This window comes from Gracilinanus agilis, chromosome 2, assembly GCF_016433145.1.
Source record: "Gracilinanus agilis isolate LMUSP501 chromosome 2, AgileGrace, whole genome shotgun sequence".
Lineage (NCBI taxonomy): Eukaryota > Metazoa > Chordata > Mammalia > Didelphimorphia > Didelphidae > Gracilinanus > Gracilinanus agilis.
In genome coordinates this window covers 312,550,102-312,694,280 of record NC_058131.1, presented here as the reverse complement: position 1 = coordinate 312,694,280, position 144,179 = coordinate 312,550,102, and the positions used below count along the sequence as shown (strand labels likewise).

General features: G+C 38.8%; 4 protein-coding genes and 1 pseudogene across 6 annotated transcripts; 1 reads left to right on the top strand and 4 right to left on the bottom strand.

Annotated features, from left to right (window-relative positions):
• Nucleotides 1-31,973: 31,973 nt before the first annotated feature.
• LOC123235346 (WT1 interacting protein) lies at nt 31,974-49,349 on the bottom strand. The gene is made up of 8 exons (XM_044661460.1): nt 48,569-49,349; nt 43,483-43,584; nt 37,732-37,799; nt 37,335-37,397; nt 36,921-37,051; nt 32,765-32,816; nt 32,435-32,503; nt 31,974-32,203 (listed from the first exon to the last, which is right to left on the bottom strand). The coding sequence occupies exons 1-8, from the start codon at nt 49,347-49,349 to the stop codon at nt 32,063-32,065; spliced, it is 1,407 nt and encodes a 468-aa protein (XP_044517395.1). The 3' UTR covers nt 31,974-32,062.
• A 6,033-nt stretch (nt 49,350-55,382) lies between these two features.
• Nucleotides 55,383-91,492, bottom strand: UBA2 (ubiquitin like modifier activating enzyme 2). The gene is made up of 18 exons (XM_044661458.1): nt 91,355-91,492; nt 88,401-88,484; nt 86,079-86,149; nt 84,108-84,172; nt 81,300-81,400; nt 78,335-78,456; nt 76,664-76,731; nt 76,245-76,366; nt 70,735-70,834; nt 68,477-68,482; nt 66,758-66,918; nt 66,105-66,198; nt 65,902-66,014; nt 65,662-65,817; nt 64,804-64,900; nt 64,057-64,162; nt 62,413-62,549; nt 55,383-56,261 (listed from the first exon to the last, which is right to left on the bottom strand). Exons 1-18 carry the CDS (start codon nt 91,490-91,492, stop codon nt 56,080-56,082), a joined length of 1,923 nt encoding a protein of 640 aa, XP_044517393.1. The 3' UTR covers nt 55,383-56,079.
• Nucleotides 91,493-97,349: 5,857 nt separating this feature from the next.
• Nucleotides 97,350-98,134, top strand: LOC123235344 (annotated as a pseudogene).
• A 659-nt stretch (nt 98,135-98,793) lies between these two features.
• On the bottom strand, nt 98,794-104,667 carry PDCD2L (programmed cell death 2 like). The gene is made up of 7 exons (XM_044661457.1): nt 104,554-104,667; nt 104,249-104,412; nt 103,993-104,062; nt 102,494-102,855; nt 101,692-101,802; nt 101,156-101,301; nt 98,794-99,059 (listed from the first exon to the last, which is right to left on the bottom strand). The coding sequence occupies exons 1-7, from the start codon at nt 104,665-104,667 to the stop codon at nt 98,929-98,931; spliced, it is 1,098 nt and encodes a 365-aa protein (XP_044517392.1). The 3' UTR covers nt 98,794-98,928.
• Nucleotides 104,668-107,319: 2,652 nt separating this feature from the next.
• On the bottom strand, nt 107,320-135,511 carry GPI (glucose-6-phosphate isomerase). 3 transcript variants are annotated; one of them, XM_044664205.1, is made up of 18 exons: nt 135,338-135,511; nt 128,000-128,090; nt 127,324-127,392; nt 124,119-124,238; nt 120,420-120,503; nt 120,185-120,331; nt 118,876-118,947; nt 117,274-117,318; nt 115,846-115,899; nt 112,369-112,429; nt 111,750-111,793; nt 111,112-111,264; nt 110,352-110,481; nt 109,358-109,434; nt 108,832-108,960; nt 108,348-108,423; nt 108,198-108,264; nt 107,320-107,783 (listed from the first exon to the last, which is right to left on the bottom strand). In XM_044664205.1, the coding sequence occupies exons 1-18, from the start codon at nt 135,457-135,459 to the stop codon at nt 107,660-107,662; spliced, it is 1,665 nt and encodes a 554-aa protein (XP_044520140.1). In that variant the 5' UTR covers nt 135,460-135,511; the 3' UTR covers nt 107,320-107,659. The 3 variants fall into 3 exon arrangements, with proteins under 3 accessions (XP_044520140.1, XP_044520141.1, XP_044520143.1); XM_044664206.1 differs by having other exon boundaries at nt 108,832-108,933; nt 135,338-135,500; XM_044664208.1 differs by lacking the exon at nt 120,420-120,503 and having other exon boundaries at nt 135,338-135,500.
• Between the last annotated feature and the right edge of the window lie 8,668 nt (nt 135,512-144,179).

Genomic DNA, 144,179 nt, shown 5'->3' with positions numbered 1-144,179 from the left:
CCTAGGATTGGTCTTTAAATCAACTACCACTCAGCTCTGAAAAAATTCCCTTATCATGGTGTCCAGACCCATAATATAACTCCTTATCTTCCCATTGACCCTTACATGAATTTACAAACCCCTTTTATTTCTTTTGGCCCTGATCTATTCAGCCACAAAAGACCTCATCTTTAGTCTGTCTTTATATGTCCACCTTCCAGGTTAATTTGTAGGTACAAGTCCCTGGATTGGTCAGATGTAATCAAAAGGGGCTTATTCCCAGGGGTAGCCTATAAAAAAACCAAGATGCAAGAGGCAAACCAAAAATTCTTCTTTGGGGGAATCATCTTGAAATCAAGTAGAAATATATCAAGAAAAGGAACACTAAACACATGACTGAGTCATGCCACTTTTTCCATAGGAAAGGAGTGGTTTATGATGACAAATTACCATGTCAGTCATCTGGGCATTGTCTAACCCTTTCTGACCCCACTTGACGTTTTCTTGGCAAAGATACTAGAATGGATTGTCATTTCCTTATCTAGCTCTTTTTTACAGACAAGGAAACTGAGGATAAAATCACTAACCCCCCATCATACAGCTAGTAGGTGTCTAAGGCTTGATTTGAACTCAGGTCTTCCTGACTCCAGGCCCCTATCCACTGTGTCAATATTGTGTTATAAATGCTAACTATAGCAACAAGAGAAGAAAAGGAAAATAAAGGAATTAGAATGAGGAATGAGGAAACTAAACTAAAGTGTGATAACTCTTTGCAGATGATATGATGGTGTTCTTAGAGAATCCTAGAGTATGGATTAAAAATATACTTGAAATAATTAACACCTTTAGCAAACTTGCAGAATACAAAATGTCTGCATAAATCATCAACATTTCTATATACAACCAATAAAGTCTAGCAAAAAATGATAGAAAAAGAAATTCCATTGAAAATAATTCTAGACAATATAAAATACATGGCAGTCTACTTGCCGAGACAAACCCAGGAACCATAAGAGCAGAACTACAAAATGGTTTTCGCCCAAATAAGTCAGATCTAAACAACTGAAGAAATGTTACTACTCACAAGTAGACAGAGGCAATATAATAAAAATGACAATTTTACCTAAATTAATTTATTTATTCAGTGTCATACCAATCAAACTACCATAAATTTATATTATACAACAAGAAAAAATAATAATATTCATCTAGGAAAAAAAAAGGTCAAAATATCAAAGGAATTAATTTTTTTAATGTAAGCATAGGTGGCCCAGCAGTACCAGATCTTAAAATGTGCTATAAATTAATAATCAACAAAACAATCTAGCACTGGCTAAGAAATAGAATGATGAATCAGTGGAATAAACTAGGTACATAATGCACTTAGTAAATGAGTATAGTAACCTAGTGTTTGATAAACCCAAAGTTCTCAACTTTTGGAACAAGTTCCAAATTTCACTATTTCAGAATAATTGCTAGGAAAACTGGAAGACAGTTTGGCAGAAACTAAAAATAGACCAATATCTCACACCCTTTACCAAGATGGCAAAATGGGTATGATTTAGTCATGAAGTGATACTATAAACATATTAAGGAAGCATAGAATAGTTCTTTTTGTCAGACTTATGGATAAGGGGAGAATTTATGATCCAAAAGAGATAGAAAACATTACAAAATATAAAATAGAACATTTGGATTTTATTAAATTTAGAAGGTTTTGGACAAACAAAATCAAAGCAACTAAGATTAGAAGGGAAGCAGTACCATGATCCATGACAATTCTGAAGGACTTATGATGAAAAAATTCTATGTACATCCAGAGAAAGAACTGATGGAATCTAAATGCGTATCAAAGCATATTATTTCTCACTTATTTTTTTGTATGCGTTGGGGGGGTAGGGTTTTTTTAATATGACTCTTCCTTTATAACATGACCAATATAGAAATGTTTTGCATGATTACATATGTAAAACCTAGATCAAATTGTTTACCATCACAAAGTGTGGGGAGACACAGAGAGAAAGGAATTTGGATATTATAATTTTGGAAAATATATATTAAAACTGTTATTACTTATAATTGGGGGAAAATAAAATATTATATATTTTAAACCATTACCAGTCAGGTGACCTCAATTCTATTGAATGAATTTCCAAATTACCTTCCATAGAAAACCACAAGGGACTTTAATCCAATTAACTTAATTTAAGACAGCCCAAGGCATATTGGTCTAAGTATTATTATTAGAATTATTATAGATAAAGGGCAGATTATGGCCCAGCAAAAAATACTTTAAGGAGTTAGCCAAATGCTGGCAGTTCATGATCCACTTCAAGTCCTTGCATGTTCATTAAGAGTCAATAAAATGGAACACTGAAAATCACAATACCCAAAATTTAAACAGGACTTAATATTTTTTCTCTACCTTCAAATCTAGCTCCAATTATTATTACAGCAATTTCCCTTGACTCATATAACTTTTCCACTTGAAGCCAAAATTTGCCTCCTACCTTCCTTTAAGCTTCCAAGTGTACAATAAGATTTTCTAATCAAATCCTATTTATTTTTTGGTTGGTCCAGACAGTTCTCCACACTCACACTGAACATAATATAGAAACCTTAATGGTGGAGTTCTTAAGTAAACATGAACTTACAATCTCTTTTACTCAGAACCAATTCCCAAGTAAATGTTTAGTTAGTACTCAAACTGTTTCTTCTTGCTACTTTTAGCTCCCATTATCTGTACTATACTCTCTCCTCCTCTATTGCTCATGGTAGAATGGAGAGAAGAAGAGGGGGAAAAACAGCTTGCTTTACCCACAGTCACACACACACACACACACACACACACACACACACACACACACACAAATATACACATAGCATGCTTACCACAAAAACACACAAAGTATATCAACTGGCAGCTACTCTTGTGAGGTTGAAGAGCCTGCCAGAGTGGCCACATATGCTCTACGTGGAACCCAAAAATTACAAAATTATTGAATTACTTGCAAGTCCACAGAAAAGACATTGTCAGTGGCTCTCCCAAGAAAAGGAGCTGACAGAATTGACCTGAAATTGCCCATGAGTCTTTTAAATTCCTATTAAAGAGCTACCAAGTTAAGTCAAAAACAGACAGGTTTAAATTTCCAGAGCTCCTTCCCAAGGTCAACCTACTAAGTCAAATTCATTCTGGAACACAAGAGGCTCCCACTGGGGTCAATCAGCAGCAGCCAGGCAGGAGACTTTGAATCTCAGGTGAAAATGAAAGATGACATTTAATTGTCTATCTGCAGAAAAGTGTGATTTGTGATCTCTTACAAATGGAATTCTATTATTGTCATGGTTGACAATTTGCATATTTGTATTTCTGTTATTCACCAAGGGTCAGTTGTCTGGAGTACAGTTATGGTATCATTATAGCATATAACTGCAATAACTAGTTCATTTTCATACTAATGAATATTGTCACTAAAGATCAAGTTCCCTGGACCAAGTTAAGAAGATTGGAATTTAAATCCTGCCCTTAGATACTTATTAGCTAATTCATCATTGGCAAATCATTTTATCACTCTTCCCTCAGTTTCCTTTTCTTAAAAATAATTGTTGGGGGCAGCTGGGTGGCTCAGGAGATTGAGAACTAGGCCTAGAGATGGGAGGTCCTGGGTTCAAATCTGGCTTCAGATACTTCCTAGCCGTGTGACCTTGGGCAAGTCATTTAACCCCCCATTGCCTAGCCCTTACCACTCTTCTGCCTTGGAACCAATGCATAGTATTGATTCTAAGATGGAGGGTAAAGAGTTTTTCTTAATAAATATATAAAATTATTGTTGGATTTGGTGGTGTCTAAGATCCCTCCCAAATCCAATTCTATGATCCTGTAGATATTATGAAAATATAAAAGTTGAGGGATTCTGGGTCACACACATGGAGGACTAGACATATTCTCTGATCTCCATGACCTTCCAAACCTCTCCAAAACAGAAATGTTATGCCAAAGATAAAACAGACTCAGCTGTCTCCATGGCCTAAAATAACCAGAATCCCAAGAGTTTTTTTTAAATCATGTATTGAAATTTCCTTACCCAACTCACTCAGCATACATAGACAGCAAGGGAAGATTCATATAATGCAAATACCCTGCATAGCTGATGAAGGATTGTGAGAAATTATAAAAGTCAAGAAGTGAGGGAAACATATTAGAAAACTCAATCTCAAGTCCCCTTGGGCTATCCTACTGTTGAGAAATTAGCAAAATGTTAGTGGAACTATGAAGTGCTGTGATATCAACAATCTCAAAAGAAAGTGGTGCTCCCCAGAGCATATCATGCTATGCCCATGAAAGCCTTGCATGACTCTTTTTGGACATACAGATTGAGAGCAACATAAAGCTAGAAAGGAACAGACTTTACTTTCCCTAGATAACTGCCAACATTACTGAGAAATATGAAATGAACTTGTGTAACAACAAAAGTATTGACAGTTAGCTGAATACTTGGGAAATGTAAGCACTATTAAACCTTTGCAATTTGTCCAAAATGACTTATTGTCTCTGAACAGAGAGAGATTCTAAGAATATAAGCCATATTTTGGTACTCAATGACTAGCTCACAAAGTATGCACAGTACCACTTCTACAAGAAAAAGCTATGAGAGATGCTTTACCAGAGATGGGAAAAGTATTTCTCAGTGCACAGACCCATGGACAGGATCCATTCAGACAAAGGCAGAAACTTTGAAATATGACAGGTAACACTGTGAGAGAATAGGAGTTTGAACTTCTAAGCATGTTAATTTATTGAACAATGCATGCCAATTGCATGAAAATTAGAACTGGGAATCCAAGGAGGTCAGAGAGAAATACAGAGAGAGGAGAAAGAAGAGAGGAAAGTTGAGGATGAAATGAGCTCAGAAAAGATCAGATGAGATTAGATGAGCAGTACTTTATTTTTGTTTTTTATTGTTGCTTTGGCACTGGACTCAGGATTTGAAAACTAGAATGGCAAAAGTGGTAAGTACTCATTACTTTGGAGACTGGTCTCCCCAATGAATCATTTAACATAACCAGCTTATACCTCTGAAGATCTTTTAGTTGTAGGTGCATACAGTATTGTACTTTTCTAAGAGGAAGTTACAATAGTTAAAGATGAGAGGAAAATAGAAGAGAGAGCGAGAGAACAAAACCAATGTTTGCTAGTCTCATTGACAAAAAGCCAATTGGCTGACCTAAGTTTGCTCTATATTAAGAGATAGCCTTCCCTGCCTGGAGACCCAGCTGATATCACCCTAGAGCCCTCAAGTACAAGCCTATTGATTAGCCCCATCATACTTCCTATTATTCCATAACATATCTGGCAAGCATAGTTAAGTTGAACAACCTACAATCTTCTGGACAAGACAAAATGGGGGTAGCTAGAGTTATATTTATTCTGTCTAGCCTGTCATTTCTGACCTGGTCTTTAATGCAAGGTGCTATAGATTTTTGGTTTGTCAAAGTTCCCAATTTTGTACAACAACTACTAGAAATTTATGACTATTATAAGTGGTGTGCTCTGACTCTAGCAGAATGCATTTGCTTTATTCCAATGGCTATAGCTCTTATCTTAGTAATTTGGCAATTCCTAATGGTTTAAAAGAGGGTACTAATTCACTTATGGCAATTCATTGGCCCAAGCTCAACACCTAAACATGATACTGACTCTGGAGAAGTTATGGAAAACATCAGACTGCTCTTTCAGTTTCTGAAGCAGATAAGGGAAGGGAAGAAACTGGACAAACATGCAATTCCCCAGTTGGAGATTGTGGAATCCAAGTATTTAGAGACCAATAATACCACCACCACTACCAAAACAACACTGGCTAATGACACCCACTGGCACTATTTCTTGTTGAGTCTGTCTGATTTGCTAGACTTGGTCTCAATGTGGGTCAGGGGCACACTTAAAAATGAGAGACACACAGAGTAAAAATAAAGGACTGGAGCAGAATATGCAATGGATACAATTAAAGCATGAGTAGCAATCATGATTTCTGACAAAGCTAAAGTTAAAATAGATATAATCAAAAGAGATAAACCAAGAAACTATATTGTGTTAAAAGATACCATTGATAATGATTTACCAATGATCAATTTTAAATCTTTATGCCCCAAATCTTATAGTACCCAAATTTTTTTAAAGAAAAACTAAATGAGCTATAGATGGAAATAGATAACAAAATGATAATAATGGGTACCTTTATTCTCCCCCTCTCAGAACTAGATAAATCTAAATTTTATATTATATTATAAAGATATTATATTATATTATAAAGATAAAACCCCCCAAAATGAGAAAAAGTCAAGGAGATGAATAGAATCTTAGATAAGTTAAATAGATGTCTGGAGAGAACTAACTGGGAACAGAAAAGAGTATGCCTTCTTCTCAGGGCTACAGGTCCCCTTCACAAAAATTGAACACATATTAGAGCACAAAAATATTATAGTTAAGTGTAGAAAAGCAGAAATATTAAATGTAATCTTCTCAGAACATAACACGATAAGAATTTTATACAATAAGGGACCATGGAATAAGGAAAGAAAAAGCACAAACTATTTAGAGACTAAATAACTTAATCTTAAAGAAGGAGTGGTTCAAAGAATAAATTATTGAAACAATGAATAATTTTATTAAAGGAACTATAATGATAAGACATCATATCAAAACCTATCAGATTAAAAAAACACTAATTAGAGGAAAATTTTTATATCTAAATGCTTATATTAATAAAATAGATTTTTTTAAAAGATCTGTGAATTGGGAAGGCAATTTTAAAAACTAGGAAAAAAGAACAAATTTTAATCCCCACCTAAATGTCACATTAGAAATCCTAAAAATTAAAGGTAAGATCGATAAAAATAGAATATAAGAAAACCATTGAATTAATAAATAAATCTAGGAGTTGGTTTTATGAAAAAAAATCAATTAAATTTATAAACCATTGGTTAATCTAATTTTATTTTTATGGTTCTTTTTATTTTTATTTAAGTATTTTTCCATGGTTACATAACTTATTTACTTTCCCACCCCTTTTCCCTTCCCCATCTCCATGAGCTGACAAGCAATTCCACTGGGTTATACATGTATTATCACTCAATACTGGTTAATCTAATTTTAAATGGAGAGAAGAAAACCAAATCACTAGCATTAAAAATTAAAAATATGACTATACCACCAATGAAGATGAAATTAAAGTAATGATTAGGATATTTTTGCTCTATTATATGAAAACAAATTTAACAATGAAAGAGAAATAGAATGCTTACCAAAAATAAATAAATTGCCTAGACTCTACAAGCAAAATATAAAATACTTAAATAAGCCTACTTTAGAAAAAGAAATTGAACAAGCCATAAATGGACTGCCTAAGAAAAAAGCATCAGTACCAGATAGATTTAGAAATATATTCTACCAAACATATAAGGATCGACTAATTTCAATATTTAAAAAATTATATGAAATAACATGGAAGGAAGATGTTTTACCAAACTCCTTTTATTATGCAAATATGGTACTGATACCTAAATCAGGAAGAACAAAAAAGAGAAAAGAAAATTCTAGACTAGTTTCACTAATGAATATGAATGTAAAAATCTTAAACAAAATACTAGCTAGGCAACTACAACATGTCACAAAAAAATAGTACAGTGTGACCAAGGAGGATTTATACCAGGAATGCAGGGATGGTTTAATATAAGAAGAGCTATTGACATAATTGATATCAATAATGAAAATAATCAAAACCATTTGATTATATCAATAGATGTAGAAAAACCCTTTGACAAACTACAAAATCCCTCTCTATTAAAATCACTGGAAAGCATGGGTATAAATGCATTTTTTTCTTAAAATGATATGAAGCATCTATATAAAACCATCAGCAAATAGTATCTGTAATAGGGAGAAGGAGTGAAACAAGGATGCCCATTATTACCAATATTATTTTATTGTAATACTATTAACGAAGTATTAGAAATACTAGCAATAGCAATAAGAGAAGAAAAAGAAATTGAAGGAATCACAGTGGGCAAAGAGGTAATAAAACTATGTCTTTTTGTAGACAATATGATGGTATATGTGGAAAACTCCAGAGAGTCAACTAAAAAGTTAGTGGAAACTACCAGTAATTTTAGTAAAGTAGCATGATATAAAGTAAAACCACCTTAATCATCAGCATTTTTGTATATTTAACAAAGTCCTGCAAGGAAATAGAAAGAGATACTCCATTTAAAATAATCACAAATAGAATGAAATACCTGAGAATATACCTGCCAACATAAACACAGAAACTATATCATGTTATGAGCAGCAGGGGGCTCAGGCAATGCTAGTGATGGTTTAAATGGATGAATTAAATATGAGTGAGAGACCCTACCCACTGCTAGATGTGAGTATAGATTTGTTCCCACACCAGCTGGGTTAAGCCTCCTTTAAGAGCCCAAGATTCTCTACTAAAACCACGAGGCCTTTAGAAACCAATCCAGCCAGGCAATTGGTAGATGTTTCCAGGAAGAGAATGTGACTTCCTGAAGCCTTAGATTGAATTGAAGGTTCACACTGGCTTGGAAATGATTATAGCCAGCTGGTGATGTTATCTGGATCTGACTGCTTGAGACTAATTGGTATTATTAAGGTAAGTAGTTGATTTCAAAGGTTATTTAGGCTTTAGGATCAAAGAGGGTTCATTTGTAATCAAACTGAGGGTAGGTAAGAGGGAGAAGGAAAGGTGGGTGAAGGGTACCCTAAATGATTTTGCCTAGATATTAGAAACTAAATAAATCTTGAAACACAAGTTGTTGCTAAGGTGTAGAGTATGGGAAGATCTTGAGGAACACTTCCCAACTCTGATGCTGTTGCAGCTGAGCCCAGAAGCTGTCAGGCCTCTGGGTCAGATGCTATTGTTTTCTTGAAAGTAGCTGATAACTCTTGCTTGATTTATCTTGACTTCAGGTCTTTGTAGTTGAAAGCCTGGCCTAGGTCCTGAGTCCAAGTGAAACTTTGAGAGTCGAGCCCAGCTCAGAAATTGCTACAGATGTTCAGTACAGTTGTTCTTCTTGGATAATATTGAGAATGGTCGAGGCCAAATTGCCTTATTGATAGAGGTGAACAATTCTGATTAGGAAAGTAGATTATAGTCCCTACCTGCCTAACCAAAATCTACCCACTCCCTGGGGCCCTGACCTCCTGCCAGAAAAGTAAGCCCTGAGGCTGTTCCAGTCTGGGTTTATATAGAGGCTCCTCAACTGTCTTGGCATGTGCCAGCCTCCTGCCAGTGGATGGGTTCTTTGTTCTATTATGTTAAATATCTGTCATCTCCAAATCCACTATGGTTATATCTGCCAGCCATTACAACTGGCAAAGCTAATATAATTAAAGTGACAATCTTACATAAATTAATCTACCTATTCAATGCAATCCCAACTAAATTACCAAAAAAAAATGTATTGAATTAAAAAAATGAAAAAAACTAATTGGGAACCATAAAAGATAAAAAAAATCAAAGGAATTAAGGAAAAATGTATAAAAGAAGGAGGTCTAGCAGTACTAGATTTTAAATTACGTTATGAAGCAGTGATTATCAAAACCATCTGGTACTGACCAAGAAATATAAAGGTAGATCAGTGGAAAAGAACAGACACAAAATAAATGACAGTGAACAATTATAGTAAATTACTTATGGTATGTCCTTTTATGTCTAGATCATGTATTCATTTTGATCTTATCTTAGGAATTGGTGTAAGACATTGATCTATAACTAGTTTCTGCCAAACTACTTTCTAGTTATCCCAGTAATTTTTACTAGTGATTTCTTATCCCTGTACCTGGATCTATGATTTAATCAGGACAGACTGAGTCTTCACGATTGGCTCAGTGATTCCATTGACCCCTTTGGCCCCTGATAAATCCTAGAACTCTTTCACGATGGCAACAGAGGAATTCAGGAATGGCAACGGGTCTTTGGATATTCAGATGTCCAAGTAAATCTTCCAATAGTCTCTGCTCATTCCCAGGGTGGGCAAGAGTCCTTCCTCTTTCCTCCAAGATCAGAGACCAAAGACCTTCACCAAGGTTCTTTCCTTCCCACAATACTTTGCTCCTCATTTCAATCGTTGCATCTGTCATCACTGCCTTCCCAAACATTCCAAACTGTTCTTTTGCAAACCTGTCCTTACAGTGACAAATGTTGGAGTTGGAAAGGGACACTAATGCACTGTTGGTGGAGTTGTGAAGTGATCCAATCATTGTGGAGAGCAATTTATAATTACACCCAGAAAGTTATAAAATTGTGTATACCCTTGGACTCTGTGTCTAAGGGTAGACCTTAGAGCACAGGGAAAGAGGGGGAAAAAACACATGTTCCAAAATATTTAGAGCAGCTCTCTTTGTGGTGGCAAAGAATTGGAAACTAAGGGGATGCCCATCAATTGGGGAATGACTGAACAATTTGTGGTATATGATTGTGATGGAATACTACTGCACTATGAGAAACAATGAACTGACTGATTTTTTTAAAACTTGGAAAGAACTCCATGGAAAGAACAATGAAAGGAGTAGAACAGAAGAACATTATACAAAATAACATGACTAATACTGAAAAAAAAAGCAAATTGTAATCCCCACCTAAATGTCACATTAGAAAGCCTAAAAATTAAAAGATCGATAAAAATAGAATATAAGAAAACCATTGAATTAATAAATAAATCTAGAAGTTGGTTTTATGAAAAAAAATCAATTAAATTTATAAACCATTGGTTAATCTAATTTTATTTTTATGGTTCTTTTTTATTTTTATTTAAGTATTTTTCCATGGTTACATAACTTATTTACTTTTCCACCCCCTTTTCTCTTCCCCCCCCCCTCCATGAGCTGACAAGAAATTCCACTGGGTTATACATGTATTAACACTCAATACTGGTTAATCTAATTTTAAATTTGTGAATGTTACCTCCAGAAAATGAACAGAAAGATGAAATATGAAAGACTTAATTTATATGTATATATTGGTCATCTTGAAAATATCTTTTGTAATATGGGGGAAAGAACTGGGATACTAGTGGATATCTTTTTGACTGTAGGCATGTTGTCTTATGTAATCTCTTCTGCTGCTGTTGCTTTTTACACATGCAAGCAATGCAGCCACAATTATTTCTCTAATACACGAATACCTGAAGGTGTTGTCAAAATAATATGGAAAGGCCCTACCCATAATGGTTGTGTTGTGCTAGTTCTATTAAAGTTTTTTATGTAAACAGAATCCCCAGGTTTTAGCATATGGAGTGCATAATCTAACAGACACCCTTGAGTTAAAATTCCTATTTCTTGTAATTCTCTAACCCTGTTTTGTAACTGTGATGTATTCAGCAAGTGCAAGATCTCCTCCAAGCATAGTTACATAAGGTGTCTTAAAAACTTTTGCCTGAAATGGTGAACGTCCAAATGAGATTTCATATGGTGAGATATGCACATCTACTCTTGGTCTAGTGTGTAAATAGAACAGCACTACAGGCAAAATCTCTGGCCACTTCAAATGAGCTTCCATGCATAATTTCCCAACCATACTTTTGATTTCTCTGTTTAATCTCTCCACCTGACCAGAGCTTTATGGGTGATATGGGACATGAAATTTTGGTATGATACCCAGATTCTCATAAGAACACAAAATTACATGATAGTCAAATAATCAAATAATAGTAAAATAATAATGAATTATTAACTACAATCCAATTTATTTTAGTGAAGAATTTTTAAGCATGTCCTTCCTTCCCTTTTTCAGATATGAGATTAAAAACTTCCAGATTACTAGTCTCCTTTGTTTATTAAATGCACACCTTTTAAAAATGGGAAAATTTGAACTGTCAATAAATTTTCTCAAGACATCAGTACACAATCATAAAAAAGGGGATGGTCTTGTAAAATATAGGCTATGTTCTACTCTACTATCCCTCTTGTGGTCATGAGAATAACTATCTTAATCCAGGCTTCTTTAAGTTAATGTTGTAAAGGAAGTGTATGAAAAATTGGGAAGAGTTTCATGGTACCTTTCCTAGAGATCCTCCCTTACAGAAAAATCATTGAACTACTAATGTGGCTTATTGGGGTCTCATCCAAAAAATTGATTGACAGTTCAAACTGACTCCATTGCAAGGAAACAAGCTTTGTTATAAGAGAGCATAATAATGCAGGGACTATAGACAGTTAGATAGCTAGCATAATAAGTAACCTAAGCTAAGTGTAATGATGTAAAATGATACTATATCTTTTTGGCCAGTTATTATTGATCTTGAGTAGATAATTGCCTATCAGCTGGTATTGGTTGACATTCAGTTACAGCAGTTAGGACCTAGTTGAAGATTTGGTACATGGAAACTGGCTGGAGACAGTTTATAACAAAAAATCCATTTTAATATGTTATTGAAAAGAGAAGTGAAAGGAAGGAAAGGCTAATATAGGATTGAGATAAATGCCCTAATCTAAGAATACTAAACTATATCCCAGTACTCACTGTCTCACAAGAGACTTCTTCATTGCTTAATTTTCCAAACCTGACTTAACTCCTTAACTGACTAAATATTTAATAAATATATAATCTTACTAAACTATACTAATTTATTATCTTCTTATAAATATTAGAAATCCACTGTCTCCTTGTGTTCTCCAGCAAGAGAATAATCCAGCCACTGTCAGGCTCCCAGCAGCTAGCTCTCTCCAGGTCCTGCTTTGGGCCTACTTCTCTCTGTAGTGGGAAAGAAAACTCAGCCAGTCTCTCCTCACAGTTGGTCTCCTCCACAAACTTTTCCCAAATATCCAAGTGTCTTTCAAAACCAACTGTCACCAAGTTCTTCCAGGGTTTTCCAGAGGAAAGATCCGACCATCCACCCTAAGAGTATCCAACCTCCAAGAGTGTTTCTGTCATTTTCCAACAGACCCCCCCAGGGCTCCTGGGAATTCCTTTAAGGAACCTCCATGAAGATTCTAACTGACTTCTTAAGGTAACCCTTCACTCCTCTTTCTCTATTCCTACTTACCAAGAATCTCTAATTAGACCAAGTAATTAATTAACTCTTAATTAACTATGACATAAGGTAAGGTAAAGAAGTTTGGTCAGTAAAGGTAAAAGTGGTAAACAAAGTGGGTAAGGTATCATTTGTTTGGACAGTTGCTGCCCAAACTGGAACTGATGTCACTTTACCCAAGGTCCACTTTGCTCTACATTATTTTACCTATGATTCACTCTGTTTGAGAAGGCAGGAGAAGGGATGGAGGAGGAAAGGCAGGTAGAGCAAACCACAATATAAATGGGATGTTGATTATATTTTTAAAAATTTTTTAATTACCTTGGGACAACTTTTAGTCAAGTGTTGTTCTTTCCCAAGTAAAGTCTAAGGAAGGAGGTAAATGTGGAAACTGAGCATTGTTTGAACATAGTCCTCTGTGGCTAAAAAACTGAACTACCTGTCCTTGCTGTCCAGAGACCCCCAACCAAGGACCTAAGTTACGTCTAAGGATGGGAGGAGTTTTCTCATAATGGAGAATCTAAGCAACTCAAATATCTTACCTGAAAGGTAGTTCCATACTATTCAACTAGTTTTTGACTCTATTCTTTTGATTGTTCACAGCTACTTAGTAGAGTTTGTGGGGCATTTCACCCCATATCATTAGTATCAATAGATGTCAGCTGCTAACCCATGAAGCCACTTAGGTTACAATCTGATAAGTATATGCATGCACCAGCATATATATTAGAACATGGGTCGCAACACAAAACTGATTTTTCACTCCTTGACTTAGACCTCATGTAGATAAATGAGTCTCTATAAAATGTATATGTATGTATATATGTATCATATGTATATATTGCATGTAAATATTTGTATATAATGGAAGAGTATCCTATGGTCTCTAGCATATCAAAAGATCCATTGTTTCTTTTGATTTGATAGACATCAGTGGAACTTTTGCTTGTACAAAGTTATATGTAGGCATTGTGTATAGCTGTATTATAAATACAAACACCTATAAAGTTTAGAGTTACTAACAACATTAGGGAAAGGTAGATTTAGGGACCTTTGGAATGAAGAGTTAGATTAGGGAAAGTTATTATAGTAATAAGAAAAGTGATTATATATAGTAATTATATATAGCCATGAACATAGTTATTACTAACAAGATAACCTTAAGCTGAGAGGGGTTCAAGCTGCAGCACAGAATTCCATAGTGCCCCACCAGAACTTTAAGAGAGGAGGCAGTTAAAGGCAATTGGGGTCCTGGTATAAAAAGGCAGTTCACCCTTCTTACACGGTCCTGGTCCTAATCCTGGTGCCTGGCTCTTTGCTCTTAGCTTTGAGCAGAGAGGATCCTGGGGCTTGGCTCTTGGCTCTGGGCACACATACTCTGTGTAGCTGCTGGAGCTATTCAGGCTCTGACAGCCAACGCTGTTTTACTTTTGTTAGACCTTCAAGCAATACCACAGTCTACCTTAGTTTAGCTATCTAGGTTTAGAAAGAAGAATATTTAGAGCAGTAATTCCCAAAGTGGGCACTACCACCCCCTGGTGGGTACTGCAGCAATCCAGGGAAGCAGTGATGGCCACAGGTACATTTATCTTTCCTATTAATTGCTATTAAAAATTTTTTTAAAATTAATTTTCAGGGGGCTAAGTAATATTTTTTCTGGAAAGAGGGCAGTAGGCCAAAAAAGTTTGGGAACCACTGATTTAGAGGCTTAGATAGGAGATCAGTCATTCAAGATACATTTCCCCTTTTGGGAGGAGGGGCTGCTTTTGACACAGCTATTTTAGTTTTTTCCTTACCTATCTATCCTAAGCCATTTCTCCCCTTCCCATTCCCAGATATCATTAAATCCTTATCATCTAGGAACAGTGTCTGGATACAGATAATTTGGGGAAATACTCACATCCTCCATAAGCCAAGTTCCTCTTACTAGTGGCTCTAAAGTTGATCCTAACCTCTGAGCCAGTAAGCTTCTAAGACATCAAGCTTCACCTATTCTATCCTGTGGGGAAATAATACAGAGAAAGATATCATCATAAGGAGTTTAGCCTTTCCCCAGTTTTCATCTTGGCCCAGAAGTTACCAAACTAGATTATCCTCCATTACCAAGCGGTTAACTGACTTCCAACTGCTTAGAGGGGGGGAGGTGAAGGAGTACTCCGCAAGCTCCTGCCCCTCCCTTCCAGTTAAGCCTGCCTGTGTTTCTCTAAAGACCTGGGATTAGGGAGACTTCAGTGTCACTGACCCCTGTCATCTTACAGTTTCCCTAATCCTACAGTATCCAATCACTAACAGTTAAAGAACAAATTCCCAGGGCAGTGAGGTGACTCAGTGGATTGAGAGCTAGGCCTAGAGACGGGAAGACCTATGTTCAAATCTGCCCTCAGACACTTCCTAGCTGTGTGACCCTGGGCAAGTCACTTAACCCCCTTTGCTTAGCCTTTACTGTTCTTCTGCCTTGGAACTAATACACAATATTGATTCTAAGACAGAAGGTAAGGGTTTTTTAAAAAAGAAGAAGAAATCCCCTCAATCAAGAGAGAGAGAGATTATATTTACAAATAATATTTATAAAGTGCTTAACACATCACCTGGCATATAGGAAGTGCTTAATATGTGCATGTTTCTTTCCCCTTGCCTCCCCTTCCCTTCAAACTCTAAATCCTATTATTCAAAGGTCACTACGGAGTATATTGACACAGTGTGGTACAGTGAAAAGAGCACTGGACTTGGAATCAGAAGACCTGGGTACCAACCTCTGATCTGTCACTTATTACCTGTGTGAGTCTGAGCAAGCCACTTCTCCTTATCCTGTCTGGACTTCAAGGACCTCACCTGTTACATGAGGCATGAGGGTAGTTGGACTTGACAGCTTCTGCCATATGAACTGATGATATACAATGAAATAAGCAGAACCAGGAAAATATTACATAGAATGACTCCAATAATAGAAACTTTTAAAAACACAAGAGAATAATTTTGAATGCTTCAAAATATACTGACCAAACTTGGCCCCAGAGAAGTAATGGGAGAAAGAACCTGTCCCCATTCCTTTGCACAACATGTCAAGCTGCCTCTCACCAGCCCCTTCCACTAAACTGAAATCTGTCTCAATCCACTACTGTGGGATCCATATTGCAAGCTCCTGCCCCTCCCTCCCAGTCAAGCCTGCCTGAGTTTCTCCAAAGACCTGTGATTAGGGAGACTTCAGTGTCACTGACCCGTCATCTTACAGTTTCCCTAATCACACACTACTTCTAGTCCAACTCACTATTTTCCTTTTTTCTTTTGTCTTGTTCTTAAAACCCTTACTTTCTGTTTGTGAAAAAACTCTAAGACAGAATGGCAAGGACTGGGCAACAGGGTTAAGTGATTTGTCTGGGGTCAGACAGCTAGAAAATGTCTAAGGTCAAACCAGATCCTACTGACTCCAAGTTTGGCATCCTATCCACTGACTCACTTAGCTGCCTCCTATTTACTCCCTTTTGAAGCAACAGAGAATATAAAAGCATGTGCCCAAATCCAAACTGACTATTTATGAGGTTTCCAAGATAGTGACTGGGATGCCTGGACTAGGTGACCCAGTGGACTTGGAGCAAAGAAGATCAGATTTCAACTCTTCCCTTGGTCACTTACTAATTGGCAGGGTGACAGCTGGCTTTTCCCATCCTCAATTTCCTCACCTTACCCCATCCCCTTTTTTTTAAACCCTTAGCTTCTGTATTGGCTCTTAGGCAGAAGAACTATAAGGGCTAGGACAGTGATGGCTAACCTATGGTGACAGGTGCCAAAGATAGCATGCAGAGTGCTCTCTGTGGGGACATGACCACCTTCCCCCCACCCAGAGTTTCTTACTAGGAAGGCAGAGAGACTGTGACAGAGCTGATCCCCTCCCCCTCTCCACCAAGCCTGATGACATTTTTGCACATCCCCTGCCCCTCTGCCCAGCAGCTAATGAGAGAGCACAAGCGGTAAGGTGGGCTTCTCACAGGTGGCAGAGCTAGAAGGGAGTGGAGAGCTCCAGCCACCCCCCTCTCCCTCTCTACACTCTCTGAGGACATTCCTCACTTCACCCACCCCTCTGCCCAACAGCCCAGTGGGAACACTTTATTCATCCCCTGTGTGGGGGGAGGAGGGAAAAGGGACATCTAGCACTAGGGTGTGTAAAAAGAAATTTTTTTGTTGTTGTTTTTAATTTAATAGGGGACCTGGAGGTCTTCTTACCAAAGAGATGTGCAGGGATTAACCTACATTGACAGGAAATAGAAACCATAGAGACAGGAATTAGAAACCATCAAGATAGGAAGGAGGAACCATAGAGACAGGAAGGAGGAACCATAGAGACAGGAAGTGAGGTAGGAGTAGAGTTTAAAAGGGGGCCAGTGTCAGTTGCTGACAATTAGGGCTGGCAGTTACAGGGAAGTTGGCTTCTGAGAGTGTGATGGGTTGGTGGTTGGTGTTTAGTTGCTGGAATATAAAGGCAGGACTGAGTTTACTGAGAGGTCTTTTCGGCTTTAGCCTGTAGAGGGCTTTTTGACCTTTTCTGGGTTGGAAGGTAGCTGGTCTTCATTGACAGACCTAATTGGGGTTGTATTAAACACTGATTGGGTTTGTTTTGTTTGGCTGGATTGGGTTGGAACTTTGTGGGATGATTATTATTAGTGGTAATTATAAACTGTTATAGGTAGATATAGACAGTTTTTGGTAGTAATTATAGGTAATTATAGGTAGTTATAGGATAACTAGTATAGATATTATGAAATTTTCTTTCTCTACCTCTTTCCTATTTTTCTCTCCCTTACTATATTCATTTTACTATATTCTTTTACGATTAATTAAAATAAATTGTTAATTGTTAAAAAGCTGCCAGGAGTTTTTTCTCTGGATTAAGGAGATAATATTAATTTACAACTCTACTATATTATCATTAAAACTTAAATTATTAAAAGCTGTTCTCTTATTTTGACAAAACTCCTTATTTAACACTTACAGGTGGGAAGAGCACAATATGTGATCACTGGAGGCAGCTGGACATGGAACTTGTTCTGGAGGGGTGTTCTAGGTGGGTGGGTCCCAGCACTCCATCTCTAAAAGGTTCCCCATCACTGGGCTAAGCAAGGAACATTAAGTGACCTGCCCTGGGTCACACAGCTAGGAAGTGTCTGAGACCACATTTCAACCCAAGACTTCCTATCTCTGGTTCTGGCTCTCAATCCACTGAGCCACCTAGCTGTCCTTTCCTCACCTTTTAAATGGAGATAATAAACTCGCAGAGGAAATACAATATGAAAAACACTTTGTAAAGCTTAGATTGCTATATAAATGCCAGCTGTTGCTGCTCATGCTGGTGATGATAATGCCTCTGCTCTAACTCTCCCCACAAAAGTTCAATGGTTTCTTCTCCTACCTCACACCTAGACCACCAACTCCAGCAGATGTCAAATTATACCTCTTTGGACAACCTCAACTGCCATTTTGGCTGCCCTTCCACAGATCAAACCCCTTTCACACAACATAATTCAGTACAATTGATTGGCTTAATTTGGGTATATTCAGATGTTCCCAAATACCTACTCAAGAAATTCTAGTGACTCCTAAATCAAGTACCAAATTCTTTGGCATTCAAAGCCCTTCAAAACTTACCCCCTCCTACCTTTCCAGTTTTCTTATTCCTTGCTCCCTGGCAAGTAAGTATTCTTCAATCCAGTGGCCCTGGTCTACTGGCTATTCCACAAACAAAACACTCCATCTCTTGTCTCCAGGCATTTTCTTTGGCTATCCCCCATTTCTGGAATGCTCTCCCTTCTCCACTATGACTACTATCCTCTCCAGCTTATTTAAGTCCCAACGAACATCGCTTCTTTAAACACACACACACACACACACACACACACACACACACCCCTTTTGGTTTTGGTAACAACTGTAAGACAAAAGGGCAAGGGCAAGGTAAATGGGGTTGTCACTTGTCCAGGGTGACACATCTAGGAAGGATCTGATGTCAGATTTGAACTCAGGTCCTCCCCTCTCCAGACCTAGATCTCTATCCATTGTGACACCTAGTTGCCCCCAAAATCTTTTATTTTACTGGAAATCATCCCCAGCCCCTCTTAATGCTAGCACCTTCCTTTTGTTTTATTTCTTATTTATCTTATATATGGCTTGTTTTGTATATATTTGTTTGCTTGTTGCTTCTTGAATTCCATTGTAGGCTCCTTCAGGGCAAGAACTATTTTTTGCCTCTTTTGTATTCACAGTATATAACACAGGAACTGGCACATAGCAGGCAGGCCCTTAATAAATGCTTAGGGCAGATAGAAGGCACAGTGGATAGAACACCAGCCTTAGAGCCAGGAATACTCACCTGGCTGAGTTCAAATTTGGTCTCATACACTTGTTAGCTGTGTGACCCTGGGAAAGTCACTTCCTTGTTTGGCTCAGTTTCCTTATCTGTAAAATGAGCTGGAGAAGGAAATGGCAAACCCCTCCAGTATCTTTCTTTGTCAAGAAAACCCCAAATAGGGGCACAAAGAGTCAGGCATGACTGAAATCACTGAACAACAGTAACACATAAATGCTTAGTGATTGGTGGATACAATGTACATATTTGTTCAATTGAATTCCCTTTATCTAATCTGTGACATTTATGTAACTTGATTATGAATGTGGGACTTGGTGGCAGTTGTTGAAACACCTCTTTGTACACAGTGAATCTCAGTGTGACAGTGTTCTTAGGCATGTCCCCTCTTTAGGCCCAGGGATGACCTAGAAGGCTTCCTGCTTTCAGTGAAACTCCCTTTAGAAACCTGTGGCTAAATGGCAAGTGTGTCAGGGGAAGTTTCTGCAGCCATTTCTCATGCGCTGCAGCGCCACCTAGTGGTAATGAGGCAGAAGGTCAGAGCTTGGTCTAGAAGAAAGTATCAGGCTATAGTTATTCAGACTGGGACTGGATCAGTAAGTTGCGTTCTGCCCACGTCATCAAGGCTCTATAAAGGAATTTAGAGGACTGAGCTTCTACCACCACACAGACACACACACACACACAGACACACAGACACACAGACACACACACACACACACACACACACACACACGTGAGTAAGTGATGCCCTTAAGAGGCAGAAGACTGCAGCAAGATGCAACAGACTCTAAATAATCAATTCCATGGAAAAATAATTACTTAGCATCTACTAAGGGCATCTAGATGGCACAGTCCATGAAGACTCATTTTCCTGAGTCCAAACCTGGTTTCATACATGAGCTATATGACTCTGGGCAAGTCACTTAATCCCATTTGCTTCAGTTCTTCATCTGTAAAAATGAGCTGAAGAAGGAAACAGTGAACAACTCCAGTATCTGCCAAGAAAACTCCAAAAGGAGTGGCAAAGACTCAGAAATGACTGAACAACAGCAAAGATTACTGTGCTAAGCATTAGATATACTCAAGGACTTCCCAGAGACTTACCTACTTCTCTTCCCAGGCACTCTGTCTGCTACCATTATCAGCCATCCTGGCTGACGTCCACATCAGGATAAAGGAGCTTCTGTGAGGCATGTGGGTAGAGTTTCAGAGTGTATATAAGCCCCAGAGATTCCTAGATGTGTATAATATCATACTGTAAATATAACTCATCTATCTTTTATCAAAATTTGATATGTCACATCCTGTTTTTTGTGGATAAAGAAGGAGACATATTTATCAGTATGGCATAGTGCCCTACTGTGCACTATAGCATAATATAGAAAAAGATTAGATAGAACAGAACAGGACAGACTAGGATAATGTGGTATAGGATAAATAAGAGAGAAGAAAAGAGAATCAAAAAGATGAGAAGTTTGTTAAATTGTAGAACTCAAACGATATTGGCTACTGTTGACAAGAAGTCTCCAACAGAGTTCCCTAGAGAACTATGTTTGGCCCTCAGATGTTCAATATTTTTATCAGTGATTTTAATAAATATATAAGTTGCATGCTTATTAAATTTGTGAATGACAAAGATGGGAGGAATGAGTAATATACTAGATGATAGATTGAGTATTCAAACACATCTTGACAGAATAGAACGTTTGAGTTAAATTCCATAATTTAAAATTTAATAGAAATAAATGTAAAGTCTTACATGGGTTCAAGAAAATTGACTTCATAGATCAGTGATGGGCAAACTATGGCCCTTGGGCCAGATGCAGCCCCCTGAAATGTTTTATCTGGCCATGCAAGACATTATTCCAAATCTCACAAATACAATGAGTAGGATACAATACAATGAAACTTTGAAAGAGTTGCCTTAGAAACAGACTAACAGATGAGCATTTCCTTTCTTTTGGCTCCCTCTTTAAAAAGTTTGCCCATCACTGTCATAGGTGAAAGGTTAGAGAGGAATAATAATAATAATTAGCATTTACATTTATATGGGTAAAAACATGCATAGATATAGATATGCTACTTTTAAGTTTACAAAGTGCTTTACAAATATTATCACATTTGAATTTTGCAACAATCCAGGGAGGTAGTTATTATTGACTCCATTATACAGATGATGAACCTTTGGCTGAGAGAGTTTAAGTGTTTTGCCCAGAGTTATACAGTGTTTAAGACATGGCTAGATAGTATTTTTCTTAAAAAATAAAAAACAAGAAGGATGAGGTTTTAGTAGATAATTGGCTCAATGTGAGTCAACATTGAGATGTGAAGACAAAGAAAACTAACAATCATAGATCACCTTAAGAGAAACATAAAACCCAGGCCTAGGAAGTTGATAATATCATTACATTCTGCCCTGGTCAGACCCCATCTCTTAATACCACACTTCAGGAAGCACATTGATGAGCCCAACAGCATCCCAAAAAGAGGCAAATAGGGTGGCAAAGGACCCTTAATGTTATGCCATATGAGGATGAATAGAAGGAACTGTGACTGCTTAGGTTGTAGAAAAAGATTTAGTGGGGACATGATCGGTGTTTTCAAGTATATATCTAGCACAAAGTCACACACACTCACAGACACACTACACACATACTTATGCACGCAGGATTCAATTCAACAGACATTCATTAAACAAACTCAGTGTAAGCAGTAACCTTTATGTCAAAGAGGAATTTGATTTGTTGCTCTTGTCTCCAGAGGACAGAACTAGAAACAATAGGTGGAAGTTCCAAAGAGACAAATTTAGGATTTCTGCAAGGGAAAACTTCCTGGCAGTGAGAGCTATCCATGAGGAGAAAGGGTTGCCTCTGGGAGGTAATGGCTCTTTCCTCTTGAGAGGTCTTTAAGCAAAGATTGAATTATTAATCTCTCAGTTATCTTGTATTGATGATTCTTTTTCAGGTATGGCCTGGATTAAATGGCTTCTGTGATTCTCTCCAGCTCTGAAATCCTGATTCCTTGATTCTGGGGTTCTTTATGCTTGGAAGCTCAGTCTTGAACTCAGCCAAGAAGGCAACCATAGCCCGACTGGCTAAGTTTCTGTCCCTTAGCATTAGCAGGAAGTATGGTGAGATCCAGAATGAGTAGAAGATGAGGTATGCTGCCCCTACTCACTATCCCTTCAGTGCTAACAGTCTTGTAGGTCCCCTAACTTCTACTCACCACATCCCTAAGAGAAGAATTTATATTACCTCAACACTTCAGGGGCACAGTGTATAGAGCATCATTCCAGGAGTAGGGAGGACATAGGTTTGAATCTGGCCTCAGACATTTCCCAGCTGTGTGACCCTGAACAAGTCACTTAACTTTATTTGTCCTACACTAGATTTATCACTAGGACAGAAACTAGGGGTTTTTGTTTTGTTTTGTTTTTGTACTTTAAAAACACCAGCAAAACAAGTCCATGTCGCTCCATGTTTCACAACAAGCTGACTCACTATAGAGATGTATCTTTGCTCTTAGTAATTTTTCTTTTTGCTGAAGCCAAGCCTGACAGGAGATGCATCTTTCAACACTTTGATGTTAAAGACTTCCCCATGTTAGAAACTTCGACAGATTCCAAAAATGCCACATTATCGCATGGCAAAAAAGGGAATGGACATAGGTTTTGTGGATGTAGGTACATTCAGTGTCTCATTGTTTTTATTTCTATGTTACTGCAACTCTGTCACACTATGTGTATCACAGGTATATACAATGAGACATTTCCTAAGCCTATGGGCCTCAAGGTTGGAACTGAATAAAGTTCCTAGTACTTCAACTCCCATGATTCGATATGCTAAGTGCAAGATGACTAGATCACAAGGGTTCCAGAAACTCTTGGGAAGATGAAGGAGAAAAGGTTCTTTGATGGGAATCCAGTCACATGGAGAGACAACATGGGCAGGTGATACTAGGTCTAACAACTGAGAAGTTCCAAAGTGTGACTGAGGACCAAGGAAATAAGGAGAGAAGATATGTGAACTGTAGAGGAGCTTAAGTAGAGATCCAAATGTGGTGCAGAGAGAAGATAGTCAAACTTCATTTTTGCCATACAAGAGACTACAACACACCACCATTTTAAAGGCATGAGTCTTGAGAAGCTATTTTTATAAGCTACTATTGTATGATTGTACTCATTTGGGGATAGGAACTGATATCGTTTTTTTCTATTGTTTTATTATGCTATTCCATCCATTTGATATTTCAATGAATGCTTTTTGCCTTTTCTATTAGTAAAAGGTGAACTGGTTTAATTAACATTAGAAATTCCCAAGACGTAGACTGAAGGCAAATAAATCAGATTAAGTAATCATCTAGAATGCTTCCACATTGAATTCTCATCCACATGAGTCCAAGGTTAAGGTGATCCAGGTAACATTTGGGGCCTGAGGGAGAGCTCTCATCTTGAGAATAGATCCTCAACAATAATTTCTGCTCTTTGGGGTACCTATTGAATGTGATAAGAAAACAATCAAAAGAACTTTATGTCCTGGGTTCTTTATGGGTGTGTAAGATATTAAGTAAAGCATATTTTTAAAAATATATAATAAAAGGTAATTTAGTCACTGCACTGTATGAATACTATCAACCGGAAAAAAAAAGTTAAATAAAAAGATGTCACATGCTCCTTGACAATGCAACAACCTGAGCCTACATTAAAATGTGTAGGATAATGGCTAGTCATTTTAATTGCACTGAAAACTCACTACATAGCTATGTAAAATTCCTTGATTCTCTAAGACAGGAGGGAGGAAAGATCTCAGCATTTGTATCATGGTTGGAGAGAGAGAGAGAGAGTCATAGAGCAGTAATCAAAGTGATGGTGCTTGCAGAACACAAGGATTAGTCTAGACTTGAGGTGATAGTGATGGTGGCACTGAAATAAATTATAATTGGAAAACATTTAACAAAAATACAACATAGATTATATTAATTTGTGGATTTTTAAATCAATATGCATCCTATAGGGATGTTTCAATTTGAGTTGACACCACTGCTCTAGACTCAGCCAAGGGATCAGAGGAGTGTGAGGAAATACCATGGTTGCATTTGCTGATAAACATTTTTTTGGTGTGAGGTTGTATGGAAGAACTTAGTTAAAAAAAGAAGGTAAGGAAGTAGGAACTTTAAGGGTCATTTGGAAGACTTAGGAGAGAAAAATTCAGAGAAAATAACTCAAGATGAATGACCAAAACTGAAAAGGAGCTAGAGGTGAAGAATTCAAGGAGGTGGGAAACTTGAACAAAAGAAGCCAAGAAGCAGAAAGAGGAAAAAAAGACTCAGTTTGAAGGAAGGGAAGAGCCAAGGATTGAGGAAGAAGAGGAGCAGGAGGATTGGAAATTGGTAAGACAAAGTAAAAAGTAGTAAGGCAAGAAAAGAAGTTGGATGTGGCTGTTGTTAATAAGGTGTTAATGAAGTGGATATAGTAATAACTCTAAACCCAGAAACCTTCAAAGTAGTTTGCCAGAGCTGCACTACTGGGGAACTCATTAGTACATTAGTACAGTGCAGGGCACATTGTAGCTTATAGAAGAAAAAATAGAATCAAGGAATCTCAGGATCTCAGAGTTGGAGGTCATCACAGAAGCCATAACATAATCTATATTATGTTGTATTTTTATTCATTTTGTTAAACATTTTCCAATTACATTTTCATTTGGTCCCACCATCACTCAACACTTCTAGTCTAGTCTAGTCCTCAACTTATGCAGCACCTAACTTGAAAGAATTCAATGTGAAAACAAGAGTCTGAAATAACAAAAGAGAATCCTGAACTATTGGGGGAAATTAAAGAGTAGAAGAACATGGGTAAAAGAAGAAAAGAAAACTGAATATTTGGAGCTAAGTATTAATAAATGCTTGTTGGCTGACTGATTTAGCAACAAATGAATACAAGGTTCTTCCCAAAGAGGAGGTAGCTTAATTCTGCTCCTCCCTAGAAGGAAGTAACTGTTTTTCTATCAGGGGATGAAAATATAGATCTAGAGATACCATAAAGTGAGAGATCCTACAGGAGGAATGAGAGGGAAAATAGGCATGATCACTGAGAATTATTGCTAAGGGGGACGGGGACAGCCAGTTGTTAACCTGGCAAAAGGAAAGATATATTATCTTCCTAGAGCAGGTTTTCAGGATCTAACCCAGAATATTCCAAAACTTGTCAAGCCAAATGAATACTATCTTTTCTGCTTATTCACATGGGCACAAAGGATATATACAACCAGAAGGAATCCAGGAAGAACTACAGAGATTACAAAGCCATGGGCTAAAAACTGAGTCCTAAGAGCCCAGTAGTTGTCTAAATTGGTGGTGTCAAACTCAAATAGAAAAGGTCATTAAACCATACAGAAAGATCCCTGTTGACTACTTTTTTTTTTTTTTAAACCCTTACCTTCTGTCTTGGAGTCAATACTGTGTATTGTCTCCAAGGCAGAAGAGTGGTAAGGGTAGGCAATGGAGGTCAAGTGACTTGCCCAGGGTCACACAGCTGGGAAGTGTCTGAGGCCAGATTTGAACCTAGGACTTCCAGTCTCTAGGCCTGGCTCTCAATCCACTGAGCTACCCAGCTGCCCCTGCTGTTGACTGCATATTGACTTAGAAAACAACATATTACCATTATCTGTAGTATTTTTCTGTATTTTGGTAAGTATTTCTCAGTTATTATAGACATTATTGCTGATAAGGGCCACTGTTTTTGAAAACTCTGGTCTAAGTCACTGCTACAAGAGCTTCAAAACTTAGAAAATGGATAACAGGTTAAGATGTTTAAGTGAAGATGAAAACTTTTTCTTCACAGAGCCAATACAAGAATTTGCTTTGCTTAACTATACATGTTTGAAAGGATTCGTTTTTCTTGCTTTCTCAAGTGAGAGAGTAGAAAGGAGGGAATACAGACCTGAAAAGAAAATTAAATTTTTTAAGATGTTATCTAGGAATGTTATTTTAATTTCTGGCTTAAAATATATGAGTTATAGGTTCCTAGGATGCTGTACACTTAACAAGGGTTAGAAAGAATGCATTTGCCTAGAGTCTTGAAAATCAAAAATGTAAGGTAAGAGAAAAAAGATCATGTTACTTATATAGCCAAGATAGACCCCTACCATATCAGAAAAATAGCAGTAGTGATATTCAGAAACGCACAGGAGACAACACACGGGGGGGGGGGGGGAGGGGGAGAGGAGAAGTGAACAAGAAAACCTACAGCCTAAGATATCCATGCATAAATTCAACAAATATATGGAAAGAAGCATATTTGCACTTATAATTATCACTGAAACTGGGTAAGATAGGATCTGTGACAAAGACATGGAATCTGAAAGAAGAGACTTTTTTTAAAAGAAATTAAAAGAAACAGGATCAGAAAAGGGGTGGAGGTAGAGTAGCATTAAATATTAAGAAGATATATTAGTAAATCTAGGCACTAGAGAAGGCATGCATGATGGGAAAACATTTATGTCAAGATCAAGGAAAGAAGAACAGAATTCTTATTATCAGGTTTTATTACAATCTGGACAGAAAGGAGTAATAGGTCAGACCTTAGGAAAGAGAACACAAGTCTAGAAAAGGAATAATGGTGATAGGAAACTTCAAATATCTGAGCATCAGCTAGAGCTCTCTCCCTGCCCAAAGAATCTTTGCTAATAATTTCTTGATTTGCCTTTGTGTGGAAGAGGTTTGTACTGAGAAGCATTCAGCTCAAAAGCCAGGTAGTCTTTGTTGCTGGCATATACTTAATAAAGACAAGAATGTGGTCCAGGAAGGTAGAGAAAAATAGCTTTTTTAAGTTTAGTTTTTGTTCTCCATTAATTCCATTAGAGGGCAAGCATAAAGATCGTGGAAATGATTAGGGCTTAGTAGCCCTAACCCCAACAGCACATCTGAAAGTTGTTTAGTATTGGGAGAAATTTTTTGGCAGGAGTCAAAATAGATTTGGGAGTTTAAAATTTTCTAAGCCTAAATCAGAGTTGGCTGGGACTATAAGCTTCCAATCAGTACCAGGCACTAGTAACAAAAATAATACATGTGAGTTCATGGGAAGGTAGTTCATCATTCTGACTGAGGTATCTTGTTGACTGTGGCTACACTTGGCACTTCCTTTGGTGGTGGGGTATCAGTTTATCAGGGTAAGTGTGACGATAAGTTTTGATGATACTCAAAACCCAGGGGTTCCTTTCTGGTAGAGATCATTCTGGAGATTCACTCTAAGGGCATGTTTGTAAATACACCAAAAGCTGTAGTTATAAACCTAAACCATAAGTTAGGTGTAGTGAATGTTTCAACAACCATGTTTCACTGCTTTGAAGAACAAAGGGCACCTTAGAAATTCTGATAGGAGAAACCAATGGGTAAAGAACTATAGAAGTGGTAAAATCAGTATACAGGCATACAGATTTCAAAGTTTCCTATTTCCTATTCTTTTACCCCAGAGAAACATTTCCTATTCACCATTTCAGGAAGCAGGAAACAGACACAGGGAGTCAGTCAGACTGAGGCTCCCTGCCTGTCTTTGAGGGTGAGCAGGACTTTAGATGTGAGGCTGTGGGTTGCATTTCCCCAAGATTCTTCATTACAATACCTTCTTGAAATAATACAATACATTCTTGATTACATCCCACACATCCCTCCCTCAATTCTCATTCCACAACCTCTGAGTTTTGAAAAATAATTGAACAGATGTTCCAAGGAGGGTATTTGATCTGTTTCTTTTCTTCTTTCTCCTTTGTCAAATAAACCGTATGGCCACATTAAATAGTGATTATGTTCTGACTGAGTGGGAGGGAGAAATGTTCATACTGAAACATGAAATCCTAGGTATAGGATGAGTTTAAGAGTCAAAAATTCTTCTAGTTTTAAAAAATAATTCTGAGCAACAGTTCATCTTCTTTAAATTATGAATAAAGCAAGTAAGGCTTTTAAATACCCAGTCACTCAGAGCTTTGTGACTATGTAGTAAGAGGACTTTTTTACAAATGTACAAAGGAGACTCTAATGAGATCATTTCATTGGTGGCATTAGTAGAACAGTTGGTAGGCAACTCAGATATTACATACTCTTTGGAAAATTAATAGAATAAGAAACCTAGAGAAGAATAATGTAAGCAAGGCAGCAAAAGAGCCCATGTTAGTTGCTTTTCCAGTACCCAAAATGTCACATGGGTTACCAATCAAATAAACAAAATCCACCTTACATGATATATTAGGGACATAGAAACATATGTGTTTTGACTACATCTCCCAGAGGTTAGGGAGTAATTATTCTCTGGGAAAAGCTCTGAGGACTTCATTTTTCCCAAGGAACTTTGTGCCCAGATGTGGGAGGACTTTCATCAGAAAACCTAAACTCTAATGGTAAAGAAATTTATGGAGGAGGAAAGTCAACCCTGAAGAAAGAAATTAAGGCAGCACTCAGTAACGGATAGAGGAAAGAACCACCCATAACCCTTTTCACTATGAAAAATTATCTGAAGAAGCTAAGCAACTGAGTTTGGTTTTAACAGGATCACCAAAGGTAAGCAGTCCAAGAAAGAGATGATTGATGCTGCATGGTGAAGAAGGGCAACTCAGAAATCTGAAATAAGAATGAGGAATATTTCCTCTATTGCACCAGCAATTATTTTAATCCCAATTAAATGTTTTACTTTCAAAATATATACTTTTAGGCTACTCTATTAGCTGGGTACAAATGGAATTCAGATGATTAATTTTAGAGGCTCCTAGTTGATCTGGAGATTCAAGCTGACTGAGGTATACTTAATTCCAAAAAAGCACATATTAAACCCAGCAATTCAGGGAAACTACAGGATGGGATGAAAAGTGAGCTCTGTAGAAAATGACCTGAGTGACTGGAAGCAGTTCACATACTGACAGTTTTCTTCAGGCCCCGACAGCTCTTGAGGGAATGCAGACCACCCCTGGCAAACCCAGGTTTCTGTGAGAGGCCTCTTAATTCCTGGGGCAAATTATCAGTTTCTAGACTGAAGCTCAAGACGACTCTTCTATTCCTCTCCTCTCACTCTCAAGGGAAGGAAATGGAGCCAAGTTCAACATCTATACTGAAGACTGGCCAAGGTATAAAACATTAAGATAAATCATCATGAGTCCCTGTACCAAACAGTATATTTTAGACAGAAGATTTGCAAAGAAGACAAAATCTTCAATAAACCCAGAGGCCACTGATCAAGTTGAGGCCTCAGTTTGGAGGGCCTACAAGGCTCATATCCCATCGCACGGTATCTTCCATTCCCAATACCACAAGAAGCAGCTATAAAACATTTTTATTGGATAGAAAAAAAATCCCAGTGATAACTTAAGAAAAGGATGAGCAAATCTTTTAGATAAATAAATAAATCTGTGTTTCCCCAAAAGTTCCATTTCCTTAAAGACCAAAGGAGCTGGACAAAGAAACATAAGCACCTCCCCCCACCCCCATTCCCTTATGCTCTGAACCCTCAGAGGAGGCAGAAGCACATTCTGAGGTGATAGAAGAATTCATATAAAAATAGTTCAACTGGTTTGTGTGCCCTGCACAAACCAGCTCCACAATATACAAACTGGGCATTTAGAGGATTTCCTACAAAGTTTCAGAAACAACCTTGGTCCAAGTTCTTGGAAGAAAATCATATTCTTTTAAAGAAAATGAAAATATTCTCAAAGGAAAAAAACTTAATTTAAGTCAAATTATGGCCTTTGTCCTGGCATCAACTATACAATGAAGTTGCGAATATTCTTCTCTGCAGCACAAGGAAACAGGGTCTTCTGTGTGTCCCCTTCCTATATTTCCCTCAAAATCCTTATTTCCCAGGGAATCTTGATAGCTTAAGGCCCCTCAGGAAGCTGTGCCCTTAGATTCATCCCCTAGTCATAGCCACATGTGCAGTCACAATCACTGCCATAACCACATATATACACCAGGACACACACAAACTCAGCCACTCACACACACAGCCTTAGCCACTCACACTGTTACACCCAGACACCTTGGAGTCCACGAACCTTGAGATAGGACCAAAAAAAGGCCAAGGAATATTGATAAAGCAGGGTGAGGAGGAAGGACTCCCAGCCTATAGCAAAGGAGGTACGGACCACTGGACCTCCAACCAAAGTCCACTTGGCCCCCACACTCACTCCACAGGGCCCACGGAGGATCCAGCCAATCACTAAGAGTCCTACCCCATGCCTGAGCATCGCTTCTCCTTTAACTACCTCCTAGGCTGCCTGATTTGAACAGGAGGTGGAAGTTACCAGAAACCCAGGAAAGGTCATGGGCAAGTAACAACAGCTTTTTATTATTCTGACAGCACACACAGGCATGTCCCAACTACACATGACAAGCATGTCATCTGTCCCAACCACACAACTTTCATCCTAGCCAGACATGCTCTGAACATGCTAGCCACATGCAAACATGCTATACTTCAACAACTACACAAAGCACTCGTTCCAAGAAGACGTGCTGCCCGCCTTCACAAGATACACAAACATGCCACAATCCCCCAAAACTTGGCAGCACTTATGCTTCCTAACCCCATCCAGACACACCGCTCCTGATCCTGCGTACGCCACTCCTCATCCCTATCCTGACTGGTGGGGGGGACAAAGCCAGCAGAGGCCAGGAAGGAGCCTGAAGACAATGCCTCCTGTCTTCCCAGGTGCAGACACGGCACTGCTGCCTTGGACAATGTCCTATAACGTAGGAGGACACAATCCCCAGAAGCACCTAACTCTGGCCTCTGGAGCCTAATCCTATCTGTGCAGGGCCTAGTGCTCTCTGCCCCTGGGGTCATCGGGCTCAGAGACAGCCTATGGGGAGACATGGGGACCATTATAATTTCAACCTGCTTCAGAGTGGAGGAGAAAAGCTCACAGACAATAAGTCTTAGAAGCACAACAGTCTAGAACCACTAATGGATAGCAACCAACATGGCCCACTAGACTTCCTGGAGGAGGTGGTCCCAGGAGAGTAGTGAAAATGTATACTAAGAAAAGGATAAATCCATTTCCCAACCTGCTCCCCTTGAGAATCCAGGCATCTTTTCCACCCATCTGTCTAATTTTCACTATTAATAATCTTCTACCAAACCAGGCTAGGTTCTGGGATCCCTGAGACTAGAATGTTTGTTTAGGAAGTAAGGTGAAGAGAGCACTCAAACTCGAAGGCAAGAGCCAGGCTAACAGCTCAAAACTCCTATAGGCCTATGGAACACATCCTGGATGACAAAAGCTGCCCTGACTTGGGCTCTACAGGACCCAGGTCATTCCCATTTTCAGAACCCCCCAAGTGCTTAGGGCCCAGGATTTGCTGATTCAAGGCACAATGGGGATGAGGCCACAAGGCTGCCATTCCAGAATCAAAAGGAAAAAGTGGCACAAATTAATTCATGGCAAGGGGGTATAAGGGCCCAGCCCAGCCCTAGCATGAAGAAACTTGTAGGAACTGGTTCCATTCCACAGTGATCTCTCAGGATATAAAAGCCCCAAGAGAAGAGGGTTAAATATGTCTGAGGCGACCAGTGAGAAGGTCCAGAAACCCTCCTAGGTGGCAGGTAGGGGAGAGACCTAAAGAAGCACCTGGTTAAGGAATTGAAAAACACCCCTGGGTCTGGGCATGGGCCCCGATCCAAAAGGGACTTCATCAGAGCTCCGTCATGTGCATAGTATAGTTGGGCAAGGCTGGGGAGGGGAGGCGACCCATGTGGCAGCTCCGACACAGCAGGTGACCTTCCAAGGGATAGCAGCGACGGCCTTCTTGATCATTCAGACGGAGCCCACAATCCTGAGGAATGAGACGCATGAGAGCCATGTCAGGACTCGTGACCGATCACCTCCGTGTTAGCCTCTACCCCAGGGCCAGCATTCTAAGGCCCCACAGGCCCATTGACATCTCCATCCCGGGACCACGTCCCACTCTGAGCCCGTTCCCCATCTGGTGCTTGAGCCTCCTCCCTACCATCAGGAGTGGTCAGAAGGGCCTTCCCCAAGCCCCACAGAAATCCCCTGGAAATACCTCACAATGATAACATTCCACGTGATAATCTCTATCCATTGACACCACCCGGATAGTCTCTTCACAGCCCTAATGAAAAAGATATAAGGTAATCAACAGGTGTGCACGCTCACATGCACAAATTCATGCCTGTGCTTCAGAGGCTTTGTACATAATTACAGGGCTAGACTGTGTAAATGTGCTTGAACTATCCAGGACACACTCCTAACCCCAACCTCACTACCCACCTCCAGTCTCTGGCTGGCAGAGACCCTGGCCTAAGTGGACCCCGGTAATGAGGCTGATAGAAGAATCAAGGTACTCAAATCACAAAGCTATAATCATCCCTACCTTTGCAGGAAGGATGGGCCGGGTGCATGAGGCACATTTGGGTGCAAAAACGCTGAAGGGAAAAAAAAAAAAGAGAAAGACAGAAATAGGAGTCAGAAGCTGAGAAACTGTATGCCAGCAACTCAAAGATATCTTCCTGGGTTCTAGTGCCTCAGATGGAGCCACAAGCCAGGCTCCTTCTTTACAGGGCACCCTACATCCATAATATGCACAGGCACAAAGCCACTTCCCTCATTTTCCCCAGAACTTTCTCAGTCTTCCTGCCATGCTTGCTACTGCCACCTCTGTCACCACCACCAGATGCTTGAGCGCTTTCTTCACTATTTGGTTTCTTGGTTCCCTCTTAGTCTCTTTCCAGGTTTTTCATTGCATCCTCTACTTAGACTTGTACAACAATTCCTATTATTTCTGAATCTTGTAACTTACACAGAACCCAAACAGGAATTCCATCTAACAGGTGAACACATACAGAGGATCAGGTAGGCTTGGGGGAGAAGATCCCCATCTTATAAACACATTGTGTAATCAGAATTTTGTACCCCTGGACTTCATCTCCCAGAGTCCCTTTCCTTTCATCCTCTTGTTACATCCTTATGTTTTCTAACTAAAAAAACTCCACCCTCTTCTCTCTCTTCTCCCACGAATACAGTCTGGGTAAACTCCTCTTTACTCAGGCTATCACATTCCTCTACTTCAAGTGATTATTAATAATTCTTATAAATCTTGGAGTACTGGATACAAAAAATTTTTAATCTTATAACATGCACAGAAGCACACAGGAGCTGCCTCTCATACTAATTATGTGACCATAGCAAGGGACTTAGCCTAAGTGTCAGTTTTCTCATCTATAAAATAGGGATAATATCTCTCCTACTCATCTCATGGGTAAAAGGAGGCAACCAATGAGAAAATATACATAAAACCCTTTGTAACCTTAAAGCACTATTTAAATGTCAGCTATCATAGCAGTATAGTACTACTATTGTGATTAAAGATTGGATGAAGTAAAGAGGTTTACCATTAAAAAAAAAAAAAGCACTTAAGGGAGAAAATAATAGCTATCTTCAAAATCCAGAGAACTGTCCTGGGAAAGAAGGAATTGCTCCAAAGAGAAAAACCAAGACCAATGGCTAGAAGTTATAGAGAAGCAGGTTTTAGATCAATTTAAGGAAGAACACTTTCTAATGATCAGGGCTTCCCAACAGTGAATGGAGCTACCTTATGAGACACTGAGCTCCCTGTCAATCAAGGTGTTTAAAGAAAAGTTGCATAGCCATTTGCCAAGGATGTTGCTCAGAGGATTTCTGAATGAGCAGGGAGATTGGGCTGCTATTCTCTAAGTTTGAAGCAAACAGGCCAAGATGAATTACATCCCAAAGTAATGAGAAAACATGTGGGTATGACTGCTGAGACAATGTAGCTTATGTCTGTAAAGTTTGGAGAACAATCTCAGAATGACACAGGAAATAATTAATAAATCCATTAGAGAGGTAAAGTATTCAAGCTGCATATGGTTCTAAAAGACAAGTATTTTGTAATATAATTATTTGCCTATATGCCATATCCTGTCCCTACTGGCCCACATGCCATCATCCACCAGAGTTTATTACTAGAAAGCCAGAGGGACTGGGGAAGAGCTGATCCCTTCCCCCCTCTCCATGCCCCTGAGGACATTCCTCACTGCACCCATCTCTCTGCCTAGCAGCCAATGGGAGTGCTTCCTCCCTCCCTGTCTGGGATGGGGATAGAGAGGTAAGGTGGGGAGAGGAGGAAGGTAGGGGGAGGTCAGAGCACAGTGCTCTGTCTCTAAAAGTTTCGCCATCACTGGACTAGAACAATTGGCCAACTAGAAAGAGAAATTTAATGGTGAAAATTGTAAAGTTCAAAGAATGGAGTTTTTAAAAATCAAATGCATAACTACAGGATAAAGAAACCAAGGCTAGACCACAAGGTCTCAGATGCAGTATCACCCTAGCACACCCATTCTTCCTCATGGCCTTCTTACCTTGGAACATCCTCCTTCCATGCCAGACCCCTTCCTCCATTGGTGAGTCCCTTTCAAGGCTTCATTTTACTGGGGGCCCAGACTAGTCAACCTTCATTCCCCTCCAAATTTCCTGGCCATGCCCCAGTATGAGTACCTCACTCCAACCCCTTCAACTGCCTTCTGGGTACTGTCATCCCCATTCAAATGTAAGCTCCTTGAAAGTAGGGACTGTCTTTCTTTTGCTTGCATTGAATCCTTGGCTCTTAGCACAGTCCCTGTGCAGCAGGTACTTAACAAATGCTTGTTGCCCTGTCCTGCCTCTGACCTGGTCAGACTAAATCAATAATAATCAACTTTGGACATTATATCTCTTAAGTAACACTAATTAATATTTACATAGCATTTTACAGATTTCAAAGCCCTTTACTTAGATTATCTCATTTGAATACAGATGTTACTGTCGCCATAAGATTCAAAGAGGTTAACAACTTGCCTAAAACCACACAGCTGGTTGTTATCAGGGACTGGATGAGCCCAAACTTTCCCTCCTCCAAGTCTAGGAGACTCTCCATACTAAGTCATGAAGGACACTGATATACTCTTGTGCATCCTGAGGAGGGCACCAGGAAAAGAAAAGACTGACAGCTATGCTATAAAAGCATCTGGGAAAGAACCTGGGGAAAATTAGCCTACAGAAGACTAGAAGGGCAGACTTGGGAGGGATACAACAGAAGCCTTCAAGCACCTGAAGGGCCACGCATGAAAGAGGAATAAAATTATTCTGCTAGGCCTCAGGATCCAGAAATAGGGACAATAGATAGACATTAAAGGGAATCAGATTTCTAAAAGTCAAATGAACTCTTCTGAGAGGGTGAGTAGTTTCCTATCACTGGAGATCTTCCAACAGAGAGGTTAAATGACTGCTAGTCTCAAAATATCTTGTATTTACTTTTATATGCTATTTATAGGCCATACTTCCCTGTAGAATGAAAGCTTTCTAAGGACAAAGACTGATTTTTCATTTTGTCTTTGCATCCTCCATGCCTATCACAGTGCCTTGTATACTATAAGTGCTTATTAAATGCTTGTTCACTTGAATAAAATGTTTCACAGGGGCCCCAGCCCAGTTATCAGTTTGACTACAAAACTGTGAGGACTCTTCCAAACTAGAGATTATGATTCCATAACCTGGGATCCCAAGAGGGTTAGGCCTCCACATATGGATATGACATCTGAGAGTGTTCCATGGCCTGAAATAGCCAGATAGGCAATGTTCTACAAAGCCTGGCTCAGCCCTAGGCACAAGAGTCATCCAGGGTTTAATCTCCAAGGAAACAAAACAGAGAAACAAGCTAAGATCCCACAACAGGAAGAAAAGTGGTATCTAAAAGCATCGGTCACACTTAAAGACTCACAGGATCCCTGGGCTGAACAATAACAAACTCAGAACTTAGGGAGGAGTGGCAGGCACTTCATAGCTGTGTGGCCTTGGGCAAGTCACTTAAAATTCCCTGAGTCTCAGTGTCAGCATCAGTAAAATGGGGTGAAAGACAAAAACTATTACAAAGGTTTGTTGCAATGAAAGTGCTTTGTAAACTGTAAAATGCTTTAAGGATGAGTTATTATTATAATTGATAAGGTTATTAGACCCTATCTGCATTGAAAAGAATAAGGGGGGCAAAATCTTTAATGCTTCAATCTAAGAAATAGGTTCACAGAATCAAAGACAGTGACAGGGAAGCCAGTAGTGACAAACAAGCCAGAGAAACATCACAATGAGCAAGGGGTTCGCAATGAGGCAGGACAATGAAACCAATACACAGGTCAGTGCAAGGCCAGGTCATAGTCTTACAATGGGGAAAGGCCTTAGGGCAGTGGTTAGATTACTAGATTTTGAGAGAAAGAATATGGGCACAAACCCCAGCTCAGTCTCTTAGTTCTGGTGTGACCCTAGACAAATCACTTGACCTCTTAGCCTCATTTTCTACATCTGTAAAATGAGGGGGTAAAATGACCTCTAATGTTTTTCCTATGATCCTATAATATACAATAGGGCATCATGCCTTTAGACCAGGGGCTACAAATATATCATACACACATGTGTTGTAGGGTCACACCTGTCACAGTATCACACTAGGCTCTTGGCCCCATAGTCTCTAAATCACTCACGTGTGATAATCTTTGACACAGTAAATATTGTTCTCGACATCCACGGTGAAAGGGACGCCATCCAAGCACTCATTACATACAACACATCGGAAACAGCCGGGGTGGTAGGACTTCCCAAGGGCCTGGAGAATCTGGAGGCAGAAGAGACAGAGAAGAGACAGAAAGAGAAAAAGACAACACAGAGAGAGAAGGAAGGCAAGAAACAGAGACACACATTCAGAAACACAGACATGAAAAATTCCCACAGAAAGACCTGGTTCTCTCAGGAGGCACCCACACCCCTACCCAGGGAACAGGCTTCAGTGGAGCCTCTGGGAGTCATAGAACAAACAAAGGAAACTTCTGAGAGAAGTTCCGGAGGCCCCTGAAGTAGGTGATCCAGGGGCTTGGGCAAGAAGGAGCTGGTTTTCTTACCATCTCCATGATGAGGTGTCCACACACGAAGCACTTGTCGGCTGTCTGCTGAAACCCTGAGTACTGAGAGTGAGGACAGAAAACCTATAACCAGTCATGTTACCAGTCAGTGCTAAAGAACCCCTCCCATCCTCTCAAAACGCCCTGCTCCAAGGAATTGTCCTGCCCCTATCTTCCTGTCCTTAGTCATGACATAGTAGGAGAGGAAGCTGACTATTCCATATGCCCCTTCTTATCTGAAGGGAGATCACCAAAGTGTCTCATCTCGAAAAAGTAGAGGGGAAAAAAAAAGCCATCCCAGCCAGGAGTCATCATCCCCCATTTCCATTTCCATTTCCATAAGCATTCCCACCAACATCAGTCTCACAGAGGCCAGACTACCAAAATCCTGACTCACCAGAAAGTCCTCCTCACAGTAGACTTTCCCAGCTACGTTGTAGAATGCCTTTCCCCGGAGTCTTCTCCCTATGAAAGAAGTAGAGGGAACAAGAAAACAATCATTAAGGTTATGGCAAAAATTGGTACTACTGTAAAATGTAGTACCCCAAAGGTAAGGGACAAGGAGAAAGGAAGAGCTAAACCCCTCCAAAACTGATCTGATCAACGTAACCAACAATCTCTGTACTCCTAAATACAATCTTCCTCAGTCTTCATAATCCTTGACTTCTCTATTCTATTTGACTCTACTGGTCACTCCCCTCCCTAGATATCCCTTACCTTCCAGGGCAAAGCTCCACTCTGATTCTCCTCCTATTCATATGCCCCTTCTTTTTCGGTGCCTTTTGCTATATCATTAAAAAAGGTAAATATGATTTCAAAGATATCAGTGACATTTAAAGGGATAGGACTTAAGATTGAAAGATACTTTTGGAAGACTAGATTAAAATGATAATGGATAAAGAAATCTAAGAACCAAAGGAGAAGATTAATGGATATTGAAGTCCACCCAGACAGAAATAGCAAGTAGATGAAAGGCTCAAGAATCACCACAAATCTGGCATGGAGGCATAATGTAGCAATAATGAGAAACTTCAATTCCCTGGACATCTGCCTAAACTCTGCTTTCACCACAAGCAAAGAAATTAACAGATTTCTGACTTGCTATATAAAAAATTAATCCTTTAACAATGAAAGGAGGGGAACTGATATTCTGTATCTGATTGTAACCAACAGGAAAGAATAGTTGCTGATGTAAAAAGGACGGGAACTTTGAGATATAATGACTTCATCACAGAATTCATCTTATAGAAGAGGAAAGTTGCACATAATTTGAAATTTATCCTAGATTTTGGGAGAGGGAAGAGCAAAGATTTCAGAGAAAAGAGAATCATAGTCCATAAAATTCTAAAGGGGAAGTCACACCAAGAGGGATGAAATGCTTTAATAAAAGAAATTCTGAAGACACAAATCCAAATAATTCTGATGAAAATTTGGTTTTTGTACAAGATGAATTTGAGGTTCTGGAAAGAATAATCAAGTAGAGCTGATGAGAAATGTGAGCTAAATGAGTGAAGTATTAGAAGGATTCACAACTGCATGAATTCACAAAGAATAATCATAAATGGACCAATGTCTACTTGAAAAGACCCAAATTTCTACTGGAACCCAGGCTATTAAGTATCCAGGATTGGTTTGTCTCTTCCCTTTCCCTCACTTCTTACATTTATTTTAGTTCTACCACCACAACATCTCTGACGTCTGTCCCCTCCTCATTGTTATATCTATATCCATCACCTTAGAATAGGCCTTCATTACTATCCACCTGTACAACTGCAATAGCTTCTTTCTACCCCTACATTCTCTACCTCCAATTCAGTCTTCCTATCACTTCCAGAATAATCATCCTACAGAAATATTCATTCCACTCAACTCAAAAACTTTCAGTAGTTACCTACTGCCAACTATATAAAGTTCTAATTCCCTTTGCCTAGCATCTAAGGACCTTCCCAATCTAGTACTGCACTGCCTTCCAGTCTTATCTCATATTATTAGCCTATATAAACTCCATGTTCTAGGTAAATAGTTTGCTCTTTCTCCCAAAAACCCATAGTATTCTCCGTCTTTCATGCATTTGTTCAGTGTTCCCTAAGCCTAGAATGTCTTCTCTCTCTCTGTTCACTTATTGAATTTCTACGCATCTTTTAAAGCTCAACTTAAATGCCACATCTTCTATGAGGTCGTCCCTGATCCTCAGACAATAACAATCTTCCCCCTTAAATTTTAAGAAACATTCTGCTTTAAATTGGGACATTAATGCATTGCTGGTGGAGTTGTGAATTGATCCAACCATTCTGGATGGCAATTTGGAACTATGCTCAAAGAGCGCTAAAAGACTGCCTGCCCTTTGATCCAATCAAACCACTGCTGGGTTTATATACCCCAAAGAGATAATAAGGAAAAAGACTTGTACAAAAATATTTATGGCCACACTCTTTGTGGTGGCAAAAAACCCGGAAAAGGAGAGTATGCCCTTCAATTGGGGAATGGCTGAACAAATTGTGGTATCTGGTAGTGATGGAATACTATTGTTCTCAAAGAAATAATAAACTGGAGTAATTCCATGTGAACTGGAATGACCTCCAGGAATTGATGCAGAGTGAAAGGAGCAAAACAAGGAGAACCTTATATACAGAGATGGATACAGTGTGGTAAAATAGAATGTAATAGACTTCTCTACTAGCAACAATGCAATGATCCAGGACAACTATGAGGGACCTATGAGAAAGAACGCTATCCACATTCAGAGGAAGAACTGTGGGAGTAGAAACACAGAAGAAAAACAACTGCCTGATCACATGGGTGGATGGGGATATGATTGGGGATATAGACACTAAACAATCGCCCTAGCGCAAATATCAATAATATAGAAATAGGTCTTGATCAATGACACATGTAAAACCCAGTGGAATTGTGTGTGGGCTATGGGGGGTGGGTGGGAGGAGGGGAGGGATAGAACATGAATCCTATAACCATGGGAAAATGCTCTAAATTAATTAATTAATTAGAAGTTTTTTAATTAAAAAAAAGAATCATTCTGCTTTGCAAGTCCCTAGTGCAATTATAATATACAACACTACATTGCGTGAATCTTGTCCTCCTATTAGAAGGATCATCAGAAGAAGGACTATCTTAACTTAATGTTGTGTGTCTCCCAACACCTTACACAATGTGCTGTACCCAGCAGGGGCTTTAAAAAATATTTATTTGAAAATAGTGGTTTATGACTGCAATGGAATGTTACTGTGACATAAGTAATGATATGAGAAATTCTGAGAAAAAGACATTTGTATGAATGGATGCAGAATGAAATAAAGAACCAAGACATCAATCTATACAATAACTAGATTTTAAAATGTAAAGAAAACACTGAAAGAACATCAGAATTCTAATCGATGCAGTGACTAAGCATGACTTCAAAGGGCTGTCAGTGAAGCATTCCTAGCTCCTCTCAGCAAAGAGATTATGATCAATAGATATAGAATAAGTCATATATAATCGAACAAGACCAATGAGTTGATGTTTTGCTTAACTATGTACCTTTGTTAGAAAGGAGTTTTCCATTGTGGAAAAAGGGGTTATTGGGATGTGATAATGGTGGTCAGGGTTTAAATTACAAATAAAGTATTTATTTGGAGAGAAAAAAAGAATTAATAGATGAATGAGTAAATGAACTCTCACCACTGCCATAGTAAAGAAGAAGCAGGGCAGCAGTATTTATCTCCATTTTACAGATGATGAGATTGTACACATCTATTCAACCAACAGAAGTAATTAGCACTCACTCTTAGTTATCCTCACAGTGGAGGTCCCAGTGACCAAGACATCAATCTTTGATTTTTCTTCACTTATTGTTAATGACACCTATAAGCCCCTGGCTAGGTTCTAACTCTAAAAAAGGAAAGGAAGATGATTTACCTAGCATAGGTTAAGCCCACCTACACTTCCTACATGGGTACCAGCCCCCCTAGGCTTAGTTTGCTAATATGGACAGTATCCCCAGGGCTGTAATAGGTCATAGACCAATAAATCCCGAGGGCAGTGACAGAATTCAGAGTGACAGAGTGGACAGCCTTCATTCTGTCTGGGCACTGGACCTGCCTGAAGTAAGACATACCCTTAAGGACAACATCCCTAAACCAACAAAATTGAAAAAAACATAGGACTGGCTTTTCTCCTACTATTTTATCCCATCAAAATAATTCTTTTTTTTTTTTTAATCCTTACCTTCTGTCTTAGAATCAATACTACGTATTGGTTCCAAGGCAGAAGAATGGTAAGGGCTAGGCAATGGGGGTTAAGTGGCTTGCCCAGGGTCACACAGCTAGGAAGTGTCTGAGGCCAGATTTGAACCTAGGATCTCCCATTTCTAGGCCTGGCTCTCAATCCATTGAGCCACCCAGCTGCCCCCTTCCCTCTCCTTCTCCCCCACCCCACCCCAACCAATATCAAATAGAATGTAACGGACTTCTGTACTAGCAGCAATGCAATGACCCACGACAATTCTGAGGGATTTATGGAAAAGAACACTGCTCACATTCAGAGGAAGAACTATAGGAATGGAAACAGAAGAAAAACAACTGCTTGAACACATGGATTGAGGCGGACATGATTGGGGATGTAGACTCGAAACTACCACACCAATGCAACTATCAACAATTTGGAAATAGGTCTTGATCAATGACACATGTTAAAACCAGTGGAAATGTGCATCAGCCATGGGGAGGGGGGGATGAAAGGTGGGGTGAAGGGGAAAGTAAGAGCATGAATTATGTAACCATGTTAACTTTTCTAAAAAATAAATATTAATAAATGTTTTTTAAAAATAAGCAAATGACTTGTGGATTGGAGAAATGACAAAAAATAGTTGAGGTGCATGAATATACTGAAATATTAATGTGTTGTAAGAAAGAATGTGAATATAGAAAAACATGGAAAGACACAAGAACTGATATAATGAGGTCAGAACCAGGAAAATAATATAAGAGCAACTACAACAATATTAATGGAAAGAACAACTAAACAACTAAAAACTGTGAAATATAATGACCAGTTTAGACCCAAAGAGAAATATGAGAAGGGACCTCCTTTACTTTCTTTTGAGGGGAGAGGGGCAGATAATGGAATATTGCTGAGAACCTCAGCCTCCTTCAACTTGGGAGTTAGTTTGACTTACTTTTTTACTCTTTGTTAAGGATGGTTCTTCTCAGGAGTAGCAGTATATAAAGGATATGTAGGCAATATAAAGGAAATGTAGGCGATATAAAATTAAAAGATATCATTACAATTCTTTTTAAGCAAATAATCTAACAACTGATCCTCACATTTGGCCTCAGGCCCCTTGGCTTCCCAGAAAAATCCCAACACTGACATGATTCTAAGAAGGGACATGGACAGCAAAGCCCACTCCTCTAGCCAATCACTGCATTCCTATATCTCCACTTCCATCATACTCATTGTCTTAGTGTAAATATTGACTCTTGTTGGTCCCCATGTGTAGGAGGGGTAACCAGGAGATCCTTGCTTCAAAAATAACTGGTCACTGCACATCAGGGAAGATGGACTCTTGTAAAGGACACATTCTTCCTCATCAGCCTTTCCATGTTTCACAGGAACTATAGGAATGACCCTATCCATCTTTTTTGGACTCCTCTTTCACTCTCTTGGACTTCCAAAAAGTCATCACTGCCTAAAGAGTAGGAACAAGACAGATAGCAGAAACTCCCCTTTCCTCCTTTCTAAATTGCTGGAAGTCCAAGAGAAGGAAAGCAAATGCAAAGAAGAAGGAGTCCAAAAGATATGAGTGGAGTCATTTCCACAGCTCTTGTATACCACAAGGAGAGAAGTCCCTCCACTAGAGTCCATCCCAGCAGATGCTGTCACTAATCATCTCTGATGGAACTCCAGTCACTAGAGACCAATCCAGAGTTCCCTGTGTCACTCCAACAAGGATCTCCGGATCACTCCTGCTTCAATCTTCTTCATGTATGTCCTCCTATCTGCCACTAATAAGTAAATACACATTTTTACATATGTGCCCCTATGTTTCCTGATTGTATGTCCACGTGTCCTTTACCTGGTACCTCCTATTTCAAGGAGCGAAACGTGTGCCCCTTTACAGGTGCCTATCTGCCCAGTCTGGTGCACCTACCGCAGGAGTAGCAGGTGAAGCAGTTGGTATGGTAAAGGCTCCCCATAGCTTGGCAGGCCTGACTTGCACCATAGATGCCCGTCCTGCACTTTATACAAATTCCTAAAGGAGGGAAAGAAAAAGAATATTTAGCAGATCACGGCAGAATACTTAACCTCCCAATCTGATGGATCTGCTGCTTGGCCTCCCCTCCGTGCATACGTTTCCTCCTTCCCAAGGTGTAGCAGATTCAGTGACATATCTGACCATCACCACATAAAGACCCCACTCAGAGCTCTCAGCCCTAAGCCTCAAGGCAGAGTCAACTCCTCCCTCACAAATTCTATATACCTCACTACCAGAGAAAACCAACCCTATATGAGAATTTCTTCCTTTGAACCAAGAAATTCTATCATCCCTACTCCTAGCCCAGGACAAGGTCATTCTTTGGTGAGACAGTGTAAGTGAAGAGAAGAAGCATTCAACTCATAGTTAGAAGACCTGAGTTTGAATCTTGGTTTGATATTGGCTAGGAGCTTGACCACTTCAATTGTGCTCTATGGCCCTCAATTTCCTTGTCTGTAAAATGAGGCTCAGAATACTTACACTATGCACCTTATAAGATTGCTATGATAAAATCACTTTGTAAACTATAGAGTACTATATAAACATATTATTATTTATCCATCTACCTCCAGTAACATTGGTTGAAGGATAAAAGAAAAGAGTGTGTTTCCAATTACAACAGGTAATATTTGGGCTAGAACTAAGACACCTGTGTTCTAGTCCTCACTCTTCCACTGGAGTTCTATAATGTTAATTTCCCTCCCTGGGCCTCTGCTTAAAATAAGAAAATTAAGGGAATCTAGGTGGCTCAGCAGACAGTGTCAGATCTGAAGTCAAGAGGACCTGGGTTCAAATCTGACCCCAGACACTTTCTATCAATGTGACCCTGGGAAAACCTAACTTTGATTGCCCAGCTCTCACTGCTTTTCTGTCTTAGAATGATACTAAAACAGAAGATAAGGGTTTTTTTTAATTAAAAAATAAAATAAAATGAGAGCATTGGCCTACTGATACTTAAGGTCCCATGCCATTCCTCTAAGAAGCTTTCCCTGGTCTCTCCCTCCCTCAGCCAGAAGTGCTTCCTTCCCCTTTTAGAGCTCAAACAGTACCTCCAATATACATACTTCTTTCACACACCACTTACACAATCTACCCCATACTACAGTTCCACATTTGTATCTCTTCCTCCTCTCTCCCCCAAAACTGACTAAGAACCCCATGAGGTCAACCAGCCTGTCTTTCTCTCATAGAATCAAAACATTTAAGAGCAGAGGTTTTTGGTCAGAGATCAGTGAACTTTTAAAAAATATATATTGATAACTATATTTTAACATAATTGGTTTTCTTTGTAATCCTATATATTTTATGCACTTAAAAACATAATTCTGAAAAGGGATCCATAGGCTTCATTAGCCTGCCAAAGGAAGGCATGACACACACAAAAAGACAAAGAACCCCTGATTTGTAACTAGAAGAGATCTTTTAAAAAACATCTAATCCAACAGGCTAATGGCAAACCTTGGAGTCAGAAAGACCTGAATTCAAGACCTACCTGTCATATACCAATTGTGTGATCATGTCCCAGAAAATTCCCTAAGATTAATGCTAAGGAGCTGTATCATGGGATCATAAAGTCATAGTTGAGAGCTGGAAGGACCTCATAGACCACTTGGTCCAACCCTCTAACTTTACAAATGAGGAGGACACCAAGGCTCACAGGGATTAAGGGCCAAGCCAGAAGTCACAAAGACAGTAAGCACCAGGGATGAATTTGAACTGAGGTCTTCTGACTCTAAAGCCAATCCTCTTTCCTCTGTAACACACTGACTTCATTAGTGGAGTGAGTTTCCACACTGGAAATTCCCTACACCACAGGTCCCTAGGGGGGGAAAAAAGAACAATGGCTTTAGGGTCAAGAGCCCAAGTTCAAATCCTGACTCCAAAGACTTCTTAACTATAATATCATGAACAAATCCTTTAACTTCTTAGACTCTTAGTTTCTTCATCTGCAAAACAGGGATAATAACAGTTGCATTTCACAGAGCTGTTAGGAAGAAAGCACTTTGCAAACCTTAAAGCACTATGAAAAATGTGAGTCTTTACTATTATTGTTTCTTAGATGCAGAAGAATATGAATCCCAGGGAAGTCAGATGAATTATTTAAGGTCTCCCAAGCAGCATCTTTTCATCTCTCAAGCTTTCACATAGAATAGGTGTTCAATCAACAGTTATTTAACTGAATTGTGATTCTATGATTCTAGGAGCCATATGGTAGTGCTTCATGTGGAGAAATAGAAACTGGAGGATGAACAGAACTCAATCCCTGCACTCCCAGGGTTCAGACTGGCAACATTACTGACAGTCCCTATGCTTAACCTTCTGTCTGTTGAGCTTCCTTTTTTCCATCCTCCCTCCAGCCCAGCCTCAATGACAGACATCAATAGGAGGTCATTATGGTACCATCCCAAATCCAAATTCTGTGTGGGACAGCAGGCAGCAAAAAAACACCAAGGGTCGACAGATTTATACCCATCTGGCCTCCAAGAACAAAGAACTCCCTTCCTTCCTGGGGTAAGGAATAACTCTATCAAGGAGGTATCACAGAGGACAGGAAAACACGAATACCATTAAGTCCCAGAAGCTCATTTCCCAGGACACCCCTCCTTTCAGCCCTGTACTGGCCCATAATCACAAGGAAACATTCCTTGAATTCTACCCACCTGGGAGACCCCATGACTACATTAATTGACTATCCCTCCAAAATGTCTCTTTCTCTTATACTAACAAAACCCAAGACTGACTGGCTCCCCCCCACCTCAACAGGTTTTTTACTACCACCAACCTAACTTGACCAGAGCTCCTTGTCCATAACATAAACAATACACCCTCACCCACAATGTCCACCAGTCTCTGTCTCAGACCATTAGAACAGATAAGAGCATCCAGACCACTAAAGGACCCAGAGTACTTCCAATTTGCCAGGACAGCCAGTCTCAGGAAAAATTCTGACCTCAGCCTTGCTCTGCCTCCATAAAATAGTTCCCAAATCAAACAGGTCAACCAATCAACAATTTATTTATTAAGTGACTCCTAAATGCCAGACCAGTACTAGGCACTGGAGATATTAAGACAAAAGCAAAACAAGTAGTTTACAGGTCCAGAACAATCAAAATAATAATCCAATAATCATAAAACCTGGGTTCAAATCCTGCTCCAGACACTTACTAGCTATGTCATCATGAACAAACTCTTAAGAATCTTAACCTCTTAAAAGTCTTTTCTTCATCTGTAAAATAGGGATAATCATTGCACTATCTACCTCAAAAGGAAGACAACACACACACATAGATGATATGTGAGTCACATCAAAAGCACATCTAGGAATGACCTATAACATGAGCTATACACACACACACACACACACACACACACACACACACACACACACACACACACCCATCTACTATATTAGACTGCAGGTTCTCTCGGGTCTGAGATTGCTGTTTATCGTTGCATCCTTGGACCAAACAAGAGCCCAGCTATGACAGACACTTGTATAAATGTTTGCAGAACTGAACTGAATCTTCAACTCCAAGAGCTAGAACTCTCCACTGGGTACCACCTGAGAAGAGTGTATGAGGGATAGAACAGTTGAATGTTTGGGGCAGAGACCAATTTAATGGGAAAAGACCCAGGAACTTATATAATATATAATATATAGTATCCCAAAAGTCTTAGTTCAATTTTGAGCTTTAGAAAATTGCACTAAGACTTTTTGGCCACTACATATAGAGTTATATTCTCTTCAAATAAACCCAAAATATGAAAATCCGAATTTGCTGACAACCTGGAAGCTGATTCTACAGGGGCCCCCTAAATCAAACTGCAACTAAAACGTTTGACAATTCTAGAAGCATTACTTGTCCAATGTCCTAATTAGTTGTTTGTATGTGGTTTAGGAAAGGAAAAAGGTCATAAAACTGAGTACAGCAGAAAGTCCCTGGGCAGGTACACCAGGTTCAAGTTCTCAGTGGTGTCTGACTCTGTTCTCTTCTTGGTCACACATCCAACTAACTGGTCAATTCTCCTACACATCTCTTTCATCTATGTTCTTTCTACTCACAGGGCCAATTACCCTATTTTGGCCAACTATCTCTTAAGAATCTGTTCTGAGAGTCCTTCCTGACTCCAGTCTCCTCGATCTTCAATTCATCCTCCACACGTGTGCTAAAATAATCTTCCTAAAGCCTAATCCTAATATGGCCAAGTCATTTCCCTGTTCAAAAGGTTCCAATGATCCTCTATTGCCTATAAGAAAAAATATATAAGTTCCTTAGCCTAGCACTTAAAATCTTCAACCTGTCCCTCTTTCACTCATAAGAAGTAGGGGCTGGGAGAAACGATTGCAAGAAGGAATGCTTTTAATGTGACTTGTTACAAACTTTATACTAAAGCATACTTTTAATATCAGAAAATCCTATTTTCCAGGTTACTCAGAAATTGTTTTTGTGGGGTCTTATGTGCTAAAGGCTGGAGGAGGGGTCAGAAACAGATGAGACACAATTTTCAAACTCTGACTAGTAAATGGCCAATAAACGCCTTTGCAAATAAATCTCTGCTCTGAACCTCCTTTCATCCATCATGAGGTCCAGCAGGATTAATCTCTTCCTTCATTGCCCCCAAAAACTTTCCTGCTAGAGCCTCCAGACCTTTGCCTAGGCAATTTCTCATCCCCAAAATCTTCCTCTTCCCCTTTATCTAACCAAATCCTACACACCCTTCAAGGTCCATCTCAGGCAGCAGGCACCTCGAAGAAGCCCTCCCTGGATCCCCCAACACTGATTTTCTCCTCTTCGGGACTCCTACATCACTTAAGGAACAGGTAGGGACCAACAGGGGAACTACGAGAGAAAAGCAGTCTTGTATTTCTAGACAGACCTTGTTCCGTGGACCAGTACTGTCTACGCCCCCTGCCCGGCCCCCAGACATAGATTCAGCAAACACTTCCAGCAAAAAACGATTCGGGTCAAAGGTCACTCACCAAAATATTCCTTCTTCGTTCTCAGATCCAGCTCTCTTTCCAACTCCTGGGTCAGTGCCTCGAGCCTCCGCTCCGCGGGGCTGGGACCTCCTTCCCGGCCCACGGTCACCTGGAAGGGCAGCTGAAGCCGGGCTCCTGCCGCGGGCTGGGCATGGCCCGCCAAGCCCGAGGGCGGAGGCGCGGGTGGGAGCAGTAGCAGGTCAGCGTGGGCACCCGAGCCCCGGGAGCTCAGGCTAGAGACGCTGGAGCGGGCGCTGCCGCCAGCCCCAGGGCCTCCGCACCAGGCGGGGCGAGTGGGGGCGGCGCCAAGCCGGGCCAGCCCAGAGTTCGCGGAGTCTGGGGGCGGCTCGGGAGGCCCCGGGCCCCGGGGGTCGGAGCAGCTGGAGCGCGGGCTGTCGTGTCGCTGATCATAGCCCAGGCTGATGCCGCTGGTGCGGGCGCTGCAGGGCCGGCTCCCGCAGCCCTCTGGATCCGCTAGGCTGGCCCCGCGGGAGCCGCCCGCGGCCTTGGTGAAGGGCTCCGGAGAGGGAGCCGCCAGGCGAGAGCTGGGGCCCTCGAAAGCGGTCCGCCGCTGGCTGCGCTCTACGAAGCCGCCGGGCTCCGGACAGCCGCCGCCGTCCAGCCTCCAGACGCGGGTCGGGGCCGCCTCTTCAGGGGGCGCGGGCCTCTGCCCTGACCGCCCCCGGCACCAGCTGTCTGCGCCCGGGTCGTCCAGAGACAGATCAGCCAGCAGCCTGCTGGTACGGAGCAGAGCGGCAGCGTCCACCGAAGAGCGCTGCATGACCCAGCTCCGGCCCGGTCCCCAGAGCCACCCCACTCCGGGCAAAGCAGGCGCGCGGGTCGCGCGGAGCTCCGGCTCCAGCTCCTCCCAGGCGGAGGCCCCGGCCGGACCGCGGCACCGAGTCGTCACCTCCGCAGCCTCCTCCTCCCGCTAAGGCTGAGACTAAGGCTGACGTTGAGGCCAGGCGGCGGAGGTGGCTGCATCGTCCAGGCCTCGGAGCCCATCCGGCTCGGCCCCCCTAGAAGCCGGACCGGGGTCACCGAGCGCCGGGGGTCCCCGGAGCCAGGCCCCTGCAGACGAGGCGCGGAATGCGCACAGGAACCAGCGCGCGACGCGGAGGAATTTGGACTCCCGGGTTTGGTCCTGGAAGTCTCCCCCCGCCCCTTCCTCCCCCGCCTCTCTCCTTCCGCGGGGTCTCTGGGCTCTGCCGCGTCCGGGAAAAAGGAGGGACTCCTTTGCGAGGGGCAGGAATGCGTGGAAGGAGAAGGAGCGCTGCGGCAGGGAATGTGATGAAAACTGCAGTAAGGGGGTGACCCTCCCCGAGTCCGGCGACGAAGCGAGTGCAGGATGGAAGGTGGCGCACTGGCATTTCTCGACTTTTCTCGTGGATAGTCCACGCCAGCAACTTTGGTTTCTCAAAGTGAACTTATGCTGGTGGACCCACTAGAAAAGGAAGAGAAGGCGGCAGGCGGCAGTCCGCCTGCCACAGATCCTTGGGTGCAGGAAGGCAAGCTACGGTTGGAATTGAACAGCAAGCTTGCATCTAAGTCGATCTGCCCAAGCTGGAAACCGACGCCTTCTCCAGCTGCCTGCCTGCATCTTAACTCCCAGGAACTCGGGTGCCCCAAGTCCCGCCAGACGTGGTCCAAGTCTCCCTCCAGCTATTTCGTAAAAGAAAACAACTGACCCACATTTAGATTCAACTTTAGCCAAAGAATGAGGAAAACTCTAGACTCGTACTTGAGTGTTTTCTTCCTCTCCCCACATTCAGCTGCATCAAGCAATTCCCAACCTGCTCCAGGTCAGTGTTTCTTATGGACCACCACCTACCCACCCATTTACATGGGCAGTAGCTTTGAATCTCACAAAACTTAAAGAGGAACCTCTTGGAATAAAACATTCTTGGTTTTCCCGTCACCGTTTGAAAATTCACAAGGCTGGTTCCGGGAGTCTCTGGCCTGGACCTCCCAAGTGTCCTCACTGCACAAACCTGTAATATTACACTAGGGTCCTGCATAAACATTTAATTACAACCATCAGGAAAAAGAACCCTTAAGGGGACCCTTAAGGCTTAGGAAATGTTTTCCCGCAAGGGTATGTCCCAGGACTGTGGACAGCGCCCCAGGTAGGAGTCTCTCAGCTCAAAGCCAGAAGGGAGTGACCAAAAGGAAGGGTAAATGCCAAGAACCAATGGGAGGTCCAACTATTTATGAACGGTAAGGAACCAATGCTCCTGTACCACCACTTTGTCCACCATTTAAAGACAGGGTCAGAGCTACATTATCTGCTTTGGGCACTGCGGTTGCTCCTGTACCTAGCTGTTCTTTCAGAGGAAAGGTCCTTGTTGAAGTTACTAGTCTTCCTAGCATGAAAGTTGTAACCAGAAATTTGTCATATATTGGAAATTAGAGCCCATTTTTGGCTGCATGACCTATCTGCTCAGCAAATAGAATGAAAAAGTCAGGAAGGAAAGAAAGGTAAATGTGAAGAGTAGATAGGGCAGAATTCAGCCTTTGTAATCAAAGAATCTGAATTGAGAAAAGGCCCCTAGAGTCTACTCTAGCTTTCACTGAAGCAGGATATCCCTCTACAATATCCAGTTTCTGCTTGAAGATGGATAGTGATGAGTTCAATTCTGTCTATTCCTTTTTTAGAAAACTAATTTTAAGTAACATTTATTTTTTGAGTCAAATCAGCCTCTTCAGTATTTATCATTATTACTGTAACTTCCCTGTACAGAAAAAGTATAACCATTATGGAGAAGACAGATCATATTATTGAACTTTTCAAAATAAATGCAATCTAATTCCTTTTTAGTCCAAACTAAACTAATGAATTTGCCACCTTCTGACAGATTTGCCTATCAGAAAACACAAATGAAAATTCATTTCAATAAATATTCAATATCCATTTTGTGCAAAGTGCTTCATCTCTAACTCAACAGCTTGTATATAAGTAATGATGTTTTTCAAGATGTTGAAAGTACATACATGAAATAATCCTTGCCCTCAGGAAACCTACATTCTACTGAAGGAATAAAACATGTACACAAATAAGTAAATACAAGGTAATTTGAGGAAAATCAAAAAATTGGAGGAACTTCTCACAAAAGGTGCCATCTAAAATGAACCTTGATAAGGATGCTGAGGATCAGAAACAAAAGTACATTTCATGCATGGAGAATGGCCTCTAAAGGTAAAAGTAAAACATCAAGTTTGGGGAACAAAGAGTAATCAGCTTTGCCTAGAAACACTGAAGGAAAATAAAAGGTGAATAAAATTGGGGAAGGAGCTTGGAACTAAATTGTGGACAATAGTAAACACCTAGTTGAGGCATTTGTATTTTATTCTAAAAACAACAGAAGTCCAACGAAAAATTCTAAACAAGAAATGGCATGGTCAAATTTTAGGAAGAATTTTTTTAGCATACACAATGAATTGGCTAGTGGAGTGAAATCTGGGATAATAATTAGGAGGCTATCACAACAGTAGAAGCAAGAGGCGTGAACTAGGTTGGTGGGTAAGAAAAAAAAAAGGTCTTCAAGAGATGTCTGAGGTAGAATTTGCTTGAAAAAAGAAGTTTGGGACATGCATAGTAAATTCAGGAACAAGGCCTAAAAAAATACATATACATATATACTCACATCTAGACAGATGATGGTCAGACAAATTAGATGGCCTTGTGACTCCAGCCCAAGAAATAGCACAATGGGCTGCTAGGTGGCACAGTGGTCCAGGCCAGAGGTCCAGGGTTCTGTTAAGGGAGAAACCAGGGAAAGGTGCCTTTGTGTAAATAGAATTAGCTCGATCCCATTAATAGTCAAAAAATCTACTCAACCCAGGCGTGCTAATGATGTCACTCCCACCTCCCTTAGTGGGGAGGGGAGACGAGTTACCCACACGTGACAATAAGTAACAAATCAAGAATAAGGGACTGCCCTTTGGGCAGTCCAAATCAATGTAGAAACTGCCATTTGTCTATTTGAATTAGAGGTGGACCACAGGAAGTGATGAAAGACAGGATCTCTTTAAGTAAGTGAGTGAACTTCCTGTGGGGGCAGTTGCCGTCTGGAACTGGAGGAAGAAGCATCTCCTGAGACCACAGACAGCTTATACTCTGTATTGTCACGTGGGTAAGTTAGGCTGGCTTCCTTGGCCTAGCTGGGCCAATTCTAAACTCTGCCTATCCGGCTGTTGGGCCTTGCGGCTTACAGCTTCATTTATTTAGACTTCTAACCTCCCTCTTCTCTTTATCCCTACTCACCTTCCTGATTGTAAATAAACTCCTCAACCCGATGCTGACTTGGGTCTGATTTAATTACGGAATCAACCTGAATTGTTGATTCCTGGCGGCCACATATTTTAAAGATATAACTATAATAACTAAATTTTAATTCTTACACCTTAAACAGTAAATATGGGTCCCAGTGGGTGTGTGGGAGACAGGAATGACAGGAAGGGGCCCAACAAGTAGGGAGACTGGGTTATAACGGCTGTTTGGATGTCTATAACAGAAATGGCTGTTAGCCTCCAACAGCCACCCAGCATCAACAAGACAGAGCCTATGGAAGCTAATAAGTAATGGCAAGAGTTTAATAATACATTTTAATCAGGGACAAACTAAGGCAAAGGATGGGAATAGGGTTTTTCTACACTAACAGACTATGGGCAAACCACAGGGTCAAGGGAAAGGGACTTAACTACACTCTTCTAAGATCTAAGAAAGACAGGTCCCAAAGAAAGTAGTACTGGAGTCACAAGGGGAAAGTTCCTCCCAACCTGGTTCCAGCCAGGTTTGGTCAGCTTAGCTAAGGACCTGAGGATGGCTTTACTTAGGATCTCACGGTAATCCAGGGATGGTTTCAGGATGCCAGGAGTCAACTCCACCAGAACAGATGATCCAAGGTATCCAGGTAGGGAGAGAAACTTTGCAATGCTGTCCACCAGATCACAAACCACTTCCCTACTCGGTGCTGCTCTACAGGTCTGATGTCCTCTGCTGTAAGCCTTCACCACTCTCCAGGATCCCAGGGAATCTGGATACAACTCCCCTAGCTCTGAGATCTCTTAGGATCAGCCAGTTTTTGTCCCAACCCCCATGGAGTCCCTCTCAGGCACAAGCCACTTCCTCCTTCCCCTGCATTCCATTCAGAATGTCCATGACCTCCAGCTAAGGCATTTCCTAGCCTGCTTACACACCTACTTTTAAACTTATGTCTATTACAGTTCAAATATGGTCTCAGACACTTCCTGGCTTGTGACATTGGGAAAGTCATTACTTAGTATCAATTCTAAGACAGAAAGATTAAAAAAAGGAACAAGCAAAATAATAAATATCTTTCAGATGGAGAAGGCTAGTAGTCATCTTGTTCAAGTGCTGGTTATAGTCTCATTTGGACCATTAGCCATTTTCACACTGCGAAAGAAAAGCCTTTGGAATGCCCGAATAGGTAACTGTATCTTCACACAGCTGCCAAAATAATTTTCCTAATTCTTAAGTCTGATCACATCACTTCCCTGTTCAAAAACTGGACAAAATACAGTCCTATTGACAAGAAAATGCTAGATTTGGAGGAAATTGAAATGCTTTCTCTATCACTTGCTGAGCAATGACCATGAAATTTCTCTACATCACAGTTCCTTAAAGAAAATTTCCTTAAAGAAAAGATGTAGGGGTTGGGTGAGGCAACTTCCAAGATTCCATCCAGTTTTAAATAATTAACATTTACTAAGCATTTTAAAGCCCATTAAATATTCCTCTTTTATGGCTAAATTCCTTGAGAAGGCTATCTAAAACGGGTGACTCCACTTCCTTTCCTCCCTCTAGCTTCTAACTCATGATAACTACAAATGATCTTTCCAAAAGTTACCAATGTTTTTTTTGTTTTGTTTTGCCAGTGGTCTCTTAATTGCCAAATCTAATGATGTTTTCTCAATTCAGAATTTCTTTGATCCCTTTGTAACCTTTGATACTGTCAATCACTCTTTTTAGGTTTTCATGACATTGCTCTTCTGAGTCTCCTTTCTGATCATCACTCCTCAGTTTCCTTTGCTGAATCTTCATCCAGGTCATACCCACTAGCTTGGGAGTCCTCCTCTCCCATGGCTCTTCTCTTATACCCTATTTCTCTAAGTGATCTCATTAGCTACTGTGAGTTCAATTATCTTAATGATAAGACCCAAATCCATTTATCCAGTTCTAATCTCTCCTGAACTGCATCCTTACATCTCCAACTATTACATATCAAAATGAATATCCCATGAAAAGCAATCTCAACATGTCCAAAAACAATTTATTATCATTTCTCCCAAGCTCTTTCCACACCCCTACCTAAGTTCTCTATTATGGTTGAGGGCACCACCATCCTTTCAAGTCAATCGGGCTCAAAATCTTAGATGCCATCATCAACTCTTAACAGTCTAATCCTCCTTACCTAATTAATTGCCATGTACTTTACATTTTTGCAAACTTCTGAAATCAAAACATCACCTTTAGTAGATGTATAGCCCTTAAAGCCTTAGGTATGAGTAAAATAAACTTCCTCATAAGGGATATATATATATATCTTCCGAAAAGGCACAAAATCTCATACTCTCAAATATGGCTTTCTAAAATGTAAATCAATCATTTTAGCTAACAGTTCAAAAAAAATATTAATAAGCAGCTTATTTTTTAAATTACCCTTCCACAAAGCTGGGGTTTTCAAATTCTAAATATAGTCTAAACTTTTCAAAAAAAATGTGTGCAAAAGATACTGATACTATGTAAAACCCACAACAATGTCAGCATTAACTTGGACTGTATAGGCATGTATAGCAAGTATTCAGATATCATTTATTTGGTCCTTTAAAGGTACAGCATAGGAGTATTTGAGTTTTACAAAACATCAAATATAAATAACCTGAAACTGTAACAATACACAAAAATTTTCTGATGCTGACATACCAGGCAGTACAAGCTGAAAATCTGAGTAAATTAACATTGTTTTACAGTAATATACATAGTGCCAGTTGATATTTTAAAACAAGTTTCAACACACAGCACTTGAAGCGTCTTTGAATCCATCTCAGTTTAGTTGAAGATGTGAAAACAATTAAATCTGAGCTAAAATATTTTTTTCCTAGCCAAAAATAAAGGTGTAGTATTTATAATAAGGATATTAATTTTACTAAACCACAGTATTTTTAACTACTGAATTATACCTAAAGGTATTTACATAAAAAGCTGTAACATGCACTGTGTATTGTCTTTCATCTAATGACTGTTTAAGCAAATACTTTTCTTCAAGTATTTAAAAACTAAATTCCTACCACGTTCAATATAGCATACTGGAACATTTCTAATGGTTCTATCCAAATGAATGTTTTATCAAGGAGAAAAAAGACTCATTTTCAAGTCAGTGATGTGATTTTCCTTTGGAACAAAGGACATAAATAGTCTAGTTCTGGCCATTTAACACAAATGCCCAGATAACATAAGACAGTAAGAAAATTATCAAGTTTATTTTCATTCAATCTAATGCTATAATGTCATCTAGCTCTTCAGACTGTTCTGTACGTGGCCTCTTTGCGTTGACATGTTCTTTATCATCTAACTTTCTCTTCCGGGCTGAGTCTTCCTCAATTACATCAGTATTACTTGAAGGGGCTTCTTCATCTGAATCAACAATCAGCACATCATCTTGATCTTGAGCTTGTTAAAAAAAAAAAAAAAACACTTTTAAATACTAGTCTATAATGAAATATGCTCCCATGTAATTTTCCCATTTCAAATTATTATTCTCAAAAGAACCATTGCACTCTTCTCAAAGAGCAATATGTCCTATTACATTTTCAGTGAGAAATGAGTCAAGGTCCTAAGAATGGAGCACATACTGGTTAACATGGAAATGTGCAATGCAAATTCAATATAATTATCTTAAGACATTATACACAATTCAAATGTGAGTTATACAATCCATCTTTAAAGTTCCTAAAGTACATAATGCCAAGAGTGACCATTCCATAGAAGAGTAAGAAATCCAGAATAAAAGATGTAAGACAAAGGAAAAGTAGCTCACTTTAATGCTTGATTAAAAGCAGCCTAGAAATGCCTAAGTATAAATGAAATACAAGTCTCACTAAATCTGAGAAGCATATTCATACTCAAAAGAACTCTAGAAAAGTCAAGACACCTCTTAAGAATTTTTTTCCATATACTTTATTATTCCTATCTGGACCCTAAATTAGAGCTTCCTATTGGTCTGCTGACTTTTACACCCCCCCAGCCCATAAAACCTAGTTAATAGATAAGAGAGACAATGATTCTCTTCCCGATAATTCTGTGACCATCACCTATGAGGTTGGGGAGAGATTAAGAGTGTGATGGAACACCTCCCAATTAGCTACTTACCAATTAGAAATGACTTAGGGAGCAGGGGATTGAAAGTCAGGTCAGAGACTGAAGGTCCTAGATTCAAATCTGCCCTCAGACTCTTCTGGGGCAAGTCATTTAACCCCCATTACCTAGCCCTTACTTCTCTTCTGTCTTGGAACCAATAGAAAAGAAGGTCGGAGGGAGACAGAGAGGGAGAGAGAAAGACAGAGAGAGACAGACAGAGAGACAGAGACAGAGAAAGAGGAGGAAGGAGGAAAGAGAAAAGAGGGAAAGGGAAAAAGGACTTAGGACAGTGATGGGCAAACTTTTTAAAGAGGGGGCCAAAGGAAAGGAAATGCTCATCCGTCCATCTGTTTCTAAGGCAACTCTTGAAGTTTCATTGTATTGTATTCTACTCATTGTATTCATCACATTAGAAATAATGTCTGTGGCTGGACAGAACATTTCAGTGGGGCACATCTGGCCCGCAGGCCATATGTAGTTTGCCCATCACTGACTTAGGATGTCCAAGTTGAATAATGAGTTCCCAAAATTGTTTTTAGGAACCTGTGCCAGGGGAGTTGGGTTCTTTTGATTCCTGAGAGAAATCATTTGACCAAATGAAGTTTGTCTTGACTGGTCAATTAATAAATTAACTTAATAACCATACATACCAGCTATTATCAAAAATTGCTATTATCACAGATGTGTGATCTTTATAACCTCAGAAAACCTCATGATATAAAGAAATCCTTGGTTTAGTAATAAATCTAAAGTGATAACTTTCCCCTAACCCTACACTTATAAATTCTTATTAATAGCACCACCATTGTTCCCAATCATACAACCAACTTTGATTATTTTTTCTTATCCAATCATTTCCTAAGACTTCCTCCATCTCCTCCTTTCACTGTTCCCATTGTCATCACCAGAGATCAGAAGCTATATGCCACAACAGTGACCTATATATACTGGGCATCTAATAAATGTTGCTGAAAAGAACTTTCTCTCCTCCCTCTTTCACAACTACCAAGAAAAAAATAATCTTCCTAAAGCATAGTTCTGAGTCAGAAGATTATTTTATACCATTCCACCTTGCTCCCTTCCTAAATTCCCCACTACATACCAAATTAAGTCTAAAGTCCTTCAACTCGACATTCAAGGCCTCAGTTAATCTTGAACTACTCCCCTTTATGCATTCTACAGCTTCAGCCAAGCTTTCTATTCTCTATTGCCTGACACAACCCACAATTCTGTGTATCTGCTCACACTGCTCTCTCAGTCCTGTGTAAATGGAATTAGCTTGAGCCCATTCATAGTCAAAAATCTGTCCATCCTAGACGTAGAAATGATGTAATCCTCACCTTCCCTAGTGGGGAGGGGAGACGAGTTACCCACACGTGACAATGAGTAACAAATCTAGAACAAGGGACTGCCCTTTGGGCAGTCCAAATCAATGTAGAGACTGCCATTTGTCCATTTGAATTAGAGGTGGACCCACAGGAAGTGACGAAGGACACTATCTCTTTAAGTATGTTACTCACTTCCTGTGGAGGCAGTTCCAGTTCGAACTCGATGCTGAAGGATCTCCTGAGACCACAGAAGGCTTACACTCTGTATTGTCACGTGGGTAAGTTAGGCTGACTTCCTTGGCCTAGCTGGGCCGCTTCCAAACTCTGCCTATCTGGCTGCTGGGCCTTGTGGCTTACAGCTTCATTTATTTAGCTTTTTAACCTTCTCTCTCTGTCTAGGCCTTTGGCCTGGACTAGCCTCTCCCTTTTCTCTTTATTCTTATACTTTTACCTTCCTGATTGTAAATAAACTTGCCTCAACCCGATGCTGACTTGGGTCTGATTTAATTACGGAATCAACCTGAATTGTTGATTCCTGGCAGCCACACATTTTAATATATATATCTATAATACCTGATTTTCCCTCTTACAGTCCAAAATAACATTTCCTTTCCCAAACCCAAGTCCTAACTATCCATCAAAGCCCAGCTCAAAATCACTTTTATCTAAGCCATATCCCACTTCTTCAGCCAGAAGTGACCTCTTTATCCTCAGGACTAACATTTTGTTTCTTTCTTTCAATATCCTTCATAACCTACCTTTTATGATAGTTATTTGTGTCTTATCTGACTTAACACATTATAAACCCCACTAATGCAGAGGCTCTCTTACTGACCTAATATATCCTCTACAGTTCATAAAACACAGCCTTTTACAAAAGGGTCAATAAACATTTGTTGAAGTAAATACAGAATCTAAGTAGGTGGGGAAGATCATCAAAGATTTCCACTTAAAATGTGCTAATTCTGCATCACTGAATTAGATAAATTTTTGCCATATGAATTTATTTACCTTTGTATCCAAAATATAGGTATTGAGAATGAACTCTTTTATGTATCAGCAAATTCACCAATATGTCCAGTTATAACTGGACTATAAATGACTATTCACTCAGATTCAAGTTCCTGATATAAAAAAGCCCCATCTTAAAAACCAAAAGATTCCACACCTTCTAGCAGTGATGGGCAAACTACAGCCTGCAGGCCAGATGCAGCCCCCTGAAATGTTCTATCCCACATTATTCCTAATCTGACGAATACAATGAATAGGATACAATGAAACTTTGAAAGAGTTGCCTTAGAAACAGATTGACAGATAAGCATTTCCTTTCCTTTGGCCCCTCTTTAAAAAGTTTGCCCATCACTGTTCTAGCAAATTAAACAGCATTTATTTTAGACACCAAGATAACCAAGTAGTCATAGATTTCAAAATTGATAACCATTTCTCTCTAGAGAATTAAGTTTCATTACCAAGGAAAGAGCACCTTTGAGGAGTTCATATCACCAGAATACAGATACAATATCCTATAATACATAATGAACCAGCAGATGTGACTAAAAAAATGGAAGGGACTCTTTTGCAAACTCAAAGATCAGGGGTTAGCAACCTTTTTTGCTATGAGAGCCATAAACGCCACATTTTTTAAAATGTAATTTCGTGAGAGCCATACCGTGCTCACATTGGGCTCCTGTAACAGCGCCTGAAAAAAAAATTGACTTTATGGCTCCTACAGAAAGAGCCACATCTGGCCCTCAAAAAAGCCAGATATGGCTCAAGAGCCATACATTGCCGACCCCTGTCAAAGACAGTGAAATTATAAAAAGCTAATGACAGGCTCTTGGAACACTAGGCCAAATCAGGTAAGATGAAATTTAACAAGGATAAGGAGATAAGTAAAGGGAAGGAAAGGAAGGATACTTAAGAGTTGCATATCAAGAGATAGGGAGATAAAGGAGGGACTCTTAGGACAAGATAGGAGAATGATGTTTAGAATTCAACTCATATCAAGAAGTAGGAGGGCACAGTTGTGGTTGGATAAGGTAGGGATTTTTAGAAAGTTAGAATAAAAATTAAAAGGGGAGAGGGAAGGAACAAGGGAGGGGTCTTGGGAAAAGTGGGCCAATTTAGAACTAGGAGGGCAAGGGGAGAGATTTTTGGGAATGGGTGTGAATTGGAGAGGTATTGTTCAAAGGAAACTGGACATTTCAGGAGGGATACAGTAGAAAGAAAGGAAGAAGGGGATATACAATAAGGCAGAACAGAAGGATGGAAATGCCCAGCTAGTAACTATGACACTGAGTATAAATGGGATAAATTCACCAATGGGAAGAAAACAAGAAAACAGATAGTAGAAAGGATCAAAAACCAGGCCTTGACAATGTGTTGTTTACAATAACACAATGAAAGTGAGACACAGATACAGTAAAGGTGAGAGGCTGGAATTAAATATGACAGCTATCTAGAAAAAAAAGCCCTATACAGCCAAATGAAGGATACATACACATAATACAAGCAGAGTTTCCAGTGGAACAATGGTTTAGAAAGCATAAATATTCTGCAAAAGTTTGACTAACACTAATCCTATTATGGAGGTAATCATGCATCCTTGAGGGGTTATGGCACTGGAACCAAAGTTCTCCTGGGTGCGACAAAGCTGGAAAGACTTGGTTGTAGAAAGAGTATGGTCCTGGCAAGTGTCTGCTGCCTAAGGACCAATCAAGTTAAATATGGCCCTGGTAATGTATGTTAACTGAGAACTAGATGGGTTAAGTTGATCAAATGAAATGCTGATAGGAACATGGAAAACAGGCCTAATGCAACTGTGAATGGTTTTTTAGAAAGCAAGATGGAGCTATAATGGCTGTTCATGCTTATTGACCTAGGGATCCCCTTACTAGGATTAGGCCCTAAGGGCATTACTGTGAAGGTAAAAAGTTGTGTATGTATGAAAATGTTCATGGAAGCTTTGTTTGTAATGACAAAATATCTGGAATTAACACAAATGCAACAATTAGAAGAAATGGCTAAATAGATTGTGCTATTTGAATGTGATGGATGGTATTGTTATTAGAAATGACAAATATTGGAAATACAAAGAAAATAAGGAAAATATATGAAGAGATGAAAAGAGAATAATACTTTTTTTTAAATAGCCACAAAATCAAGAGAAAAAAAGAAGCTAAGTAAAACAAATCCAGAGGGAACTCAAAAGCAGAGGATGTTTATGCATATATATAATTTACATATTTTCAAAAAATTATAAACATTGTGGAATTTGTGGTTTTACACAATTTTTTATGCATTTGTTATTTAGATTTTGAAGGTAGTGGAGGTTACTAAGTATACAATTTTAAAGACTGAAAAGACAAACCAATAGCTATCAGAAGTATAAAAGAGGGAAGGCATGGCTGAACAGCAATTTGTATGAAAAATACAAAGGTTTTAGTGAGGAGAAAAAAAAGTGACATGCTTCAAAAGTATGATATAATAGCCGAGAAAGATAATATCATCTTAGGTTGCATTATTAGAGAAAGTATCCAAAAGTAAAGAAGCAGTAGTCTCACCACTATATTATGCCCTGATCATATTATTATGCCCATACACATAATACAAGCAGTTTCCTATGGAACAATGATTTAGAAAGCATAAATATTCTGCAAAAGTTTGACTAACAGAATTTGTTCCATTCTGGGCACCACATTTTAAGGACATTGACAGTCTAGAGAAAGGTAACAGGATGGTGAAAAACCTGAGTCCATGGCATAAGAGGATTAGGTAGAAGGACTGGGGATGCTTAAATCAGAGAAGACAAGACTCAGGAAAACATAATACTGTATAAAAAAATGAAAGGTTATTACGTGGAAGAAGAATTAGACTTATACTCTATAATCTACTTAGGAAATTTTTAGCCTGGACTAAGAACTAGGAAATGTAAATAAACTGTAAAGAGATAAACTGATAAAAAGGGCTGCCTGAGAAAATAATAGATCCCCCACCGTCATTGGTATTTTTCAGGCAGAAGCTGAATAACCATTTGCTTGGTATGTTTTAGAGGGGTTCCTTTTTCAAGTATATACTACTGTTCTAGAAGACTGGAGGCCCACCTTCCAACTCTGAGATTCTGTAAAGCTATTTACCTGTTGATGTGGATGGCTGTGCCCCATCATCACTGCCATTACTGATGTTTTTAGCCGACTGTTCTGCCTGCTTTGGCCCTACTTTTTCAGGAGCATCTCCAACAACTTCAAATTCCACATCTTTTTCTAGGTCATCACTGTAAAAAAATTACAGTTTGAAATAAAGATAAAGAAATGCCTTTTACAATAAACTCTATAGTATGGCTGAGAAATGCTGTAGATCTCAGTAACTGGAGCTAATAAAATATTCTATTATTATGCCCAAAGTATTATTTTTGAGAATTAAAAACACGAATATATAATTAATCAAATTATACTAAGAATAAGTTAAAGATTCTTTGGTTATTTTGAAGGTACATGAGATTCTTTGACCTTTACAAACAGGAGATTGCATATGTTGGTTATAAATAATAGCTCACATTTCTATAGCACTGAGGTTTATTTATATTCAGCACTGCCCTGTTTAATAAGCAGCTCATATAATTTATAGGTACCATAAAAGTCATCTAATCAACTCCTTTATTTTTAACTTCTTGGTAACTATGGTGAAAACTTCCAGCCCTTTGCTCTATTCAACCTAATCAATTCCAGGCAGCTAACTTTTTACCTGTGCTATCAAAGGCAAATAAATAATCAATCTGAAACAACTTTATGAGATTTTCCCATCTTTCCTTACAAAAACTTCTGCCTCTCAGCTGTATCCTGAGTTGCTGGATTCACCCATCTCTATAGCAAACTGATTACAATAACCTTCAGGGTTCTTACAAAATCATCGAGTCAACTTCTCCCCTCCCACACTAGTGTTCTTTTCAATATACAAAGCTATTCTTTATTATATTAATGATATAATTATAATCAAGTGTAATTAAAGGTGAACCAACAGAGTAATTTTTTTTGCCTCTTGCCTATCACACAGACACACAAATGTTTCTTACTGTTAGTAAAAAAAATAATAATTATTATCAAAAAGCAGTGAAATCCTAAGTTGATCTCAACAGCCAAATCATATTTTTGCAATACTAAAAATAAATTTCTAGGGCAGCTGGGTAGCTCAGTGGAGTGAGAGTCAGGCCTAGAGACAGGAGGTCCTAGGTTCAAACCCGGCCTCAGCCACTTCCCAGCTGTGTGACCCTGGGCAAGTCACTTGACCCCCATTGCCCACCCTTACCAATCTTCCACCTATGAGACAATACACCGAAGTACAAGGGCTTAAAAAATAAATAAATAAATGAATGAATAAATTTCTAAGTAAAAATGTTATTTACTAAAGCACTATACAAACATGAGCTATTATTAGTTGTTTCCTAAGGCAAAGACATACATAAGTTGAATATTTCAACTATCACTCTCTAGCCAAACTATATTCCAAAAAAAGCTCCTTTTTTGAATACAATAATCTACTTTTGGTGTGACTACTTTCCTAATTAATTAAACTAATTAAAATGTAGAAAAGACATTGATTTATACTTCTAGATCCTGAAATTTCTATGGCAGTTGTTTTAGCTACCTTAGGCAAACACATATTAGAATTGTATGAGAACAATGAGACTTAAGGAAAGAAAACAACTTTTTCACTTCATTTCAACTTCATTTCAATTTTATACATTTAAATATTTTTCATTTTAGAGTAATAAAAACTCCTACCTATGGAGAACATTGATCAGTAATGTATAATCCTGAAGGAAATCATCTGCTTGAAGCCTGCTGCCATTTCTAATTCCAAACTCTGACAACTTCTTATAATTATTAGCTAGAAAATATATAGAATTCAAATGATAAAATGATCCTCATAGAACAGTGAACTATATCTTGTACTCTTATTAAAGATGATAAAATTCCATCTACACTTAATCCCTTAACACAAAGGGGCAATGCCATCTGAACAGTAACCACCCCTTTTTAAAGGTCTTCTGCAAGGAATCAAGAGAACCTTTTAGGGGGCAGCTGAGTAGCTCAGTGGTTTGAGAGCCAGGCCTAGAGACCGGAGGTCCTAGGTTCAAATCTGACCTCAGACACTTCTCAGCTGTGTGACCCTGGGCAAGTCACTTGACCCCCATTGCCTACCCTTACCACTCTTCTACCTTGGAGCCAATATACAGTATTGACTCCAAGACAGAAGGTAAGAGTTTAAAAAAAATAAAATAAAATAAATAAAAAAATAAAAAAAGAGAACCTTTTATTTCAAATAGCCAGTTCTCATTTTAATCATGACCCCTAGGACTAGTTAATAAAATAGAATTTCTGTTATTCCAAAGAAACAATGATTCTGGATCCCAATGGCTAAGGACCACATTATATTCAAAACAAGTTCTCAAACACTTGTTGAAGGAAAGAATACTGCCAAACAATGCCTCTGAATAAATAAGGAAAGCTAATGTGTACAGTGAATACCTTCTGTTTCTCCCTCTTCTGAAGATATAAGAATGGTTCCTTTGCCATCTTCAATCTGTACATCTGGTGCTACCATGGCAAACTTTTCTTTCACTATCTAAAAAGGAAAAAAAAATTAACACCACTAACATATTTTAAATCAACAAAACCCCTTAGAATTATTTTCTAGTAGGGTTATTTTCTTCTTTGCTTCTAACATAGTTTAATTCTGCAACACACCAAATGTTTTAAACTCCAGTTATATAAAACAATTTAATTCACTAAATGTACAACACCACATTTCCTATCATAAGAACAAATATTCCTCTAAATCATTCTCATTCTAAAATATCCAGCTTTGTTATTTAATTTTGAGACAACTACTGAATGCAATATTAAAATGTGTCACCCTATAAATGAGGAATCTGAGGCCCAACAAAGCTAAATGACTTGCCCACAATCAAACAATGGTAGTATATAGCAAAGTCAGGATTTGAACAAAGAACCTCAACCTCCAAATCCAGTACTCTTTCATCTACACCATTCTATATAGATAGGTAATATCACCTGACTCCTAACATCAATAAAACAAAGGTACTGAGTATTTTCCAGTAGTAAATAGATATTTTCTGCCATACTGCCTTAAGAAATATAGGTCAAATATTTGTTTTATCAGTGCAGTCCCTTTCTGGTTTTTATATCTGGGCATTTCAGGTTCTGACTATAGTAAGAATAAGGCAAAAGATGAGTTTGAAGTTTTTTGAGTAGAGAAGGAAAAGTGTTAACACTGGGATATCTTCCCAAAAGCTGGATATACCAGTTAAAACAGAGGTTGCATTTAACTTAGAAATCAGGAAGAGAAACTTTCATCGTACTCACCTTATCCTGTAACGTAAGGACTGTGACTTTGTGGACATTCAATTTCACTGTTACCTCAGGCTTGCTGGCACAAACATAACAATTAGGATTGGGAGGATCCAATGCACAAGGCACAAGTAGTTTCTTTCTTGGATTTGGCTGTTTGTTCAAAAAGATCTTTGGGGCAACATACCCACACAGAAATTAGAAACAGAAGATAAAACTCTGGAAAAAAAGCTGAAAACTTATCTACTAACTCACCGTTCTACACTGATCTATTTTTCCTGATAAAATTTTCAAACCTTCCAGGACTATCAGCCCAGCAATCACTGCATTAGTGGTAGCTATTGCAGGAATGATATTTCCAGCCATTGCTAAAAAAATAAAGCAAATGTTTTAAGTATAGAAAAATTTTAAAGATGGAAGTGACTTGACCCAGGAATAGAAGAGAAAGTAAAGCTTACATTTGATATCAAATCTACTCTTCATATTCATACTGAAAATATGCATCCGGAGGTTTGCTGCAGATGTAACAAAATCCATTGCTGATGGGTCATCCTGACAATGATTTATAAAAAAAAAAATGTTTTTAAGGTAACCGGTAAACACACTTAGACAATAATAGCAGCACTTTCTGGGTTTTTTAAAATGATTTTAGCCAGGGCAAATTTTCCTTTCAAGATGACACTTACACTTGTATACATCACAAATTTTACTCCTGAATGTTTATCTGGAAGAATGTTTTTCACACTAAAATCTATAACTGGTATTTACTTACAAACAATTCCCAAAGCACTTTCATTACAAAACTCCTGTGAGTCAGATAGTACACATTATAACTATTTTATATTTTATAACTATTTTGTAACTACTGTGACACTTGAGAGGAAAAGTCCTTTGTAAATGTGTTTTTAATGACTATTATTTTATATTTAAGAAGAAAGCTGATCATAACAATGAAATATCCAAACAAAATCTGATAAAATTTCCCAAGCATCCCAAATATAACTTATTGGCACTGAAAATGCTCACGAATTCCAACTTGGTTAATTTTACTTCTCAAAAGAACAAAATATATACTTAATATGTAACTGGGAACTGAATTTTCTCAACAAACCTTGTCCCATATGAGTTCAGCTCCATCTCCTTTTTCAGCTAGATGAACTCTCAAGGTTTCAATACTCTTTGAAAAAAGGCGTGCATAGCTCTTGACATCCAGAACCTGTTGGTCTTTTAAACCTAACGTGGAATCATTTTGTTGATCTCCTGAATTTATTTCTTCAAGTAAAGAAAAAAAGATATTAGCTTGGCTGTAATAGGTTTTTCAAGATCAAATATCACCATTAGCACCCTTACAATCTTTTGTGCTAAGTAAATTAAACAGAAACAGTCCCTGACCAATAGGAATATCAATACCAAAATAATATATATTACTAAATTTTAGAAAGTAATCATAATACAGTAGACAGGATTTAATTATATTAAAAACTATTTTGAGTAGAACAATTTTAACCAAGACAAAAATATTAATTTGGAGGGAATATTTACAAAACCCATAACACATAAAAACTAAACACTTAAAATTTATAAACTTAAAATATTCAAAAGAGATACTCCTGAACCAATCGCCACTGGAAAAAGGTTTAAATACATAAGAGAATTTTAAAAGGGAATATATATACTGCTAAAACAATCACTTGAAAGATGGTCAGTCTCATTAACCATCAGAGAAATACAAAATCAAGCAGTTGTAATACACACACACACACACACACACACACATATATATCACTTCATACCTATCAAATTGGCAAAAAATAAGAATTAATCAAAAGCAATTCTCTTAACTGCAAAGAGATAAAATAATTTTTTGAAATAAGGAAACACAAAAATAATCATACCCTTTGACCATTTATTTGATCCTTTTATATTGAAGAGGTCCTCACAGTACCATTTTAAAGTTATAAAAAAGACTATACAAAACCATACATAAGCAACATTATTTATAATTGCAAAAAATCTGGAAGTGACATCTATCAGTTAATGAATAGCTATATAAACTATGGTGCATCAAAGTAATAGAATCTGTAAGATTAAAAATGAATATCCAAATGCTCCACATATTATATTTAAATAAGATTTATTAATAATAACAAAGTAAAAGAAAATAAAAAAGCTAGAGTAAAAGGGGAACTAGCCCAGCCATGGTCACAAGATAAGACAGGATGGGGTTACACACAACTATATACAAAAAAAAAAAAAAAAAACCATCAAGTATGCAACTTGGGGACGAAAAGGAAAGGGATGATAGGAGATGTAGTTTAAAGGTACAAAATTTCTATTTATACAAATGACATTTAAAATGATAAATATAAAGAGTATCTTTAAAATTCTGAAAGACTTATAGTTATTCAGAATAAATAAAGCAGAAAGAAGAGAATAGTTCACACTGGCTATGACTACACCTCAACACAATGATTCTACAACTTTATCAGGATAGCACTCCTTCCACTGGTGCAGACCCCATCCTGATGTGAATTAAGCACACAGTCTTCAAGAGTTTCTTTGGCCAAAATGATTTGTCAGTCAGGCCAATCTGCTGATAGCACTCTCCAAACACAGGTAAGCTGGTCCTTGACAGAAACTCATTCTATTACTAGGTTGTACTCAAAAGTATTTTCAGACCAGTAGGATCTTCTAGTTGCACTTAGCTAGCAAAGCCTCAGAAAATCCATAACACCAAAGGTATATAAAAGGAAAAATGCATAAAAGTGCCATCATCATTCTAATCACTGTGGTTTGCAAACCTAGAATCATCCTCAACTCTTTATACTACCCTCACCTCACACATCCAATAAGCTGCCAAGTCTTGTCTTCAAAACCTCTCTTACAACCAGCTACTTTTCTCTCCACTCACAATGGAAAACACCATCTAAGGCCTTGAAACTTGGACCACTGCCAAAAACATCCTAAATGGTATTCCTGCGTCAAGTTCCTCCATACTCTACTCAATTCAACTGCCAAAGTGCTATTTTGGGTGATATGCTCTATTCTGAAAGCAAGTGAAAAAATAACAAAGAACTCAGAGTATAAAACAAGCTTTTAAATAAAAAGTGCTAGAAAGGTACTCTCTAAGAAAATAAAATAGTCATTTAAAAATCAGGTAAAAAGTAAGGATTACATTCAAGCAGCATATAAAAACCTCAAAAACCAAATTCTCCTCAGCTAAGCAGAATAATGAAAAGTTAGCTAAGAGACAGACACAAGTTTGAGAATTAACATATGTCAGAAAAGATATTACTGAGAACAAGGAAAAAATTACTTCCTTGCAAAAGCTGTGGTCACTATACAAAAAATGTCAGTGACATCAAAAATATGTGTAAGATATAAAAATGCTACAGGATAAATCACTATATACAATTTTTCTAAGCTATCCATTGTTAAGAGCATAAAACACCAGACAAACAATTTAAAGTAATTAAGAGTACAACAATAAACTCCATAACCAATTAATAAAAATGTTTAAGTGACAAATTGTAATGAGTCTGTGGCCATACTTCAAAAGGTCAATGCTCTGAGATTTGTAAAAACCAAAAAAGGAAAACTATAAAGTATACAAAAAGTACATTTTCACCCTTTTACAATATAGTAGTGTAATAGCTAGTAATATCTAACATTACAGTGCTTACTATTATGTGTCAAGCACAATGCTAAGCACTTTAGAATCTCATTCAATTCTCACAACAATCTGTAAGGTAGATGCTATTATTATCCTCATTTTACAGATGAAGAAACTGAGGCAAACAGAGGTTAAGTAATTTGCACAGTCACAAAGCCAGGAAGTATCTAAGGTTAAATTTGAACTGTCTTTCCTGACTTTAGGACTAATACTCTATTAACTGAGCCAGCTAGCTGCCTAATAAAGAACCAACAAGATAAAAGCAAACATTATTGCCATTACATCAGTCAGGGACATAACCTGAATAAGAAGTTACTCTTTTCTTTCTGGGGGGAGGGAGAGAAGGGAAGATAGGACAGGATGAGAGAGAACTGGACAGGACTCAAGAGAACTTATGTCCAGTCATTTAAGTGCAAAGCTAAATTCAACCTTAAAGTTAAAAATAAACATAACTTTTTAAAAAATCCACGTGCAGCTAGTATCCCTGAAATTCTGAATGTTTACAACAGTTCTTCCTCAACTTACTTATAAAATGTTTTCCACAGGTGAAATTAGCAACATTTCCTTTGGGTTTCCTTATGCCATCGTATTCATAATCAATATTTCCACTAAAGATTAGGAATAGTGGAATTGGTTGGAACTATCTTATCTCTGGTTAATAATAATAATAATAATGCTTTTTATGTTAACATTAAATCTAAAAAGGCAACCAGGTATATATCAAAAAATCATAAATGTCTTAAATAAAAATAAAATTAAAAACCCAGTGGATCTGTTCATTAACGTAACAAAATTATAATACAATACAATAGAATGATTGGCACCAGCCATTCTATATAAATGCCTTTCTGATGAGAAATGATGTCCAACACTTCAGTCTGTCAGTCTGTACAACAGGACCAATGGATTAAGATTAAATTCTGACCTCCCATCCAAAACTTTCAGAAATCCCTTTCACATTGAGTATAAGGTTTCCAAAAAACAGACTCTGATTCTTCTTGGGACCCTACACAGGATAGTATATCTGCCTATTTGAAAAAGCGAACTAAGAAAAAGTAGCTCTCCTTGCTTAAAAAAGTTTGAATCATCTACCCTCAATATTCTAAAAAGCTTTTCGTCGACAATAGAGGATATGACCTAGGAGATTAGTGTGTAAATGCCACTTATTTAGAAAAGTGAAAAGGTTTTGATAATATTCTATAATTTTTTTTAATTGAATAGACTATGCTACTCCAGAAATCTGACTTCTTTGGTGACTGGCAAACATGGACCATGGAAGAAAGCAAAAGAAGTTCCAATATATAAAAAATGTTCAACAAAAGAACTTAGAGGTTAGAAGATAGGGACTGTGTATTTTTTTTTTAAGTGGGCATGCAGGGTTTAAAGTAGGTACCCACAAGATCTGTACAAATTACCTTGACTCTGAACTTCAGTCCAGTCTAATGGTACAGGAGGCTTCCTTTTCCTCCACAGCTTATCCATTGTCAATAAATATCTGATATCATCCTTGAAAAGCTTTAAAAAAGAGAGACAAAAGTGAATGCACTGATTCCTTAAGTGTGCATTATGGCAAGTGTCATATGAAATTCATTTTTAAAAATCAACAAATATTAAGCACCCTTACACAAAGAACTGCATTAAATATCGTACTATGATAATGATTTTGAGAGAGACATGTTATATGCTAAAAAAACATGATGCTAGAGTGATATTTGCTATATTTCTTATTTTTTTAAAATGAGCCTATCATTGATTTGAAAATGGCTTAACAAATTGTGGTACATAAACATAATTGAATGTTACTGTCCCCATAAAACCATTAGAGAGAGAGAATTCAGAGAAGAATGGAAATAATTATAAAATGAATGAAGAAACAAAACCAAGACAACAATGTAGAAAATGACTACAACAAAGTAAATACAACAAAAAAAAATAAAATGAATGCTGTAATAATATTGACAAAGGATGGTCCTAGAAAGAAGGTTGAGAAAATGAAAAATCTCTTTTAGGAAGAGGAAAATCTCATATAAAGAGAGAATACTGCATGTATGGTAGGCGGGAAGCTTTGATGAATTTTGTTGAATTCTCTGTTTTTCTTCCCCAAGGGATGGTTTGCTGAGTAGAAAAGAGGAGAAATATGCAAGTAATAAAAAACAAAACCCAAAGTAAGATTTTTTTTAAATAAGTCTAAACTAACCAGTAATGCAGGCAATAAATGTTTTTTAAACATCTATGTGCCAAGTCCTGCCAAGTGCTGGGAATACAAAAAAAGACACAAACCCCATTTCTCAAGGGCCTTCACAGTCTAATGAGGGGAAACAACAAACAACTATATACTAGCAGCTACATATAGGGAAAATTGAAACTAACCAATGGACGGAAGGCACTAGGATCATGAAATGCTTCCTGAAGGTGGGATTTTAACTAGAACTCGAAAGAAGTTCAAGGAAGCCAGAAAGGAGAGCAATCCAGGCCTACCTAGAGGACAGCCAATCAAAGTTGTGTAACAAAAGGCAAAGAAACCAGGACCCTCTGTATTACAAAGTACACAGAAGGAAGGAGGGGGATAGGGAAGGTGTGAAAAGGCAGGTTATGAAGGGTCAAATGAAAGATCTTTATATTTGATGCAGGTGATAAGGAGGCACTGGAGTTCACTGAGAAAGGGGAATGACATGGTCAGACCTAATCACTAACAACTGAATGGAGGACAGACTAGAGTGAAAAGACTTAAGGCTAGAAGACCAACCAGCAAGCTATTTCAATAGTCCAAGCATGAGATGAGAGCCTGCACCAGGGTGGTAGCAACATCAGGACAAAAGTAAAAGGTAAACCTGGCAGGCCTTGGCAACAGATATAATATTTGAACATGAAACCTATATTACATTACTAGTTGACAAGGAGTATGCTCATACCCTCAGCAATAGTAGGGAAGTTAGGAAGAAGGGAAGATATAGGGAATAAATATTTCAGTTTTGTAAATAATAAGTTTAAAATGTTTATAAGACATTCAGTTCAAGACATCCAAAAAGCAGATGAAGAAATGAGATAGGCAGTCAACAAAGATTGAGGATGAATAAGTAGATTTGAGAATCATCAGCCCAGAGACAATAACTGAAACTATGAGAGCTCATAAGATAACCAAGTGAAATGTATAGATGGACATGAGAGAGCCAAGAGGGATACCCAGTTAGTAGACGTGACCTGGATGAAGATCCAGCAGAAGACATTGACAAGTGGCAGACTAAGGTAGGAGAACCAGGAAATTGAAAATCTAAAGAAAATGTTGAGGAAAAAAAGGGTGATCCACTATGTCAAAAGTCAAAGGCTGCAGAGAGATTAAATAAAATGGAAACTGAGAAAAGGTCATAAGATTTGGCAACAAGGAAAGATTGGTAACTTTGGAGAGACAAGTTTTGGTTGAATGACAAAGAAGAAAGTCAGAATGCAGAGTTAACAGAATAAGAGAAAAGGAAGTGGTTTTTGTTGTTCAGTTGTGTACGACTCTCAAAGATTTTCATCGTTTGCCATTTCCTTTTCCAGCTCATTTTACAGATAAGGAAACTAAGGCAAACAGGCTTAAGTGACTTGCCAAGGATCACACAGTGGCTGAAGCCAGATATAAACTCATAAAGATTCCAAGCACAGTTGCTCTATTATAGACAACCTTCTCAAAGAGTTTGGACACAAAGGAGAGAAGAGAACTAAGTCAAATTTATAAGAAACCACGTCATTTCCCAATTGATAAATGGTCAAAGGATACAAAAAGGCAATTTTTAGATGAAGAGATTAAAGTTATCAATAATCAAATGAAAAAATGTTCTAAATCCCTTTTGATTGACTGATTAGAGAAATGTAAATCAAAAGAACTTTGAGGTACCACCTTACACCTAAGCAGATTGGCCAATATGATAGTAAAGGAAAATAATAAATGTTGGAGGGGATGTGACAAAATTGGGACACTAATGGTGGAGTTGTGAATTAATCCAACCATTTCTGGAAGGCATTTTGGAATTTGCCAAAATGTTTTTAAAGAATGCATACTTTTTGATTCAGCAATACCACTTCTAGATCTGTAACTCAGAGATTTTTTTAAATGGGAAAGGACCTGCTTGCACAAAAATATTTATAGCTGCAATTTTTGTGGTGGCAAAGAATTGGAAACTAAAGGGATGTCCCTCAATAGGGGAATGACTGAACAAATTGTGATATATGATGGTGATGGAATACTGTAAGGAATGATGAACAGAATCATTTCAGAAAGAACTGGAAAGACCTAGGTGAACTGATGCAGAATGAAATTAAGAGAACCAGAATATTATGCCCAATAACTGAAACATTGTGGGACCATCAACTGTGATACTTTTCTACTAACAGCAATACAATAATACAGGACAATTCTGAGGAACTTATGAAAAAGAATGCTATCCACATCAAGGGAGAACTGTTGGGAGTAGAAATGCAGTTAAAAACATGATTTAAGATAAATTTTTAAAAAAACAAAGGAGAGAAGAAATGTGAGGCAACAATTAACAGAGATGGATGAATCAAATTAGGGTGGGAAGACATGGGAACATATGTAGTCAATAGGGAAGTAGACAGTAAACAAGGAGAGATTGGAAATAAGAGGGCAAACTGCTCTTGGAGAATGGTCTTAATCTTTTTAGTAAAATATGAGACAAGTTTCTCAGCTGAGGAGGGGGAGGAAGGAAAGCCACAGGAGATCTGAGGAAAGATAAAAAGATTTGGAAGAGCAGTTGTAGTAAGGAAGATAGCTAATTAGGAAGTACAAAAGGACTGCCTTGCAACATTAAGGGTCCATTTGAGGTTATACAACATAAATTTGTAATGGACCTAGTTTTCATGGTTTCATGAGTTTTCTGTATCTTTACTGAGCAGTGGTGGGAGTGATCTGAGGCTGAAGACTGGCAAGACAAGTTTGTGATATAAGGCAAGGGACTCAAGAAAAAGAGTGTAGAGTTAAAATTGCTTCACTAACAGTGAGGATGGATAAGGGAAGAATGAAGCCAGTGAATAGGTAATGACCTGAAAGAGAACTGAGGAATTGAAGGACTGGAAGTCACAATGGGGACAAAGAGAAGGGTTTAGGGTTGCAAGGAATTGGGAGCAATAAATTGTGACCAAGTAAGGATTTTCAGAGTTCATAAACATGAAAGTGTTGCATGCAATGGTGTTAACTGCAAGATTGAGGGTATGATTATCTTTGTGTGTGGCCAAGGTAAGATGGAGGAATAGGTCTTGGGAAATAAAGCTGAAAAACAGTGATGTTAGGTTATTTTGAGTATTAAAATGTATGCTAAAGTCCCCCAATATGAGGGTAGAAGTTGGAGAGGAAAGAAGAAATGAGACAGGATTGTGAGCCAAGCACTGAACTCAATGAAGCAAGAAAGGGAATGTCCTGGGGAAGCGTGGCAGATAGCAACTACCAGAATTTAACTGGGTAGTAGATATGGAGTGAGTGAAGCTCAAAAGAGGAGAGTTAATTGAGTGATGGTGGTAGAAGAAAACTAGAAGTAGCAGAGAGGAGTTCCCTAATCTTTGTAATTCCCAGAGTTTTAGTATAGTCATTAGGACATAAAAGGTGCTTAATAAATGCTTACCAACTAATTGACCAAGATACTAACTACCTGTGTGACCCTGGGTAAGTTATTCAATTCTTCCCAATCTGTTTCCTCACATATAAAGTGAAGATAATAATAGCACCTACTTTATAGAGTTGTTACGATAGTCAAATCAAATATGTCCAGTGCTTTGAAAAACTTCAGTTGGCTATTATTTTCTGAGTAACATTCAAATGGCAACATATGACTTTTTCCTAGTCAAAAAATCCAGAAAAAAAGCATTACCCCTTATCTATTACCAAAGAAGCTAGGCTTTTAAAAGGATTTAGCTTAAAATCCTACTATTGGAATTTAATTCTCAGATTTTCCCAAAAATAGCTCTGGGACCTTGAAGAAGTTTAACTTTATTGGGCCTGAATATCTACAAATGAAAGGAATACATTTAATGATAATCACTAAGTCCCCTTAACTCTAAAATTCTTGATATTACATATTCTGGAAACTGACTATACACACTTGGATAAAGGTTTTTATAATAGTACTATAGGTTATAAACATTTACCAGGTGAGAATGTGAAAATGTGTTGAGAAGCAAAAAATTCACTGGGTAGACATGCTTTTCTGCAGTTATGTTATTGAAAAATGTCATACTCCTTTGACAAGTTTATGAATTTTCCAGTTCCATGAAGTACAATGGAATTTTCTACCTTAACCCCGCCCCCATTTCCTCCAAAAAACAAGGTGCATTCTCATAGCAGCTAGTGTGAAATCACTGAATTTCACAACTATCTTACTATTTTCCATCAACCTGGGCTCTTAATGGAATTCAGTACTTCATAAGTTTTCTTTGCCAGGTGACAAGAAGATAATATCTACTATTTTTCCTACCTGAGCACTTCCTCTGAAGCCTTCATTATTTTTTTGTTAATTCATCAGCTGTTAGGGTGGGGACATAGGACAAGGCAAAAAACACTGACTCAAGTCAGAAATCTTGGGTTCAGAACCTGCCTGTTGCTTATTTACTGCCTGTATAACTTACTGTTTGCATAACCAGAGGCAATGAGCAAGTAACAATCCTTTAGAGGTCATTTCCTCATCTTTAAAATAAGGAAAGTAGAGTTGATGATCTTTGATATCCCTTCTATCTATATCTAAGATTCTTTATTTTTAAATTTTCTAAATTTCCATACAAATCTGGATGAATTAATTCTACCTAATTCAATAAACAATACAGATAATCACAACTAGTAAGTGAAACTATTTTTTCTCAACTATCACTCAATTAAAAAGAAACAGCATCTGATAGCCTATACCACAACTGCTTTTTGAAAGAGAGCAAATCTCACCTTGGTAAAGAGTTTAACTGGGTCATATCCAGTTGATTTAGCCCATTCCTTCGTGGAAATGCGCTTAATATCACCATCATCATTAGATGCTCTTGCTCTGGCTTCAGCTTCTGCTGGTTCCCCTGCAACAGACAACATTTGGTTATAGTTATAACATCAAAAGACATGAAACTGGAATCCAACTTATCTGAAGAAAGAAATTAAATTACCTAGGAAATTCACCTGTAATAAACACATTCTGGTTTTGCATTTGCCCTCCTGATTCAGGGCCTATTAGAGGGACCTAGAGGGGAGGTATTATATCTTAGCACCGCACTTATATGTTGCTATTTTGACAACTAGTATAAGAAAACTAGCTATCAAAAGTAATGTTAAAGCTTTCAATGAAATGACAAGTTCAAGTCAAATATTATACTCACAAGCAGCTTCAGGATCAGCTCTGTCAGGGGATACTTCCTGATCAGCATCTTCTTCCCCAAACAACTGGCTGGAATTTTTAAAAAGTTATAAACAAAGATAAACATTTTTCACAAAGATATTTCCTTGAATTACATATACAAAAATAATTGAATTGGAGATAATTATGTAAGAGCTTATAAGGAACTAATAAGAAAAATTACTAAACTGAACTGTTAATATTTCTATTTCCCAAACTCTCTCTTTTACATAAGGGTCTAATGACTTAAAACTAGCCAAAAACACAAGTATGTTTGAATTTCAGCAATCTTACATATAATTACCACAGAAATTATTTCAATAACTTATTGAAATATATCAAGAATTTATTTCAAAAAAATATTTCAACTCAATACAAGTTTTATAAAATTACTAGTCTGGATGATTTAGGTATAAGCAAAACATAACTTGCTGTTAACCACTCATATGGATCTTAAACATAAAACATCAATTTATCTTTTTTTTTTTTTTTACTCATCTATATGTACATAAGACTTTGATTTGATAAAAAACAACCCTGCTTTTACTTTTATTTACATCCTTACTTTTCTTTGGGTAGTTTATTTTTATTGCCAGAAAAAAATTTTGAAAATTAATGACCCACTTGTGGCTAAACTTTTCCTAAGTAACTGTTGATCTTTATTTTCTCCAGGTAACTTTATATTCTCAAGTTACTGCCAAGAACATCACATTAGCAAGATTGTACCGCCCCTTACAAAAAGAAGATAAGTTTAAAGTGCCATGGCAAAAGTAGCCAGAATCAAATACAAACTTTTTAGATGAGTTTACGTAGCATACCTATTCAGATCTTCTTTTCTTAACAAAGGGGACAAGAAATACATGCTCACTTTAGGAATCTGACCCCTACTCCCAAACGATAATGGTAGGAAGGATTTGAAACTAATAAAAAAAAAAAAAGGAAGGAGCTGGAAAAAATTATCATGGGCAGTGCCAACCAATTCTAATGCATGGAAAGCATAACAGAAATGGAAAAGACATAAAATTAGTTCTGCATGTTAAATAACTATTTTGTTTCCCTACATTCCCCAACTATAGAATTACTCAAACAATTGGTGCTCATCAAAAAGGCACTACAGATATACAAATGCAGGGTTTTCCAAAGGTTTTAGTGCAATTGTAGGCTATCAAATCTGCATTAAGACATTCAGGACACCTTACGTGCACGAAGAAGTCACCTTTGTTTTCATTAACAAAAAAAGTGTACATACCAGGGCAACCCTCTAACTTTCCTAATACTTTATGTCCAATATATCAGCACAATTTTTGATAACCAAGAAAAGCTAACAGTTCTCAAAAATGCTAACTGCTAACAAGGACTACCAGTAATACTTTGAACCTAATACAGTTAAAATGGAACACTGTGATCACTTTATGCAGGTAGATGAACTTTTGCCAATAATGACCCCAGCTGACAATTCTAAAAGGGAAGAAAAAATCCTTTTAATGAAGATTGCTGAGCCTTCCATGTATAATCACATGGAGGAAACTACCAAAATATTTCTACTTTCCAACTCATAATGAAAAGAAAAAGAATAATAATTTCTGAATTTTTAAAAAACACTTTCGTTTTTCCACCATCAGTATTAAAACATAATTTTTATATAATCTCTTACTTGAACAAATATTTTGCCCATACAATACAATGAATAGGTTCTGAAGGTGTGTTACGAATTGTGCATCCTGGGAAAGTTTTCTGTGTTGGCTTAGGATGGCATTCATAACATTCTGTCACACCCTGCAGATTCAAGAAATCAGAAAAAACATTCACTCAATTATGGCTAATTCATCATTTCAAAATAAATCAATTACATATAGAGCCTTCTTCCCAATTCTAACTATATTTCATCAAAGTGTAGGATTTTTATGAAAGGTCCTTACCAATTTAGTCCAACCTCCTCATTTTATAGATAATGAAAAAAAGGACATAAGGGAATCAAGTGATTTTGCCTAGCCAGGTATTTGTATTGCCAGTATTTCTTTCTATACAACATAGTACTCTACCCCTACTTAAATGTTAAAAGCTATTGATACATTGATCCTTTAAATATATCTCCCAGATCATAAAAGAATTCCATTTCAAGATAAAAGATAAATTTCTAAATTAAATATTTTCAAGAATTTTTTTCATTTGTTGATTTCATGACTCTCCATCCAATTTTAGCCTCCTAAACAAGTGGAAAATTACATTTTTTTTAATTTTTCATTTTTTTTTAAACCCTTACCTTCTGTCTTGGAGCCAATACTATGTAAGAGTGGTAAGGGTAGGCAATGGGGGTCAAGTGACTTGCCCACGGTCACACAGCTGGGAAGTGTTTGAAGCCAGATTTGAACCTAGAACCTCCCATCTCTAGGCCTGGCTCTCAAACCACTGAGCTACCCAGCTGCCCCCTTTTACAAAGTTTAGATTTTTTTTTTTTAATTACACTTTTAAATTGAAAAGTACTAAATCTAAACTTTGTTTTGAAAACTTCACATGAGACTAGAGCCACTAAAAGAAACTGCCAAAACAGGGTCAAGAATATCAATATATCAAGTCATTCTCCCAGAAAAATGGTCAAGCAAACAGTTCACAAACAAGAATTGTAAACAGCCATGTGAAAAAATGCTACAAATGACTACTAAAATAAATGAAATTCAAAACAACCTTGAGGTTTTACTCTGCACCCAGAAAACTGGTAAAGGTGACAGAAAATAGGAACAGTCACTAATGAAGTGTTAAAAAGAAAGGAACACTAATGCATTGTGGTGGAGCTATACACCAAAATTAAAAGTAATTTGGAAATATTCAAATAAAGAGACTAAAATGTCCATAACATTAATGTAACATTTAATTCAAAGACTCTACTGTTAGGAATATACCTCAATGAGGTCAATGAAATAAAAAAAAAAAATTAAATCCATATACACTGAAATATTTATAGATGTCCATCAACTAGGGGACAGCTAAACAAATCACGATCTATGAATATAATGGAACATCAGTATGCTGTAAGAAATGATGAACATGATGAATATAAATAAGCATAGAAAAACTTACATTTAATGATGGAAAGAAAGTAAGCAGAATGAGGAAAATAGCATATACAATGACTAAAACAATGTAGGGTTTTGGGCAAGTCACTTGACCCCTATTGCCCACCCTTACCACTCCTGGGCCAAGGAGGGTCCCTAGCCGGGATGAAAAAGGAGGAGGGTTGGGCGTGGGGCTAGCAACCCCACCCTGTAAAAACTACATCTGCTAAAGAAACTGCAACCTAAAGTAGGGGCAGCTGGGCTAGCTCAGTGGATTGAGAGCCAGGCCTAGAGACAAAAGGTCCTAGGTTCAAGTCCGGGCTCAGACACTTCCCAGCTGGGTGACCCTGAGCGACTGTGTGACCCATTGCCTACTGGTTGTGGCCCTATGCTCCTAGAATGGAGTCCCAGGAAAAAAAAAAAAAACAATGTAAATTTCAAGAACTGCCATAAAATAATCAAAACCAAGTGTTATAAAATTAGATACCAATAATGTCTCCAAAGAGAGATGAAAAAAATAGCTACCCATTTCCTTTCCATAGAGGAGGTCAAAAGATGTAGAAAACTGTATGTATTGTTTGGACTTTTAGTCAGACAATATATATGTGTATATAGATAGATAGATAGATAGTCAATATGTTGCTCATTTTTGTTCTTCCTGTTTTTCTTTTTTCAAAAAATTATTTGTTATAAGAAGTAGCTTTCTAGGAAGGAGGTAGTGATTAAGATGAAATCTAGATGATATAAGAAAGTCTATTTAAAAAAAAACTAGTGATTCATCACTACTCAAATATTCTTCATAGGCAAAGGACAAGAAAGGACAAGATATAAGTTTAAGTTGCAATGGCAAGTATTAAACTAGAGAAATACCTAAGAATTAACAAATTACCCAAAATTTCCTTCCAAGAAGATAAATAAGGCAAATTTACATATCTGATACCTAAGGGATTCCTAATGGCATTCTATCATACATTACTGTACGAATCCCCTCTTTTTCACTACAGTACATTCCTTAGCTTGCAAAAGCATTCACAAGTAGTGCTTATACATATCATAGATATACAGGTCAAAAAAGGCCACTAAACTCTGGTAGAGAAAGTGGTTTTTGCAGAATGATAGTAAGTACCTTCCTACCTGAAAGTAAGGGAATGAACTGAATAAAATGTCTAGATTCTTTCCAGAATTAGAATTCTAGAATCACCAAAACTACAAACTTCTGAAAGCCTTAGTACAAGTTTCTTACATAAGTTTCAAAGACATAAAAAATTAAAGCACATTATGTTTCCAACATATAGTCTTTAAAACATAAACAAATCAAACTAAGGAGTTAAGAAGTGTTCCTTGTACCTACAATTTTGTCTGTGTCCCTTTGCAGTTCTCTTTTACAATTTAAAAAGCAATGTACCACCTCAAGGAAATATTCTGAGTGTTCTTATAAGCATCATAATTGAGTCGGTTATCTTAGATATACAAATCCAAGAAAAATTCAAAATTATCTTATTCCTCCCCTAAGAGTCTATGGTTCCATAATAAATATTTCAAGTATAATAAATCTTTTCCTGTTACCTTTTTGATAACTGTTACTTGTCCAAGATAGCCAGCAGTTCCACTTTCTATAAGAGGAACATCAGCAGCTAGACACATCCTATTCACATGGTTCCGTGCGGCTGAAAGATGACATCAAGAAACAAAAAAAAATCAATTCTTTGACTTTTATATTTAGTATAGCAGCTTAACAATTTTTCTTAGTTTTAATTTTAGAATCAACCCCACCCATTAATCACACCATTAACTCTGCTAATACACAGAATTTTTTAAAAATTCATTTAGTATCCCAAAATAAGATAAATGGCTCTGAAATTTATAGAATTTCAGATTCCAAATACTCTCTTATACCTAATGCCCCCACAGAAATTATTATAACTAAAATGCTATTTTTATATGCTAAGAACCATGAAGCTTATGCGACCTAAATCTAGTTTACAAAGTTAAACTGTAAAACAATGGTCAACCTATATGATCCATATATCTGCTAATTTTTAAAATTCAGTATACCTATGGGTCTTAAATTTTATTAAGGAAAACATTCATTGCTAAGAGAAAATCTAACTTTTCAGTCTCATTTTAAGTACTACTATTTCCCATTATCAAACTGAAAATAGTAATAGCAAGAAAAGTCCAAAAAGAAATCAAAACGTTTTAGAAATGACATACATGCAAGAAGAAATAAAATTGCCTTGGATGTCAATTTAGAAATATTGAAACAGTTTGAGGCTAATGAAAGCCTAGACAAAAATTACCTAAGTTATTCCTATAGAGAGAGAATAATTTATGAGGCAGCTAATCGTAATCAACATACACAATGCCATAATTTCTGATATGGAATCCTTAGAAGTTATGAAGTTAGAAATACTAACATGGTGTTAGTATCTGAATATTTTGCTAAGTTTTTCCATTCAATGTAACTTCCCACAGTCTTAAATGAGTTTTAAAGTTTTTTCTATAGTAAAACACAAATCCAAAATTATCATTAATGTTAATAAGAAAATAAGAGTCACTAATTTGCTTTTTATTCAAAACATTATCTAATGCATTAAGCTAGATATAACTATAAGAGTGAATATATTTCTAGGTAGATACTAATAGCTTAAGTATTTGCACTCTAAATTCCATGGAAACCTAGATGATGAAGTCATAGGACCACAGATATATTCAAGGCCTCGAAATCTATTATTTCAATCCTCTCATTATAGATGGATAAAGAAGCAAAAAGAAAATCTGAAAGGGCAGGACCTGTTTCATTTTTGGCTTTTTACCTCCAATGTCAAGCAAATGCCTAGTAAAGAAGGCACTTATATTGTCATTGAATGAATCTAGCCAGAGAAGTTAAGCAATTTATGCAAGAACACACAGATATTAATAGAGGAGTTAGGATTCAAAACTAATTCCAGGGATTCCAAAATAAGTATTCACTGACTCTAACTACAGTTAGTTTTAAGTTTCTAAACTTTAAGAAGAGTTCCGAAGACTTCCCCAAAAGCAAATGTCCTTGGGTATCTTTCCAATTATATCAATTAAATTCTCTTTAAAAGGCTTTTGTATAAGTTTTATGCCCTGACAAAAATTTGGCAGACACTATCATTATCTGCAGAAACATTTTCCCAGTATCAGGACTGTTGGCAAATGACAATAAACTCCATTCATTTCTATTACTACACTTAGGTTATCTCCTAGATAACTGAGATTCAGGAGTTCAAGCTGGATAAGTACTTAAAGAGATCATTCCTTTTCCTTAAACACATTATCTTTAGTATCAGTTCTAAAGTTGGAAAAGGGAAAGGGTTAGGCAATTGGGGTTAAGTAAGTTATCCAAGGTCAGAGAGCTAAAAATATCTGAGGCCAAATTTGAACCCCAGACCTCCCAACTCCAAGACTGGTTCTCTAATCACTGAGCAATCTAGCAGCCCCAACATCATAATTTTTAAAATAAGGTAAATTAAATCAACAGAAATAAAGGGACTTGTTTAGGGTCAACTAGGTAGGATTTGAAACCAAGTTCTCCTCTAATTCTAGATTCAACATTTCCACTAAGGCAGTCCAGGACAGTGGAAAAAAATACTAGATCTTCTATCAGAGAACCCATATTTGAATACTATTTCTTCTATTTACAAGCTGTCTGACCTGGGGCAATCAAGTTACTTTACCCCTCTGGGCCTGAGTTTCCTCACCTGTGGAGAAACTTAGAATAAATGTCCTCTCAGTTTTCTCTCTCTAAATCTATGCTCCTCTCATGTCTGCCTCTCTTTAACTCCCCTCAGACACTGTCTTAGAGGCACACAACTGACTCTAATGGGGAGCCATTTTGGCCAACTACATATTTAAAGTATTATATAAAGAATAACCTATTCTTAAAGCTGGCAAGTTCAATGACACAAATCTAAATGTTTCAATGAGAACTTATCAGGAATGTCCTGAAACCAACTCCAATTGACTCAACAGAACTAAATGTAAAAATTTTAATGTGAGCTTTTGTACCTAAGAAATCGGCAAACACTACATATTAGAGCTTGACTTTTTATTTGATGACCATCTAGACCTAAGAAAATATCAATGATGCAGACTTAACTTAAAAATGTATCATGCATATATTTTTTCAGTCAGTTAAAGATTTTTTATCATATCACTGAAAGTATTCTGAAAACAGAAGTCTGTTTTGTCCACTGCTCTATAGTTCAATGACAACTCAATTAAGTATTGTAAGGAAGCTGACAAATTATTATTTTTACCCATTCTATATTTTTGTAATCTGAGTCTAAGAAATAAAAAAAAAAGCAGTAGTTACAAAACACAAAACCAGAATTTATTAACTCTCACCTCTGTTATCTAACGCATTCATGACCAAAGTAAACTGTCGAAAGAACTCCACATTATAATCAGGGCTACAAAAGAGAAGAAAGAAATGTCAGAAAAACAATTACCTTGTTTGTTCATTACAACAAATACAAAATTACTAATCACTGTAAAAGAATCTAAGATAGTACAGATCTCTCCAAGTGAGATATCTATTCTCACTATTTGTATAACAAATGAAAAGGAAATATTTTTAGTGTAGTTTTTCCAAATAGCCCTTAGCAATTAGGAAATGCTGATATCTCCTATCTCTTTCTCTTCAGACACTAGCAGTCAATACATAGCCCAGTGGCCTTAAGGCTAAAAAAGACACAGTAATTTTCTAACCAACCAGGACCTTAGCTACAATGCTAGAGTCAAATCAAGTTGGCCAAACCAGAATCCTCAGGCCATAATGGACCCCCACTGTAAAAGTTTTTAAAAATGCTACATGAGAAAGTAGAAACTGCACTAAAGAAAACCAAAATATTAAAAGAAGCTGGACTAAGTAAAGTATATACACAAAAGGAAGGAAATACAATGTGAAGGAAATCAAGAGATCATTTCTCAAGGTATAATAATAATAGTTGACATTTTAAAAGTTCTAAACTACTTTTTATAATATATATCTTGTTTGGTATGGAAGAGGACAAAAACAGATGAAAAATTGTTACCAAAAGTAACCCAGAAAAGTTCAATACTCACCACTACAAAATATTTGCAAGATATTAACTACACTCATATCAACAGTACCTTTGGATTAAGGTATGTAAAGAGAATTAGCAAGCTTACACAAAAAAATATTCCTACAGCTAACCTTATCTTTATAGTTCCACAACTGATTAAAAGGTATACCAATTACTCTTCCAAGAAGCCAACTCTATTTATTCTCTATATAAAAGCTTCTGATTCAATATAGCAAGATGCTAACTGAAAAGCTAACAAGAGTTTTCCAAAGAATATATCAAGATTCCTTGAAAGAAGCAATCATGGGGCAGTGGATAGAACACCAAGCCTGGCTGAGGACCTTGGTTCAAATCTGGCCTCAGACACTTAACTGTATAACACTAGGCAAGTGACTTAATCCCAATCCCAAATGCCTAGCCTTTACCACTCTTCTGCCTTGAAACTAATTCTTAGTATCAATTCTAAGGCAGAAGGGTGTTTTGTTTTGTTTTGTTTTAATTTCTTAACCTACAACATGCCAGACCCTATGTTAGGCACTTTACAAATATTATCTCATTTGACCCTCACAACAACCCTGAGAGGTAAGTACTATTACATTTTACAATTATGTAAACCTACAGAGGTTAAGAGGCTTGCTCAAGTCACAAAGCTACTACATGTCTGATGTCAAATTTCAACTCAGTTTTTCCTCCAGGCCTAAGGCTCCATCCGCCTTGCAACCCAGCTGCCTCTGAGTTGAACAAAACAGAAGTAGAGAGCCTAGGTGGACAGAAGAATGGTAGTGTCCCTACACAGTGAAAAGGATGAGAGAATAGTTTGAGGTGAAAGTTTGAGTTCTTTTTGGACATGGTGTATATCCTGGTGTACAAAAGATAGTCGGTTATGCATGTTTATACCTCAGGAAAGAGACCATGGATGGAAAGATTTTATAATCATCTCCACAAAGTATTAACTTAATGACTATTTTGTTAAACTGAATTTGGAGGGAAAAAAAATGTATGGTAAATTATCACAAAACAACTTCACCAGAACAAGACTTATCTGTACTCAAGAGAAATCTGAATTGTTCTGTTTAAAGATGCTATATAATTTATAACCTCTTCATGTAAAGATCCTTTAAGTAAATTTCCAAAGAAAACAACTATTTAATTTACTTAGGGAAAAATCAACTTAGCTAACCTTACCAAAAGGAAGAAACATAATGCACAAGAAAAATGGGAAATAAAATGCTCCAAATTACATTTCAACAATTAACAACAAAATACATACTTCATGATGCTGTCATGGTAGGCGATAATATTAGCTTCTGGGTAAAACTGCAAAACACTTTCCTTAGCAACCTAAAAATTACAAAAAAAAAATGTTGTAAAAATTATTTCTAAGATTATTCAAAACTGACAGCACACACTTTCTGATATATACAATGCTAGGATTTTTTTGATGGAAGAAATAAAATTTTGGAACTTATGTTTTCTTCTACCTAATTCATCACCTCTCATTAAGTTGAAGAAAACAAAATATGTAAGGGAAAAAAACCTACTCAGATTTATGCCATGTATATGAGAGCTCAATAAAATCTAACTAAAAAAAAGTAACTGAAAGAAGAAATCCCTGTTCAATATTAAAACACAAAAACATGTCTACATGGTTGATTTCATTTCAAACCCAAAAATAAATGAAGTCACCTAGTTTAACTGATTATCTATTAGTTAACCCTCAAGGATAGCTTTCTCCTGCTAGTACATTTGCTAGTAAAATTGCCATCTCCTTAATTCCCAGTCAAAATAAATTTATTCAAAGAAAAAAATCAATTTTAATATTTTTCTAAATCAGAACTAGGAATTAAAATTTACTTTTTGATGTATTCCAATGCCACTAACTTTATTCTAGTGAAATTAGTTTGTATTTGTTTTGTATACTATCATTTCGTATTAATTCTAAATATATACCATGTTCCACTACTAGACTATGAACTTGACAAGGACAGAAAGTTTGGGGGGGTTAGGGGGAGGTCAGTGAGTCACTCAATTTATGTAATATTTCATCAAGCAAAATGTCAAGGTATCTTTTGATTTGACCTATTTAAAACAATAACAAAAACAACACTACCCTAAGCAAAGAGTATATGGGACCCAAAGAAGGTTCTCCATGAAAGATTTCTGGTGCAAAAGGGTGGTTTTCCAGTGTCCAGGGCAGCATAAATTAAGCTTATAGTTAGGTGAGTCCTTAACTAGTTTCACTCACCTGCAACGTAACCAGGGCATACTTGCCTTCCTCACCACAATAAGACTATACCTGGCCAGGATGCTGGGAACTAATAGGGGCTACCCTTCCAAGACAAAGGCTCTTTTCCAGTCTCAGCTTAGGTCTGGCAGGAGGTAGCCACGGTGACCTGCTCGTGACCAGTTAGTATGGCAGGGTCTATCTTAAACAGCCCAAGAGACAGTCAGCCAGCATTAGCCTGAGTGCTAGATATATGAACTGCATTTAACTGTAAAAAAATGAAGGATGAGCACTGACACCTGACAAATTTTAAGCCTCAACAATCTAACAATGGTTCTATGATTTCTCCTAAGACAAAGTTAAGTTACTTTTAAAATAAAGAACAAATTGGGAGGGGGGGGGGGGGGGGGGGGACACGGCAAGAGGAAGGGGGAGAAAGAGGAAAAGAGAGAGAGGAAGAAGAAGAAGGGAAGAGAGGGGAGGGAGAGGGGGAGAGGGAGGAAGGGAGGAAGAGAGAAAGGAGGAGAGGAAGAAAGAGGGGAAGAGGAAGAGAGATGAAGGGGGAGAGGGAGAAAGGGAGATAGAGATCTTATATAGAGTTCACTGCCTTGGAGTAGGGAGAACCTGGGTTCAAATCTGGCTCCAAACACTTCCTAACAGTGTAATCATGGGCAACTCATTTAACCCCAGTTGCCTGGCCCTTACCACTCTTCTTCCTTAGAATCAATACTTAGACCAAAGGTAAAGATTTGTTTTTTTTTGTTTTGTTTTTTTAAGGTCAATATACTATCCTTAAAGCTTAGATGATCTGAGGAACCAAGGGTACCATTTTGTTTCTTAGCTACAGGGCAAGAGACTTAGGGGTGAAAGAATTCCTTTCTCTACCCAAGACAGTATCTTATTTAATCTTCTTGTCTTCTCCAATTATCTAACACCAATCTGTTTATGGTAGAAACATAAATGGTTATTATGGGGATAATTCTAATTACAGTACATGATACCATATAATGATTGGGAAAAAGTTCCCAAAAGTTCTATTTCTAACTCTTTGTGATTTAAACAACCTATAACCTTTCCTGGCCTCACTTTCCCCAGCTGAAAACAGATATATTTCTCAAATTCCTCCCTCTACTGGAGGTTATGAGAAACAATCTAATAACAAAGTGGGTACTCCATCCAAAATACAATGAAGCAAAGATGTCAAACACTTGTAAATGGGAAATATTTAACAAAATAAGTTAAAATACAATAGAACATATGTAATGTTAATATGTTGTTTTTAAGTCAATATATGACTCCCGAGAATCCTTTCTCTGAGTTTGACAACCCCAGCAACAAAAAAAATGTAAGGAATCTTTAATTAATTACCTGTGCTTTCGACCTTCCTACATGCTTCTTTTGAAACAAAAACTGCCTGTTGAGGTTGCTGACATCAATAGTATCCAGATCAATCTACAATTGAACAAACCTAGTTATTTTAAGTTATTTCCTTATAATATAAATAATATAAAATATAAAAAATAGTTTAAAGTATTCCACAAAGTTTCTTAAAATTAAAGAATCAAAAAGCACCCAACATTTCAGCAACATTGACACCAACCCTAAGAATCCATTATTTCTAAATTTGCTACAAGCATTTGAAAACTTATTTGAGGACCAATCACGCTATAATTATTGTTCTGGACAAAGCAAATGCTGAATACATAAACAACTCCTTAAGAGACTTCATTTCTATGGATAACTTTCTCAAGAATATTTGTAAAACTTACAATATGACATGCTTTTCTTATATTATTCTACTGGCAAGTGTGACAGTTATAAGTGAAAATCTGAAAATGCACACCCGTGCATGTGTATGTATACACACACACACACACACACACACACACACACACAAAATGTACATTAATGCACATCTACAAATGCAATTTATATCATATACCTTATTTCTGCACCAACTCAATCACAAAGGTTTCTAGGCTGTGGAAGTACATATCTGAACTCCTGTGCGGTAAAATACTCAGAAAACACTTTAAATTTTCTAAAGGGAGATCCTCTTTTGTCTCCTTCAATTCCACTCTTTTTATTCATACACATATAACTAAGAAATCTATAAATACATTTTTGGGATTATAAACAAACTAAAAAAAAGGTCTGTTTGGGCAGATGTGGTAAAGATAGTTATGTAATTTTAAAAGTTTAATTCTGAATTTAATTATGCCTGTAGTTGTTAAAAGTTTAATAAATGCTAATAAAAATAAAATTGGCTAAAATAGAAAAATGTAATAAAACAAGACAAAATCACCTATTTGATACTTTATGGTTTATATGTGTGTATAAGCCATTTTTATATAGGGAACCAAAGATCATAGCAAAAACTATTGGTTCTATTTCTATTAACTTACATAAAAGTATCCAAAAGATTAATTTGAAATATACTTTCATTTATGAAGCTCCATAAAAGCATGTAATTTCATTAACAAATAATTATCTAGAATTTTTGGATTTTCAACAGCAAATTTGATTAATAGACTGCTTTCCAAATTAAGTTTGAAATTCATACTTCTCTTTGATATGATATGCTTTATTTTCCCTAAATTTTTAGACAAAAATTAAGGCACCATCATGTTTGAATGTCATAGCATACTGTCAAAACTCTATACAAAGTTAAAGTGAAATATATTCAGCACATCAGTTAAGATTTGTTATGTAATTCAACACATCTCTCACTTTTCATATGAAGAACTATGGCTGAAAAGTTAAGTGACTTGCCTGCCATAGGTCACAAAAATTGTAAGTGGCAGCACTGACTTCAAATCCAGCCCTTTTTTCACTGTACCACCCAGGCTCACCCACCAGTTTTCTTTTTTCTAGAGTTAACAGACTTTCCACATACCTCCATGTACACAAAAGAACTAAAAATACCAACAAACCCTTTGATTTCAAATCCAGATCATTCAAGGAACACTTTCTTTTAAAATATGTTTAAGTAGAAAATTACATTCTGACATATGAAAATTACATATAAGAAAACGGATGTCAATGACACCCGATGTAGCTAAAATACATCCTTCCTATCCATTTCAGTAGCTGGGCAGAACCACATATACAATGATAGTTTTATTTCAGGAGATGCTTATCTTCAGTCATTTGTATCTGCTACATGTTATTTGTGAATTAAGCCAAATATGTAACATCAAATATGTGACATCAACGTAGCAGAAAAAACCTGTAACTGTACAGTATTTCCAAAGAACAACATGGTTTGTTTATATTTTACTTATTAAAAAAAATTTAAATAAAATTTACTGCAATTAAAAAGTAGAAACCTTTGGACCAAGAAAAAAGTGGAAAAAAACTAGGCAGGCAGCCGCTATTTTTAGTTGACTGAAAGTGAAGGTTGAAATACTAACCTACTTTTGGATGTAGTTTTATGATAGATGTTAAGTAATATTTTTAGTAGCAAGAATGGAACAGCCTGTCCTGAGTTTCATCCAAATAAGTGAAACTTGTAACCTGGAGACCTAAGAATGGTATTGAAAGAAGCATGCTGGGAAGCAGTTTTAAGCCATGCCTTTCTCATATTCAAAATTAATCTTTCTTGGCACCAAGTCAGAATTTGGGGGGAGGGAGGGGGAAGATTTCCTACTACTACAAACTGTGGAAAAAAATTTTGACTTTAAAACAAAGCTCAGAAAGCTCTTTAATTTTTTCCCTCAAAAAAATGTGGTCCCAAATAAGAAGGGCAATTATAACTACGGTTTAAAACGGTCCAAAATCCTCCCCTACGGAATGCAAGCTATTTAGGAGCAAACTAGGAAGCGCCACCCCACCTCCCATCCCTGACTCTATCTCACCCCAAACCTAAAGATTAAAAAAAAAAAAATTTTAAGACCCAAAACTAGGAAATCCCCTCGTGAAGCCACCCCAACCCTCTACTCAGAAAAGGTATTGGGGAGGATAAACTCAAAGGAGTGACTCCCTCCAGGAGAGAAGACTCCACCCCTCGAAGCCTCAGGCGGGCAGAGGGGAGGGAAAGGGGCCCAGCCCCTCCTCCTCGACTCCCACCGCCCCCCACCCCGCCCCGACCCCAGCCATTCCCGTCCCACCGCGATTTACCCGCGCAAACCCAGCGCCTTCTTACAGAAGCCGCCGCCATGTCCGCCCTGCTCCCGCGGAGCTTAGGCGAGAAGCGGCGGGGGCCCTTCCTGCCTTGGCCTCCCGGATCCTGGCACCCTCCCTGAATCCTCACGCCGCCCTCCCCGCGGGGTCAGATTCATGCCTGGCCTCCCCAGTGCCCGGTCCCCGGCCCCGCTCCTCACCAGGTCGATGTGCGCGAAGCCGCTGAGCACCAGGTTCTTGAGGAGCTCGCAGCCGATGCCGCCCGCGCCGACTACTAACACCCGGCCCCCAGCCACAGCCTCTGCCAGCTCCTTGGGCAGCCCCCGCGACAGCGCCATGGCGGCCACCCTCCCCCCCCACGGCCAGGACCCACCCACGGACACACCACCCGATCCACGGACACACCGGCTGGCAAAGGGAGGGAGGGAGCAGGAGAAGAAGCAGACGGAAGGGGGGCGGTGAGGCGACAGCCGTGGACCGGAACTGAAGAGGGAGGAAGAGGAGACTTCCGCTCCTGCGCATTCACCTCCTCTGGCTGCCTAGAGGATGTGTTTGCCCGTAGTAAAGATGGGAGGGGGAGTTGCCACGTGGTGCCCTCCTCTTAACTATTAAATCATCATTACTTTGAGTCCTGGAGAAGCAGCGTAAGGTAGTAATACAGTCTGATTTTTCAGGGTCTTTTCCTGCCTTTGAATCTTACTAGCTGTGTCACTTTGAACAAATGACAATCCCTCAGGTCCCCAGGCAACTCTTTTATGAACTTGATAAGTCAGCAAAAAAGGTTTTCCTTAGAATATAGAGATATAGAATATATGAAGAATATAGAAAGGATTATCATAGTTCTCTATATTTAGTAAAACATGCTTTAAAAAGTTAAATTTAAGTTGATAGTTCCAATATTGCTCAATATAGGAGGCTTTTAAAACAATTGTTAATATTATGTGCATTGCTCCAAAAGAGTTTGTCACTCAAGCTCTGTTCATCTCAGGCAAAGCTTTTATTGAGGTTAACAGGGAGAAGTGACTGTGGCTGGGGATAGTGGAGCCACTGCTGCTTTTCAGCAGTGTCAAGTGGTTGGGAAAAGGTTTTTCAGAGAAAAAGTCAAGCTTCCTCTCCCCCTTCCCTCTAGGCAAGGCCAATTGACCTTGGGTAGGTAGCTCTACACAAAATTAATGGAATTTTCTCTGATGGGTGCTCATTTGAGGGAGCCAAATGTCCTAAGAAGCATCTTTGGCTTTCCACTGGGGTTCAGGGTGTTGTCATTTGTTGCTAAGAGGTTTCAGCCCCTATAAGCACCCTTGACCTTGGACATGTGCAGGTACCTAGACTGAGGCCTTAGTCTAAAGTCATTTGGTGCCTTTGTCAAGGGTCTAGAGGTTCCAGCCCCTGATCATTAATATATTGCTATCGATCTACCCTCTGCTCCCCACAAAAAACAAATATTTGTAGTTAAGCAAAGCAAATTTACACACTGGTTGTGTCTGAAAATGTATACCTTTTTAGGTATCTATTTCTAAGAGGTAGGCCTTTCAGGGCCACAACTTCAGAGTCACCCTTGACCACCATCTCCCCTGCATTTAATCAGGTGCCACACCTTATTAATTTTGGCCAGATTTCTAATTGGTTATTTCAGTTTCTTTGCCTTGTCCAATAAATGAATTTTCTGGTTCTGTTCATTTCACTCTGCATAAATTCAGAAAATTTTCCAAGACTCATTATGAAAAATGCTATGAGAACTAATGAACTGAAGCATATTTTCACTTTTTTTTGCAACTTGACTAATATAGAAATGTTTTATATGACTTTATGTTTATTGCTTATAGTATTGCCTACCTTTTCATTGAGAAAAGTTGGAGAGAATTTAAAACTTGAAATTTAAAAAAAATGAATGTTAGAAAAAATTCCTCCTAAGATGGTCTGAATCTGCCTGCCCATTTCTTAAGGCTCATTAATGTTCCATCATATTAATATATAATTTGTTTGTTCAATTGATAGGCACCACTTTGTGTCCTGCTCTTTCCTGTAGTAAATAGGCTATTGCTTTCTTTGATCTCTTTGGAGTATATGTCTAGAAGTGGTATTGCTGGAACAATTGATATCCATAATTAGGTGACTTTTAGATTATAGCTACAAATTGCTTTCTAGAATGATTAGATCAATTCATAGCTACATTAATTGTCCAATATTGTGATCCAAAGAAACTCTTAACAGACTATCAATTACAGAGGAGTTGCCTTTCTGCCTTGGTGGAGATCATACCAACCAGGTTTCCCCTTACACCAGTGATCTCCAAGTCTCTTTCCCACCTAAGAAAAGGGGGGGTGGAGGGGGTAATAAGACTGGCTGTGAAGGATGCAATATAAAAATTCCAGGAAATTTTGCTGGAGGCTATACAGTAAGTTAGTGAAGCTAAAATTAAACTAGAGATTAAGATTAGAGTGGAGAGAAGACTGAGGGGATGTGACAGCTATGTTCCGGTATGTGAAATGTCAACCTTGAAAAACTCAGAATCCCTAAAATAGTTAGAAAGAATAAGTCTTTAATTAGGATAAGGAAGACAATGCTCTGATCTGCCACTATACAAAGACAAGGCTCTGGGATGCTGGGAACAATGTCTCCAGGAAAATGTACCTTTAAAGATTTTCCAAGGAGATGAAGGACTTGGTAGTCTTATATATTTTGGGGGGAATATAGGACAGGAAGGTTCAGTTGCTAGGCTTTACAATGGAGACAAGGAAAGGATTCCAGTCAGGAAGAAGCCTCTGATTCTATGGGAGAAACTTCTAACAAAAGGGTACTTAAGATTTGAATTTATCTACTTATTCTATCTAAGCTGAGATCTGTCAGCTTGGAAAAATACAGAACCACCAAATCTTTAATCAGGAAGAGACAGGTCCTTAATATTCAGCCACCACACAGAGCCAAGCACTAAATACCACACAGTCAAAACTCTGGGGCTCTGGGGACAATGTCTCTGAGAGAATCATAGCCAAAGATGATTCTCCAAAGAATAATAGAACATATAATAGAACATACCTTTTTTGGGGGAATATAGTATAGCAAACCTACATTGACTGGTTTATAAGCAGGCCTGGGAAAGAGGCTGTAGACAGAGGCTAGGGCATCAGGGAGTAACTTACAATGGATACAAAAAGGATGGTTCCTGCCAGGTGCTGGTCTTCTTGGGAATGGATCTCTGATACTAAGACAAAAACGGTGATTGAGGGCTTGAGCACTTCTGTCACTTCTATGCAGGACACTTAATGGATGCTTGGTGATCCATCGTTCAGTCTAAGACAAGGTCAGTTTGGAACTTTCCCTAAAGGAAAGTTCCCAAGGGACAAAAGCAAACTTGGGGTTTCCAGAAATTAGTTGACAGATCATTCGGTACTTTAAGGTTTTTTTGTTCAGTCTAAGACAAGGTCCCAAGAGCCAAAGGCACTTGGGGGTTCCATAAACAAAGTTGAGCTATCAGTTTTCAATGACATGGTAAGATCCTTCCTTAGGAATATTATTTTGACCTTGTTTAAGTTTGAAACAGGGAGAGCAATTACAAGGTTATTACAATTATTGAAGCAAGAGTTGATAAAGGTCTAACCTAGTAGGGGACTGACTGCATGGAGAGGTGACAGATTCAAGAGATACTTTAAAAATAAAATTAACAGCATTTACAAAGTGCTTTAAGGATTGCAAAGTGCTTTCTTTACAAATACATCATTTTGTAAATTCATCCATTGCACCATCTGCTGGCCAGAGAGAGAAATTAGTCAAGTTTGGCAACTGATTAAGTGGGGAGATGGTAGTCAAGGATGACTCTTGAGATTGTGCTCCTAAAAAGATAATGGTACCCCTCAATAGAAATAGGAAATTTTGAAGGAGGGGCAAATTAAGAAACATTCCACTTTGTATATACTTTAAGATGTTATACAACATCCCATGGAAAATATCCAGCAGTCAGGTGATGCTAGACTGTTTAGGAGAGAGATTAGAGGTGTATTTGGAGACCATCCAGTAGATAATACCTGAATCCATGGAAGCTGACAAAGACAAAATAAAGATCAAGATCTTGAAGACAAGATTAGGGCCTACAATAGAGCCCTAGAGTGCTCGTGCTAAGAAGATATTAATCTAATTTGGCTGGAATGTAAAGTACACAAAAAGGGGATGCCAGAAAACAAGACATTAAAGGTCTGGATTGGGGATGGACCATAAAAGCCCTTAAATGGCACACTATGGAATTTGTAGTTTGTTTTTTACCTTAGGTATTGGAGAACAAGACCTTGGTTTTTGAGCATAACCAAAAAAAAAATTCATTACCTGATAGCCAACCCTTAGGTTGGTTCCTTGATGACAAATGTGTAGTCCATTGCCAATCCCTAAACAAAACTTTGGCAGCCTCTCGAGTCTGGCATAATGGAGAGGACTTAGACTTGGGAGTTAGGAAACCAGAACTTTAGTTCTGACACTGCTAGTCAATGGATAAGATCCCTCTCTGGGCCTGTTTCCTCATCTATGAAAAATATGACTTCTAAGGTTCCTTCCAGCTTTAATGTATGATTTGGGGAAATGTCTATGTTGTTCTTCCAGTTGTTTTACTCAAACTATATCAATCACTTTAAAAGATTTCTTGTGCTTCTCAATTCCTCCTAATTGTTCCTTGTTTACAGATGTTTTTAAGATCATTTCAAAATCATCTATATTTCTGGCCTAAGGTTTCTGCTTTGCTGTGATGGATTTCAAGAACCTGGGTCACTTCTATGTCAGCATGAGTCAATATAAGGAGAAATGTACTACCAGGAAGCAGAACTTTACATAGCAGGAATAAACTTAAAGAACTCTTAGCCTCAAAACCTGATTTAGGTCAAACCATGGATGAAAAAGATAATACAGAATTTAAAATCGAAAGAGATTAAGTAAAACCTCTTCATTTTACTCATGAGGAAACTAGGCTCGAAAGTCAACAATTCAATATCAATAAGTCTCTAAAATGATGAGGAAGCAGAGCCCACATTTGAACCCAGGTCCACTCCTTCAAAATCCAATGTTCTTTCCATATTACAAAGTTTTAATTAGACCTTCATTCAAAGGTCTAAGTTTATTTTCCCCAGATTTTTGCACATTTCATTCACAAGTTAATTTTTCTTCTTTTTTCTTGAATTTTATTCTTTTTATTTTGCCAATTGACTTCATATAACCCCCAGGACTCAGCCACTCATCCTTAGCTGACCTGAGGTACCCTTTTTAAAAAAAAAGGTGTGTTTAAGATTTACCTCACGGGGATATCTGTTAAGTTTTTTAAAATTCGACAATGTAAAAATATATGTATATTTATTTAACTCTTTTAGGAGTAATTTCACGGGGAATTATATAAAATCTTAGAAGAAAATGTATGTTTTGTAATCTATAATGTAAAGTTTAAATTCTTTTGAGAATAATTTCAGGATAAGGATCTTGCCATCTCCCCAAAATCCAGACAACGAATTTGTTTGGTGAGGACACATGAAGATGTCTGAAAAGCCTTCACTGTACCATGAAGACCAAACTTTGAACTTTGGGGTGCAGTTGATTGAACTATGGGGAGTTGAAATTGAGTTGTATGTATTGTTTTAATTGTACACTGTTATGCCAGTGGGGGACAGCCCCCAAATTGGTTTTTTTGTCAATGCGTCTAATTTAACCATTTGTTCATCTATTTCTTTTATTCCCAATTTCCTGAAAAATTTAGAAGTTGTCTATTTTTACAGGTCCAGCGAAGAAAAAAGGACTAACCTTTTTTTTTGCCGGACCTCACGGGGAATTGTAAAAAGTGAAATTTGGGAAATGTATAAAACTACATTTCCTGTGATCCAACATGGTCCAACTGATTTCCGTCTCCGACGTCTTGACTCAGGGGAGAGCTTAAATCTCCTGGGTTAGGAGGGAGTGGTCTCTTTTGCGAGTAGGCGCTTCCAGGAAACAGGAGACAGTATGGAGGGGGCAGTTTTGAATGCTTACAAGCGCGTGGTCTAATGATTTTATCTATCAACATGGCTTTAATTAAAATACTAATTTATATATTTATACAAGCCTTTATCATTTTTAATATTAACAAAAGAAAGGTTTTGAAGTAACATGTCAATTAGTTAATATGTATTTATTGAATGCCTGCTATATATATATGCCAGGTAATGCAACCCATCCTCAAAAGAATCCACATTCTAAAGGGGAAAGAGGATAAGCATATTCTTTGGCAACTGTATACAATTTTTAAACTTTTTTTTTAAGTAAGCATAAAGTAAATGCAAGAAAGTAGTTTGAGAGGGAAGGCATTTAACAGCACCATTCTTCAGTCCTTTGACATTTAAGAGACAAGACCCTTACAGTTCAGAGCTGCCACCTTGGAGATCTGACTTACACCTGTGCGCCCCACCTATCACTGCTTAATATGCAAAAATGTCTGACAAACCAGATATGGCTGAGATCCAGAAATTCGATAAGTCTAAATGGAAGAAGACAGAAATACAAGCGAAAAACCCACTCACTACCTTCAAAAGAAACAATTGAACAAGAGAAGCAAGCAGGTGAATCATAATGAAATCTGCCCTGCCAATATGCACTGTACATTCCACAAGCATTGCCTTCTTAATTTTACTTCTTTTAGCTGTTTAACTTTATAAGATGCAAAGAGGTTGGATAAAGTTTAAATGACTTGTGCTGCCCCTTTCAAAATCAAAAGAATAAAGAACTACTGACAATGAATTGAACGAAGGCCCAGCCAGCTGCCTCTTTCCATCTGCCTGTCCTGGCTAATTTGGGTCCTGGTGGCATTAAAAAAAAATTAAAAATAAAAAAAAGAGCTTGCATGTTGGTGAAAAGAAGAACCCGGGTGGGACTACAGTAAATCTAGTTAACAGTAAAATGCAAAGCTGTACCAAGGTCCTGGCAAGCTGTAAAATGCAGTTAATCAGAGTGCCATTTTTTTTTTGTTAAAATGATTTTAATTATTGTAATGCACAATTTTTAATATGCAAATAAAGTTTTAAAACCTGAAAAAAAGAGACAAGACCCTTGATTAACCCAGAACAGTTTATATTTCTTATGTTCTTATGAATGTACTATATGTTTTATAGAAGTTACAAGTATATAATTGAGCTCCTCTAATTCATTAATTAGGTATTTTTATCAGGAGAGAAAATTACTTCTGTGAGATTAAAATAGGGAAGAAAAATCTTCTATTTAATGTCAAAAACCAATTTACTCCACCCCCACCAAAGAAAATTATAAAATAGTCCCCATTGCTTCTCCACCAAATTTCCCTTCCCAACTGGTTTTTCTATAATTTCTGTCTGTCTTTCTATAAATTTTCTAGAAAAGATCTACCCAATGTGCTAGAGACCTTTTTTTCATATTGTTAAAATCTGGAGCTGTAATCAGCCTACATCCCATTTCTAATCCTACAAGTACTTATTTCCTTTTATGGTACTTCTCAAATTCCAGCCAATGTAATTACACCAGTATTAACTTAAAAACATACCAAGTGTTTTTTCATTGTTTAAGGTCATATAGAATTCGGATTCTTTTGAAACCCTGGTATTCTGTGATACCCAGTAATTCCTAAAAGAAAATTAGTTCTGAGGAACAATAAATAAGTAGAAGAAAATTGAGTTTAACCACATTTGTGAAACTGAACAACTTTTAATGATCTTCAAATGCCTATTGCCACAAAAACCCATCTTTTTAATACTAGTGCTTTTACAAGTTTAAAAATTAAAATTTATTTATACAAGGAAAGATTCTACTTAAATAACATTTGATCTGGATCTTCTTGTATAACACAGAACTCTTCCATTGGACTTTGATGATTAGCTGGCCAGCAACTCTTCTCACAGGTATAAATTAGTATAGTTCCAAATTCAACAGAGATATCTGTAAGACACAAAAGATAAGTATGTAGAAACTCCTTTTAAATAAATTCACTTACTATTTTTTGAAAGCCATATTTTATTCACGTGGCTCTAGCCAAGGAACTTGCAAATGTGGCAGGGATATAATTAAAAATTGTTTTCACATGGTTGTTCCAGCTTTTAGATACATTTTCTGGAGTGGGGAGGCTTTCTAACCATAACTTAGGAGTCAAATTTAAATTGAGAAGAGAAAAAGCAATGTAAAGATAAAATGTGGCTTCCAAAAGTCCTTTTCAACTGTCTGAATTCCTATCAAAATCAGAATTAAAACTAAAGAAATACTTCACAAAAAAAAGTATAAGTATATGGTACTCTTGCCAAAGACAAGTATAAGCAGAAAGTATGAATATATTCAGAACATATTTAGGAAGAACCAGAATGGCTACTAAAAAAAGAGGTGGGATGATAACTTGTCTTTTTAGAGTAAGGATTCTTGGCTTGGAATATATGGATATGTTGTAGTAGGGTCGATGAACTTTAATTTTTAATAATTTGATAACTACATTTAAATATAATTGGCTTCATTTATAATCTTATATATTTTATGCATTAAATGACATTATTCTGAGTAGGGGTCTGTAAGCTTTAATCATACAGTCAAGTCACAACAGAAAAGTTAAAAATCCCTGCTTTAGACCATTTGCTTGCCTTTGACTTACTGGAAAAGTCAACATCATTTGTGTATCTTATTGAGTTTGTGAAAAGGAGTGGTTAAAGAAATTTCTAATCTGAGTACCTGGAAGAAGAATGATAATCATCAATAACTGAATAAATAGAAGTATGTTAGGTTGGTTTGGCAAAAAGATGAGTTCACTTTTAGATGTGCTGAATTTAAAGTGAATTAAAAACGTCCTATAGCCAATTTGGAGATAAGTAACTGGCATTCAAGGAAGGAGTATGGGTTGGAGATATAGCTATTAGAGTAATCAGCATGTAAGTCTAATCCAAGCTGTGAAAGGATGAGTTCTCCAAAGGAAAAAGCTTAAAAAGAAGAAAGCATAGGCCAGCATCTTAGGACCTTCACGGAGCTTGAGAATTACTTCAAGCCAAGAAATAGAAACGATTAATTCTAAGTAGAGGCAAATAAAGATAATATAATGGAACAGAAACCAAAGAATTTACAAAGAATTTACAAACTTCAGTTTTTTTCACTTCACAGTGAAGATAAATTCAGAACCTCATATATATTGGTTAATTTTTTAAATAACTATATATTATACTGAAGTCTGGATATTTAACAGATTACAAAATTTCTAAAAACAAACAAGCTTCTGAAACAAATTGTATATAAAACCACTGGTGTAAAACACTGAGAACTGCACCCCTCCTTTTTTAAATGACAAATCTGCCCAGTCTTCCTTTGTAAAACATCAAGCTATTTCAAAAGATACACGATTTCATAAGGCTGGGTAACTTACTCTACATAAAAGGCAGAAAAACTCCTTCATGTCTTTTAATACATGGTTTCTTGAGTTTGAGCATTTAAAAAAACATCTGTTGCTCAACCCTTTGGTGATAAGCCTCTCTGAACTTAGGTAGGCTGAATTTTAGAAAAACTGTTTCTTACTCACAGTGGTCCATCTCTCATCTCTAGGCCTTTACGATGGCTCTTTCACATCTCACTTCTGCCTCATAAAATCTCTAGCTTCAAGGCTCTGCTTAAACACCACCTTCTACACAAAGCCTTTCCTGCCAATATATGTGTTTGTGCGTATATTTACATCAACATAAATACACATACGCATGCTTCACCTAGCTAGACTTTAAGCTTCTCAAAGATGAAGACTGATTCCTTCACCTGTATCTTTGTACGTTTAGCATTAGCAGAATGCCTACTATGTAAAACACTTAATACATACTTGCTGATTGACTGATGAGACTGACTGTGTTTCATCATACTAGGTCCATACTTTAAAACTTTTCTAAACTGATAAGACCAGGTAAAGTTTATGTTCTGCTATCATGACCTTTGAAGCATTGAGGAAGATTTTAGTTACAATTCATTAGTATCATGTAAAACTAAAGCTAAATAGCTCAGTTAAAATAATAGTTTACTACCTAAATGAGTAATTTTGAGCAAGCTGACCAATGTAGGCATAAGCTGAAACTCAAATACTCTGGAACTCCCACAGTTACTGCAGGATGGAATCGGAGTAGCATCTGAAGGACAAGTTATAAAGAGAGGCTTTCCATTCCAAGAGTACCTAGAGGAAAGAGAGAAGTCCTTAGACACAAAACACAAAAAAATACAGCCCAACTGCTTTCATTTTATACACATAATATAGCATCATATAAACATTTATTGATTGAAAAGGACATAAGGCATTTTTGCTGTCACTCACCTACTTTCCGAAAAGGAAGATTTGAGTAGCTAATAAATAGTTAATCAGACTTACTCAATTTATCACTTTAAAAGGAGGGAGGGAGGGAGGGAGGGAAAGAGAGAAAGAGAAATAAAAGCTGTTTTTTCTATTAAAAAAATCTACATACTCAGTATCAAAACAATAAAAGGTTACTACACCTAAATGAACAGTAAATGCTATATTTTTTTCAAACTGTAAACAATATAGCCCCAAAGCACCCCCTTTTTTTACCTAAGAATCTGTTCACGGCAGGCAGATATTCTTTTCATAAATTTATAAAACATTTTATCATTATTTTTGATAACAGCCTTCTCATATTTTTCACGACTGTCAAGAATAAAACTATAAGAAGAAACAGGAGTCATGTTACTGTTTATAGATGGAAAGAAAAAAAGTTTTTTAAAAGAGAAAAAATACATTATTGGAAATATTTTCTTCCTCTCTGTTTCAGGCATTATTATTCTTCAAGATGAATATTAGTCCATGCATCACACTAGTCTGAAACAGTATATTTTTTCTAATATAAGCTAAGCTTTTCTCCAAATTGAAGCCAATAAAGTTACTATACAAGGAATTTTTCTAGTGGAATTTTCTGGGATTTTAATTAGCTATTGATGTATTTTTTTAATTACTTCAACAGATTCTAAAAAATTCTTTAATTCTGGAATTTGTGGATCACAGAATTACCAAGATGAAAGATACTCAGAATTCATCTAATACAAATCTTTCAATTTACCAAAAATTGGCCAATTTGATTAGGGTCACACAGTGGAAAGGTGAAGACTATAATTACATTTTCCTGGCTCCTAAGCCTATGTATATCATTAGTATCTCAATAACCTCCAGATCTCCCTCTTTTGTATTCTCTACAGCTCTTATCAATAAGTTTTATTTTGTTCTAAAAATCACTAAGGAGATGACAAACTCTGAAAGAATGGTACAAATGGACAATTTACTCCTTCCATCCTCTTAGTCTACTAAGCCAATTAAGTGCTTCCTGTCCCAATTTCCTCTATAATAAAAACATTCTCACCTTTGAGCCATCAGAAGTTCCACTTCAACTCCCTCTCTTTGTCCATACTCCCGAAGAAGTTTTTGGGCATGATCTGTATCAACAAAATTAGTATAATCTTCCTCATCCACAACATTGACATAGTAGGGCTGAAACATAGGAACTGATGAGCTGGGCAATATTCGTCCTTCTCTAGCTGATATTGTGTAACTAAAGGGACGAGAGTCACTTAAAACTTCATCTAGTGTGAGTTTCTGGAATTGGGACATACATTCTGTGTCTTCAGCTACATTAATCCATGGTTCAAGATCACTTTCATTATTGTCTCCCCAATCCTCTGCTCCTTCACACCAGTCTTTAACTGCAAAATTATTCTCCTCTTTCTGCAATAGAATAACCAATAACAATGACACTACTTGTATTATCGTATACATATTGAAATGTCAATGCAAGTACAGATTATAAATCTTTCCTCTTCCTGAACAAACACTGACAATGATATTATAACTGAATATAACCACTGGGCTGAAAAGTACTTCAGTTTCCATCTGACATTCTAACTGACCCACTAGCAATCTGGCAAAACTGCTGATCCATAAGGAACAAAGTGATCAAAGCTAAAAGAAAAAGAAAACAGGAAATTAACTAACAAGTTAACAACTAACAAATTATTAAATTTAAATTAAATTAACAACTAACAAGATCCAAAAAATACTTAAAAACTAAAACAGTGAGCTGGATTAGATGGCTTCCAAAGTCCCTGCCAACTCTCAAAATTCTGTGATTCTGTGAAATGTTGTTCAAATTGAATACATTCAATGAGCAGAATGACTTAAGAGAAAGAGAATTAGTCCTAATGGCAGAAATCTGGTTTTTAAATATAATTGCCACAAAAACCTGGGTAAATCACTCTTTAAGCCTATTCACTTGTAATCCATGAGTTTCTTCATTTGTAAAATGGGAATAATACTACCTGAATCATTGAACTGTCCCAAAGAAAGTATTTTGTAAAATCTATTTTATCCTTATTATTACCAATAGGTTTATTATTTTTTTTAATCCTTTACTTTGTCCTAGCAATAACTCTTAAGACAAAAAGCAAGGGCTAGACAAAATAGGGGTAAGTGGCTTGCCCAGGGTCACACAGATACACATATTGGAGGCTAAATTTGAACCCAGACCCTCTAGGATATAGCTGCTCCCACCAATGGGTTAATAAATCATCTTTTGAACTTTTGGCCCATCATTCCATTTAAGATTATTAGCAGGATTGGGTTTCATTTTACAAATATAGAAAATGTAGCACACATTATAAAGAGATTAAGGTACAGAGGTTGTAAATTAGCAGAGTCAGGATTAGAATCTAAATCATCTGACTCCATATCCGGAGTAAATCTACTTCTTTTAAAATTTAAAAAAAAGTCAAATGGAATTCGTTTTTACAACTCAGTAAACTGAAGGCCCTATGTATGCATTTTAAACAATGTATTCAATAAGCAGTTTAAATACATAAAACATACCTGTATTAGTTTGGTGTCCTGTGCGCAGTCCTCTTGCCTCTGCAAAAACTGGGAGCGAAACACCTTCCAGCTTTGGAAAAATATGAGGGCCACAGGAAAGTGAGTACCAGGTCATTACCTTCGAAGACAATGGGAGGAACAAGTGGGGCAGAGGACACCTCAGTGACAGAAAGAGGGAGGGGGTGCAGAAAGAGGAGAACTAGGTAAAGGTGGTGGTGAGATGCCCTAGGGACTGGAAAGACACTCACTCACCCACCTGCAAGGCTGGCCCACGCAGGCCGAGTGGATACAGGCGAACACGTGCATCAGACGGTGAAAAGGCGAGCCTTCCAGAGGACAGTAGATCTGAACGACGTGCGCCATCGCAGCCCCACAGCGCCCGCAGCCCGGCTGAGGGGCGGGGACTGTGGGCATGCTGTCCTGGAGAAAAGAGAGCCAGTGGCCCCGCGTTCAAGCTCTGCTCTAGGTGAGGGGTGCCTACCGCCCACGGTCCCAGCCCCACCGTGCATCCCTAATAGTTCTGGTCTCACTTTACCCTCAGCAACCCCGACCCCGCCTCACCGGGAGGCCGCCTATTTTGTTAACAGCCCAGGCCCCATCTCGGGGCTGCTCAAAGCTGCTCCTCATCTCACAGTCTCGAAGGCCCAGAAGTACTGGGCTCGCAGCAGCGGCCATGATAACGGAAATGCCTTATGCGCAAGCGCCAACTACCGACTCCGACGAGGGTCAAACTTCCACCATCTCGGTCACTCCAGAGGAATCAATGGGAAAAGGTGTTGGTGAGATCTATAACCCAACGAAACGGAGAAAAAGGATGGAGCTGGCCAACGGGAGACTAAGACGTGGACACGTGATCGGCACGGTTTGTCCCCTCCTCTTCTTCACTCAGAACTTGCTGGAGGTGGAAGTGGGCTGAGGGAAGCAATCCCTGGGACCACGCCCTTCGCGCAGCCTCAACTCAGTTTCCCCGATTCTTCGAGTGAGCTGGCGTTCTAACACCAAAGTTGCTGCACCTCCCAAAACGGACATCAGGCAGCGCTCTTGGGGGAACCCCCTGCCGTGCCCATCTTCTCAGTTATATGCCTATCAGCAGCTCCCCTAGTCCCAGAATCGAATCGGGCTCAACATATTCCACAACAGAGCTCATTATGATTTCCTTCAAAATGGCCCCGAGTATCTTCTTACCGAAAACAAAATTTTCCAGTCCTCAGCAATCTCGGAAACACACCTCTCCCAGCATCTCCTGTACACTCACCTCTACTGCTCCACCCATGGTACTACTATTGCAATTGTTAAATAATTGCGTCCCAGCTTTCAGGTCTCCCTCTTTGCAATTCAAGTTCTACATAATCATCGAATTTACATTCCTACAGCTAAAGTATAATCAAGACAAGCACTGGTTAAAGGAACTTTAGGGGATCCTTTTTGTCTGCTAGGATAAACTATATTACCGTTTAGTTCTGTTAACTTGGAAAAAACGCGAAACTATTAAATATTCATAAAACCACTCTTTAATCAAGGGAAAGGGGGATAAGGGCTACTTGACCTCTTACGCAGAGCTGCGCCTTGTGCAGTCTAAATGAACACTGCTTCGCTCTGCTCCCTGATCCCCCTGGGAGTGCCACTCCTCTGAACAAAGGAAATTGGGGAACTTATATACCATTTGGGAAGATCCAAGGGCTGGGGAAGATGATTGACATTATGCTGGTAAGGATGGGATTTACAATCAAACTTGGGAAAGGAATCATAGCTAGAGGCTAGGGTGTAAGGGAAGGGACTGCTTACACAATGGATACTAAAGGAATGGTCCCTGCCCAGGTAGACTTCCTGGGAAGGGTCTTTGATACAATGGGGAAGCCTACCTAGGGCAAAAGGGTATTTGGCATTTACCCTAGGGTCCATTATTCAGTCAGCAACTGCTAGCCTGAGATTCCCTTCAGGGTGGATTCTCAGGGGAACAGGGAACAAGCACAAGCTTTGTGGGTCTCTAAACTACAAACTATTTCTAAACTTGGGGTTCATCATACCTCACTAAGCTACAAGTTTGGGAACTCTAGATTCCATGTCAACAGTTCCAATCTGTATTTTGACTGATTTTATCTTTAGGTCATTCAAGTTGCATTCCAGCCACCTGTCTTCTGTGCCTTTGCAATTAACTTTCCTACCTCAAGGCCTAGACAAGTGTTTTCCTAGCTCATAAAACTTCAGTTCCTTGAAGGCAGGGAACCAACTAATATGGTAAGCACTTAAATGTTTCCTTAGTGAGTTAACTCTGTTAACTTAGAAAAAACGCGGGACTATTAAATAGTCATAAAACCACTCTTTAATCAAGGGAAAGGGGGATGAGGGCTACTTGGCCTCTTATGCAGAGCTGCGCCTTGTGCAGAGTCTAAAGGAACACAGCTTCGCTCTGCTCCCTGATCCCCCTGGGAGTGACACCGCGCTAGATGACCACTCCTAGGGACAAAGGAAATTGGGGAACTTATATACCCTTTGGGAAGATCTAGGGGCCAGGAGAGATGATTGACATTATACTGACAGGATACAATCAAGCTAGAGAAAGGGATCATAGCTAGAGGCTAGGGTGTAGGGGAAGGGGCTGCTTACACAATGGATACTAAAGGATGGTCCCTGCCCAGGTAGTCTTCCTGGGAAGGGTCTTTGATACAATGGGGAAGACTACCTAGGACAAACGGGTATTTAGCATTTACCCTAGGGTCCATTATTCAGTCTGCAACTGCCAGCCAGAGATTCCCTTCAGGGTGGATTCTCAGGGGAACAGGGAACAAGCACAAGTTTTGGGGGTCTTCAATCTACAAACTATTTCTAAACTTGGGGTTCCTCATACCTCACTAAGCTACAAGTTTGGGGACTCTAGATTCCATGTCGACAACTCCATTCAGGAACTCTTTTCTATGAGGTTTTGATGATCAGTTATGACTTTCTTCTTCAGCCCACTATTACTTAGAATTAATCTGTGTGCTTCTACCAGCCTCCCACCAGTTATAAATTCCGATTTATAAATAAAATTTAAAATTATAATTTATGTTAACTATATAATTAATGATTTTATTATTAGTTATATGGCTTCTGAATGAGAGAAAATTTCTTTTGTCTTTGTACTCCCAACAAATGGGGTAATGTTTGATCCAACATTCAAATACTTTTTGAATTTAAGAAATCGAAGCAGAAGCTAATACAATGACTATAAATATATTTTTCTCTGACAGAAGTCCAAAGGCACCAGCTGTTAAGTCTCTTTGAGAGCCTGGACAACCAAAGAAAAGAGAAATCTGATGACCACTAGAGCAAGAAGACAACCAAACAGTCTTTTTAGCCAACTTTATTTTTTAGGATCAGCCCTGAGAAGTGTGGAAAAGGCTGATCACTTCTATCAGTGTAAAGGAAGGATAGTGTGAGCTTGCATGTGACAATGAGGACTGAAAATTAAAAAAAAAAAAAAAACCCAGGCTGAACAGTCTCATGAGATGGGCCTTGTTTTCCTGACTAGAAGGAAGGAGCCCGCCTAAAGGGATGACAAATAGATCTCTGTAACAAGGCAGAAAGGAACCAAGTGGTCACTACATCACAGATCAGGTCACAACACAACACACTGGGTCACAGGGGTCACAGGGGTCACAGGGGTCACAGGTATCTGCTTCATGATTTAGGCCCAGTGCTGCTTGATAAAGCTGATCAGCCCATTGGTGGAGGCATCATGAGAAGTCACAGGTTTATCAGAATCCAATTCAGGCTCAATTTTCTTAGCCAACTGCTTTCCCAGTTCCACTCTGCAGGGTGAACATTGGGGACAAGAAGTAGGAAGACATATTTTTTAAAATACCAACTTAAACACAGAGGAAACTAAATCTCCATCATCAGAGAAATCTAGCTCCCAATGAAATCTCTGGCCTTGCCCATTGTTTGGAAGAGGGGGAGCAAGGTATAAGGGGATGTTAGACATCCTTCCTAGTCCCAACTATCATTGGAAGGCAGTTATTTTAAATGGAAGGAAATTCCTATTTCCTAAAAAGGCTAGGTTGGAAACCACAAAGAATTTCTCAAAATGATATTATGAAAAAGAATGACTACCCAAAAAGTAATGGGAATGACTCCCTAGTAAGTAAAATGAATAAATCCTGTCATGGACCTCCAGATACATATCCAGCCACCTTACAGAACAGAAACCACCCAGAGACACTCACCCCCATTGATCATAACTGTTAACATCCCAGACAACACCCTGAACAAAGATCTTGTGCTCATACATAGCTGTGGAGAGAGCAGAAAGTCAGTTAGATGATGTAGCAGTCCCATCCACCCCAAGACCACATGCCCCTCTTGCCTTTCCTCACCAATTAAGGCTCCAAGAATGAAAGGAGTGAGCTTTGTGAAGACAATGGAATTAGTAGGACGATTTCCCTCAAAGATCTTCAGAGAGAAAAAAAAAAAAAAGGTGAATTCTGAAACACTGACAAGGTACAGAACAAGGTAAAAAATGCATCTCTGATGCTTAGACTCAGGTCCTGATTCTGTCACAGATGTTAATAGTAACCCAAGGGCATAAGAATAGCATCACTAGTCCAACCCACATCACTGCCTACAAATCTCTGATTAACAACACAAGAGGTGAAAGGGACATGCAGCTACTTTGAAAAAAGTACTAAGTCATAGCCTGCTTAGGCAAGAAGTGATTAGCTGAGGACCCAGACGCTAACTATGGAGGCTACAATGATGGTGAGAGAGGTCTGAGCCTCCCAACTTAAGGGATGAGGTCAGTCAGGAGTATAGATTGGTCCCATTTTCAAAGCCCATACTACCAGCCCCTCACCCCCAAACCTTATGAGGCAGCAGTTTCTTCAAGGCATCACCACTCTTGCCCGCAACCTCCAACTCCTTGCGTGCCTCTTCTTCTGTCTTCCCCTTCATCAGGGCCTCAGTCTGAGCTAGGAAATTGGCTAGAAGAATCTAGGGGAAGGAGCAATGAGAATAGGATATGTATGAAAGATTCAGTGTTACAGAAGTATTGCTAAGAGGGAAAAACATAAGTTTCCCAAAGTTCTTATTTCTTAAGTATATAGGCAGAGATCTCTATATTTGTTATTGGTAAGTTGATTCCTAAAAGACAAAAGACAGCAGAGTTTGGGGTAGCTGGGCCAATAATTCAATTGAACACACTTTTTATTAAATACTATGTACAGAGCACTGTGTCAGTACAGAGGAGATAAGACACAAGGATGAAAATGAAACAATCCTTTCCCTAACCCCTAAATGAGCCTAACCCAATCTGGCTCTTTCCATCTCCCAAACCCAGTTTGGGCCTGTTGAGCTCCCCTACACATGGGTTTGCTTTTGTGCACCATACCTTGTGATGGAGACCATTCCGGATTGGATTTTGTGTCTGAACAGGGACGAGAAAATCACAAGGAATCATCCGGGTACCTATAGAGAAAGAGAGAGAAAGAGAAAGGATAGAGGGTGATACAGTTCCCCATACTTCCCAAAGGAGGAGCATTCCCTTCCTCCAAAAAAGAATAAGAATAGCCAAGAACCAGAGATCTCAGAGAACCTGAACAAAAGTCCCCTCCACTTGATCCCTGTCAAGTGATTATCTCACCTTTTCTTAAAAGGCTTGAGTGAGAGAGAGAGCCCGATATTCCCCCTAACCGTTTCTACTTTCAATTTAATTTGGCAGGCATTTATAAAATACCTATGGTATGTCAGAATCTAGGCAGTTTCTACTCTCAAGAAACTTATGTTATCATTACTCCAGAAAGAGAAAACAATAGTACAAAAATAAGTAAAATACAAAATAAATACAAAGTAATTTGAGGAGAGGAAAGGAGAGAACACTAAGGAGTGAGGTATGAAAGGAGAGCAAGAAAGGTCTCGTGTAGAACATAAAACTGTCTTGAAGGGACCTAGAGATACCAAGAAGCAAAAGTGGAAAGGGAGAACATTCCAGGCATGAGGAATAGGCAGCTTGTGTAAAGGAACAGTTAGGGAAAAGTATGTCCTATATAAAGGAACAAACAAAAAAGAAGGCAAGAATGTATAGAATGTGTAGGGAAGAGAAATATGAAACTAGACTAAAAGGCAAGATTGGAGTCAAAATTGGTATTGATTTGTATAAATGCCAGAGGAGTAAATACCTTTTTCTAGAGACAAAGGGAGCAACTGAAGATTCTTAAGTGGGAGAGTAACTCTTTCAGTGAACTTACTGCTATAAAGTTTATTCACACATCAAACCTAAATTGTGTCTCTGCAACTTTCTACCTAAAAGAATGCCGCCTTCAAGTCCAGTTCTGCAACCACCAAGCCTTGCAAAAGAACAGACATTCCCCACAAACATCTCATACCCTGGTGAATAAGCTGGTAGAAAGCATGCTGTCCATTGGTCCCTGGCTCGCCCCAAACAATGGGGCCTGTATTGTAGTTAACCCGGGCTCCTGACTTGGTGATGTACTTTCCATTAGACTCCATGTCACCCTATAAGAGAAAGTAGGGAAAAATAGATTTCATTTCCCAGCTATGCTCAGTCTCCTCTGAAGCTATGGCCTAAGCTTCCATGGTCATGCTATGGAGACCTCACATAACACACATCAAAATAATAACATCTCTCCCTTTAGCCTCATAAATGTATACATATACATTCAGATGCATGTATATATAGACACACACACACAAGCCCTGAACCCCAATTCCTGTGAGAACACAAGATTGGCTTTGAACTATGTTCCCAGTAATGGTAACAGGCTGAATTGAGCAAACCAGTTTCTCACTCAAAATTCCAACTGACCAATGGCAGCACATCTGCTGACAGAATTTAAGCATCACTGCCACAAGGAACAGGGCTCAGTTGGTAGAAAGAGTGAGAGGGTAGCCCCTAGAGAAAGGAAGACAAGGCCTACAAGGTCATCTCTGGATGAGAAATTTCCCCTTTTAGTGACAGCAAAAAGTCCCCAAAAGATTGGATGGAAGAAAGTTGGGTAGGAAAGAAACCCCAAGCTATTTGTCCTTACCCTTAGGCTACTTACCCACTTTACCTTATAAGAGATGACATGTGCCAGGGGTTCATGAGAGGGATATAGGGAAGTACAAGGCAATCAATCTCTGTACCTGCTGGAAGTAGGCAGCAAAGCGGTGCATATACTGGTCATAGGGCAGCAGGGCTTGAGTCTCACATCCAAAACAGTTAATGTACCAAATGCCTAGCATGGCAAGCACAACAGGGGCATTCCGCTCCAGTGGGGTGGTAAGAAAGTGATTGTCCTTTAACAAGATGTAGGATAGAAGAAAAAAAAAAAACAAACATTACCTCCTACTTTGTGCCCTCCAAAAACAAGCGTGGCCTTCCCCCTCCTTTGACAAGAGAATGAACTACAAGGCCCACAGTCCATTAAGCCAGTAGTTCCCAAACTTTTTTGGCCTACCGCCCCCTTTCCAGAAAAAATATTACTTACCGCCCCCTTACAGTTATTCACCACCCCCAAATGCACCCGTGGCCATCAATGCCTCCCTGGATCACTGCAGCATCCACCAGGGGGTGGTGGCACCCACTTTGTGAATCACTGCATTAAGCCAACAAGCCAGTCAACCGCAATTATACAGGGAGGCATGCCCTTGTAGGGTTGGTCATAAGAGGAAGGCTTGCGCTCTTAGTAAAAGAAGCCTATAGCCATCAGGCATTCAGCACCCCTTATATACCTACTTTGGAGAAAGACATGAAGAGTGCAAATATCAATGAGGTTGCTTACCATCCAGTGAGCTCCCGACAACAACTGCTCAAAGTTATCAAAACCTAAGACACAAAAACTTCCTAAGCAAGACGTGTTCCCTCCTTCCTGTCTCTCCCAAGAAGCAGGGAGGAGGGTCCAAGCTTTTATCTCTAGCAGGAAATCAAAGCCAAAAGTAACCTTTTAGGCTTCTGAGAAATAGTTGATTCTGAGTTATTCCAGACCCTAGGGGATCCACTTGCTCTCTTGGCATTAAAGAGGACTGGACTGAACCAAAGGGATGGAAATGCCTCTTTCTGAAGCCTTAAGATCAATGCATCTACATACAAGTAACACTGGTAAATTACTACCTCCCACCCAGGGATCACTCCACTTGCCAGCTACTAAGCAGCAAAAGGCTAAGTTAACACAGGTTAAATGAGACACTGCATGAGAAGACAAACACATTATCACTTAGGCTACAGCTCTCCAGTCTAGCACATACCAGAGGGGATGCTGGAGCTCCTGACATAAGATCAGGAAGGTTCACACATTAAGTTAAAAACAAAAACAAAAACAAAAACAAAGAGTCCAGGCCCCAAAACAGGAATACCATGACCATGGGGCTAGAACGAAAGCCTTCCCCCGACTTGATACATACCAATATGCAGGGCAATGGAGAGGCCAATAGCTGACCACAACGAGTAACGTCCACCAACCCACTAGGAAAAAAACAGGATTGATGTTAGCCAATAAAAAACGGGAAAAAGAAGCTTCATTTGCTCTACCTTTGAGAGGAGTTATCTATTTTTTCTAGAATACTAAACATACTCTGAGCAAGCTAAGAAGCACTGGAGTAGAACTCAAAACTTAAGAACAGTTTTAAGTCCCAGGCAAACCACTTGGTTGCTGCATTCACCTCTCTGAGCCTAGATTCCTCATCTGTAAAATGGAGTCTACAAATACTGGCATCCTATATCCTTCTAAGGGCTATTGTAAAGAAAGCTCTTTTGCAAACCTTAAAAGGATGTTGAAAATGTGAGGAATTGCTGACTATAAACAGTCACTAGCCCTCTGAAAGGAATGTACTTTGTGGGAATCTACAAGGAAGTTCTGTGTGTCCCAGATCTAGAAACAGGTTATCTGCCATCTTTCTCATCTTGAGAGGCCATCAAACAAATGTGAATATCTCCAAATGAGTCTCTCAGAGATGGAGCCAACAGGCCAAGACTCCTTAGGCTCTATTCTTTACCTGACCATTTCCAGATAATGTGTTCCCAAACCAGCCCCAAGAAAGCCACTACATTGTGTAAAAAAAAAAAAAAAAATACACACACACACACACACACACACACACACACACCTCTCTCTCTCTCTATATATATATATAAAAATAACTCTTTTAGGAGTAATTTCAGGGGGAAATGTATAATTCTTAGAAGGAATGTATGTTTGATAATCTATAATGTAAAGTTTAAATTCTTTTGAGAGTAATTTCAGGATAAGGATTTTGCCATATTCCCAGAATCCAGACAATCAATGAACCTGTTTGGTGAAGGCACCATGAAGATGCCTGAAGAGCCTTCACTGGACCATGAAGATCAAATTTGAACTTTGGGGTGCAGTTGATTTGAATTATGGGGAGTTGAATGAGTTGAATGCATTTGTTTTGAATGTACCCTCTTATGCCAATAGGGGACTACCCCAAATTGGCTTTTTCTCAATGCGGCTAGTTTTTATCCTTTTCTTTTATCCCCAAATTCCTGCAATTTAGAAGTTGACTATGTTTACAGATCCAGGGGGGGGGGGCCGGGGGACCGAGCCTTTTTTTTTTTTTGCCGGATCTCAGGGGGAAATGTATTATTTGGAACCCTGGGGGTCCCATTTAAAAGTATTTGACAAACTTCCTGTGGACATGTGGGGGACTTTGAAACTACATTTTCCATGATCCAACGGGTTTCCTGTTTGGGATGACATCTTTAAGTAAAGCCAGCTAGCTTTAAATATTGGGAAGTAGCTTTGAACTTCCTCTTTTGTGACCTGAGGGCGCTCCTGGGGGATGGAGAGGAGTAGGGAAGGTATGGAACAAAATGGCTGAGACAGCAATTTGAATTTTTTACAGGCGCGTGGTAGATCTTATTCTATCAACATGGGCCTAATTAAAATATTATTTTTCCTCATAATAGCAGCCTTTATCATTTTTAATCCTTACAATTGTCTTCACCAAAGAGTTGCCCTCACCAAAGTTACATGTACAGGGAACAATCAGAGAATTCAGTAGGAATGACTGAAATGAAGAATAATCTTCTTCTAGGCATGAACAAAATATGTTCTTTCAGAGGGGAAGCTAGCAGGGCAGGTGAGGCTATAGTGGCTAACTGGATCTACTCTGTTCTTCTCGGCCACATCAGGTCTCAGTGCCAACCCAATCTCAGATAAATCAAAGCACTGGCCAAACCTATGGCTCTACACCCAAATGTGGCTGGTTCTAAGTTCCCCAAAATCACTCTAGCCCTCAGTTCAGGCCTTCTGACCTTTCCATATGCTTAAGCTCACACAACCTACAAAGAAATGTCAGTGCTGAGAATAAAGCAGAGAGGAAGCTCTAATTACACAGCAGCTGCCACCAGTGGCTCCAGAGCAATGTTTGACTTCTGACCTTTTTACAAAAGGCCTTTGGGAGCTCTCAGCATTTCTGGGTCCTTCCTATACCACAACTGCTAGTCTTTGACTAAGGAACCTTGTAGAGTCTATGCTATCAAACTGACAAATCCCAGGAAGGACTTCCTCCCCACTGTTAATAATGATACCTTCCCCTGTGAATGTCACAGATTTTGTTGGCACCTCCCTAATATACTCATCATACTTTTCTGATCACAGATCCTATCCCCTCAGTTTTCTCCAGCTACCCTCTATATCATTCCCCCTCAATCTCTCCCAAACTACTGGTTCTTTCCTTGCTTGCTACCCTGCTCCCTCCTGATTCTCCTCCTGTACGTATGATAAGATTCTTCTAAGATGTCTTAGATGCATATTCATCTATATCATGTCTACTAACTATGGGTGTATCCCAAAGCTCTGTTCCCAGGTTTTCTTCTTTTTCCATTTATACTCCCTGACTTGGTGACCTCATTAGATCCCATTAGTTTCCTGGGTTCAGTTATCCTCTCTATGCAAGATGGCTTCTATACAGGGTCCTAGTCTAACTCTGAGCACCAATCCCACTTCACCAACATACAAAAAAACAAAATTCACATAAATATGTATGTTGTCTCCCCATTGCAATATAAGGTCCCTGAGTGTAGGAATTTAAACTTTGTCTTTGTATCCCCCAGTGTCTAGCACAGTGCCTGGCACATGGTAGGCACTTGATTAATGTTTGGTTTACTGATCTAAAACTGTGATTGGACCTCATGATGGATATGGGCAGTTCTGAAATCTTGTATTTTTATACCAGTTAGCATTAGCCAAGCATAAATTGTAAATCTGTATTATTAATCACTTATACTGTTCCATTCTGTATTTAATTCAATCTTAATTCATTTAAGTCAGTCTTGCACTGTTGCATATTATAAATCACTTCTTCTGTTCTGTTCTGTATTTATGTTGGTTATGCTGGTCTTATACTGTACTCTACCCTCCCTACATTCTCCACTTAGGTAAAGTAATTCCAAGAAGATATTCTTATGGCAAGAGCCTACTACAAATTTTAGTGTTTTTCCTACAACACTCAGAAGTCACCTTGTCTAACCCCTTTATCTTATACCTAAAGAAGCTAAGGCTCAAAGAATAAAATTAAGTGACTTGTCCAAGTTTTTACAGGATGTAATAAGGTGAAGATATGGGACTAAAGCAAGGTCCTATGGTCCTACAGTCAACACTCTTCCCACAGTACTCTGCTGCAGTAATTTCTTATTTTCCTAGTGAAATAAAAGTACCATTAGGGCAAAGCAAGTCTTAATTAGGACAGTGCAGTGCAACTGAAAAGCACTCAACTTGGAGTCAAAGAAGCCTGAATCCAGGCTTTGCTACTTAACTCGTGTGATTCATTTTCTGGGCCTCAGTTTGCTCTCTACAAATTCAATATAGTAGCTATGAATCAGCAAGAGATGGCATGGAATACAGTGATTTTACTTACATCCCAGAATTCAAACATATTTTCAGTGTCGATTCCAAACTCCTTAACTTTTGGCTAAATAGTGAGAAAAAAAAGATATTTTAACTATGTGAACATGATCAGATCAGCAATTCCTCCATACAGAAACATACATATTATACCCCATGAGCTACTTTGAGCTAGGTGGGTCATCTGCCAAAGGAAACCTGCAGTTAAATATCATTAAGCTTCTAGATAATTGTGATTCTGGATCCTGCCACCTCACCCCCCACACTCAGCCCAGAAAGTGAAAGCTTCCTCCAAAACAGAGAAGGGTAAAGTCCAAAAGTCACAAAATGGGGAAATAGATAGGAAGAGAGGAAAAAAACAGTTTGGAATTCCCCTATCACCAACCTGGCCAATGGTATAGAGCAAAACTGGCTGGGCAATATAACATGGAAAAGAGAAACCAAACTAAGGGGACAAGAGAGCACCTCAGATTTTCTCCTCTGAAAAATGGAGATACTATCACCTTTCTCTAAGTACCTCACAAGCATTTTGTGGGTTCAAATGAGATAACGTCTGTGGAACACTTTACCTAGTACAATGCCATGTCAACATGAAGATGAGGAGGAGGGGAGGGGGGCCTAGGAGTTACTATCAAGTTAAAAATTGTACAATGGTGCTTCCTTTATGGGTATGAGGCTCTTATCAGAACTTCTGGGGCAATGAGGAAAGACACAAGGAAGATAGAACTTTTTTGGAGTTAAATTACTCATTTTTGCCCAACAGGTCTTTAAATTCCTCAGAACCAAATTTTTTCTCCCCATCATTAGACATGTCATTTTGTTGGCAAAGAGAAGGCCTAGAGAGGAAAGTCTCCACCAGTACTAACTCCCTAAGTTCTACACGTTTTAAGTCTCAAGAGATATACCTGAGGCACTAAAAAGTGAACAGACATGCCCAGAATCTTCCAGATTCTGAGGCCAGCTGTCTATCCACAACAACATATCTCTCAGAGAACATTTTTATGTTCTCATAATTAAACAATAAAGACCCCATGACCACATGGGAAAGAAAGAAGCACAGTATAAGTAGAAGAGCCTTGGACTAACATTAAAAAAGCTTGTGTTCAAGTTCAAGCTCTGGCACTAACTTCAGTGTATGATCTTAAGCATGTCATTTGCCATATCTGGGTCTTACTTTCCCATCTGTGAAATGAAGAGTTTAAACTTCACAATCTTTAAGGTCCCTCAGCTCTGGCATCATGTAACTTAGTATTAGGTATTTAGTTCAAATGATCCCTAATTGGTAGGCATTTGGGATTCATCTTTGGGCATGATTAACAACTCTAGGAGGAGGATATAGCCTTTGAAGGTTCATCTTCTCAGAAAGCAGATGTGAACCTGAAGCCAGGGGAGTTTAAGATCAAGGGGAACAAACAAATGCTGCATAAATTAACATACTTACTGCATTTGTAGACAAGGCCACAAAGTGCTTTGCCACAGCTGAAGGCTAAAAGAGAGAAAAAGAGAGGTTAAGCCTAGAAGGCAGATAATAATAGTAACATTTTGCACATACACAGCTCTTTGGGATTAAAAGATGATGTGGCCCAATTACTTAGGTAGTCTGCCAAAGGACACCTGTAATTATCATTAAACTTTCATGAAACTGTTATTTTAGGGTTTGCCACCCTGCCTGATTTACAGGTGAAGAAAATGAGCCCTGTGAGATGAAGCCCACAAGATGCCATAATTTACTGCTGTGTGTAGAGTTGGGACCTGAACCCAGGTCTCAAGACACCAAATTCACCACATTATCTACTGCCTCACTCTTATTTCCCATAAAGACTTAAAACATCCCAAATCCCTGATCATACTCTCCTCTCCAAGGCCCTCCCTTCTTCAGAATTTCACACCCAGACAGCCTGTCCACAGGATGGGAGCAGAGTACAAAAATAACCCAACCCCAGCATCAGCTGTTGTGAAATCTTGCAAAAGCCCATACTCTACCCATAAGCCAGAGACTCGGTTCAACTGTTGCTGACAAACCACGGCACCTGGCTCAGTGAGAAAGACTGTCCCCAGTGACTGACTGAGGCTCAGCCCAGAGTTGGCAGAGATTAACAAATGTTCACAAAAGGATTTCCTAAGTTCTTCTCAAATACTTCTTTTAGGCAAAGGCAATGGAAAGAACCCTGGAGGAGAGAAAGATACTCTGGGTTCTTGTCCTTGTTCTCCCAATGACTTTGGGAAAGGAAACTCACCTCCCTCAGTACCCTCATCTGTAAAGTGATGATAACAAATTGCTGCCCAACATCTATCTCTCCAAGGGCAATTTTGAGGAAAAGATAAAGTCATGTACAGGAATGCAATTTTGAAGGAGGATCAAATACAATAGTTGTGTAAGGGTAGTTATCATGGCACCTCTTGATAATCAGTGGCTAGGCCACTCAGGCCAGGGTCGTCCAGCATAAAGACATGTTGTAGGAAACACACAAAATGGTTAACTTCAGGCAATCAAAGTGAAAATGTTTCTTAAGTATCAAAGGCATCCATTGTCCAACAGCCATTGAGGACATTCAGCAGGAGGCCAGGAACAAGAAAATGACAAAATTTAATTAACAAACACATTAAACCCAAGGAGGAAAAGCCACTTCTAATTTCTCCTTAGACCTGGAAACCTATCAAGGCTTCCCAATGAGACTGTGGTTCCCCACCCTCCAACCCAATAGTTATTTTCAGCCTTCCCTACATCTCCCCAGTTCCTCCATCTCTCTTCCTAATCTCACTTCCTCCAGTGTATCAATTCCATAAGTATTTACTCTTTCTCTAACATAGCCTTAACATTCCCACATCATCCCTCTAAGCCAAAGCACATGTGACTAGAAGACCCTCAGGATCTCATTTAATGATAAGAATTCTCCAGGTGTATATATAGTTCACCAGGGTAGTACTTTCAAGCCAGCAATCTTTGGGGACTCTAGAATTTAATCTAGATTTATTTATAAATAGTTATTCAAGTCAGATGCCCATAGAAACCAAGCCATGATCCAGAATATGCCTCACTTACATCCTTTGCTTCCTGAAGGAACCAATCCTTGGCTGTCTCTGCATTGGTGATAGTTTCCTGGGTGGTGAACGTCTGCAGGTAAGAAAACATAACTGTTAGACCCATATACAAAATTGTCATAATCCCTATCATGCCCAGAGCTGTCAGCTTCTCACAGATGCCATGGGTAAATGCTCTATCCCCAGTGTCCACATATGTGTCACAACATATGCTATATCTATAGCTATCATCCATATACTACACTACAATGCATGTCATGGTATATATGTCTGTGGCTGTATCCTGAGACAGGGTCAACTATCAGAGAGAGCATTTAAAGAGAAATAGAAAAGTTAAGTAAAAAAGAGAATGTAGGGCCCATTTGAAAATCTTATTCTGGGACACAAAATAGAAAAGGTTCTTTCTTTGTTCTCACAGCCCTCAAATACACAGCCACAAAGGCCACTGACTCTTCCAAGCAGGACAATTCTACCAACTGATCTTTCAAATATAGTCAAAACCTTCACTGGCAAAATCAGCCCGAGTTCTAGGAATAAGGAAAGGCCTCTCTGTCCCTTAGAGAACAAGTACCTGACAAGCTATGGGTAGGACCGATGCCATGAGGAATTCTTGGTTCAACTTCTGATTGTTGGATAAATTTGTATTCTATCATCAATACCACCAACAGCCCCCTTGCCCAGCGAATTACTTATTCCCCAGGTAGGCTAGAAAACAGGACCCCCTGCATATGGCCTCATACTTGTAGTTTCCCACAGAGATCAAACTGTGCTAAAAAGTTTAGCTTGAGCAGCAGCCCTTACTTCATTCTGAAAAAAAAGAGCATATCTGTGCTCCTCCCACAGGCAAAGGCCAGAATGAAAACCACATTTCTAAGAAGACATTTCCTTGCTCCCAAGAAGTTTCCTAAAACTCTCTAAGGCAGATAAATCTCAGAAATAACTGAGAACTATTCAGAGAGATACAAGGGATCTCACTTTAATAAGAACCAACATATAAAAAAGTCAACATTTTAGAGTCATATCAGCAAAATAAATATAAGGAAATTTATTTACAAAATATTATGTCACTTCACAAAATAATTCACTGCAAAGGTCCTTTGATCAGAGTTTTTCAAAACAATTAGATTGATTTACAGAGTATGTTTAATGCTCACAGTTTCAAGAGCACAGCATTTCATAAAACAAAGGTCACTTACACCTTGGTGTTCAAAAATGTTTAAATGCTCATTCTGTTTTTATCAAATTCAAACTTTTGCAAGCCCCTTTTCAGTCACTTCCCAAACCAACCTGAAAAGGTCTCTACTCCATACCTTTGAGGCAATAATGAAAAGAGAAGTTTCTGGGTTGAGTTCAGCAAGTGTCTTGACAATATGGGTACCATCAATATTGGAGACAAACCAGACACGAGGACCATCTTTGGAGTAGGGTTTCAGTGCTTCTGTCACCATCAGAGGACCCTACAAATAGAACCACCAAGTTACAGGGATCAGATTTGACTGGAGAGTCAATGAAAGAAAGGCTTGAACTCCTCTGGAACTAACTTACCAAGTCAGAACCTCCAATGCCAATGTTGATCACATCTGTAATTGTCTTCCCAGAGTAGCCTTTCCACTCTCCACCACGGACACGCTGTAACCAAACCAACAAGTCTATACCAAGCTCATTCAAACTAAAGTTTTCAACATATATACTGTGCTACTCCCAAAGGAGTATCCACTCCAAGGTTCTGGATCTTTAACCACTCCTCCCTCTAGCTTTGGAGAAAAAAAGCCACAATGACCACTAGGCCACAAATCATCAATGGATTGACCAAGGTTAATTATTTTGTCCTATAACTTACCCCACAAATACACCCACCCACACCCACCCACACACACACATTCTCTCTCTCTCTGTCACTTTCATAAGTCTCTTGGGAGTTTTCAACAATGATTTTATCAAAGCATTTTCCTGGAAATCTCAGTCAAAACAGAAAAGACCATAATAATTACTTAAGCCATAGATCAAAAGATCAGATTTAGAGCTAGAAAGGATCTTAGAGATTGAGTCCAAGACTCACATTTTATAGATAAGGAAACTGAGGCAGAGTTTATATGATCCAGGCTCAAAGGGAAATTAGGTATATCAGTGGATACTAAGGAAAGAGCCTGAAGTCAGGAAAACTCATTTTGCTGAGTTCGAATCTGGCCTCTTGCTAGCAATGTGACCTTGAGCAATTCACTTCACCCTATTTGCTTCAGTTTCTCATTTGTAAAATAAGCTAGAGAAGGAAATGGCAAAACCACTCCAGTTATCTTTGCCAAAAAAAGTCCAAATGGAGTCACAAAGAGTTAGACACAACTAAAAGCGACTGAACAACAACAAAACAATAACCCGGGCTCAAACAAACAGTAAGCATATAAGATAGGATTTGAATCCTAATCCTTCTGATTCCAAGCCTAGCACTCTATACACTACTTTCTAAAGCAAGGTGGTGTAGCAGATGGAGTGTTGGGCTTGGAGTCAGGAAGACCTGGATTCAAATCTGATCTCAGATACATACTAGCTGTGTAACCTTGTGTAAGTCACTTAACCTCTGCCTGCCTCAATTACCTTATCAGTAAAATGATAACAGTACTTAACTCCCAGAGTTGTGTGGATCAAATAAGAAAATATTTATAAAAGTGCTTAGCACTGGGCCTGTCCCACAGTAGCAGGCACTTAATAAATGTTTAACTTTCTTCCACCCTCCTTCTACACTAGGCACAACCCAGAAATCCTACTATACTACACCAACACATTTGTTATGTAAAAGAAGTGTGGGAGGAACCCACAATGGGACAAATTATACATATGGCACCCAATCTCTCCTAAAGAAATTATATATTTAATGGGTATGACAGAAATAATATCAGAGGTCTTGGATTGAAATCCTTCTTCCGGGGCTTACTGTCTCTGTGACCTTGGACAAATCACTTAACCTTTTGGGCACTCCATTTTATGTTAAATGAGGGGATTGGACTAGGTGGCTTCTTCCAATCCTAGATCCCCAGGTTCAGCAACTACACTTAGCACATAGGTGTCCTTCAAATAGGCCTCTGTGCTATACGCATGAGATCTGCTGCTGGAGGTCATTTAACTAGTCTCCAAAACAATGCCATAAAAGGAAAGTTAACTTTCTTACTATCTTTTTTTCCCCTTAACTCTTACCTTCTGCATTAATATCAATTCTAAGACAGAAGAAGGGCAAGGGCTAAGCAATTGGGGTTGAGCAATTTCCACAGGGTTGCACAACTAGGAAGTGTCTCAGGCCACATTGAAACCCAGGACATCTCTCTCCAGGCCTGGCACTCTAGCTATTGTGCCACCTGGCTATCCCCTTTTTATTGTCTTATAGGCAACTTCTGTGAGTACAATGGCTCATAGCTAATAGCTGATAGCTAACATTTACATAGCATTTAGGTGCAAAGTACTTTATGTATGTCATCTCATTTGAGCCTGATAATATGATGCTCTCAGATAGATGTTTTTTTAATAGACAAGGCAAATAAGGTAAAATACAAAGAAGTTAAATGATTTATCTGTCCAGGGTCACACAGCTAAGAAGTATCTGAGGCACAATTTCAGCTCAGGTCTCCCTGACTCCAAGTCTACCTGAATGCTTCAAAATCCAAAATTGGCATTATCTTTTTAAAAAATAAACTCTAGGAAAGACCTCCAGAAACTGATGCAGAGTGAAAGGAGCAGAGCCAGAAGAACACTGTACACAGAGACTGATATACTATGGTAAAATCGAATGTAATGGACCTCTGTACCAGCAGCAATACAAAAACCCAGGACAATTCTGAGGGATTTATGGTAAAGAAAACTACCCACATCCAGAGGAAGGACTGCAGGAGAGGAAACATATAAGAAAAACAGCTGCTTGAACGCATGAGCTGGGGTGGACATGATTGAGGAGGTGGACTTGAAACGACCACACCAATGCAACTACCAACAATTTGGAAATAGGTCTTGATCAAGGACACATGATAAAACCAGTGGAAATGTGTGTTGGCCATGGGTGGGGGGAATGCGGAGGGGGTGAAGGGGAAAGTAGGAGCATGAATCATGTAACCATGTTAAAAATGAATATTAATAAATGTTTAAAATTTAAAAAAAAAATAAAAAATAAACTCTAACTTTCTGTCCTACCAACTGATAATATATGTAAGGCGCTTTGCAAAACTTTAAAGCACTATAGGTTAGCTTTTATGATTATTATCATCATTACTATTATTATTACAGAAAGAACAAAGTGAAGTCATTTAGCCATTGTTAAATAATTCCTCTAGGTTTGCAGTTCTTAAAAATCCAAGGCCCTTCTCTCACTCTATCCCAATACTCATTTCTTTCTCAATTTGGCCCTTGGCCAGGCCTCGAACAGGAACTAATGCTTCCTAGCCTTGAAGCTCAGACTAAATGCAGAGAACAGAAGAGCCAGTGTTTTTCTGAACAATAACAGAGGCTAGGCTGAGCAGAGAAAAGAAGGGAAAATCCATTTAGTAAGCTAGTGTCACAGATACTCACATCCTCCAGATAGTTTCAAAATTAAATTAAAAAGCAAAGGAAACAACAATACCAAACAGTTTCTACACACCGTTACAGGAAGAAGTATCAAACGACAGTTCATGTGAATAGCCTGTGTAAGAGGAAGAAACTGGTCTTGACCAACAGGAAAGAACTGGAGAAGCAAGTGGTCAAGAGCTATTACTGCTCCTCTCCAGATCAAGTTATTAAACGCTCCTCTACTGAAGACAAACCAAAACCTCAATCAATCAACAAAGCTAACCTCTCACCCTGAGCCTGGGGCTCAAGGGTCACCCTCCAAGTCCCATAGACATTTCTGTATCCAGACCCCCAGGAGGGAAGTAGAGGACATTCTGGGAAGAGAAGGCAGGAGAATAAAAAGAGAATGAAGAAGGAATCAATATTCACCTTGTCCACCACCCAAACAATATTCCATTTCTCTGTCCTTTGCAAGCATACCTAGCTACATACATAGTTGTTACCCATATTCATCAACATAAGACACAGCAACTCTTCCCAAATTGAGAGGTATCCAAGACACACACTCGCACCTCTTCCCTCTCTCAACCCAATCATCAATGCAAGGACCCCATCATATATCAGTGCAATGTTCTCATTCGTTCTTGTTCATTCTCTCTCTCTCCCCCCCATCCCCCACCTTTTCTCCCCTCAGAATATGTCGAGTGCAGCTCGCACCTCACAGAATGTCTTCATCTTCTCCAGCACTTTGTTCACCTCTGGTACCACGTCCTTGCCATCTACTAGAATGGGTGTGTTAGAGCGATTCCGCAGTGCCACGTGGAGCACAGCCCGGTCCTAAAAGAAGAGGAAGAGAGTCAAAATAGGGCACATGCTAACCAGGAAACAATTGATACAGCATCCAAAATGGTAAGAAGCACATTACTGATCTTCAAGTCTGATTGTAATACAAATCTGGGTTCCTAGAGTCAAGAGTTGAAATCAATACTAAATTAAGAACCAGATAAGAATAACATGCTTATAATTAGCATGTTCCAGGAAATTCAGCCTACATGAACCAACAGACACTTTAAAACAAATAGCAGAAACCAGAAAGTGGATTATCCATGAAAAGAAATGCTGGACACACCTTTAAAGAATAACACCAGAAGATAACTTCTGTAAGCACTTACAAAGTATGTGTTTGCTCTTCCTAGACTAGGTTGGGATTAAGTTAATATAAACTCTAAGCTCCCTAAGAACAAGGATATGTTTCCCAGTATCTCAAGAGTTGGATGCACAGGGAAGGGGAAGACCAATGACTATCTGATTATTTGAAGAGTTCCTAATTCAGTAATAAAGGTCTAGTGAAAACTAGGGAGACAGTGTCAGTTGGAGTAATCAGGAAGAGCTTTATGGAGAAGGTGACATTTGAGCTGGATGAAACAGGATGCTTAGGTTAGAGGTACAGGTAGAAGGGAGAAAGGGCATTCCCAGGCAGGGAGGAGTATGAACAAAGGCACATTGAGTGGCTCTTCCTTGTCATAAAGTAACATAGTCCCTGCCCCTCTCAATCATTCCAGTTCCTCCAATCCTTCAAAAATATTCTCTTCAGAAAATCATCCTTAGTCAATGGACAACCACCATCACTCCAGAAAATTGATGAGAATTGATTCCTCCTACTGGTCCCAAATGATCCCACAGACCATCTGCAAGGCAACCTTACATCTATTCTTGGGGTCATCGCCCACCAAGACTGATTCATAAGTACTCATCCCAGGGACTAGACAAGAAGAATGAGGCTACTATTTCCCTACCTGATTCCTCCATTCTATCTCTCCACACTCTCATAACTACATGTTACTTCAGGTCTTCCATCACCCACTGACCATATTCTTGTAAGGACCTCTTTAATTGTTCCCAATCTACCTTTATAGCCTTTTAAAAATATCACTCCTTTTCATAGCCTTTATGTTCTAGCTAAATGAACCACCTTATCTTTTCCCCAAATTCAGCATTCTACTGTCTACCTTCAAGAATTCTCACAAACTGCTATACCTTTTTTTCATTTTTGACCTTTAGGATCCAGATTCCCCTTAAAAATAAATAAATGAATGAATCGTCTCAAATTCTACCCCCTCTTCCATAAAGTTTTTCATTATCTCCTTGATTATCAATACTCTGTTCCCTCCTTGAGGAGAGCAACTATTTCAGTTTTGTCTTCATATTCCCTAACCCCTTACACAGAGAAGATTCTTAAGAACAGTTTGTTGAATTGAATTACCAAGCCCCAAAGAAACTGTCAATACAACCTAATTCTAAGAGACAGAAAAAAAAGGTCATAAAGATCACTAATCTAGAACTGAAAAAGACCTCAATGGCCTCATTTTACAGATGAGAAAACGGACTTAAGGAGGCTAAATAATTTTCCAAAGTCAAACAGATAGCAAATGTAGTAAAGGTTCAAATCTAGGCCCTTTGATTCCTGAGATATACTTGTTCACACTGTGTCAAGAGTTCGTTCAAGATTTACCTTTTCACTAAATAAACTCATGAGGATCCTTGGAGTTAACTTAAATTCAGAAGGAAAATTTCCATAGTGGGGGGGGGGGGGAACGGACTTAGTTAATTTACATTTTCTAAAATAGCATTTTGCTATTCCTAAAAGGCAGAAGTTCAGACACTTCTGCTTCCTTTCTATAACAATACAACCAACTCTAGTCTTTTTCCACACTAGAGGCAACCTTCTAACTCTTTTATGAAAGGATGAGAGGCCAATGCACCAACACTTGTTTTTGACAGAACAGGTCCTGCAATGAGCATGTTGAAACACAAGCCACCATACTGGTATTGCTAAGAGCATTATTTAACAGAAAAACCGCACAGTGACAGTGCAGAAAATCAAGTCTGCCCCAAAGGATGGGAGGCAATGAAGGCCAGTGAGAACACTGGAATGGAGATCAAGAGGATTTGGCTTTAAATCCCTGGCCTCCAATAGAAGAATGACCTTTTGCAATCATGAGCAATCCACTTTCCCTTTCAAGTCTCAGTTTCCTCCTGTGTAAAATAATATAGGCTGGATGATTTCTCAGGGCCCTTAATCTTTATCCCAGAATCATATACCTAGAGCTGGGAGAGACCTTATAAAAACAATTTAGTCCAAACCTATTTTGCAGACAAAGTAACTGAGGCCCAGGAAGGTTAAGTGATGAAATGACTTGCTCAAGGTCACACAGGAATAGGCGCCAGAGATCATATTCTAATTCAAGTTCTGATTCCAGAACTGCTGCTCTTTCATCTTCTCTACCATGCGTTTTCAGGATCCTACAACTGGCCCTGGAAGATCCCTATGGCTTCAAGTACAAACTGCTATACTCGCCTGTTAGTGTCTACAAAAAATTTGTCATCCATATCATGTGGCTACAAAGTTCAGTGTTTTAAAAGAAAGGTCCAAGGCTGCTAGGTGGCTTGGTGGATCGAGAGCCAGGCCTACAGATGGGAGGTCCTGGGTATAAATGTGGCCTCAAACACTTTCTAGCTGCAAATCACTCAACCCCACATTGTCTAGACCAGTGATTCCCAAAGTGGGCGCGCCACCTCCCCCTGGTGGGTGCTGCAGCAATCCAAGGGAGCACTGATAGCCACAGGTGCATTTGGGGGCAGTGAATAACTGTAAGGGGGCAGTGATAGTATGTGACAGGGGGTGCCAAGTAATATTTTTTCTGGAAAGGGAGCGGTAGGCCAAAAAAGTTTGGGAACCACTGGTCTAGACCACTCTTCTGCCTTGAAACCAATACACAATATTGATTCTAAGACAGAAAGTAAGGGCTTTAAAAAAAAAAAAAAAAAAAAAAAAGGAAGGTCCAAATCATTATCTAATAATCAGGACACTTTGAACATTTAGCCTGAGCTGGGGTGTCAACAACCCAACAACCATACTCACCTCTGTAAAATTGATTTTCTTTCCCTTGAACATTTCCTCCCGAGCCTTTTCCACCCCTCGGGACTTAGCCTGAGAAGAGAGAAAACAAGTTTAAGGTGCCCAGGGCCTCACCTTCCATGAGTCATAACACTTGCTAGATCTAGGGTCACTTTGTCAACTAAGTTCTCCCCAAACCCCAAATTGGATTCAAAGCCCTATGACCAGCCCAGAAGGCTCAAAGGAAAAAGGAGATGAAGACCCTATCCCTGAAGGCCTAAAGAAATGAGCAACTCTCTCTGGATCTATGATTCATTGCCAGGAGAGATTTAAACATAGCCAAATCCTACTTAGAAGGAAACAAGGAAAACTGGGGGCAACAATGAATTTCAGGAGGAATGGCCCTCTGCTTGCTAGTTATGCTAAGTTTTTTACTAAGTAATTACCAACTCCCGAGAAAAAGTGGTCTAACAGCATGTTCAGAAAGCCAGACATGAAGCCAAAGAGAAATGGTTTCAGGGTCATTCCTCTGCTACATGTAACCCACAAACATAGAATCTACTCAGCTTCTTAGGGCCCCAGGGAACTCTTCAAGACTATAAGTGATAAAAAGTTACTGATCTGTTTTTATAGAGGGAGGTTCAAAACTAAACATAATCCATAGCACTGACCAAAACCAAGCCTTTAGGAGTGAAATTACCAGCTCAATTAGCAACTTCATTACATCTCCTGTGATGAGGTTCTTGGAATAATCCACAAGAATGTGTCCATTCTGAGTGTCGAGATTCAGGCTGTGAAAAGAAAACATTTATGAGGCTCCTCCTCAACCAAAATAAGGGAACAGGAGCCTGTTCTTACATTCAGAGTTTCCCCTCCTTTATATCCCAAACAGTAGAAAAGTAAAAAATGTCTCTATCAATGAACACATCATCTGACAAACAATTATATTTTTCCTTTCATTAGGTTAAAAAAAATAGATTTAGAGCTAGAAGGGAATTTAAGAGCTATTTAATACAAGCCCTCTATTTTATAGATAATGAAATGGAAAACCAGAGAGGTTAAGCAAACTGGTCAAAGTCATGCAGGAAACTATCAAGAATATTTACTAAAAAGGTATGCTTACTGAATGTAGGAACTACCAAAAAATATGCAGCTTTAGATAAATTCTCATAAAGTCAGTAAGCATTAGATCCTTTCCCATAGTCTGGCAAATGCTTAGAATTGGGACACCAAATCACAAACGAAACTATTAGGTTGCTGTGTCATAAAGCAATCTCTGAACGATATCATAAAAAGAACTTTTTGCAGGGTGAACAGCAGGGCAAACTTGATACAACATGCCAAAAGAGGAAAAATTAATCTAGCACTCATGCTCTCTTCCCTCCTGCCCTTCCCAGGCATTTATCCCTGTCCATTCATTCCTGATATCTTGGGCAAATCTTTTAGAAGTGAAATCATCCCTGGGACCACGTACAGCACCCTCCCAGGAAACCTGTACCCAGAGGACAAATTCAATTGAATTTCCACTCTGAGGACACAAATGACTCACAAGTTGTAAACTTGTGCCAAGAAGAAGGTGCAAGAATAGGGCTTCCCTCCTTTCCTTCCTCCTGGCCTTAAGCAGCTCAGTCTGCCTGTCATTCTTCCAGCACCCACTCTTTGCTACCAGTTGCCCTTCTACAGACTCTCTGCCATCCTCTTAAGAACTTTTATTTTCTTCTGTGGCAAACTCGGGACACTAATGCATTGTTAGTGGAATTGTAAACTGATCCAACCATTCTGGAGGGCAATTTAGAACTATGCCCAGCTATAAAACTGTGCAGATCCTTTGATCCTATAATGCCACTACTGGGCCTGTATCCCAAAAAGGTCATAAAAAAGAGGAAAAGACCTACTTATACAAAAATATAGCAGCTCTTTTTGTAGTGAAAAAAATTTGGAAACTGAGGAGGTCCATCAATTGGGGAATGGTTGAACAAACCGTGGTAGATGTTGGTGATGGAATACTATTGTGCTATAAGAAATTACAAGCAAGATAATTTCAGAAAATGCTGGAAAGATCTCTATGAACCGATGTAAGGTGAAATAAGCAGAACTTTATATTGTACACAGTCACAACATTGTATGATGATCAGCTGTAAAAACTTGGCTACTTTCAGCAATGCAATGATCTGGGACAGTCCTGAAAGACTTACGAAGGGAAATACTATCCACCTCCAGAGAAAGAACTGGTGGAGTTGGATAAATGCAGATCAAAGCATACTATCTTTCACATCAGTGTATTTACAGTTTTATTTTGGGGTTTTTGTTCTGTATGAAAGTACTCTCACGACAATAACCAATATGTAACTGTGTTTTGCATAATAATAAAACAGAAAATTTTTTAAAGAAAAAGGAAGTTACCTTAAAAAAAAAAAAAAAAAGACCATCCCTTCTCTGATGGCTCTCTAGACCATGCAGGAGTCTTTGATCTTCATCAGTTCCAGAACAGTCTGCTCATCTTCTGAATCCTACCTGTCACCTACCTTCAGTCCTCTACTATCCTATATCATCTCTGCAGAGGCAGTGGGGTACTATACCCCATTAGAATGTGAGTTCCTTAAGGACAGGTACTGTTTTACCTTTCTTTGTATCAATAGTACCATAGTGCCTTGTTTGCTGGTCAAATGACCCTAGATTGTGCCCAGAATAAGCTACCCTATATTTAAAGCTAGACACAGATTTTCTGTAGCCAAGATTCATTAGGCAAGTCTGCAACAGAACAGATGGATACACAGCTTCTTGAGGCAGCTGATGGAAGGTGTGCCTAAATTCAGGTCACCAAACCTTGGCCCTACCAGTAACAGTGACATCCAAGCCAGTAACATAGGTTCTCCTGGTCTTAAGAGGAAGAAGTAGCCCTACCTCTGCCTACATGAACCTGATGTTTTGTGATACCCTTTATCCAGTCCAAGACAACATATGCTCTATTGTTCATCCACTCTCATTTTCCACCTCTCCCTCTCTCCTGGGCTCATTTGCCCAAATGCTCCAGTTTCAAGCTTTAAAAAAAACTTCAACTGATGCTTTTAGACACTCACACTGTAATCCTACCTCTTCTCCTTCCCCTCCATGGCCAAACTCCTGGAAAGAGCAGTTTACATATGCTGACACTACTCTATAACCTACTTATTTTTAAGCATCTTGAAAACTGGTTTGTATTCCTATCATTCCACTAAAACTATCCTTTCTGAAGTCACTATTGATCTTTTTTATCATCGAATTCAAGTGTTTTGTTGTTGCTATTCTCATCTTCAATTAGCTTCCTCCAACTCCCAATTCTAGATAATCCCTTCATCAATTTCCACAACAGGAAATTTGCTGTCTCCTGCTTCTCATCTTATTTAACCACTGCTCTTATCTTTCACTGGTTCTTCTTCCTCCATTTACCCTGTAAATATGGATAATCTCTTACCCCTTAACTCTGTTCTTGGTCCTTTTCTCTCTCTCTGAAAGTTCTGTGTGCAGACAGTCTTGTGTTAGTATGGGAGACATACAGTATAGATAAGACCTGGTCCTTGCCCTTATGGTGCTTGTTTCAGTCACTAGAGTTCAGTATCACTCCCCTAAGTTCATATACTAAGTGTTTACTATGTAGCAAGGATTGGACTAGACTGAAAATACAAGACAAAGAATGAAACAATTCCTGCTGGAAAGGAAATTACATTCTTACAAGAAAGGCAAGTACATATATATACATATATAAATATGTGAGAGAATAAATACAAAGTAGTCAAATGCAAAGACATTTGGAAGGGAAGGGAATAGCAGCTGGGAGGCAGAGAACTAAGGAAAAAGCTTTACATGCAGATGGTAGTGCCTGAGCTATGTCTTAAAGGAAAACAGGGATTCTGTGTGCTGAAGTTGAGGAGGGAAAGCATTCAAGGCATGAGACAGAGGCAGTGAAAAGGAACAGAGATGGGAGACAGGATGCTGTGCTCGAGCCAACAAAGAAAAATGATGAGGGACATAGACATGAATGAATAAAGTTGGAAAGGAACCAACAGATAGCAAAAGGTTAAAGATTTGTGAAAAAAAAATGAGGATGATTAAAGATGCAATTTGCTGGAGAAGACAGAAGGAATGGGGTCAAGCACACATTGTAAAGGAGTTGAGCTTGGCAAGAAGGATCAGCTCTATGTGGGGAGCAGGAGATGATACTATGTCCTTGGCCAGGCACTCAAGCTCCTCCAAAATATGGAACCAATTTAATTCCGCAAAATTTAGTAATGGGCTACTGTCTGGGATAAGTAAAAAGTTCCTGCCTCATGGAGCTTACAGTCTAGTATGGGGAAAAGATCCAAACACAAATGATTAAAAATACTCAAAGTACTAATATACAGTATATCGAAGAAGTGTCCCAAATGAAGTGCTTACATATTGGAGTGGGGAAATAACAGAGGAAATAACATCTGAATTGACCTTTAAAGGATGAGACAGAATTCAACACAGAAATTCAACAAAGGTAGAAGGGCATTCTACGCATAAGCAATAGTATGAACAAAGAAAGGAACATCCCTCTTCAAACTTTCCACAGCTCCCTCTCCCTCTCAACTAAGAACCTTGCCTCATATTTTACAGAAAAAAAATTCAGGCCATTTTCATGAGCTCCTATTCTCCTGCTGTCCACATTCAGATTCCTTTTGCCATTATCTTCACCCCTGTCTCATATGAAAAATGGACCTATTTCTTACCAAGGCAAACTCCTCTACCTTTCCAAAAGATCCCATTGTATTCTGTCTCCAAACAGATTGATCCCTTTGTCGCCCCCACTCTCTTACTCATCTTCAAAATCTTTCCCTGTCTACAGTCTCCTTCCCTTCTACCTACAAATATGCCCATGTCTCCTCCAATCCTGAAAAAACCCTCTAAGTTTTCCATCTTTGCTATTGTCCTATATCTCTTCTGCCATTTGTGCTTAAATACCTTAAGAGGGCCATCTCCAATAGAGGCCTCCACTTTCCTCTTAACCTCCTATAATCCAGCTTCTGACCTCACTCATCACCAAAATTGCTCTCTTCAAAGTTAAAAATGATCTCTTAACTGCCAAATCCAATGGTCTTTTCTCAATCCTCATTCTTCTCAAGCTCCCTGCAGTTTTTGACACTGTTGATGATGCTCTTCTCTCTCCTCTTTAGGTTTTCAGAACATAATTTTCTCCTACTTCACACTACTCCTTCTAAGTTCCTTTGCTGGATCCCCATCCCTCTAACTGTAGGTTGTCCTACAGGGTTCTATCCAGAGCCCTCTTCTGCTTCAAAACCACTCTACTTGATGATATAGTCAGCACTCACGGATTTATCATCTCTATGCTGATGATTCTCAGTTTACCTATCTTGTTGTAATCTCACTGATCTCTTAACATCTCAAACTGTATATCTAGTAGATATCTTAAAGCCAGTGTATCCAAAACTGATCTCTCTTCCCCTAACTTCTCTTTTAATCTCTAGGACATCCAGTCAATCTGCCAGGCTCCAACCTTGTGTCATCCTCACCTACTCCCTCTCTCTCGCCCCCACATTGAATCTCTTGCTAAGGCCTACAGATTTCACCTTTGCAATATCTCTCCAAGAATAGCTCCTTCTCTCCTCTTGATACTGCTACCACCCTGATACAGACCCTCATCACCTCACACTAGAATTACTGCAAGCTAGGGAGTCTTACTGTCTCAAGTCTCTCTCCACTGCAATCCTCCTTTCAGCCACCAAAGTGATTTTTCTAAAATGTAGGTTCAACCATGTTACCCTTCCCCCAAACTCAAAAACTCCAGTGGCTCCCTATCACCTAAAAGATCAAATCTAAAATCCTCTGGCATTCTAACCAACTCCCACCCCCATACCTTCTCAATCTTCTTACACCTTACTCTCAACCACATACCCAGTAATCCAATGACACTAACCTCCAGGCTATTCCACAAACAAGACACTCCCATCTCTGGGGCTCCAGCATTTTCTTTGCTGTTCCCCATGCCTTCCAGCATTTTAGAATGCAGGAATGCTCACCTCTCCCTCATCTCAACCTCCAGAATTCTTCATTCAAATACCAGCTAAAATCTGCAACTACAGAAAACCTTTCACAACCTTTCTCCATTCTAATACCTTCCCTCTGAAAATTATTTCTATTTATCCAATATATAGGTTGTTTGAACATAGTTGTATACTTGACTCCTCATCAGATTATGAACTCCTTGAGGGCAGGGACTGTCTTTTGCCTTTTTTTTTGTATCCCAAGTGCTTATAGTGTCTAGCACACTATACCGATAACAAACTGGGGGAAGGGAAAAGGAATAAGCATTTATTAAGCACTTTACAGATACCTTTTGATTCTCATGACTTTTGAATTAATTGCCATTATTACTATCATTTTTCAGTTAAGGAAACTGAAGCAAACAGATGTTATTTGATTTGCCCCACATCATGCATCTCAGTTATTTCAGGCCAGATTTGAAAACTGAGATGCATAGCTGCCTCTAAGGAAGAGGAGAGAATGCAACTCATTGCTAGTACATTCCCTGAGATTACATCCATATATATATACATAGACATTTATAATATGCACAGTTATTTGCATGTTGTTTCCCCAACTATATGAACTCCCTAAGAGTGGATAAGTAGGGTTTTTTGCCACTCTTTATATGCCCTAAAATTAGCACAGTGCCTGGTTCTTAGTTAAGTGCTTAATAAATTCTGACTAGGCTTACAAGATCACCTTACAAGATTTTTGGTCCGTGTCACACCAAGACCTTACAACACTTATTATCAAGAGGCAGAGAAATCCAGGATTACTTTACTCTTTTATACCCCTCTCCCCAATTAATACTTAATAAAAGGAATGAAAGCTCTGGGGCAAATGAGAAAGTAAAGGATGTCTCTTGCCTTCTCAATGGCTGGGAGCTAGAGAGGGAAAGGGGGAAGAATTAATAGCTGGAAATAAAATGGGCCAGAATGTGGAACTTAAAAGTGAAGGGATCTGTAGAGATTGGAAAAGAAGAGCTATAACTGGGAAGAGGTGGGAGAAGATTGAAGGCCGCTTCTCATCATGACTAAGCAAATCCATTGGGTGGGGAAAGCCTGGAGCCAGAACAGCACAAGACTGCTTCGTGAAAGTGAGTCTGGGTTCTCCTAGAGGTGTGTCACAGGGAATGTGACTTTAGCTCTGTCTCCCATGTTGCGGTCTCTCTTCCTGGTGCCAGAGGCTGTTCCCCCTCCCCTAACCGTGTACAACACTGTTCTTTGTTTATTCTTCCCCGGGTCTACGTATCTCTCATCACTCCGTGTATACGTGATTATCTTCCCTGTACCCTGAACCTAAGTGCATCGATGAACGTGATTCCCCCTCCTCCCCAGTGTGGGTCATTATTCCCCATACCTCCATTTACTGAGCATGATTATCCCTTTCCCTTTGTGCATTACTGTGGTGACAGTGTACCCTACCCCCACCCTGGATGAGTCTGTGTGCACCTCTCTCCCAGTAAGCGAAATCAGGAAGTTAAATCTCCTTCAGTGTGCGTACGTGTGTCTCCCTGCACGCAAATCTTTCCTGCTGTGTGAATATCACTGCGTTAAGTCTCTTTCAGTGTGTATCTCCCCCATGCACTCTTTTCGAGGTGGGGGAATGCCACCAAGTTAAGTCTCCTTTGGTGTGTGTCTCCCGGCACGTACCCGCTCCGTTGCAAGGAGGAGTCAAGGGCAAAAGGAGGAGGCTCCAGAGCCTTCTTTCCCCGCTCACATCGCAGCTTCCGGGCAGGGGGGAGGGGTGAGCCTGGGTCGCTCCTCGCCTGTCCCCACTGCTTCAAGGAAGGGCCCACCAATTAGCATCCCCCACTCCCAGACCCCCGGCCCATGTACCCCTCTCCACATATCCCTCGGGGCCCAATGTCATATAGCTTTCCCATCTTGCAGGTGCCTCGCAGGAGCCAAAGTGCCTGCCTCGGGCCAGCCCAGGGTGCCCAGTCGCCCACACCCTTCCACCCACCCCAAATCCCTGGCCCCGGGCCCACCTGAAGTGGCTGAATCGGTCCTGGTCTGTCTCGAAAAGGCGCCGCAGGTTGAGCTCAGACCCGTGCTTTTTGTGCCACTGAAGTAGCTTCTGGAAGTTCGGGTCCTGGCTAAAAGCGGCCATGGCACGGGGAGCAGCCTTAAAGGATATAGCAGCGAATACGGTCTCACTGTACTCTATAAATGGTTCCTCCATGGCCGCGGCTCGGACTTTTATAGAGTATGCGTCCCCGCCCACCTCCGCTCCCAAAGCCCCGCCCCCTCCTTCTCCGCGCCGGCCCGCTCTGTTCTGGAAGGGAAGAATGTGGCTCCGCCTGCAAGGTTTCTCCTGCAGGTACTCTGCCCATCTTTTGAACATTGTATGTATATTGCACATAGTAGAGGCTTTATAACTGTTACGAGGAACTGAAATAGGGAAAGAATGTCTAACCCTTCTCTCCAAAATTCCACCCTAAGAGGACCCTGAGAGATCAAGCCCCGTTCCATCCTGTGAATTTAGAAAATGGACATTGCTTCAGCACCCTCCATGTTCTTCAGCCTTAGCCAGGCTGATTTCCTTATCACCTCTCACTTACTTTCCCCTCACACTCGGTGATGGAGCCTTATCATCCATTTATCCAAATCAATTCCAAATCTGTTGATATTTTTTTCCCAAATTAAGCTTAGGAAGTTAATGATTTCTATGTAGAGAAAACCCTCTGATCAGTGGAAAGAAAAATACAATTTAAAAGAAATGAAACCCCAAATAAGTGAAGAAATCACAATAGCGCTCATAGCTGGCTTTAATGAGTTCAAGTCACTGAATTACCCACTCAATGAGTTAAAATTACATCTCAGAGTACTGGAAGAACTTGCAAATAGAATAGTTGGACAAAGACAAGTACCTTTAAGAAACTGAAGAATGGTGTGTGTGCCAAGGGAATGGAAATGGGCAAATGTCCGCTTTTTAAAGAAGGAAGTGGATTCTATAACCTATAGCAGTGATGGCAAACTTTTTAGAGACTGAGTGCCCAAACTGCACCCTCATGCCACATGTGAGCTGCCCTGTTACCCCAGACAGGGGAGGGAAGAAGGGCTCCCATTGGGCTTCTGGGCAGAGGAGCAGATGAAATGAAAAATGTCTTCAGGCATGGTGGAGAGGGGGAGAGGAGTAGCCCCACCTCTGGCACAGGTGCCATAGATTCCTCAACACAGTCCTATAGGATGGTAGAGTTTAATGTTGATTCTTAGAAAAACTGGAGTCAGTTAACAAACATTTATTAAGCACCTACTATGGTGTCAGGCACTATGCTCAACACAGAGGATTCAAAGAAAGACAACAAACAGCCTCTACTTCAGTAACCTCACAGTCAAGTAACTATAAAATAAGTCATTAATGGGATAGTTTGGGAAAACTCAGAAAGGAAGATATCGTTGTTGTTGTTCAGTTGTGTTTGATTCTTTGTGACCCCATTTGGGGTTTTCTTGGCAAAGATACTACAGTGATTTGTCATTCCTTCTCTAGCTCATTTTACAGATGAGGAAACTGAGGTAACTAGAGTTAAGTGATTGGTCCAGGGTCACACAGCTAATAAGTGTCTCAGGCCAGATTTGAATTCAGGAACATGAGTATTCCTGACTCCAGGTGGAGCACTCTATTTGCTGCATCATCTAGCTGCCCCTAAGGTTCATTCATTAAAATAATTCAGACTAGCCTTATTTCCTTTTTGAAGGCCTTATCAAGACCAGCACGGTCTCTAAAATTTTTTAAATCATGCATCCCCATCAGTAAAATATCTAGAGGCATGTACCTCATATACATATAAAAATGATATACATTTACTATTATTGTACCTTTATGTATAATATATAAATGTAATTATGTATATAATAATATATGATATATAATACATACATGTCCATGTATATAATATATTGTGTATAATATTCATGGTTACGTATACAGTGTATACTTATAATTATATTGTATAATATATAAATTATTTTAAAAATTAAAAAGGAGAGAATAAAGGTGAAATAATGTTTGATTCTAGGCATCAACAGGAAGTCACTTTATTGAATAGGTGAATAACATGGTCAGACCTATATTTCAGAAGTCAAACAGGAGATGGAAAGTTTAAACATCAATATCTTGGGTGTCAGTGAACTTAAATGGACAGAAATGGGTGAATTTCATTAAAATGAACATTACATATACTATTGGGGACAAGAATCTCAGAAGAAATAGAGAAAAAATTAGTCCTCATAGTCAATAAAAGGGTAAGAAAAACAGTATAAGGACTTAATATCAAAAATGAAAGAATGAGGGGACAGCTGGGTGGCTCAGTGGATTGAAAACCATGCCCAGAGATGGGAGGTCCTGGGTTCAAATCTGAATCTCAGACACTTCCTAACTGTGTGACCCTGGGCAAGTCACTTAACCCACATTGCCTAACCCTTACCTCTCTTCTGCCTTAGAACCAATACACAGTATTGATTCTAAAATGGAAGGTAAGGGTTTAAAGAAAAAAAAAAGTAATTGAACACTGGGACTCTCTAGAGCAGCAATGACAAACTCAAATAGAAATGGGTCACTACACTGTGTATAAAGATCCCTGGGGGGCAGGGGGGAAGGGGTAGCTAGGTGGCTCAATGGATTGAGAGAGTGGAATCTTGGAGGGAATGGAGGCCACCTAGAAAAGTTACAGGTATTCTATCTGGGCCATCAATAACCTCAGAGTCCGGCTGATTGGCCTGAGGATATAAGTCAGCCTGGGCTAGCCATACACTCAGATGTGGAAAAATAGACCAGCATGTCTGAGGAAACCAATTGATTGAACCAATCACAGTAGAAGTGCAAGTACTATCCAGGCAGTAATAATAGTAGTAGTAGTAGTAGTAGTAGTAGTAGTAGTAGTAGTAGTAGTAGTAGTAGTAGTAGTAGTAGTAGTAGTAGTAGTAATAATAAATAATTAAGATAATACTTACTCTTTGCCAGGCACTGTGTTAAGAGCTTTACACTTAGTATCTCATTTAATCATCACAACAAACCTGAAGGGTAGATACTATTATTATCCCCATTTTACAGATGAAGAAACGGAGGCAAATGGATTCATTGACTTGCCCAAGGTCACACAACTACTAAGTGTCTGAGGCCAAATTTGAACTCGGAACTTTCTGATTCCAGGCCCAGCACTTTGTCCACTGTGCCTATTGCCCCTAGGTGACCAAGAGATCTTAGGAGGCTCGAGGTGCAACGGATAAGGAGGTAGCCTATAGCCATACGACACCGTGGGTGGAAAATATAGAACATTCCTTATATGTGTTCTACATTGCTTATGAGTTTGGTCTACAGAATGCTTCCTCATTATATATTCTACTGAGACACATGCATCTGAATGTGACCTTTGTGTATCCCTGTTATGCACTTCTCTGCTACGTGGCACCATAGATTTAGTTTTTGTGACACCCACTGTACCTGCTTCTGCTGCGAGGACCTCTCCTGCAGTCTCCGCATCTGCTTGTCCAGGCTGCAGGTATGACTAGGAGCTATCCTGTGCCTATTGGGTCCTGCATCTCAAGAGAATGACTTATAATTACATTAAATGCTCGTTAACATGATTATAAGGCACATTTACACTCATACTCAGTGCAATTTGCAGCAACTACAACTTTTGGACTGAGCAAGAATCAAATAGGGACATTTTCTGGTCCTTTACCAGGACCTTTCTGCTCCAGTAGTGCCTAGCTTGCTCCTTCTTCCTAGGATGTTTGAAGTCCAGGGATCAGGGACTAGAATGGCCAGTTGGGCTGAGAACAGACAGTAAATGAGAGGGGAAAGACAAAAGAAAAGCAAAGTTACCACTAAGGGTACCTGGGCAACAACTCCACCAACAGAGGGGCTGGGGTGGGACTGGCAGGGAGCAGATAAGGAGAATGTCTCACATATTCAGCTGTGTCTTTTTCCTTGCCTGCACGTACACAAACACAGTAGCTACTAGACCACACTGGGCTTTGCACTGGCAATCCATATTTGAAGTGGAGTGCCCACAGCTAATATCTATATATAGCAAATCCTGTCTGTGCTTTATCTGCTTCCTGGAGAATGAGAACTGCTTGGAGAGAGTAACTTGAATGGAGGAGCCTAGAGTCATTTCAGGGCTGCAATCGGAGAGATTGTGGGAAGAGAACCTTGACTTTCAGAGATGATTGTGCCTTTTAAATTTCTTTTACTTTTATTATAGTATAATGTAATATTTAAAATAATATATTACAACATAAAATAAAAATATATAATGAAAATACTGCATAACAATATATAAGATACATTATATATAATAAAATATAATATATAGTATTCTAGGTAATAAAATATAACATATAGTATTCTAGATAATAAAATATAATATATAGTATTCTAGGTAATAAAATATAATATATAGTATTCTAGATAATAAAATATAATATATAGTATTCTAGATAATAAATTATATTATAATTTTGTTTTAATAAATATATCTAATTTTATTTTTATCAAATAAATATTTATTTTATTTTTTTATTTCATGTTACCTCTTTCTTCTACATTTAAAAAAAATCCTTATCTTCCATCTTAGAATCAATAGTGTGTATTGATTCCAAGGCACAAAAGTGGTAAGGACTAGGCAATGGGGGTCAAGTGACTTGCCCAGGGTCACATAGCTAGGAAGTATCTAAGGCCATATTTGAACCCAGGACCTCCTGTCTCTAGGCCTGGATGTTAATCCACTAAGCCACCCAACTGCCCCTTTCTGCTGCGTTTTTAATAAGCTCTGTTTTGCTTTTGCTTTCTTAAGAAAAATGTTTTGCTTGTGCCATAATTTAGAATAGAAGCAATTTTTTTTAAAAATTATGGCTGCATCTGGAAAGGAAGTTTCAGTGAGTGAGGCCTGAGACAAAGGAGAGTTAAATGAACTTAGCCAAGTAGACCTTTGCAGGTAATAGTAAGAGATAACAGGAGAATATACACGTATCTGTTTCTTGAATACAAGTTGAAGGAACTGAGAGAGACATCATAGGACAGTGGAAAGAGCCACTAGATTTAGAATCAGAGGAGATGTGGCATCAAATTCCAGCCCTGCTGTGTGACCTCTGGCGAGTCCCTTAACCTTCCTGGGCCTCAGTTTCCTCATCTATAAAATTTCCCAGGGAATTGATATCTTCTGAGATTCCTTCCAGTTCTAGAGCTATGACCCCCTGCTTAGCCAGAAGACTGAGGGGATACACATGACAGCTACTGTCTCCTATCTAAAGGGTGGTTGGACATAGGGAAGAGAGATTAGATTTGTTTGTCCATACAGGGTAGAACCAGGCATAATACAAAGGGTTGGGAGGAGGAGAGGAGGAGAAAGGCAGATGCCAGCTCAGGATAATGAATTTATTGGCAAACAGTACTGCTGAACAATGGACTAGGATGACTAGGACAGATATTGAGCTCCCTATCACTGCTCTCACTCAAGATAAAACTAAAAACTCATTCTTCCAAGACCTCAAGAGTAATTAGGGTTAGAATTCCTTTGTAGGGTACAAAAATGGACTAGATTATCTTTCTGAAGAATACCTAAAATTTTAGAACTCTGATTGATCAACTATAATTCCAGAAGACTAATGATGAAGAATGTTACCTACCTCTAAACCTGACAGAGAGGTGAGAGACATGGACACAGAATGAAATATATATTTTTGGACAAGGCCAATATGGTAATTTGTTTGGACTATACATATTTGTTAACAAATATTGGGGGGGGGTTCCTCCCAGTGGGAAAGGGAGAAAAAAGAAATGCTCAATAATTGAAAAAGAATAAAATTTAATTAAAAATAAAAAGAAGTATGCCTAATTTTGAGCTCTGTGGTACTGACCTGGGTCTTGGGTTTCAGGAATCCTTTGTCAGTTTATCAGTGCCCTTTTTTTTCCATTTTCCATTCTTTATTAAATTTACTTGATTCCAGAGTTCCAATTTGAGGTCATTAGCTTCCCAGCCCTTCCTGATCCCTTAAATGGCTTGGCTTCTTGATTTCAGGGATTTATAATGCCCAAACTTTAAAGACAGGTGGATACCTTCCTCTGTCATTGTTAACACTGCTGGGTGCCCTTTTTTCCTCCAAATACACTACCTTCTTTTTTTTTTTAAACCCTTCCCTCTTGGAATCACTACTTTGTATTGGTTCCAAGGCACAAGAGCGGTAAGGGCTAGACAATGGAGGTTAAGTGACTTGCCCAGGGTCACACAGCTAGGAAGTGTCTGAGTCAAATCTGAACCCAGGACCTCCTATCTCTAGGCCTGGCTCCTAACCCACTGAGCCACCTAGTTACCCCCTGCTACTTTCTTTCTTTCTTTCTTTCTTTTTTTTAAACCCTTGTACTTCGGTGTATTGTCTCATAGGTGGAAGAGTGGTTAGGGTGGGCAATGGGGGTCAAGTGACCCGCCCAGGGTCACACAGCTGGGAAGTAGCTGAGGCCGGGTTTGAACCTAGGACCTCCTGTCTCTAGGCCTGACTCTCACTCCACTGAACTACCCAGCTGCCCCCCCCCCCTACTTTCTTTTTAACAGAATCACTCACACACACTCCCACGCACTTCACTAATTTCTATTAATTTGAGTTCACTGGAGCCTCCTGAGCACTTTCTCCATTGTGGAAACTACTAGGACTCAGAACTGTGCCATTCACCTAGATTACTTCTGGCAGGGCTTGTCTTCAAAGAATATTGACATCATTTGGAGACAATAAGGCTCCTAAAGCTGTATAACCCCTTCAGGCAATTACTCAGGCAGGAGATGCTCCAGATCTCTTATCTCCCTATAATCTCACAACTGAAGAATCTGCTAGGGTCTGTACCTGTATGCCCTTCCTTCCTTCTAGACCAGTGGTTCCCAAACATTTTTGGTCTACTGCCCCCTTTCCAGAAAAAATATTACTTAGCCCCCTGGAAATTAATTTTTAAAAAAATTTAATAGCAATTAATAGGAAAGATAAATGCACCTGTGGCCATTACCGTCTCACCCTGGATTGCTGCAGTACCCACCAGGGGGCGGTGGTGCCCACTTTGGGAATCACTACTATAGACTGACTCCATATCTGATGTAAGAAACTTTTCTATAGTATCCATCCTCTGCCTGAAGATTTTCAATGATGGGGAACTCACTACCTTACAAGATAATCCTATATTCTGGAACAGTCCTTAGGAGTCTCTTCCTAATATCCAAACTTCTTGATTTTCTTTTCTGTTCAAATAAATATTTCCTCACAAAATATTTATAACAGCTTTTTTTTGTGGTGGCAAAGAACTGGAGATGCTAAGCAAATGGAGAATGGCTGAATAAATGATGGTATATTTAGATTCCTTCCACTCTACTCTTCCTTTATAGTCTTAAATGAAAATGTCATCTGTTCTTCAGAATGCACTTAAAGCTAAATTTGGGATTTGCTTAACCTGTGTTTCTCTAGACCTGAGGGTCTCAAAGATTGATCCAGGGACCCCTGTGGGTCTTCAAGATCTTTTCAGGGCATTTGTAGGGTCAAAACTATCTTCATAATAGTACTAAAGCATTTAAATTTCTAACAGGGTAAATAGATAGATGAGCCACCTATGCAGTGGATACAGTGCTAATAGGCCTGGAGTTATCTTCTTAAATTCAAATCTTGCCTCAGACATTTACTAGCTGTGTGATCCTGGAAAAGTTACTCAACCCTTTCTGCCTTAGTTTCCTCATGTCCAAAAGGAGCTGCAGAAAGAAATGGCAAACCATTCCAGTATCTCCCAAGAAAACCCCAAATAGCATCACAGTCAGACATGACTGAAACTACTGAAAAACAAATGGATAGCTACAACCCACAAAAGCAAAAGCTCTTTTGGAAGTCTTCAATAAAGAATGTAAAGGGGTCCTGAGACCAAAAAGTATGAGAACTATTTTTCTAGACTAAGCTCTCCAATCCACTGGGAGACAATATAATGTGGTGTAGAATTAGATTTAGCATTGAGGACTTGAGTTCAAACTCTGGTTCTACCACTGCATGATTTTGGACAATTTACTTTCTCCTATTTGGGCCATCATCTCCTCCTCTGTAAAATGAGAGGGTTGGAAAGAAAGGAAAATAATAAATGTTAGAGGGGTTGAGGAAAAACATCATGACCTATTATATTTTTAATTTTAAACCCTTAACTTCTGTGTATTGACCCATAGGTGAAAGATTGGTAAGGGTAGGCAATGGGGGTCAAGTGACTTGCCCAGGGTCACACAGCTGGGAAGTGGCTGAGGCCAGATTTGAACCTAGGACCTCCTGTCTCTAGGCCTGGCTCTCAATCCACTGAGCTACCCAGCTGCCCCAGACCTGTTATATTTTGGCTCATATGAACAAAATATTTATAGCAATTTTGTGTGTGTGTGTGTGTGTGTGTGTGTGTATGTGTGTGTGTGTGTGTGTGTGATTGCAAAGAACTGGAGATGGCAACCAAACAGAGAATGGCTGAATAAATGATAACACATGAATGAGAATTTGTGGCATAAGGCTATAATGTTAATACTATTGTATCCTAAGAAAGGATGAAAGTGATGGCTTCAGAGAAACCTGGGAAGATTTGTAGTAAAGTGAGCAGAAGCAGAACAATTTATACAATAATAACAACATCGTAAAGACAAACAAATTTGAAAGCTCCAGAACTCTGATCAATATAATGGTTATTCATGATTCTAAAGAACCAGTGATGAAGATGTTACTCATTTCCTGATATTGAGGTGACAGGCTCAAGGTGCAGAGTGAGATATACATCTTTGAACACAAATGTGGGAATCTATTTTGCTTGACTGTGCACAGCCACATTCGTTA

What these genes read in the sequence shown, in the direction of transcription:
- LOC123235346 (XM_044661460.1), bottom strand. Translation starts at nt 49,349, where the DNA reads ATGCAGCGCTCTTCGGTGGACGCTGCCGCTCTGCTCCGTACCAGCAGG. An exon ending in ACTGTGAGGAGGACTTTCTG is followed by an intron (nt 37,398 to 37,731) that starts GTGAGTCAGGAT and finishes CCTCACTCTCAG; the next exon opens with TACTCAGGGTTTCAGCAGAC. An exon ending in TGGAATGTTATCATTGTGAG is followed by an intron (nt 32,204 to 32,434) that starts GTATTTCCAGGG and finishes CTCATTCCTCAG; the next exon opens with GATTGTGGGCTCCGTCTGAA.
- UBA2 (XM_044661458.1), bottom strand. Translation starts at nt 91,492, where the DNA reads ATGGCGCTGTCGCGGGGGCTGCCCAAGGAGCTGGCAGAGGCTGTGGCT. An exon ending in CTGATCAATGTTCTCCATAG is followed by an intron (nt 62,550 to 64,056) that starts GTAGGAGTTTTT and finishes ATTTTTTTACAG; the next exon opens with TGATGACCTAGAAAAAGATG. An exon ending in ACAGCCATCCACATCAACAG is followed by an intron (nt 56,262 to 62,412) that starts GTAAATAGCTTT and finishes TTTTTTAACAAG; the next exon opens with CTCAAGATCAAGATGATGTG.
- PDCD2L (XM_044661457.1), bottom strand. Translation starts at nt 104,667, where the DNA reads ATGGCCGCTGCTGCGAGCCCAGTACTTCTGGGCCTTCGAGACTGTGAG. An exon ending in ACAAAATAGGCGGCCTCCCG is followed by an intron (nt 104,413 to 104,553) that starts GTGAGGCGGGGT and finishes TCTTTTCTCCAG; the next exon opens with GACAGCATGCCCACAGTCCC. An exon ending in TGCGTGGGCCAGCCTTGCAG is followed by an intron (nt 104,063 to 104,248) that starts GTGGGTGAGTGA and finishes ATTTTTCCAAAG; the next exon opens with CTGGAAGGTGTTTCGCTCCC.
- GPI (XM_044664205.1), bottom strand. Translation starts at nt 135,459, where the DNA reads ATGGCCGCTTTTAGCCAGGACCCGAACTTCCAGAAGCTACTTCAGTGG. An exon ending in TGGCCTTGTCTACAAATGCA is followed by an intron (nt 115,900 to 117,273) that starts GTAAGTATGTTA and finishes CTCACTATTTAG; the next exon opens with CCAAAAGTTAAGGAGTTTGG. An exon ending in GGAATGGTCTCCATCACAAG is followed by an intron (nt 108,961 to 109,357) that starts GTATGGTGCACA and finishes TCCTTCCCCTAG; the next exon opens with ATTCTTCTAGCCAATTTCCT.